Source organism: Nerophis lumbriciformis, linkage group LG36 (genome assembly GCF_033978685.3).
Source record: "Nerophis lumbriciformis linkage group LG36, RoL_Nlum_v2.1, whole genome shotgun sequence".
Lineage (NCBI taxonomy): Eukaryota > Metazoa > Chordata > Actinopteri > Syngnathiformes > Syngnathidae > Nerophis > Nerophis lumbriciformis.
The window spans coordinates 17630632-17774810 of NC_084583.2; the positions used below are offsets into that span (position 1 = coordinate 17630632).

Here is a 144179-nt window from a genome sequence, read left to right on the forward strand (position 1 = left end):
GCAACAAACGCTAGTGATGGTTTATGAGGCGTCATGAAGCGTTTCGACACATTGCAAAACTGTATTGATACTGTGTCGATACTGTGTCACTAAATACTGACATCTGCTGGACATTAAAAATCCCTACAGGCAACCTATGGACCGACTCAACTGACACTGATTTGATGCCCTAGTACAGGGGTCACCAACCTTTTTGAAACCAAAAACTACTTCTTGGGTACTGATTAATGCGAAGGGCTACCAGTTTGATACACACTTAAATAAATAAATATATTGTCATTTGTAAGTTACACGTAAGTGTGATTTAAACAAGAATAGCTAAATAAATAAATGTATATATATAAAAAAAAAAGGGTATTTCTGTCTGTCATTCCGTCGTACATTTTTTTTTCCTTTTACGGAAGGTTTTTTGTAGAGAATAAATGATGAAAAAAACACTTAATTGAACGGTTTAAAAGAGGAGAAAACACCAAAAAAATTAAAATAAAATTTTGAAACATAGTTTATCTTCAATTTCGACTCTTTAAAATTCAAAATTCAACCGACAAAAAGAAGAGAAAAACTAGCTAATTTGAATCTTTTTGAAAAAATTAAAAAAATAATTTATGGAACATCATTAGTAATTTTTCCTGATTAAGATACATTTTAGAATTTTGATGACATGTTTTAAATTGGTTAAAATCCAATCTGCACTTTGTTAGAATATTTAACAAATTGGACCAAGCTATATTTCTAACAAAGACAAATCAGTATTTCTTCTAGATTTTCCAGAACAAAAATTTTAAAAGAAATTCAAAATACTTTGAAATAAGATTTAAATTTGATTCTACAGATTTTCTAGATTTGCCAGAATAATTTTTTTGAATTTTAATCATAGTAAGTTTGAAGAAATATTTCACAAATATTCTTTGTCAAAAAACCTGAAGCTAAAATATTTATTATTATAAAAAAAAAATACTTGAACATTGATTTAAATTGTCAGGAAAAAAGAGGAAGACAAAACTGACTAAAAATGCTAACATGCTAATTGTTGGTGTTCGTAGAAGATAGCGCCAAGTAACAATATCAGTGATTTTATTTTATACCTACAACATTGGCTAAAATGCTAACATGCTAATTGTTGGTGTTCTGAGAAGATAGGACCAAGTAACAATATCAGTGATTTTAGTTTTATACCTACAAAATTTGCTAAAATGCTAACATGCTAATTGTTGGCGTTCTGAGAAGATAGCACCAAGTAACAATATCAGTGAATTTAGTTTTATACCTACAAAATTGGCTAAAAATGCTAACACGCTAATTGTTGGTGTTCGTAGAAGATAGCACCAAGTAACAATATCAGTGATTTTAGTTTTATACCGACAAAATTGGCTAAAAATGCTAACACGCTAATTTTTGGCGTTCTGAGAAGATAGCGCCAAGTAACAATAACAGCGATTTTAGTTTTATACCGACAAAATTGGCTAAAAATGCTAAGATGCTAATTGTTGGTGTTCGTAGAAGATAGCACCAAGCAACAATATCAGTGATTTTAGTTTTATACCGACAAAACTGGCTAAAAATGCTAACATGCTAATTGTTGGTGTTCGTAGAAGATAGCACCAAGTAACAATATCAGTGATTTTAGTTTTATACCGACAAAACTGGCTAAAAATGCTAACATGCTAATTGTTGGTGTTCGTAGAAGATAGCGCCAAGTAACAATATCAGTGATTTTAGTTTTATACCTACAAAATTGGCTAAAAATGCTAACACGCTAATTGTTGGCGTTCTGAGAAGATAGCGCCAAGTAACAATAACAGCGATTTTAGTTTTATACCTACAAAATTGGCTAAAAATGCTAACACGCTAATTGTTGGTGTTCGTAGAAGATAGCACCAAGTAACAATATCAATGATTTTTAGTTTTACACTAAAATTCTGCATTATTTAGTGCTATTCTTTAATGTTACCTGCGCTACAACTGTAGTTGGTGTGTGCGTGTGTGTGTGTGTGTGTGTGTGTGTGTGTGTGTGTGTGTGTGTGTGTGTGTGTGTGTGCCCCGACGGGATCACCACCTTATCGTGGTGGGGCACTTTGCGCGTCTCCATGACCCCTAGAGCTATGTCGGCTGGAGTCTTGTACTCCTGGCAGGGTTACCCAAGCCGAACAGGTCGAAGGGTAGAGTCCAGACTAAGAGTGATCCCGAAGACCTCAACGGTGGAGCAGGCAGAAGATGGTAGCAGTGAGAAGCACCACAATGGCTGTAAAAGCGGACGAAGGCTAAGGGAGCACACCCTGACAGAAAAGCAAGCTGGTGGCGGCAAGCTTTGAGGCGGTTTCCCAAAAACCTGGATTCCGGCAGCTTCCTGCAGTTGTAAGAAGATGCCGGTCGTCTAGGGTCTCCCTTGCCACTGGAACGATCTTCTTACAATCAAGGTAGTGGCGTTGGGAAAAGCGCACCCCTCATGCCACTCTAAAAACCATCATTGCGCAGGTATCTTCTTTACCTGAGTCTCCGACCTCAAAAGTCTGACGGCGATGGAGCGTCCAGTAACGGGGGCAGGTTTGAATGAGCTGGAAGCTCTTAGCTGGAACTCTACACGTCAGCGGCACAGGACAACGGTCGTTAGCAGCTGGGATTGAGTGGCAGCTGCTTCCGGCAGACTCCTGTGCGTCTGGGCAGCCCCTATTTAGGGACCGCACTGCTCACCCCAATTGGGGAAAGGCCTAGAAAAGGTGGCCTAAAGATTGCCCACTCAACACAGTACCCGGGCAGGAAACCGCACCTGTCGGGACATTCCATTACGCGGTCGAAATACAAAGATTATACCATTTAGAATTGCAGCATGGAACATAAGGACACTCCTGGATGCCAGTCCGGACAGACCACAGCGCAGAACAGCACTTGTTGCCAGCGAGCTAAAGCGCTACAATGTGGATGTGGCAGCACTCAGTGAGACCCGATTTCTCGAGGAAGGCTCACTCAATGAAGTAGGAGAGGGTTATACATTCTTTTGGAAAGGATACCCCATGGGCGGACCACACCTTCACGGAGTTGGTTTTGCAATCAAGAACAGCCTTCTGCTCAAGCTCACAGAATCACCAGTGGGTGTCAGTGAAAGGCTCATGACTCTTCGCATCCCCCTTGCAAAATGCAGACATGTCACTTTGATAAGTGCCTATGCACCAACTCTGCCATCCAATGATGAAGAGAAGGACTGCTTCTACCAGGCACTCGATGACATCCTCAGTCACATCCCGAGGAGTGACAAAATCATGCTGCTTGGTGATTTTAATGCAAGAGTCGGAAAGAACACGCAAAACTGGAATGGTGTGATCGGCGCCCACGGCATTGGAAAAATCAACCCCAATGGCATGAGACTCCTTAGTCTCTGTGCGGAACACGATCTTACCATCACAAACACCATCTTCCAACAAAAGAACAAATATAAGGCATCCTGGATGCATCCCAGATCCAAACACTGGCACCTGATCGACTATGCGATCGTGAGGAGGGCTGACATCAAGGACGTGCTCATTACAAGTGCTATGCGAGGGGCAGACTGCTGGACCGACCACCGCATGATTCTGACAAAGGTCAGAATGCATGTTCGGCCCCTAACACGTCACGGTGCACCAAAGAGGAAAGCACTCAACTGTGCCAGACTCTCCAGCAGCGACACCCGTGACAACTTCCGTCGCTCCCTAGCTGAGAAGCTGGCAGACATTGAGTCGCTGATCACCTCAGAGTCTGGGATGGATGAGAAGTGGGCCTCCCTATCCACCATCCTCTTTGACACTGCAGCCCAAGTCATTGGTTTCAAATCCAAGAAACACCAGGACTGGTTTGACCAGAATGCTGGAGAGATCTCCACCCTCCTGTACAGAATGCACAAGGCACACAGAGCCACCCTGAACAACCCACAATCCCAATTCCATAAAAAACAATGGCAAACCCTTCGTTCTGAGGCCCAAACAACTCTCAGAAAACTGCAAGATGAGTGGTGGATCTCAAAGGCCAATGAAATCCAGTCTCACGCTGATAGAAATGATATGCACAGTTTCTATGATGCAGTGAAAACCATCTACGGCCCCAGAAACTGCTCCCTGGCACCTGTTAGATCTGCTGATGGAACATCTTTGATCAAGGATCAGGCTATGATAGTGGAGCGGTGGGCTGAGCATTTTAAAACCGTGCTCAACCAGCCCACCCCAGTGGACCCAACTGTCCTTGCAGAGCTCCCTGAACATCCTAGCTTGCCAGATCTCGACCTCCCCCCAACCTTCAAAGAAATCCTGCATGCAGTCAAAACCCTGAAAAACAATAAATCCCCTGGACCTGACAGCATCCCGGCTGAACTTCTCAAGGAAGGAGGCTACCTCTGTACACGGACACTGCATCTCTACATTTCAGAGGTGTGGAGACGAGAGTGTGTCCCGCAACAGTGGAAAGATACCAACATTGTGACCATCTACAAGAACAAAGGAGACAAATCCATCTGCTCCAATAGTAGGGGTATCTCTCTGTTGGCCGTTGCTGGAAAGGTCCTTGCCAAGGTCATGCTCCGCAGACTCATCCCCGCAATATCAGAACGGGTCACCCCAGAGTCGCAGTGTGGTTTTCGGAAGGACAGGGGGACAGTTGACATGATCTTTGTGACACGTCAGCTCCAAGAGAAATGCCGGGAGCAGCACAAGGACTTGTACATTGCCTTTGTCGACCTTTCAAAGGCATTTGACACAGTGAGCAGGGACCTACTGTGGCAAGTCCTGAAGAGATTTGGGTGTCCACCCAAGTTTCTCACCATCCTTGCACAGTTCCATTCTGGGATGATGGCCCGAGTGGTAGTGGGAAGACACAACTCAGAGCCCTTTGGTGTGAAAACTGGAGTGAGGCAGGGCTGTGTGCTGGCTCCAGTTCTCTTCAACATCTTCCTCGTCTGTGTCACAACACTGCTACGTAGGGGGATGGAGGAGCAGGCTGGAGTTACCATAGACTTCAGGCTTGATGGTAGCCTGTTTAACATCAGGAGGCTACAGGCAACTACCAAACTGACCTCGGAGACCATCATTGAGCTGCAATATGCCGATGACTGTGCCCTGGTTTCCCATACACCAGAGGCTCTGCAAAACATCCTCTCGGCAGCTGTAACTGCATATACCAGAATGGGACTGACGATCAACACCCAGAAGACAGAGGTACTTTGTCAGTCCAGTGCTGACCTCCCACAAAACCCCACAATAACCCTCACAGCAGCAGGGCAACAGCTGCTCACAGTGCCCACCTTCAAATACCTGGGGAGCATAATGTCTGACACCTGCTCAATGGATGACGAGATCCAGAACCGCCTCAAGCAAGCATCAGCATCTTTTGGTCGTCTAAGGAGAAGGGTTTTTCAGAACAGCAACCTCAAACTCCACACCAAAGTGCTGGTCTACAGAGCAGTATGCATCACTGCATTACTGTACGGATGTGAGGCATGGACTATCTACAGCCGCCATCTGAGAAGCCTGGAGACCTTCCATGTAAGATGTCTGCAGAAGATCCTTGGCATAACATGGAAGGACAGAGTGCCGCACACAGAAGTGCTGGAGAGGGCAGGTAGCTGCAGCGTGAAATCCATCATGACCCAACATCAACTCAGGTGGTTGGGGCATGTCATCCGAATGCCCAGCCATAGACTCCCACGCAGAATCCTCTATGGTCAGTTACACCTAGGCCAACGCAGTGCTGGTGGGCAGAAGAAGCGGTTCAAAGACCAAATGAAGACCACACTGAAGAGATGCCAGATCAACCCCTCTTCACTGGAGGAACTTGCTTCCTGCCGAGACCTCTGGCGCTCCCACTCCTCACAAGGAGTGGATTATATTGAGGAACAGCGCACACAACACCGTGCAGCAAAACGCGTGAAGAGGCATGCTCGCCAAGCCACCCCTGCTCCCCCCAGCACCTCCTTCACATGCCCGGTCTGTAACCGCATCTGTAGATCCAGGATTGGACTTTTCAAACATCAGCAGACTCATAAATAAAAGAAGATGGTCATCATTGAATCGATGGACAACCATAAGCAAGCAAGTGTGTGTGTGTGTGTGTGTGTGTGTGTGTGTGTGTGTGTGTGTGTGTGTGTGTGTGTGTGTGTGTGTGTGTGTGTATACAAGGTTGAAGCAACATACTTGTGATTTAGGGCTTCATAAATAAACATTGATTGATTGATTGATTGATACTTTTTGACAAGGTTGAATCAATGTCAGGTTGTGACCTTGATGTGACATTGAGCTTCCACCCGGCCTTCCTTCTAGTTGACTGCAACTCCGTCTAAGCTGTTCTCGTCACCAAAGTGTGTTCTTCTGGTTCTGGCAGGTGACCTTGAGTGAGTTTGTGAGTCAAGTGAATATTTGCACTAATTGTTACTTTAAGTGGTTCGTCACACGTTTGTAGGGCCGGGCGTGCGCTCATAGTTCCTCAGTCAAGACCTGTGTGACTGGAATGTCATTACACTTTTTCACAGAGGCTAGGACACCTTTGACAAAACACTACTTTTTCAAAAGTCTTCACGCAGCAATAATAATGTGTGAGTTATCACACAACTTTTATGCTTAAAGGCCGTTGCTGTAGTTGTTATCAATTGTGCTGAAGTTGTACTTTTCTATCTGTGAAAAGCGACAACTTGCAATCTAGGATTGTGAGTCGTCTCTGTGGGGAGGCGTGGCCGGCAGTCCAACAGCGAGGCAGGTTTGACGCCTCGAACCTCAGGTGCGGGAATCGCCCGGCTGGGCACAATCATCTAATCCCCTCTTAGTGTGTAAAAAGGGCGACAGCCGAGAACGACGGGGCGGAAGGAGGTGGAGAGCCAGTGGATGCAGAGCGAAAGCGACCGGGAGAGCGAGCAGTGGAAGAGGAAGGAGCTGGAAAGAGACCCGACCTAAGACTGAGGTTTTATTTGGAAAAAAAATCAAGAAAGTCAACCATGCTCGAAGCAATGTCCTCCCTTGGTGGTCCTGAGAACCCGCACGACAGCAGGAGGCCGTCAACAGTCTCAAGTCAGTGTTTGTGTCCAGAACATCGAGTGCCGTGACGCAGACAAAGCAGAGACAGGGCGATATCACGAGTGTCAGCACATTTGCATTTCTGAATAATCATATATTGTGTCTAACTGGGGCTGCTGAAATGACCCCCCCCTCCCAGTTATGTAACCAGGGACCTCCCAAATAAATAGAGGAGCACGTGGGCTGTGCCTTAGAGCGTAGGTTGGAACTGTAACTAAGAGTACAGCTCAATACGTCTCTCCTCATTGAGCCAAATTGAACTCTGTCTCTGCCTGATTCCTTGCTTCTTGTCTGTTTAATAAATGTCATCAGTGTTTGAAGCTGACACTTGTAGCATTTGACAATGTTTTCTTGTGTGGAAAAAGGACATCTCTGTTTATAATTCACAGCAAAATAAAAGAGATGTTACTGGAATGAATCAGACATGATATTTGATGTCTCTTATTTTATTTTACTTTTATGTGTATACACACACTTACAAGCCGGAGTAGAACCCAGGCAGTCACAGAAAGATCCAGAGAAAGTTGTATGAGTTCAACTCTAACTGATGTTTGTCAATGCAGAATTTTCTTTTAGAGGAGGAGTACTTTTACTTTTAGTTTTATTGAACTGTGATTGACTTCCCTTCATGACACTTAAAATGTTTTGTGTGGATATCATGACTATATTCATGTTTGTTGTTGTTTTTAGGATGAGTACTTTTGACTTTTTGTTTTAATTAACCTTATATTTTGTCACTGAGGACATCTATTAAACAAGACAAAAGGCAAGGAATCAAACAGAGACAGAATTCAATTTGGACTCAATATTGAGGAGAGACATGGCCATTGCACTCTCTGTACAGTCCCGCACCACGCTCTGACGAAGAAGGTTTTCGTCTCCTCATTTATTCAGATGTTCAATGTTCACGCACCGACACATGTCTCAGTAGGAATGGGAAGTATGTAAAACAGTCATTGTTTTCGGTCGCTTTGAAGACCAAAAAGAGGATTTCTCGGGCTTGGGCTCTTCCTGGATCCAGCTGGGGCAGGTGTTGGAGGACAAATGGATAACCCCTCCCGTCTCCTGACCACAGGGACTTCAAGAGGGCAGCGGGTCGTAAATAGCGTTGACCTCGGTTGGAAGAGAGTTTGTGAAATACTTCAAAGAGAGTTCGTTTAACACTTCAAAGAGAGTTCCTCTGGAAGTTGAGCAGATCCTGCCATCTGTCCGTGTTGAAATCACAGTGGCGTTTCACGAGCGTTCTTCCTCTTGTTAGGCCTCGAAAGACAGCATTCATAATACAACGTTTCTTTTGTGATAACTTACAATTATTCCAACATATTTACTTCTCTTTATGATTGTTTCGGGTGTTAAAATGACACTTAAAAGGTTTTATGAGGATATCATGAGTTTCTTTGTTGTTGTTTTTAGGATGAGTACTTTGTCTTTAATTTTGTTTTATTGAACTGTTGTTTACTTCTCTCTATTACTGTTTTGGGGGTTAAAATGACACTTAAAAGGTTTTGCGTGGATATCATGAGTATATTTAATGGTTGTTGTTGTTGTTTTTAGGATGAGTACTTTGACTTTTTCTTTTATTGAACTGTTATTTACTGTCATGTCTGTGTGATCATGTTTTGTTTTAGTAATGTTCGGTTTAAATTTTGGACTTTTTGTGCACTTTTGTTTTGTTTTGTCACCATAGCAACCATTAGTTTCACCTGTCACGTCACGCACCTGTTCCACGTTTGGACTCATTGTGCACTCTTGTCACCATAGCAACCATTAGTTTTTACCTGTCACGTCACGCACCTGTTTCACGTTTTGAGTAACGCACCTGCTTTCACTAATCATGTCCATAGTATTTAAGTTCATTCATTTTCTGTTGTTCGTTCTGACGACATCCCCGCATTTATGCTCCTGCACACTCTCCACACCCTGATGACCCTTGCTACTCTTTTTTTCATGCCGGTTCCATGCCAAGTAAGTTTTTGTTTGTTAAGCCACAGTTAGTGTTTTGTTTAATTGTTCATAGTTTCTGCCAATGTGCAAGTTTTGTGTTTAAAGTCTAGTTTTGTACCTCCGCCCCTGTGTGCGCTTTTCGTTTATTCCTTTTTTTGATAGTTTAAATAGATCATGTACGCACCTTCAAGCCTTGACCAGTCCAGTTCATTTGCACCACGGGAGAACAAACCACGTCATAGTCCAAGTCCTGACAATTTACTTCTCTTTATTACTGTTTTGGGTGTTAAAATGATGCTTTAAAGGTTTTATGTGGATTATTACTGTCTGGGGGTTTTAATGTTATTTAAAATATTCAAAGAGCGACTGGTACCTTTGTAAAAGTAGAATTGTTGTTGTTTTTAAGATGAGTGGTTTTACTTTATACAAACCCCGTTTCCATATGAGTTGGGAAATTGTGTTAGATGTAAATATAAACGGAATACAATGATTTGCAAATCCTTTTCAAGCCATATTCAGTTGAATATGCTACAAAGACAACATATTTGATGTTAAAAATGTATGCAAATAATCATTAACTTTAGAATTTGATGCCAGCAACACGTGACAAAGAAGTTGGGAAAGGTGGCAATAAATACTGATAAAGTTGAGGAATGCTCATCAAACACTTATTTGGAACATCCCACAGGTGTGCAGGCTAATTGGGAACGGGTGGGTGCCATGATTGGGTATAAAAGTAGATTCCATGAAATGCTCAGTCATTCACAAACAAGGATGGGGCGAGGGTCACCACTTTGTCAACAAATGCCTGAGCAAATTGTTGAACAGTTTAAGAAAAACCTTTCTCAACCAGCTATTGCAAGGAATTTAGGGATTTCACCATCTACGCTCCGTAATATCATCAAAGGGTTCAGAGAATCTGGAGAAATCACTGCACGTAAGCAGCTAAGCCCGTGACCTTCCATCCCTCAGGCTGTACTGCATCAACAAGCGACATCAGTGTGTAAAGGATATCACCACATGGGCTCAGGAACACTTCAGAAACCCACTGTCAGTAACTACAGTTGGTCGCTACATCTGTAAGTGCAAGTTAAAACTCTCCTATGCAAGGCGAAAACCTTTTATCAACAACACCCAGAAACGCCGTCGGCTTCGCTGGGCCTGAGCTCATCTAAGATGGACTGATACAAAGTGGAAAATTGTTCTGTGGTCTGACGAGTCCACTTTTCAAATTGTTTTTGGAAACTGTGGACGTCGTGTCCTCCGGACCAAAGAGGAAAAGAACCATCCGGATTGTTATAGGCGCAAAGTGTAAAAGGCAGCATGTGTGATGGTATGGGGGTGTATTAGTGCCCAAGACATGGGTTACTTACACATCTGTGAAGGCACCATTAATGCTGAAAGGTACATACAGCTTTTGGAGCAACATATGTTGCCATCTAAGCAACATTACCATGGACGCCCCTGCTTATTTCAGCAAGACAATGCCAAGCCACGTGTTACATCAACGTGGCTTCATAGTAAAAGAGTGCGGGTACTAGACTGGCCTGCCTGTAGTCCAGACCTGTCTCCCATTGAAAATGTGAAGCCTAAAATAGCACAACGGAGACCCCCGGACTGTTGAACAACTTAAGCTGTACATTAAGCAAGAATGGGAAAGAATTCCACCTGAGAAGCTTCAAAAATGTGTCTCCTCAGTTCCCAAACCTTTACTGAGTGTTGTTAAAAGGAAAGGCCATGTAACACAGTGGTGAACATGCCCTTTCCCAACTACTTTGGCACGTGTTGCAGCCATGAAATTCTAAGTTAATCATTATTTAGTTTATGAGTTTGAACATCAAATATGTTGTCTTTGTAGCATATTCAACTGAATATGGCTTGAAAAGGATTTGCAAATCATTGTATTCCGTTTATATTTACATCTAACACAATTTCCCAACTCATATGGAAACGGGGTTTGCACAAGTAGAGGCAGGTTATGATGATGTCTTTTAACATTAGAAGGATTATTATTTCAAGGACATTCTATCCTCATAACATTCTTCTTGTTGCCATGGCAGCCATTTCAATAAAGACGAAGAAACCTGATGGAGTCACTTTAGACGTTTTTTGGACTTCAGTATGTTGTGCTCCAGTGCAGGGATGATGACGTCAGCCAGAATGGTGCACGAAGGAGGGGGCGGCTGATGGGAGGAGGGGGGCGGCTAGCTGACACATCCCCGGCGGGGGCTTGACGCCGTGCAGCCTCCGTGACAGCAGCAGCGAGACCCCTAAGTCGGATGCGAGAGTCTTCCATGTTTTGAGGACGAGGATGGGATGAGAGCTGGACCCCCCGCCGGGCATGGCCCCGCCCACTTAACCACATGAAAGACGCGACGAGCTGGAGGAGAAAATACATCGTCTTGCTGGAAACATCCTTTTTTTTTTTTCTTTCCTTCCAGCCGATGTTGTCGTCTTCGTGTCTGCGTGCATGGAGCTCCATCGTGGGCTGCGTGGGTGCGCGGCTGCAGACGTGAGCCGCGAGGACAACAATAAAGAGCTCCCTTTTTTTGCCTTCGGACTTCGTCATGAGCGAGCCTGCAATCTTTTTTGAAAACATGACATCTTTTCTTGTGTTGCTGCTGGAGCCGACCCCAGTGGAGAAGGGGCGGGGCATCACCTGTCAGTCACAGCAAGTCCGTTTAGTGGAGCACGTCCACCTTCTTACGCTTATCCGAGGTCGGGTCGCGGGGGCAGCAGCCTAAGCAGAGAAGCCCAGACTTCCCTCTCCGAAGCCGATGCAAAATGACGTCAAGGCACGTTTATGCCAATAAATGCACTTCTTCTTGCTCGTGGCAAGCAGCAATGTACACTCTGGGCCGCCATTGTTGCTACACGTTTTGTTGTGAAGGTCCCGTACTAAGCAAGATGTCAACTTTATCGACGTTCAGCTGATTAGTGGCTGAAAGAACTCCTTCTTTGTGGGCACAATCTTGCCTTTGAGTCGCCCTTAGCTGGCACTACGAGCTACCAGTAAAAGAACATGCAGGCTTCGCTACACGTCTTAAAGGTGGTCTGTTTACTAAAAGCATTTTTAAACGGTCTATGGGGGGGACCTGTGATAGGTACTTAGTCCAGTATGGCACTTTTAGACATGGTCAGGTTTCAAAATGCTGCCGACAGTTTTTGAGCACCAGTCCGGGTCCTCAGCTGACAGTTTTTGAGCGCCAGTCCGGGTCCTGAACTGACAGTTTTTGAGCGCCAGTCCGGGTCCTGAACTGACAGTTTTTGGGCGCCAGTCTGGTTCCTCAGCTGTCAGTTTTAGAGCACCAGTCCGGGTCCTCAGCTGACAGTTTTTGAGAGCCGATCCGGGTTCTGAACTGACAGTTTTTGAGCGTCGGTCCGGGTCCTGAACTGACAGTTTTTGGGCGCCAGTCCGGGTCCTCAGCTGTCAGTTTTAGAGCACCAGTCCGGGTCCTCAGCTGACAGTTTTTGAGAGCCGGTCCGGGTCCTGAACTGACAGTTTTTGAGAGCCGGTCCGGGTCCTGAGCTGACAGTTTTTGAGAGCCGGTCCGGGTCCTGAACTGACAGTTTTTGAGCGCCAGTCCGGGTCCTGAACTGACATTTTTTGGGCGCCAGTCCGGGTCCTCAGCTGTCAGTTTTAGAGCGCCAGTCCGGGTCCTGAACTGACAGTTTTTGAGCGCCAGTCCGGGTCCTGAACTGACAGTTTTTGGGCGCCAGTCCGGGTCCTCAGCTGTCAGTTTTAGAGCACCAGTCCGGGTCCTCAGCTGACAGTTTTTGAGAGCCGATCCGGGTCCTGAACTGACAGTTTTTGAGCGCCAGTCCGGGTCCTCAGCTGACAGTTTGAGAGCCGGTCCGGGTCCTGAACTGACAGTTTTTGAGCGCCAGTCCGGGTCCTGAACTGACAGTTTTTGAGCGCCAGTCCGGGTCCTGAACTGACAGTTTTTGGGCGCCAGTCCGGGTCCTCAGCTGACAGTTTTTGAGAGCCGGTCCGGGTCCTGAACTGACAGTTTTTGAGCGCCAGTCCGGGTCCTGAACTGACAGTTTTTGAGCACCAGTCCGGGTCCTCAGCTGACAGTTTTTGAGAGCCGGTCCGGGTCCTGAACTGACAGTTTTTGAGCGCCAGTCCGGGTCCTGAACTGACAGTTTTTGGGCGCCAGTCCGGGTCCTCAGCTGTCAGTTTTAGAGCACCAGTCCGGGTCCTCAGCTGACAGTTTTTGAGAGCCGGTCCGGGTCCTGAACTGACAGTTTTCGGGCGATGGAAAAAAAGACAATCGGAAGCGAAACATCTCCCTGGTTCTTCACGATGAACTGACGGTGCCAAGAATGCCGACCTCTCGGGCCCCCGGCCCGGCCGCCAATGTAACCGACCCTCCCTGGGACTCGCGGTACGACTTTGCCAGCCAGAGTCCGACGTGGACCAACAGCGTCCTGAAGATGGCGCTCATCTCCCTCATCGTGTGCGTCTCCTTGTTCGGGAACGTGGTGGTCCTGCTGGTGTTCCAGCGCAAGCCCCAGCTGCTGCACGTGGCCAACCGCTTCGTCCTCAACCTCCTGCTGGCCGACCTCCTCCAGACCGTGTTGGTCATGCCCTTCGCCATCGCGGCCACCGTGCCCGGGGTGTGGCCCCTGGACGCCCGGCTGTGCCAAGCCTTGGTGGTGCTCATGCATCTCTTTGCGTTCGCCGGCGTCAACACCATCATGGTGGTTTCTGTGGACCGCTACCTGGCCATCATCCACCCTCTGTCCTACCCCACCCGCATGACCCCTCACCTGGGCACCAACCTGATCGCGTGCACCTGGCTGCTCAGCTTGCTGCAGAGCACGCCGCCGCTGTACGGCTGGGGCGCCATCGACTTCAACCGGCACCACGAGATGTGCTCGGTGGTGTGGTCCTACAGCTTGTCCTACTCCGTGGTGGTGGCCACCTTCTCCTTCTGGCTGCCGGTTCTGGTCATGCTGGGCTGCTACTGGATGGTGTTCCGAGCTGCCCGGCGGCAGAACGCGCTGGTACACCCCGTGCGGACGCGGTCCTACTCCCAGCCGTGCCCGCAAGACTTCCAGGGACCCCAACCGCAGCAGGCCAGCTCTCCGGAGAAGCCCTACTCGGCCGCTCGGGTGAGGCACCGCCGCTTCCGCTACCACTGCAAGGCGGCACGCGTGGTCTTCGTGATCATGGCCTCCTACATCCTCAGCATGGGGCCCTACAGCGTCCTCAACACCATCTCCATGAGCGCCAGAGCAGACGTGCCCCCGTGGTTGTCCTCCCTGGCTCTGGTGCTCTTCTTCCTGCAGTGCTGCCTGCACCCCTACATCTACGGGTACATGCACCGCAGCGTGAGGAAGGAGTTCCTGGCCTTCCTCTGCGGGATGCTCTGCAAGCAGGGGCGCCCCGGCCAGAGCTCGGCCGCCGAGACTTGCCTCACCGCCGCGGCCGGGGAAGGACGGCGCTCCGGGGCGCCGGCGCACCTGCCCGGCCCGGCCGCCAGGGTCTTCCCGCTGCAGACGTGGGAGGAGTGCACCACCTCGTCGTCTCCCACGTTCGAGAGGCGGTCCAGGGACAGCCGCAAGGACACCACCTCCACCAGCGTCAGCTCCGACAGGGAGCTCACGGTCCACGGGAAGCAGAGTACGTAGAACTCCTTGGAACATTTATGGTACCTTTAGGGGTCCAAGGGATGGGCTTGGGAACCTTTACCTTGGAGTCCAGGAGTCTAGACCAGCGTTTCTTCACCATTGTTCAGTTGTAATACCCTTGTCCGCCACTTGTGGCGCTCATGACAATCTCAACAAGCAGAAGAAGTCTGAAAGAAGTTTCTTAAGCGCAGAAATGATGACCAAAGTGGTGCATCTGTTTATTCCAGAATCATAAATATTGGAAAATCAAGACTAAGATGTTTTGTTTAGGGTTCAAATTTGAGTGGGAAAGTTGAAAAAGGTTAAGAACCCCCGGTCTAGACTGTACTCCTACTTCTAAGAGTGTGGACACTGCAGTCGTCGGACTGAACCGAGTGAACTCTGGTGCGGTTCTACAAGGACCAGACACGGCGGTTCTGTCTTCAAAGTGTGTTTTTACAGGCCGTTGGTGCGATCCAAGGTCCGGAAGGTACAAAACCTGTTCCAAGATCCGCCCAGTCAAGTCTTTATCACACAACTTTTGGTCCCGGGGACCAAACAGCCAAGTGAAGCGCACCAAAGTATGTTTACTTTCTTTTACTATACAGCAGTTCCTCAACTATGAGCCTGTAACTCTAAACACTTGTATCTCAAATCAACACGAAATTAATTGAAATCAATTGGTGCTTCCCCCTTCATAAAAAATATTATTTTTATTTAATTGGGGATGCATAGCTCGGTTGGTAGAGCGGCCGTGCCAGCAACTTGAGGGCTCCAGGTTCGATCCCCGCTTCCGCCACCCTAGTCACTGCCGTTGTGTCCTTGGGCAAGACACTTTACCCACCTGCGCCCAGTGCCACCCACACTGCTTTAAATGTTAAAAGTTAAAGTACCAATGATTACCCATCCCACCAAGCAACAATATCAGTGATTTTATTTTATACCGACAAAATTGGCTAAAAATGCTAACACGCTAATTGTTGGTGTTCTACAAAGATAGCACCAAGCAACAATATCATTGATTTTATTTTATACCTACAAAATTGGCTAAAAATGCTAACATGCTAATTGTTGGCGTTCTGAGAAGATAGCGCCAAGTAACAATAACAGTGATTTTAGTTTTATACCGACAAAATTGGCTAAAAATGCTAACACGCTAATTGTTGGCGTTCGTAGAAGATAGCACCAAGTAACAATATCAGTGATTTTATTTTATACTGACAAAATTGGCTAAAAATGCTAACACGCTAATTGTTGGTGTTCTACGAAGATAGCACCAAGCAACAATATCAGGGATTTTATTTTATACCTACAAAATTGTCTAAAATGCTAACACGCTAATTGTTGGTGTTCGTAGAAGATAGCGCCAAGTAACAATATCAGTGATTTAAGTTTTCTACCGACAAAATTGGCTAAAATGCTAACACGCTAATTGTTGGCGTTTTGAGAAGATAGCGCCAAGTAACAATATCTGTGATTTTAGTTTTATACCTACAAAATTGGCTAAAATGCTAACACGCTAATTGTTGGTGTTCGTAGAAGATAGCACCAAGCAACAATATCAGTGATTTTATTTTATACCTACAAAATTGGCTAAAATGCTAACACGCTAATTGTTGGTGTTCGTAGAAGATAGCGCCAAGTAACAATATCAGTGATTTAAGTTTTCTACCGACAAAATTGGCTAAAATGCTAACACGCTAATTGTTGGCGTTTTGAGAAGATAGCGCCAAGTAACAATATCTGTGATTTTAGTTTTATACCTACAAAATTGGCTAAAATGCTAACACGCTAATTGTTGGTGTTCTACGAAGATAGCACCAAGCAACAATATCAGGGATTTTATTTTATACCTACAAAATTGTCTAAAATGCTAACACGCTAATTGTTGGCGTTCGTAGAAGATAGCGCCAAGTAACAATATCAGTGATTTAAGTTTTATACCGACAAAATTGGCTAAAATATTAACACGCTAATTGTTGGCGTTTTGAGAAGATAGCGCCAAGTAACAATATCTGTGATTTTAGTTTTATACCTACAAAATTGGCTAAAATGCTAACACGCTAATTGTTGGTGTTCGTAGAAGATAGCACCAAGCAACAATATCAGTGATTTTATTTTATACCTACAAAATTGGCTAAAATGCTAACATGCTAATTGTTGGTGTTCTGAGGAGATAGCGCCAAGTAACAATATAAGTGATTTTAGTTTTATACCTACAAAATTGGCTAAAATGCTAACATGCTAATTGTTGGCGTTCGTAGAAGATAGCGCCAAGTAACAATATCAGATATTACCCATTACCCATCCCCTTGTTCACCCCCCCCTGGGAGGTGAGGGGAGCAGTGGGCAGCAGCGGTGGCCGCGCCCGGGAATCATTTTTGGTGATTTAATTGGGTTTCACTATGTAAAAGCGCTTTGAGTCACTAGAGAAAAGCGCTATATAAATATAATTCACATCACATTTAAGAACTGGACGTGCAACATTGACCTTGGACAGTGGACTTCTAAGGCATCTCCTTCCTTTCCGTCAAACACAACATTCAGCAGCTTCTCCATATTTTCATGGATAAATGTCCGCCGTTAAGTTATCATTTCAACGTACGTGGTTGGACTTCAGTACGCTGCAGACTGGCAGTGAAACGTTGGCAAGGGTCATGTTTTGGATGATTGATTTCTTTAATTCGCTCAGACTAATCCACTTCTTCCGGTCTTTTCCATCTCGACCTTCCAATGGTGGCTAAAACAAAGGTTTTGTCCATTTTAAACTGTAAGATGATGTTAGCAAGTAAGACCAAACGGTGTCTGACAGGCAAATATTTCTGCTGATACACAACTTTTGTGTTTGCAACTTTAACTCTCCAGTCCCTTAACTCTCTCAAGTTGAGGCGCTGCTGTATTGTATTGTATTGCCTTTACACTACGTCTAGATAAGTGGTGTTGTACTCTATATGGAGGTCTAGGATCCTGTGTGTACACTTTGTGTGTCCATAGTGTGAGTGTGTGTACACTTTGTGTGTCCATAGTGTGAGTGTGTGTACACTTTACCCCCATACCATCACACATGCTGCCTTTTACACTTTCACCCTAGAACAGTCCGGATGGTTCTTTTCCTCTTTGGTCCAAAAACAATTTGAAATGTGGACTCGTCAGACCACAGAAACACTTTTCCACTTTGCATCAGTCCATCTTAGATGAGCTCAGGCCCAGCGAAGCGTTTCTGGGTGTTGTTGATAAATAGCTGTGGCTTTGCATAGTAGAGTCTTTAACTTGCACTTACAGATGTAGCGACCAACTGTATTTAGTGACAGTGGTTTTCTGAAGTGTTCCTGAGCCCATGTGGTGATATCCTTTACACACTGATGTGGCTTTTTGATGCCTGAGGGATCCAAGGTGTGTAATATCATGGCTTACGTGCAGTGATTTCTCCAGATTCTCTGAACCTTTTGATATTACGGAGCGTAGATGGTGAAATCCCTAAATTCCTTGTTGAGAAATGTTGTTCTTAAACAATTTGCTCAGGCATTTGTTGACAAAGTGGTGACCCTCGCCCCGTCCTTGTTTGTGAACGACTGAGCATTTCATGGAAGCTGCTTTCATACCCAATCATGGCACCCACCTGTTCCCAATTAGCCTGTTCACCTGTGGGATGTTCCAAATAAGTCTTTGATGAGCATTCCTCAACTTTCTCACTCTTTTTTGCCACTTGTGCCAGCTTTTTTGAAACACGTTGCAGGCATCAAATTCCAAATGAGCTAATATTTGCAAAAAATAACAAAGTTTTCCAGTTCAAACGTTAAATATCTTGTCTTTGCAGTCTATTCAATTGAATATAAGTTGAAAAGGATTTGTTGTATTCTCTTTTTATTTACCATTTACACAACCTGACTTCACTGCTTTTGGGCTTTGTGTGTGTATATATATATATATATATATATATATATATATATATATATATATATATATATATATATATATTTATATATGTGTATATATTTTTTATACATATATATAATATCACTTATATAGTACCTCAAGCAAGAAGCGTATTGATTAGATTTTTAAAGATGTTAACTTAAGTGTACTTAAGTCAAATTGGAAACATGTTAGAGATGATTAAAGTATTCACAGCGCTTCACTTTTACCCACATGATGTTACAGCCTCATTCCAAAATGGAATATTCATTTTTTGTCCTCAAAATTACACACAAAATACCCAATAATAACAATGTAAAAATATTTTTTTTCTTCATAATTTTGCATATGTATTCATTAAAAAAAAATAAAATAAAATAAAAAAATCACATGTAGATAAGTATTCACATCCTTTGCTCAATACTTAGTTGATGCACCTTTGGCAGAAATGACAGCCTCATGTCTTTTTAATGCAATACAGCAACTATCTTTGGGCACTTTCTCTCTTTCCTCTTTGCAGCACCTCTCAAGCTCCATCAGGTTGGATGGGAAGTGTTGGTTTTCATCCAGGATGTCTCCGTACATTGCTGCATTCATCTTTCCCTCCATCAGGTTGGATGCGAAGTGTTGGTTTTCATCCAGGATGTCTCCGTACATTGCTGCATTCATCTTTCCCTCCATCAGGTTGGATGCGAAGTGTTGGTTTTCATCCAGGATGTCTCCGTACATTGCTGCATTCATCTTTCCCTCCATCAGGTTGGATGGGAAGTGTTGGTTTTCATCCAGGATGTCTCTGTACATTGCTGCATTCATCTTTCCCTCCATCAGGTTGGATGCGAAGTGTTGGTTTTCATCCAGGATGTCTCTGTACATTGCTGCATTCATCTTTCCCTCCATCAGGTTGGATGCGGAGTGTTGGTTTTCATCCAGGATGTCTCCGTACATTGCTGCATTCATCTTTCCCTCCATCAGGTTGGATGGGAAGTGCTGGTTTTCATCCAGGATGTCTCTGTACATTGCTGCATTCATCTATCCCTCCATCAGGTTGGATGCGAAGTGTTGGTTTTCATCCAGGATGTCTCCGTACATTGCTGCATTCATCTTTCCCTCCATCAGGTTGGATGGGAAGTGTTGGTTTTCATCCAGGATGTCTCCGTACATTGCTGCATTCATCTTTCCCTCCATCAGGTTGGATGGGAAGTGTTGGTTTTCATCCAGGATGTCTCTGTACATTGCTGCATTCATCTTTCCCTCCATCAGGTTGGATGCGAAGTGTTGGTTTTCATCCAGGATGTCTCTGTACATTGCTGCATTCATCTTAGTCTAGGGGGGTGACCAAGACCATGGTCACTCTGTCAGAACTACAGCATTCCTGTGTGGAGAGAGGAGAACCTTCCAGAAGGATAATCCACCAATCATACCTGTATGGTAAAGCAGCTGGACGAAAGCCATTTATTTGTCAAAAGTTTGCCAAAATGCACCCGAAAGACTCTCAGACCATTTGAAAATAAACTCTCTGGTCCGACGAGACAAAGATTGAAGTCTTTGGCGTGAATGTTTGGAGGAAAGCAGGCAGCGCTCATCACCAGGACAGTACCATCCCTACAGTGAAGCATGGTGGTGGCAGCATCATGGTGTGGGGATGCTTTTCAGCTGCAGGAGCTAGTCGGGATAGAGGGAAAGATGAATGCAGCAATGCACAGAGACATCCTGGATGAAAACCAACACTTCTCAATTCAAACTGGTGGAGCTTGAGAGGAAAGAGAGAAAGTGCCCAAAGATAGGTGTGCCAAGTTTGTGGCACGGTATTCAAAAATACTTGAGGATGGAATTTCTGCCAAAGGTGCATCAACTAAGTACTTAGCAAAGGATGTCAATACTTATGTACATGTGGTTTAGTATTTACATTTTTGATACATTTGCAAAATTAAAAAAAACATTTTCACATTGTCATTTTGTCGAATTTTGAGGACAAAAATGAATTCATTCTATTTTGGAGTAAGGCTGTAAAATCAACTGTGCTCTTTTAGTCCAAGATCACTACTGATTTTGAGTAATTTCCTGTTGTCAAACCTTTGCTATTTTACGGACGAAAAAAACATGTTCAGGCGTGATAAGACGGTTGTTCTGATCTGTACTTTATTGTTCTAGAGAGTTCCATTGTACAGTGTTGCTAAACTTTTTTTGTTCAAAGTCGACTTTAATGTATTTTGTATTTGTTTATCATTTCTTGTGTGCCACCAACAATGAATTGAAGAAAAGTGAGTGTCGTTTATGGTTAATCGTTACATGTACTTTTATACATAAAAGATGCAGATTGTAAAAATATATAAACTAAATTGAACTGTTTGCTTTTTGTATACGCAGACATCTGACCTTAGATATAATACATCTTTTCTTTCATTCAACTTTGTTATAAACAATATCATTTGTAATGGTTTAAAACCTTTTGACTTTGGGCCCCACATTTTCACACTACACAGGGGTCCGGGACCCAGTCAAGTACCATACACACACACACACACATTACATACAATTCTGTTGTGTTAATATAAATAAAGTAAATTAATAATGAGTAGGTGTTTTAACTACACTTTAAGTGCAAATTAAAAGTAGTAGTCATCGTGATTGCGCTTGAGAAACTTCTATGACTTCTTGTTTGTTTGACATTGCACTGCGAAAAAGAAAATATAAGCTAAAAATACTAAAAACTAGTGAAATGTGAACAATCTACTTAATTTGACTTTAAGACATATTAAATTAAGATTTGTATATCTAGAAATTAGCAGGACTTTCAAGATAGAAATAAGTATTTTATTCTGAAAACAAGCATTCTTGCAATTTCAAAATAAAGCATCATTGGGGTGTTGCAGAAACTTTAAACGTGATTTTAAATATGTGGGGAAAACACTTTATCTTATTTGAATAGTTATTTCCTCAATGTTGACGTTTATGAACTAGAATAGACAGAATGTATTTATTAATTCATGCTAAAATGGAGACTATGACGTAAAGCCAATGACGAAAGATAAGTAAAAAGCTCTTAAAATCCTCCACACGACACCTCCGCTAACATCCGAGGACAAAGCTACGAACAATGGGAGACCGGGCTTTCTGCTCCGCCGCTCCCAGTCTGTGGAACGCTCTCCCTGACCACCTGAGGGCACCACAGACTGTGGATGCTTTTAAAAAAGACTTAAAAGCCCTTCTTTTTTTTTTAGATATATGCATACTACCGTATTTTCCGCACTATTAGCTGCACCTAAAAACCACAAATTTACTCAAAAGCTGACAGTGCGGCTTATAACCCGGTGCGCTTTATATATGGATTAATATTAAGATTCATTTTCATAAAGTTTCGGTTTCGCAACTACGGTAAACAGCCGCCATCTTTTTTCCCCGTAGAAGAGGAAGTGCTTCTTCTTCTACGCAAGCAACCGCCAAGGTAAGCACCCGCCCCCATAGAACAGGAAGCGCTTCTTCTTCTACTGTAAGCAACCACCCGCCCGCGTAGAAGAAGAAGAAGCGCGTGGATAATACGTTTCATTTCCTTTGTGTGTTTACATCTGTAAAGACCACAAAATGGCTCCTACTAAGCGACAGGTTTCCAAGACGCAATCTCTCCATCCGCACACGGACTACTATTTCACAGCAACTGCCTAAAGACTTTCAAGAAAAGCTGGCAACTTACCGTGCATATTGTAAAAACAAGATAGCTGAAAAAAAGATCCGGCCAGAGAACATTATCAACATGGGCGAGGTTCCACTGACTTTTGATATTCCTGTGAACCGCACTGTGGATACAACGGGAGCACGTACGGTGAATATTCGCACCACAGGGAATGAGAAGTCATCCTTCACTGTGGTTCTAGCTTGCCATGCTAATGGCCAGAAGCTTCCACCCATGGTGATATTCAAAAGGAAGACCTTGCCAAAAGAGACCTTTCCAGCCGGCGTCATCATAAAAGCTAACTCGAAGGGATGGATGGATGAAGAAAAGATGAGCGAGTGGTTAAGGGAAGTTTACGCGAAGAGGCCGGGTGGCTTTTTTCACGCAGCTCCGTCCATGTTGATATACGACTCCATGCGCGCCCACATCACGCTGGTTTTTAATATATTATTAAAGTTTGACTGACCTATCTGACTGTTTTTTTTACATTCCTTTAGCGCAGTTAGATGCGGCTTACAACACGGGGCGGCTTATAGGTGGACAAAGTTTTGAAATATGCCGTTCATTGAAGGCGCGGCTTATAACCCAGGGCGCCTTATGGTGCGGAAAATACGGTAGTTATAGCTATTTGGCTGTTTTTACTTTTCTTTATTGATAATCTTTTTATTTTTATTTGTTTATTTGTTTAATACACTGTAGCACTTTGAGATTGTTTACTCAATATAAAGTGCTTTTTACAAATAAAATCTATTATTATTAAAAGGAGGGAAGTGTATAGAAATAAAATGCTGGCCAGCAGTGTACTGCCACAAGTGGTGGGAGAGTGTATTACAGCTGACCATACAGTTTAAAATAGGCATCCACAAAAATAAATCAATAAAATAAAGCCGGACTTTGGACACACCTGCACTCAATAATGGATAAAGTACCGTATTTTCCGCACCATAAGCCGCCCTGGGTTATAAGCCGCGCCTTCAATGAACGGCATATTTCAAAACTTTGTCCACCTATAAGCCGCCCCGTGTTATAAGCCGCATCTAACTGCGCTAAAGGAATGTCAAAAAAACAGTCAGATAGGTCAGTCAAACTTTAATAATATATTAAAAACCAGCGTGATGTGGGCGCGCATGGAGTCGTATATCAACATGGACGGAGCTGCGTGAAAAAAGCCACCCGGCCTCTTCGCGTAAACTTACCTTAACCACTCGCTCATCTTTTCTTCATCCATCCATCCCTTCGAGTTAGCTTTTATGATGACGCCGGCTGGAAAGGTCTCTTTTGGCAAGGTCTTCCTTTTGAATATCACCATGGGTGGAAGTTTCTGGCCATTAGCATGGCAAGCTAGAACCACAGTGAAGGACGACTTCTCATTCCCTGTGGTGCGAATATTCACCGTACGTGCTCCCGTTGTATCCACAGTGCGGTTCACTGGAATATCAAAAGTCAGTGGAACCTCGTCCATGTTGATAATGTTCTCTGGCCGGATCTTTTTTTCAGCTATCTTGTTTTTACAATATGCACGGAAAGTAGCCGGCTTTTCTTGAAAGTCTTTAGGCAGTTGCTGTGAAATAGTAGTCCGTGTGCGGATGGAGAGATTGCGTCTTTTCATGAACCGGAAACCTGTCGCTTAGTAGGAGCCATTTTGTGGTCTTTACAGATGTAAACACACAAAGGAAATGAAACGTAATATCCGCGCGCTTCTTCTTCTTCTACGGGGGCGGGTGGTTGCTTACAGTAGAAGAAGAAGCGCTTCCTCTTCTATGGGGGCGGGTGCTTACCTTGGCGGTTGCTTGCGTAGAAGAAGAAGCACTTCCTCTTCTACGGGGAAAATAGATGGCGGCTGTTTACCGTAGTTGCGAGACCTAAACTTTATGAAAATGAATCTTAATAATCCATATATAAAGCGCACCGGGTTATAAGCCGCACTGTCAGCTTTTGAGTAAATTTTTTTTAGGTGCGGCTAATAGTGCGGAAAATACGGTAGATCTTTTTTTAGCTAGAAAACAAAGTTGTCAACAAAGAGTCACACATAGTTTCCATGTGTTGGATTAATTGCATATATTTGCAAAGCAGAGATTGAGTAGTAAGCTCCCACTCAAGCAAAACAGTGTTGCAAAAACAGTTCTAATAATGATCCGTGAATTTGAAATACAAGATTTGGAGCTGGATTAAAACAAAAATGATATGATGCAGATCTTTAAAGTCCCACATGGTATAAATAGGAGAGAAAAAGGACAGCAACAATGTCAGTGTTTTATATTGTGTCTACAATACAAGCTGATATAATCAAGATTTAAAGCCCACCTTTGACCTAAAACAAAAACAGTATCAAGCGCTCCTTCGATCTATACAATATATATGTACATGTTTCCCCATCATTACAGTAAATAGAAGCAAAACATCATGGAATAGAAAATCTAAATAGACATTATCTTGAGTCCAAATGCAAACAAAAGACTTTAGTTTAAACCCAGCAGAACAATGTGTTCACTGTGACAAGATCATCAGGTCAAGTGAAGGTAAAAAAAACGAGCGATAGAGGTTTAAAGCACAAAAAAAAAAGGAGGACGGGCTCTTGTGATTTAATGATGGTCTCAGTTCAGGTCCTTCAAAACACTTAACTGTCACGCAGACTTAGTCTCTGCTCCTTCTAGTCCACCTTCACCACGCTGTAGATCTTCTTCACAAACCAGAAGCAGGCGAAGAAGCCGATGGTACCTGAGGAGGACACACACACGTCATCCTTCAGAGGGCAGTGTTCATTTCAATTATCCATGTGGACACGCTTATTCTCTAATCTTTTACTTTGAAAGGGCCACTTCCACTTCCGCATCCTACCATCGCCGCTTGCTTGTCGGCGAAGAAATAATTGTTGATGTAAACGCTTTAAAAAAATGTATTTGAAGTAGGGTTGTCCCCATACCAATATTACCAAAATGTATTTCCATACTTTTCCGTACTTTTCTAAATAAAGGGCACCACAGAAAATGTCATTATTGTCTTTATTGTAACAACAAATGTTAGTGTACATGAAACATATGTTTATTATTGTCATTTAGGCCTTAAATAAAATAGACAACTTGTCTTTTAGTAGTGTTGCGTTTTGGACCAGTTGTTCCTCCCAGGTAATTCAAGTCACAATTCGCTCCCAAGCTCTTTACGACACTTAAAGCTGAGTTGAAAAACCACCAGAGACAGAATAGGTATTTTGTTGTATATTCTCAAAGCTTTGCCAATATACATTGATTGAGACCAGTCTAACCCTAGAACATTCTATTGCGCCTCCCAAAATGGTCTGTCTTCCCGATCCCACCACCCTCTCTCTCGTCCCATCTCTCTAGACAAAACAAATGCTAGTCAAAACACATTCCAAAGAACTCAAGGTTAACACACACAGTATACTTGCTGACAGAGCATCAAGAGAAGAAATGGAAAACACGAGCTGTTTTCAAATATGACAAAGAAATGGAAGAAGTACAACTTAAATTCGGATATATGTAAATATCTGCCTCCGACAATTGTAAGTAAACAAACAAAGACTCCTAATTAGTCTGCTGACGTATGCAGTAACATATTGTGTCATTTATACACCTATTATTTTGTACACATTATGAGGGACAAACTGTAAAAAATGGATTATTAATCTACTTGTTCATTTACTGTTAATATCTGCTTATTTTCTCTTTTAACATGTTCTATCTACACTTCTGTTCAAATGTAATAATCACTTATTCTTCTCTTCTTTGATACTTGACATTAGTTTTGGATGATACCACACATTTAGGTATGGATCATGTCGATACCAAGTAGTTACAGGATCATACATTGGTCATATTCAAAGTCCTCATGTGTCCAGGGACATTTTTACTGACTTTATAAACATAATATTAATGTTTCTTTAAAGGAAAAAAGATTTTGTGACGATAAAAAATATCAATGCAATCATAGAAGTACCGAATAGATACGCTCTTGTACTTGGTATCATTACAGTGGATGTCAGGTGTAGATCCACCCATGGCATTTGTTTACATTGTGACGGTGGTGAGCTATTGTATCCTCCTACGGTGTGTAGTGAAGCATGTTTAGCTATTCCTCGTCCTCCAGTGATAATGGTACTTGTAAGACACTTACTTTGTCGCCATGGAGACCAGGATTAGTGATTTAGAAGTAGCTAAAACACTGTGGATGGATGTTAGCTGCATGTGTTAAAGCAGCTCTTCCTGAGGGTGTTTCAGTGTTATAACTTCACCTTTATCTTGACTTTTTACACCAAAATGCATCTATTCTCCCTTTTCTGTCTACACACTGTGTCTGCTTGTAAGTACTCCGTGTGTGTGTGCGCTGCCCAACATGCTCCTCTGCTCGTAAAACCAGCAATGTCACCACGTGACGACGCGCCGTCATGCCCGTTGAAAAATAATGTTTTTAAATGGGGAAGCGGTACTTTTCAAACTGAGTATAGTACCGTTTTTGATTCATTAGTCCCGCTGTGTGACAGTTTGATGACGTGTTTATAGAACCTGACAGATACATTCATGAGCTATTAGGGCGAAACCTGCGCCTGCTGCTTTAAGGCTCCAGTCGTCCCTCGCCACAAGTATATTCTACACATGATGTGTCCTAAATTAAACATTTTCAATAATAAAATGTCTAAAAGAACAAAAAATATCAATACTTTAATAGTAGACCAATCAGAGCGCACGATATTCACAATGGAGGCCACTGATTGGCTGGGCCTCAGGAAGCATTATCATATTGGCTTAAAAGAGGTGACTAAAGGCTGTTACTTCATGTCTAAAGGGCTATCATCATGTTGAAAGACATATTTAGAAGATAAACCCTTTTTAATCTCTACCTATGGAAATATTTGATTTATAATGAATGATTTCTACTTGACAGAAATCAATCTATCCCAATCATGTCCAAAACCAATAAAGGAGAGAAGATTGTACAGTTTAATTTATTAGTCACATGTATCTTTGTGCTGTCAATGTATGTAGCTTGTATGCGTAATAAGTTAACTAATATAAACACTGAGAGTTGATGACAATAACATTTTGCACTTTTATATTTTTGTTACGTGTCCATAGTTAATTATGCCACAGATAGAGTGAGTAGTTGATAGTTTTGATGTTAAAATGCTGCTTAAAACAGTGCCTGTCCAGTTCACTGGAGGAGATGACGTCACTTTACAGTACCCTACTTCTGGATGGGTTTTGTAATTGCAGCTTCCAAAGGTTCCACTGTATCGCCATTACAGCACATATCCAAATTGCCTTTTTTTTTACTACTATTACTCCGATTCTAAATTGATTCCTAATTTACAAAATAAAAATAAACAATTGCCAACATTTTCTTATTACTATATTTTCTAAGAATACATTTTTTTGATGAAAACAGACAACAATTACAGGGTTTCTCCTGCAATCAAGCCGGAGTGATTGATATCGTTCAACAAATTAGTGTCAAACTCAAGGCCCGGGGGTCAGATCTGGCCCGCAAACACCTGGAAATGATGTGTCAATAAAGTATTTAATATATTCTCGCCTGTGATGAGATGGCGACTTGTCCAGGGTGTACCCTGCCTTCTGCCCGAATGCAGCTGAGATAGGCTCCAGCACCCACCGTGACCCCAAAAGGGACAAGCGGTAGAAAAGGGATGGATGGATGAATGGATATATTCTCGCTAAATGTCATGTTTTTTTCATTAAGACAGAAAAAATATATGTACTGCTTGAAATTGCATGCCTTTTCAACTTTATTAGTATCCATTATTGCAGCAAATATTACAGTATATTATCATACTTTCCAAACATTTTTTGTCCAAATAAAAATAAATACTTAAATATCTGTTTGACTTATGATTTTACAGCAAACTACCCATCAAATTAATAAATATGACAATACATTTGACGGTGTTCTTTACAGCACATTACACTGCACAGATAAGTTATCATTTATATAACAAATACAATATTACAGGAATCCATTCTGAATCACATCGTCATAGGGGTGTGACGGTACGTGTATTTGTATTGAACCGTTTCGGTACGGGGATTCCGGTTCAGTTCGAAGGTGTACCGAATGAGTTTCCACAAGGACATATTAAGTAGCGTAACGCACGTTGTGTAAACAATGCACACCGAGGCACAACACACGGCATGCTAGCAGCTAACGGGCTAGGATAGACTGACCATACGTCCTCTTTTCACCGGACATGTCCTCTTTTGCGGAGCTGTCAGGGAGGAGTTTCTTAAATGCCTCAAATGTCCGGCATTTTGAGTTCGGGTTGCGTGTATTTTCAATGTACGTTCAGGGTTAAGAAGGGGTTGAAAACAAAACAAGCAGCAGCATTGGTGAGGGAGGGGCAGAGACAGAGACAGAGTTATGATAAACGTGCATGTGTCGCCAGGCTCTGCTTTTTATCCATAGATTTATCACATTTAATTTTTTATTATCTATAGCAGGGGTGTCAAAAGTGCGCCATTTGCGGCCCACAGCTAATGTTTTAAAGGCCCACGGCACATTCTAAAAATACTATTCAAATAAACAAAAGTGAAATAAAAAAGCTTAAAGGTTAAATGTAATTTAGAAAAAGTTGCAATGTTGACTAATAAAACAAAGCTGTTTTTTTTTCTTTCAAACTGTCATTGCTCAAAACATAATATTGAATCAAAATCAATGTTAATATGAATTATTGACCTATCCAAGGTTCCCATTACTTCACATCAAATATTACACTAAGAAAAATATTTTTGGTGGAAGATTTTGCAAATTTGGTAAATAAATACCGTATTTTCCGTACTATTAGCCGCACCTAAAAACCACAAATTTACTCAAAAGCTGACAGTGCGGCTTTTAACCCGGTGCGCTTTATATATGGATTAATATTAAGATTCATTTTCATAAAGTTTCGGTCTCGCAACTACGGTAAACAGCCGCCATCTTTTTTCCCCGTAGAAGAGGAAGTGCTTCTTCTTCTACGCAAGCAACCGCCAAGGTAAGCACCCGCCCCCATAGAACAGGAAGCGCTTCTTCTTCTACTGTAAGCAACCACCCGCCCGCGTAGAAGAAGAAAAAGCGTGCGGATATTATCATTTCCTTTGTGTGTTTACATCTGTAAAGACCACAAAATGGCTCCTACTAAGCGACAGGGATCCGGTTCATGAAAAGACGCAATCTCTCCATCCGCACACGGACTACTATTTCACAGCAACTGCCTAAAGACTTTCAAGAAAAGCTGGCTACTTTCCGTGCATATTGTAAAAACAAGATAGCTGAAAAAAAGATCCGGCCAGTGAACATTATCAACATGGACGAGGTTCCACTGACTTTTGATATTCCTGTGAACCGCACTGTGGATACAACGGGAGCACGTACGGTGAATATTCGCACCACAGGGAATGAGAAGTCATCCTTCACTGTGGTTCTAGCTTGCCATGCTAATGGCCAGAAACTTCCACCCATGGTGATATTCAAAAGGAAGACCTTGCCAAAAGAGACCTTTCCAGCCGGCGTCATCATAAAAGCTAACTCGAAGGGATGGATGAAGAAAAGATGAGCGAGTGGTTAAGGTAAGTTTAAGTTTACGCGAAGAGGCCGGGTGGCTTTTTTCACGCAGCTCCGTCCATGTTGATATACGATTCCATGCGCGCCCACATCACGCTGGTTTTAATATATTATTAAAGTTTGACTGACCTATTTGACTGTTTTTTTGACATTCCTTTAGCGCAGTTAGATGCGGCTTACAACACGGGGCGGCTTATAGGTGGACAAAGTTTTGAAATATGCCGTTCATTGAAGGCGCGGCTTATAACCCAGGGCGCCTTATGGTGCGGAAAATACGGTAACCCCCAAATTTATATTTTGTTGTTTTCTTACTGTACCGAAAATGAACCGAACCGTGACCTCTAAACCGAGGTACGTATCGAAATTTTTGTGTACCGTTACACCCCTACATCGTCACCCCAAGAATCATAATGAAATCATCAGGTACCCAAAGGTTTCCACTTCTACAAAACGGAACACAAAGTAGTAAAAAGTTATATGCTGGCAGCACAGTTTGTCACCTTCTGCAAATATGAAAAAGTCTGACTGGTGCTAATCTCTGCATTCATCTGCAGTCACACGCTTGGTGAATGCAGTTGAGATCAAAGTTGGTGAAAGAGACAAAAATAAAGGCTTAATAGAAGATGGAAGGAGTGGAGATTTGGATTATTTAGCTCAAAAGTGGAAGTGATCGTGTTTTTCTCCAATCCTTGGATTACTTCCTCTGTGATAATCTTTTGACATCTCGTCCCCTCGCAGCTTCGTCTTACGATAACGTGGACGTGTTTTTCAGCGGCTGTACCAGCTCATTTATATCTCTCCGGGAAACACTTGCACAGCCATGATCCCCTCTCACTGGTGACACTTAATAATGTGACTGGTGAGCCACTCAAACCAGTGTTTGTCCAGCTTCTCCACAAAAGCAAACTCAAAGTCCATGTTGGTTTTTAGGATTACAATTTGACCCGTGCGCCCAAAGTCACACCAGAGGCAGACATAACGAACGGAATGAATAACAACCAAGGAAATGACATTATATTACTCACAGGGTTGTACGGTATACCAGGACTAGTATAGTACCGCGGTACTAATGAATCAAAAATGGTACTATACTCTGTTTGAAAAGTACTACTTCCCTATTTTTTAATTAACTAGCATGACAGCACGTCATCGTCGCGTGGTGACATTGCTGATTTTACGAGCAGAGGAGCATGTTGGGCAGCGCACACACACACACACACACACACACACACACACACACACACACACACACACACACACACACACACACACACACACACACAGAGTACTTACAAGCAGACACAGTGTGTAGACAGCAAAGGGAAAATGGACACATTTTGGCTCAAAAAGTAAAGATAAAGGTTAAGTTATAACACTGAAACACCCTCAGGAAGAGCTGCTTTAAAGACATGGCGAGCTAGCTAGCGGCTAACGTCCATCCGCAGTGTTTTAGCTACTTCTAAATCACTAATCCTGGCCTCCGTGGCGACAAATAAAGTAAGTTTCTTACAAGTATCATTATCACTGAATGACCAAGGAATAGCTAAACATGCTTCACTACACACCGTAGGAGGATACAATAGCTCACCAGCGTCACAATGTAAACAAACGCCATGGGTGGATCTACACCTGACATCCTCTGTAATGATACCAAGTACAAGAGTGTATCTAGTTGATACTACTTTGATTAGATCGATTTAATTCATATTATGTTTATAAAGTCAGAAAATATGTCCCTGGACACATGAGGACTTTGAATATGACCAATGTATGATCCTGTAACTACTTGGTATCGGATCGATACCTAAATGTGTGGTATCATCCAAAACTAATGTCAAGTATCAAAGAAGAGAAGAATAAGTGATTATTACATTTTAACAGAAGTGTAGATAGAACATGTTAAAACAGAAAATAAGCAGATATTAACAGTAAATGAACAAGTAAATTAATAATATATTTATACTGTTTGTCCCTCATAATGTGTACAAAATAATAGGTGTATAAATGACACAATATGTTACTGCATAGACTAATTAGGAGTCTTTGTTTGTTTACTTACTACTAAAAGACAAGTTGTCTAGTATGTTCACTATTTTATTTAAGGACTAAATTGCAATAATAAACATATGTTTCATGTACTAGGGCTGGGCAATATATGGAATATACCGGTACTGGATTTTTCACGGGTTTGTCTCTGTGCGATATAGAAAATGACTATATGGTGATATTGGAGTATACGTTCTCACGCAGTTGTTTTTAGCTGCAGGCATTACTCACTCTTTCTTGTCTCTCCTTCTCACAGAGACGTAAAACAAGCGCACCTTCTTACATACGTCACATACTGTCGCGCGTGCAATGTCATACGCCCTCGCCGAGCAGAGAGGTAACAGAGAGGAATGTACCATAGGTAAAGTTAGCTGTGGCAGTTAACATCTGTGGCAGGTGGTGCCGTTCGGTGTCACACCCACAAAATGCCGAGGCAACCATTTCCACATCAACACCGTATGCAAAAACTAGTCCACAACAGAAGGAGATAACGTCCGCAGGAACCTACCACATAGCGAAGGACATACACTATTTGATTTCCTATTATGCAGCTCATTTTTATTTGACACTTATTGAAATATCTTGTGTGACATCATGCACAAAAGTGCACTTTATTTGTTTTAAACTATTGTAGTGGCGTTCTGTACAAAAAGTGCACTTTAATTTAGTGTTGTTTTGATATGTCATCATACCTGCCAACTTTTGAAATCAGAAAAACCTAGTAGCCAGGGTCCAGGGGCCGCAGGCCCCGGTAGGTCCAGGACAAAGTCCTGGTGGGGGGTTCAGGCTTCGCCCCCCGACGCAAAATGATTATTAGCATTCAGACAGGTTAAAATGTTGCTAAAACCATCACTTTTCTATCAGTCACAGTGACTTTTCAAAACAAAAATATTACAGCAAAAATCATATGGGTTGATTGACATGTTTATTCTGTAAGCTAACTTCAATAGTTTGAAATTATTTTGACAGTTAATGCCAGTTATCCTGCCAACCTTTCACAAGACTTCAATTTGTTAATTGAAAGTATAAACAGTATAAACACTTTTTACAGTAAACAAATGGTAAAACAGTACTAAACAATTCCATTAAAAAAAAAATTGGTGTCATTATTAACTTTCTGTCCAAGCTTGTATAATCTAATGCCTTGTTCAATTGTAAAAAATATTCTGTGCCTAAAATTCACATTTCTATCACGATTATCATACTGTAAACATGGTAAGCTAAAATTAATAGTCCTGTCAATAGCATGGAATTACAATTCAAATGTAGTTTTTTTGTAAGCCTTTCAAAAGAATTCAAAATATGAAAAATTAATGAAAATTAATTTAAGCCATCAGACACTTGAAAAGTGGCACATCACATCTCTAATGTAATCATTTTAACTTTTCAACAGAAATAGCACTGCAAAAATATTAAGGACATACTTCTGTATTTTGGTAGTTACGCTGTCAACATTTAACAAGATTTCTTCAACTTGGACTTGAAAGCATAAATAGTATAAACACTTTTAACAGTATAACAGTACTAAACAATTCCAATAGATAACATTGGTGTCTACCTTTTTGTGGCTAAAATCCGAAAAACGTTGAAAGTTTTTTTGTCCCAACGTGGTCTTTTACATCGCTAATTCCTCCGTGTCCGATCGAAAAATCTTGTCTGCACAAGGTGCAATTCGCGTAGTTTTCACCCTTTTTGGAACGGATAATTATTCCCGGATAGGCTTTTGAATATTCTTCACGGAATGACTGCAGTTTTCTTTTCGGTTTAAGACTCGTTTGCGATTTTTCTCCGGCTGATTCCATGATCGTTCGCTCGTTTGGAAACAATGGCAACAGGTGCCTCGTGCTTGGCAGCGGTGCTATAAATAGCCTCGCGCATTTAAAAAAAAAAATTGTTTTAATTAATGAAAAACCTTATTTTTTATCACTGCAACCGTAACCCAGAATAGGTTGATGAAAACCGTACTAATTACGGGAAAACCGGAGTAGTTGGCAGGTATGTGACATCATGCACAAAAGTGCACTAATAGCTTGTTTTAAAATGTCTCTGACAATCTTGCACTTTCTGTTTGGAAATGACATGAATGTTTGTGCCACTGCTTAATAAATACAGTTTTGCTAAATAGACCTAGTTGTGATTGAAAGTTTAAAAGTAGCATATATGAATGCAGTATGAAGAAGAATGTTTTAATGTAGACACATAGAATCATCATACTGCTGTGATTATATGCATCAAGTGTTCATTCAAGGCTAAGGCCAAATATCTACATATATATGGTGTATGGTGACATGGACTAAACATATCCACATATATATGGTGTATCGTGACATGGACTAAACATATCCACATATATATGGTGTATCGTGACATGGACTAAACATATCCACATATATATGGTGTATGGTGACATGGACTAAACATATCCACATATATATGGTGTATGGTGACATGGACTAAACATATCCACATATATATGGTGTATGGTGACATGGACTAAACATATCCACATATATATGGTGTATCGTGACATGGACTATACATATCCACATATATATGGTGTATGGTGACATGGACTAAACATATCCACATATATATGGTGTATGGTGACATGGACTAAACATATCCACATATATATGGTGTATGGTGACATGGACTAAACATATCCACATATATATGGTGTATGGTGACATGGACTAAACATATCCACATATATATGGTGTATGGTGACATGGACTAAACATATCCACATATATATGGTGTATGGTGACATGGACTAAACATATCCACATATATATGGTGTATGGTGACATGGACTAAACATATCCACATATATATGGTGTATCATGACATGGACTAAACATATCCACATATATATGGTGTATCGTGACATGGACTAAACATATCCACATACCGTATTTTCCGCACTATTAGCCGCACCTAAAAACCACAAATTTACTCAAAAGCTGACAGTGCGGCTCATAACCCGGTGCGCTTTATATATGGATTAATATTAAGATTCATTTTCATAAAGTTTAGGTCTCGCAACTACGGTAAACAGCCGCCATCTTTTTTCCCCGTAGAAGAGGAAGTGCTTCTTCTTCTACGCAAGCAACCGCCAGGGTAAGCACCCGCCCCCATAGAACAGGAAGCGCTTCTTCTTCTACTGTAAGCAACCACCCGCCCGCGTAGAAGAAGAAAAAGCGCGCGGGTATTACGTTTCATTTCCTTTGTGTGTTTACATCTGTAAAGACCACAAAATGGCTCCTACTAAGCGACAGGTTTCTGGTTCATGAAAAGACGCAATCTCTCCATCCGCACACGGACTACTATTTCACAGCAACTGCCTAAAGACTTTCAAGAAAAGCTGGCTACTTTCCGTGCATATTGTAAAAACAAGATAGCTGAAAAAAAGATCCGGCCAGAGAACATTATCAACATGGACGAGGTTCCACTGACTTTTGATATTCCTGTGAACCGCACTGTGGATACAACGGGAGCACGTACGGTGAATATTCGCACCACAGGGAATGAGAAGTCATCCTTCACTGTGGTTCTAGCTTGCCATGCTAATGGCCAGAAACTTCCACCCATGGTGATATTCAAAAGGAAGACCTTGCCAAAAGAGACCTTTCCAGCCGGCGTCATCATAAAAGCTAACTCGAAGGGATGGATGGATGAAGAAAAGATGAGCGAGTGGTTAAGGTAAGTTTACGCGAAGAGGGCGGGTGGCTTTTTTCACGCAGCTCCGTCCATGTTGATATACGACTCCATGCGCGCCCACATCACGCTGGTTTTTAATATATTATTAAAGTTTGACTGACCTATCTGACTGTTTTTTTGACATTCCTTTAGCGCAGTTAGATGCGGCTTATAACACGGGGCGGCTTATAGGTGGACAAAGTTTTGAAATATGCCGTTCATTGAAGGCGCGGCTTATAACCCAGGGCGCCTTATGGTGCGGAAAATACGGTATATATGGTGTATGGTGACATGGACTAAACATATCCACATATATATGGTGTATCGTAACATGGCCTAAAAATATCCAGATATTAATAAAAGGCCATATTGCCCAGCCCTATAATGTACCCTAAGATTGTTAAAATAAAGACAATAATGACATTTTTTATGGTCCCCTTTATTTAGAAAAGTATCTAAATACATTTTGTACCACTGTATTGGTATCAAGACAACCCTAATTACTCGCTAGTTAGCAGGTTTGTGCAAAAACAAGCCACCGATGTCCACAAAGGCGTGTAGGAAGGTGAACAAGGGCCAAAGAAGAGTCTTGCGATACAGGATTTGCAAGAAAGGGTTTCATTCTTGACATTTCTAGTGAACAATGCATGACATACAGTATATGCCAGAGCTGCTTGTCAATTTACATGTACACTTTCACAAGAGGCTCCTTATGTTACAAGGTTTCATATTTACCACCCATAAATGATTAACATTGTACTAAATCAACAACTTGTAAAAGAATACGTAGTTGAATACACTGAGAAGTTAGAACGTTACTTTTTCCTATCGTTATGTCTCAACATTAAGGCAAGACTCTTCCGACGAGTCAAGGAAAACTGGAAAGTGAAGTGAAATAAGGCGTGGTGATATTCTCAGAAAGTGGAGAATGTTGGGCGCGTGCTTTGTTTAACCGGTGTTGTCTGCATGTTTTCATAGTGAATAGTGGAAGAATACAGAGTTGATACATGTTGTATATTAAAAAAGCTAAGACCAATTCAACGTACATCAGTATATGCTAGGCTATTTTTGGAAGAAAAAACATCTTATCTTTTGTGTTGCAGGTGACAATCAAATATAAGTTTCATATATGCACAGCACTTCACTTTTTCCACATTTTGTTATGTTACAGCGTTCTTTCAGGACGCCGTGAAGTGAATTACATTTATATAGCGCTTTTCTCTAGTGACTCAAAGCGCTTTACATAGTGAAACCCATCATCTAAATCAGTGTTGTTCAACTTTTTTTGAGCCAAGGCACATTGTTTTCATTGAAAAAATGCGGAGGCACACCACCAGCACAAATCATTAAAAAATGAAACTCAGTAGCCGATATTGACAGTAAAAAGTTGTTGTTGCAATTGTTGGATATGACCTTAAGGCATAACCAAGCATGCATCACTATAGCTCTTGTCTCAAAGTAGGTGTACTGTCACCACCTGTCACATCACACCCTGACTTATTTGGACTTTTTTGCTGTTTTCCTGTGTGTAGTGTTTTACTTCTTGTCTTGCGCTCCTATTTTGGTGTTTTTTTCTCTTTTTTTGGGGTATTTTCCTGTTGCAGTTTCATGTCTTCCTTTGAGCGATATTCTCCACACCTTCTTTGTTTTAGCAATCAAGAATATTTCAGTTGTTTTTATCCTTCAAATTCCGGAGGGCCCGCCTCAGGAAAAGCCTGATCCCTGCAGCTATAGCCGCCCTTAACAGCAGGCCCGGCCGACCTGTCTGACAAGCCTGTAAATGTGTGTTAGTCATGTATGATGTCTTTTTGTTATTTTTTTGTGTGTGATGTGTAATGTCTAGTGTTTAAATGTACGGCAGTGACAATGAATTTCCCCAAGGGGACCAATAAATCTAATCTAATCTAATCTTCTTTGTGGGGACATTGTTGATTGTCATGTCATGTTCGGATGTACTTTGTGGACGCCATCTTTGCTCCACAGTAAGTCTTTGCTGTCGTCCAGCATTCCGTTTTTGTTTACTTTGTAGCCAGTTCAGTTTTAGTTTCGTTCTGCATAGCCTTCCCTAAGCTTCAATGCCTTTTCTTAGGGACACTCACCTTTTGTTTAATTTTGGTTTAAGCATTAGATACTTTTTTTACCTGCACGCTGCCTCCTGCTGTTTCTGAGATCTACAAAGCAATTAGCTACCTGCTGCCACCAACTGATATGGAAGAGTATAACGTGGTAAGTCTGCCGATCTTCAGACAGCACCGACACTCAACAACAACACATTATTTGCGGATTATAATTACTGGTTTGCAAACAATATTTTTAACCCAAATAGGTGAAATTAGATAATCTCCCACGTGTGCCGCGGCGAAAAACACTGATCTAAATTACTTGTGCCGCGGCGAAAAACACTGATCTAAATTACTTGTGCCGCGGCGAAAAACACTGATCTAAATTACATTTTAAACCAGTGTGTGCGACACTGGGAGCAGGTGGGTAAAGTGTCTTGCTCAAGGACACAACGGCAGTGACTAGGATGGTGGAAGCAGGGATCGAATCTGGAACCCTCAAGTTGCTGGCACGGTCACTCTACCAACTGACCCAAATGAACTAAAATGGAATAAATTCATTTTTGTTCCCAAAATTTTACAGACAATGTGAAAAGTTTGCAAATGTATTAGAAATTAAAAAGTGCTCAAAGATAGGTGCGCCAAGCTTTGGCATCGTACTCAAAAAGACTTAATGCTGTAATTGCTGCCAAAGGTGCATCCAAAGTATTGAACAAAGGCTGTGAATATTTACCTGTATGTGATTTCTTAGTTTTTTTAATTTCAATACATTTGCAAAATTAATAAAAAACAACAATTTAAAATTGTCATTATGGGGTATTGCCTGTAGAATTTTGAGGACAAACATGAATTTATTCCATTTTGGAATAAGGCTGTAACATAAAATGTGGAAAAAGTGAAGCGCTGTGAATGTACTTATATGTAATAGAGCTAGGCCATTAATCAAATTGCGATTTGGCGTCGCCACATTATAAAAACAATAATCAAAAAAGAATAATGGGCTGTGCGACGTGCATGCAAACTCCTGAGCTAGTAACTGTGAAAGGGATGAGTACGGGTATGTGGGGGGAAAAGGACCATTTATTTGACACAGCACCAGTATCCCCAATCACTCATCTCCATTGACTTCATTTTTAAGTTGAGACTCAAAAAATTAAAAAATAAACAAAAAAGTGGGAGCTCTTGTTTACTTTTTTTTTTTTTTTTTTTAATGGGGACATATGAGAATTCTAAACCTCATTTAAAACACTTATGTATTGTTTAGGCTTTGTATTGATGATACATGCTTGTAATATTTGGCCCCTGCGCTTACTTACATCAATATGATGCAGTGCAGTTCTATACCACAATAATAAACTGACGGTTGGATTAATAGCTTATGATTAGAGATGTCCGATAATGGCTTTTTTGCCGATATCCCGATATTGTCCAACTCTTAATTACCGATTCCGATATCAACCGACACCGATATAGACAGTCATGGAATTAACACATTATTATGCCTAATTTTGTTGTGATGCCCATCTGGATGCATTAAACAATGCAACAAGGTTTTCCAAAATAAATCAACTCAAGTTATGGAAAAAAAATGCCAACATGGCACTGCCATATTTATTATTGAAGTCACAAAGTGCTTTTTTTTTTTTAACATGCTTCAAAACAGCATGAGGAGGTTGAGGTGGGCGGGGGGCGGGGTTTAGGGGTAGCGGGGGGTGTATATTGTAGCGTCCCGGAAGAGTTAGTGCTGCAAGGGGTTCTGGGTATTTGTTCTGTTGTGTTTATGTTGTGTTACGGTGCGGATGTTCCCCCGAAATGTGTTTGTCATTGTTTGGTGTGGGTTCACAGTGTGGCGCATATTTGTAACAGTGTTAAAATTGTTTACACGCCCACCCTCAGTGTGACCTGTATGGCTGGTGACCAGAGGTGGGTAGAGTAGCCAGAAATTGTACTCAAGTAAGAGTACTGTTACTTTAGAGATTTATTACTCAAGTAAAAGTAAGGAGTAGTCACCCAAATATTTACTTGAGTAAAAGTAAAAAGTATGTTGTAAAAAAACTACTCAAGTACTGAGTAACTGATGAGTAACATACACACACATATCATATATATATATATATATATATATATATATATATATACACACACACACACACATATATATATATATATATATATATATATATATACATACATTGATATATACAGTATATAATTTATATTTATTTTTTTGGCCGTTTTTGTTTACATGTTAATAGTGTTTTAATGAATATACATGCATGTTTAACACATATAGATTCCTTTCTTTCATGAAGACAAGAATATAAGTTGGTTTATTACCTGATTCTGATTACTTGCATTGATTGGAATCAGACAGTAGTGATGACAAACGTCCACGTTTTCAAATGGAGGAGAAAAAAAGTTCCTCCTTTCTGTCTAATACCACATGAAAGTGGTTGGTTTTTGGCATCTTATTTGTCCAGCTTCCATATTCGTTTTTATACACTTTACAAGAAATACCGTACATTGGCGGCAAACTCCGTAGCTTGCTAGCTTGTTTGGGCAGGCTTTCGGAGACTCTTATTTTGAAAGCGCAAGCGCGATGGAGCGGCACTTTTATTGTGAAGACAGGAACTGTGCAGTCAGTCTTTAGGCTTTTGACGGGGTGTACGGTTGAAATAAAAAATTGTCTTTTTTCCTTCACACTTTTGATTGATTGATTGGAACTTTTATTCGTAGATTGCACAGTACAGTACATATTCCGTACAATTGACCACTAAATGGTAACACCCCAATAAGTTTTTCAACTTGTTTAAGTCAGGTCATGTGACCCCTGGCTCTGTTTGATTGGTCCAACGTCACCAGTGACTGCATCTGATTGGTGGAACGGAGTGAACGTCACCAGTGACTGTATTTGTTGAAACGCAGGCACTATGAAGGTCTGTCTGACAGACCAAAACAAACAAAGCGTGCATTAACAGATCGATAAAAATTAGTAGCGAGTAGCGAGCTGAATGTAGATAAAAGTAGCGGAGTAAAAGTAGCGTTTCTTCTCTATAAATATACTCAAGTAAAAGTAAAAGTATGTTGCATTAAAACTACTCTTAGAAGTACAATTTATCCCAAAAGTTACTCAAGTAGATGTAACGGAGTAAATGTAGCGCGTTACTACCCACCTCTGCTGGTGACCAAGTATGATTTGCATTCACTTGTGTGTGTGAAAAGCCGTAGATATTATGTGACTGGGCTGGCACGCAAAGGCAGTGCCTTTAAGGTTTATTGGCGCTCTGTACTTCTCCCTACGTCCGTGTACACAGCGGCCTTTTAAAAAGTCATACATTTTACTTTTTGAAACCGATACCAATCATTTCCGATATCACATTTTAAAGCATTTAGCGGCCGATAATATCGGTAGTCCGATATTATAGGACATCTCTACTTATGTTTTTAAAGGCCACATTTTCATCCACTTTACAAGTGACCTGGTCTGTACATGCTGTTGGATTTCACATGAAAAAGCTCTTTATCAGTGCTGACTCATCTATGAAGAGACAACAGTTTGACAATAGCTTTAACAACTTCCTGGTGCTATATTGCGCTTGTACCAGGATGGGGATCCTGATAGTACCATTGAAAAAGGCCACGCCCCTTTAAAGCTTGGACATACATTGAACTGCTGCTGCTTATGGGCTTTGATTTGGTGCGGTGAGGCTCACCTGTGAAGAGGAAGAAGATGAGGACCATGATCAAGGTGTATCCGAAGTAGAGGAAGGTGCTGGCTGCGCCGATGATTTGCAGCTTGGATAAGAAATAATGCACGGCGTATATGAAGAGGTAGACCGCGGTGAAGCCGCTGGTCAGGAAGGACCGCCACCACCAGTGGTAGTCCTGGACACACAAATGAGGCCACTTTAACACCCAGTAAGTGTTGATTTATTGTGTTTGTGTACCTCAGCACATAAGTGGAAGTAGCAGAGCAGAATGGTGGCCTCCGAGCATGTGATGAGCAGAATGATGAAAACCAGGAACAGGAAGCCGAACATGTAGTACATCTGATGGGACCTTTCACGGTACAATAACAAAAATAAACAAACGTGAGCGAGACCAGTGAAGTGAGCATTCCCCACCAAGCCGCTTACCAAATGCTATTGAGGATGAAGAAGAGTTGGATGAAGATGCAGCCAAAGGGCAGGATGCCCCCCATCACTATTCCAGGAATAGGCTTGGTGAAGAACGACTGCTCGGGAATTTGGCGGGGTATTTGATTGGTTCTCACTGGTTGCCCGATTGCCTGCATGAGCGCAAAAAGTACAAACAAATATGCAATTGTTTTACAGCAGAAACTGAATATAAATGTCCGCATTCAGAATTTGGCCAAATATTGGGGAAACGGTCTCTCAGATCTCACAAAACATTCACGTAATCATCAAGATAGTAACTGTGTCTGGCTTTTCTTAGCTGTTGGACAAAACAGCAAGCAAACATCCACTTGAGCTAACACTAATCGTGTTACAATACTTGTGTCCACTATATTATATTGTTCTTGTTGAAAGTGTTTAACTCACTGCTTTTTATACTTATGACTCTTAAAACATATTTTATTAATGCAGTGGTTCTGAAACATATTTCACCAAGTATCACCTCAGAAAACACTTGTCTCTCCAACTACCACCATAATGACAACATTAAATACAGTAGTGTAGTAGACCTAAGTATTCATTAAGTACCACCATAATGACATTAAATACAGTAGTGTAGTAGATCTAAGTATTCATTAAGTACCACCATAATGACAACATTAAATACAGTAGTGTAGTAGACCTAAGTATTCATTAAGTACCACCATAATGACATTAAATACAGTAGTGTAGTAGATCTAAGTATTCATTAAGTACCACCATAATGACAACATTAAATACAGTAGTGTAGTAGACCTAAGTATTCATTAAGTACCACCATAATGACAACATTAAATACAGTAGTGTAGTAGACCTAAGTATTCATTAAGTACCACCATAATGACAACATTAAAATACAGTAGTGTAGTAGACCTAAGTATTCATTAAGTACCACCATAATGACATTAAATACAGTAGTGTAGTAGACCTAAGTATTCATTACGTACTACCATAATGACAACATTAAATACAGTAGTGTAGTAGACCTAAGTATTCATTAAGTACCACCATAATGACATTAAATACAGTAGTGTAGTAGACCTAAGTATTCCTTAAGTACCACCATAATGACAACATTAAATACAGTAGTGTAGTAGACATAAGTATTCATTAAGTACCACCATAATGACATTAAATACAGTAGTGTAGTAGACCTAAGTATTCATTAAGTACCACCATAATGACAACATTAAATACAGTAGTGTAGTAGACCTAAGTATTCATTAAGTACCACCATAATGACAACATTAAATACAGTAGTGTAGTACGCCTAAGTATTCATTAAGTACCACCATAATGACAACATTAAATACAGTAGTGTAGTAGACCTAAGTATTCATTAAGTACCACCATAATGACAACATTAAAACACAGTAGCGTAGTAGACCTAAGTATTCATCAAGTACCACCATAATGACCTACATTAAAATACCAGTAGCGTAGTAGGCCCAAATATTCAAACAAGGCAGATGTTTTATTTAACAGGTACATTTAATCGTTTTGGCCACAGTAACATTTCACAGTTCGAACGGTAACACTATTTTAATAATTCATTGATTTTTTTTGGCATACCGCTAGATGGAGTTTGAGAATGACTGCATTATTAGTAGGGATGTGGATCTTTGGGCACTACACCATTCCATACTTGGGGATAAAGATTTGATTTAAAAATATTCTCGATTCAAAATCTAAAATGTGTTTTATTTACATTGGGTCACACTTATATAATTAACTACATTCTTCGATAAAATAAATAACAGATCGTATGTCTTTTTTATATTACTTATAAGAAAAGTGGTTTTGTTAAGTAAAATTCTAGCCTAACGATTAATAAAGTCAAATATAAATAAGGCAACAGGAGAAGTATCCAACACTTCTCTTGTCTCATGTAAAAGTGTACAGCAGATATAGATCATCTACATCAACTGTATGATTTGCCTGAGTGGCTAAACTGGGAAAGATAAAATAAAATACTTTTTTAAAATTGATTTGATTTTTTTGAAATCGAAGAAGAGTCATTACAAATAAAAATCGAGATTTTTCGAAAAAAAAAATATTATTTTTACGCTGCTAATTATTCTATTTCCAACGTGAAGCATTTCTGTCCCAGGATGCATTGTGTTTAGCGGTAAGAGGCTCCACATGATACGTACGGCCTTCTTGAATCCAAAGTAGGCACCGATGAAAGTGAGCGGCACGGAAATCCCGAACCACAGGGCCAGGATTGCTACCAGGGTCCCGAAGGGGATGGCTGCTGAGGACCCTTCCACCCAAAGGATCAGGTTCATCAGGAAGAAGTCGGCAAACACGATACTGAAGAAGCGCCATGTTAAAAGGAGAATGGACAGAATAAAACAGCAAAGAGAGATATTTTGTGAGCGTGAACAAACCCAGGGCACAAGAGAGCTGTCAACAGGACGTTTGTCTTCCACTTTTCTCCTCCAAAGGCTGCAAAAAAAAGTTAAGATGAGCACACACAAACTTGTATTATAAACACAACTTTCCATCTTACTTTTGTACAGGCGTGCTGACACATAGCCAGCAGGGGTGCCCAGCAGGACCCAGAGGACCACGGAGCACGTCATCAGGGCGCCTCTGTTGGCCGGCGACAGGAAGCCAAGGCAGGCCAGGACTACAGCGGGGGAAGTCATCACATTAGAACACTAGTACTGTTAGGGTTGCAAAATGCCGGGAATTAGAGATGCGCGGTTTGCGGGCACAACCGCGGAGTCCGCGGATTATCCGCGGATCGGGCGGATGAAATTTAAAAAAATTAGATTTTATCCGCGGGTCGGGTCGGGTCGGGCGGTTGAAATAAAAAAAATTAGATTTTAAATAGATTCAGGCGGGTGGCAGTTAAACCAATTCGGAAATATATATACATAGTTAAATGTTGTTACCCACATACGAAAAACGAGCAGGCACCTGCTGCATATGCCACAACAGAAGAAAAAAAAAGAAAAGAGATGGACACTTTTACGGAGCGGAGAAGGGACGCCTCGCCGGGGTCCGGGACCGAGGCCCCTTCCCCCGAGAGGGCCCCACCGGGAGCCGTAGCTGAGGCGATCCGCGAGAAGGGTCCGACGCACGTCCAGGGTCACCACCGCGCCCACCGCACCGACACCCCGCCTCGTCCGCCTTCGCCGCGGCCGGCGTCACGCGCAGCAGGTAAGCAGCTTACCTGCCCGCCACCCCCGTGGCCGGGGGCTCGTAACAGGGGTCACTCCGCGCGCTCCGCCCGCGCAGCTTACCTGCCCGCCACCCCTGTTGCCGGGGGCGCGTAACAGGGGTCACTCCGCGCGCAGTGCGCTCACGAAAGGGGTGGGGCTCACCCTGGTTGATATAGACAGCAGGACGGTGGCCATGGAAGTCGGAACCCGCTAAGGAGTGTGTAACAACCCACCTGCCGAATCAACTAGCCCTGAAAATGGATGGCGCTGGAGCGTCGGGCCCATACCCGGCCGTCGCCGGCAGCGAGACGCGCTTGGAGGTGCGCTCAGCGCGGCTCCCATATGATTGCGCACTGGTGTGCGTCTGGGTCGTGACAGCGTGGCACGCGAATGTCTGTGCTGCATTGGATCAGTCTCCTTTCTTTAACAGGCAAAAGCTTTATAACCTCACTAATGCCTTGCATCGTCTATATTAGATATATAACAACGGGCGGGTGCGGTTCTGATCAAATGTTACATCGGGTGGATGGCGGATGGTTGACGACTTTCTGATGTGGTTGCGGATGAAATAATTGCCTATCCGCGCATCTCTACCGGGAATATTCAAAGTTAGAAACTTTCCATGGGAATTAACGGGAATTTATGGGAATAAACATTGAATGCAACATGCTAGATCTTGCAGCATGATTATTAGCTAAAACAACCTGATTTAATGCAAATTCAGTGGAATTTCAACCCTGCACTGTGCATTCCTCCATCACATGTGCAGTGCATTCTTCCATCACATGCCCAGATAATTCCCAGCATGCTCCACACTACAGCAGGGCTATTGAGGCCACACTGGTATTTGAGCCCAAGGACTTCATCCAGTCAGGTCATTTTTAATGGGGTAAATATATTTGATCTATGGTATTTAAGTTTAATAGGGGCGTAATTTCTTGTTACTGTATGACTGTAGGCTACTCAAATACTAAATGAAAAAGTGTCGTTTCCTCTGCCTTCTGTTCTGCTAGTCATTCTGTTGTCACACAAGAATGTAGCTTATAGTTTGATTTAGCATGCTGATTGACTGTTCATTTATTCATCTAGCCTATTTCTATTCATTTGTCCATCAATAAAATATTTTTAAAGACTACTCCAATTGCTTAGCTGACTATTTATATCTGTGTGTGGCATTGCATTAGTCTTTTACAACAATAAATAAATACAAACAGAATAATGCCACGTACACCATCTGATGTGTGGAGACATTTCACCCCAACAAATGTAGGCAGAAAGGTTGTGTATTAGAGATGCGCGGTTTGCGGGCACAAACGCGGAGTCCGCGGATTATCCGCGGATCGGGCGGATGAAATTTAAAAAAATTAGATTTTGTCCGCGGGTCGGGCGGTTGAAATAAAAAAAAAATTAGATTTTAAATAGATTCAGGCGGGTGGCAGTTAAACCAATTCGGAAATATATATACATAGTTAAATGTTGTTACCCACATACGAAAAACGAGCAGGCACCTGCAGCATATGCCACAACAGAAGAAAAAAAAAAAGAAGAGATGGACACTTTTACGGAGCGGAGAAGGGACGCCTCGCCGGGGTCCGGGACCGAGGCCCCTTCCCCCGAGAGGGCCCCATCGGGAGCCGTAGCTGAGGCGATCCGCGAGAAGGGCCCGACGCACGTCCAGGGTCACCACCGCGCCGACACCCCGCCTCGTCCGCCTTCGCCGCGGCCGGCGTCACGCGCAGCAGGTAAGCAGCTTACCTGCCCGCCACCCCTGTGGCCGGGGGCTCGTAACAGGGGTCACTCCGCGCGCTCCGCCCGCGCAGCTTACCTGCCCGCCACCCCTGTTGCCGGGGGCGCGTAACAGGGGTCACTCCGCGCGCAGTGCGCTCACGAAAGGGGTGGGGCTCACCCTGGTTGATATAGACAGCAGGACGGTGGCCATGGAAGTCGGAACCCGCTAAGGAGTGTGTAACAACCCACCTGCCGAATCAACTAGCCCTGAAAATGGATGGCGCTGGAGCGTCGGGCCCATACCCGGCCGTCGCCGGCAGCGAGACGCGCTTGGAGGTGCGCTCAGCGCGGCTCCCATATGATTGCGCACTGGTGTGCGTCTGGGTCGTGACAGCGTGGCACGCGAATGTCTGTGCTGCATTGGATCAGTCTCCTTTCTTTAACAGGCAAAAGCTTTATAACCTCACTAATGCCTTGCATCGTCTATATTAGATATATAACAACGGGCGGGTGCGGTTCTGATCAAATGTTACATCGGGTGGATGGCGGATGGTTGACGACTTTCTGATGCGGTTGCGGATGAAATAATTGCCTATCCGCGCATCTCTATTGTGTATACATTTGCAAATAAAAAGAGCTATGTCAAAAATGCCACAAAGATGCAACAGCATATAGACATGTGCCCAATAATATATCATTATTGGAATTCCCCATTCATTCCCATGGACTGTGTCCAACTTTGAATAATGGTCAATATTTCCAAACTTCCCGAGCTTAACTTCCTGTGGTAAATTTCCGGAAAGTTTCCGGAAATTTACCACATCATTGCAACCCTAAGTACTGTCGCTGCTATTGATTGCCAGCCCTTCTTACAGAGGGTGATGAAGGTCATGATGAAGATCTGCGTTCCCTGGCCGAGGAATATGGAGAGCAGCATGCCCTTCCTGGGTGGCCGGAACACATCCCCATGCACCTGCTTCCAGCCGGACTCCTCCTGGGCGTCTTCCTGTGGGGGGGAAAGGAGAAGAATGAGAAGGCTAGTCAACAGAGTGCATGACATGAGCGGTAAAACCAAGGACTACACAGTGGGTTACAGTTAACTAAATCTGACACGTTTGCTGTGCTACGACTCCAATGTATCCTTCAAACATATAGTGTGTGGTTCAGGTCTTGACACATTTTTACATTCCTCTCCCATGTGTGTTGTTGCAGTCATCTCACACCCTCACACACACGCACACACCTGATTGAAGTACCACAACAGATGTGGGTGTTTTTGGTACGCTTACATAAATGGGAGAGGATTTCAGCGTGGTCGGTGGAACCTTTATCAAGTCTGCCTGTGAAATGTGACAACACGTTCAGTACTTTCTGACGCAAAACAAACTAGCAGATACTTTTTTCCCCCCCAATCAAATACACCACCGCCAATACACTCATGTGCTACAGTGTCAACTAGGGATGGGTACATGTTCACCTGGCAAAACGGTAATGGTACCACTTTTCTGTACTTCCATGTGTGTATTGTGGAGAATGCATATATGTTTAACAGTTCTTTCTTTATTCATAGTCATGTTTAAAGCAGCTAACATTTTCCCACGTGTACTCTTTTTGCTTGTATCTTATGTCCGCAAGTAGGGATGTCCCGATCCGATATTTGGATCGGATCGGCCGCCGATATTTGCAAAAAAATGCGCATCGGCAAGGCATGGGAAAATGCCGATCCAGATCCAGTTTAAAAAAAACTCCGGTCCGTGTTTTCCAACGCACTGATTTAAATAATACATTCCACTTTTCTGCTGCTCCCTAATTTCCGTTCCGCATTTTCCAGCACACCTTCAACACATCCACAATTCTCACGCAGTTGCTTTTAGCTGCTGGCATTACACGACAGGCTCTTCTCACTCTTTCCTGTGTCTCCCTCTTACAGACAGCGAGCGCACCTTCTTACACACGTCACATACTGTCACGTCATACGTCACATACTGTCACGTCATACGTCACATACGTATACGCCCTCTCCCAGCAGAGAGCGAGGTAGCGGCATGGCTAACGTTAGCTGTGATGCTAGCGCAGCCGCTAAGGTGCGCGCCTGCTCAAGCGTCCTCTGCGCACGGCAAATATATGCCACGCACAAAATCAAATAAAAAAAATAAGCGCATAACAATTTTCGACACACGACAGAGAAAAACAGTTTTCGTCATCATTGTTCAAATATTGTAACGTCTGTCGAGACGCTTATCTCCATTTGGTGCCACACGTCCACACCATCAAAATGCCGAGGCAAACATTTCCACATCAACACCGTATGAAAAAAATAGTGATTTTTTTTTAGTTGTGATTTCCCTCTCTGCATGAAAGTTTAAAAGTAGCATATATTAATGCAGTATGAAGAAGAATGTTTTAATGTAGACGCATAGAATCATCGTACTGCTGTGATTATATGCATCAAGTGTTCATTCAAGGCTAAGGCAAAATATCGAGATATATTTCGTGTATCGCAATATGGCCTTAAAATATCGCAATATTAAAAAAAGGCCATATCGCCCAGCCCTAGTTCAATGATGCCATTTCTGTTTGTCATGTATAATTTTGTCTATTTTGTGTTTATCCTTAAATAAACAGGTCAGTTTCTTGTTACCAACCATTGTGTATTATTCAAACTCCCCTAATTCAGCTGGCTAGTTGTTATCAAGAGTACTAAAACCCTTTTCAACATGATTCTGACAACTAAGTAGGCTAAATAACTTTAAACTTTAATACATGCTCGGATAGGCCAGTATCGGTCAGTATCGGTATCGGATCGGAAGTGCAAAAACAATATCGGTATCGGATCGGAAGTGCAAAAACCTGGATCGGGACATCCCCATCCGCAAGTAAACTCTGTGCTTTACTTTGAAGGGGTTGGAATGTGGGAGTATAGCATACTCTCTTTTTATCTTATCAGTATTACAACAATGAGGCTGTCTTCCATTTTATTTCTGCCCCAACACTTTCCTTTCTTTCCAGGAAGTGAACACAATTAAATTGACAGAATCTTAGCAAACAAAATATATTCAGTTCAGTTTGTCCTCTGTGTTGCCATAGTCAGGAAGCAATAGTATTATACTTTTAGACACCAGCTATTTGACTGTAGCGTTTTTGGCAGTCGGAATTGCCATGTAAAATTGCCAATAGGGATGTCCCGATCCAGGTTTTTGCACTTCCGATCCGATACCGATATTGTTTTTATATTTCCGATCCGATACCGATACTGACCGATACTGGCCTATCCGAGCATGTATTAAAGTTTAAAGTTATTTAGCCTACTTAGTTGTCAGAATCATGTTGAAAAGGGTTTTAGTACTCTTGATAACAACTAGCCAGCTGAATTAGGGGAGTTTGAATAATACACAATGGTTGGTAACAAGAAACTGACCTGTTTATTCAAGGATAAACACAAAATAGACAAAATTATACATGACAAACAGAAATGGCATCATTGAACTTGGGCTGGGCGATATGGCCTTTTTTTAATATTGCGATATTTTAAGGCCATATTGCGATACACGATATATATCTCGATATTTTGCCTTAGCCTTGAATGAACACTTGATGCATATAATCACAGCAGTATGATGATTCTATGTGTTTTGATTGATTGATTGAGACTTTTATTAGTAGGTTGCACAGTGAAGTACATATTCCGTACAATTGACCACTAAATGGTAACACCCCAATAAGTTTTTCAACTTGTTTAAGTCGGGGTCCACTTAAATTGATTCAAGATACAGATATATACTATCAGATATATACTATCATCATAATACAGTCATCACACAAGATAATCACATTGAATTATTTACATTATTTATAATCCAGGGTGTGGAGGGGGGCGCCGGATGTAAGTGTCAAAAAGACAGCCAAAAGAGTTCGATATGAGAATAAATCTAAAGTTAAAATATAGGGTAGAAATGCACCCATTTGCAGGAAATGTAGTCTTGATTTTCAAAATTGTCTTTCAAGGCTTGCATGTCTACATTAAAACATTCTTCTTCATACTGCATTAATATATGCTACTTTTAAACTTTCATGCAGAGAAGGAAATCCCAACTAAAAAAAATCACTAATTTTTTCATACGGTGTTGATGTGGAAATTTTTGCCATTTTGATGGTGTGGAGTCTGGACGTGTGGCACCGAATGGAGATAAGCGTCTCGACAGACGTCACAATATTTGAACAATGATGACGAAAACTGTTGTCTCTGTCGTGTCCGTGTGTCGAAAATTGTTATGCGCTTATTTTTTTATTTGATTTTGTGCGTGACATAGATTTGCCGTGCGCAGAGGACGCTTGAGCAGGCGCGCACCTTAGCGGCTGCGCTAGCATCACAGCTAACGTTAGCCATGCTGCTACCTCGCTCTCTGCTGGGAGAGGACGTATACGTATGTGACGTGTGTCGTGACAGTATGCGACGTGTGTAAGAAGGTGCGCTCGCTGTCTGTGAGAGGGAGACACAGGAAAGAGTGAGAAGAGCCTGTCGTGTAATGCCAGCAGCTAAAAGCAACTGCGTGAGAATTGTGGATGTGTTGAAGGTGTGCTGGAAAATGCAGAACGGAAATTACGGAGCAGCAGAAAAGTGGAATGTATTATTTAAATAGGTGCGTTGGAAAACACGGACCGGAGTTTTTTCAAACTGGATCTGGATCGGCATTTTCCCATGCCTTGCCGATACGCAATTTTTGGCAAATATCGGATCAGAACATGTATGACCACATTGTGGAATTGCCAATGCTAGTAATAGCCTGTATGGCACATCTGATGTAAATGATCAGGTATGTTTGCTTTGTCGGCATGGAAAATTATAGCATTACCAACAGGCAGTCCGCAATAAATACGCCTTTTTTCCCCGCCAACTACTTGAGCCGGTGCGGAGTCTGCAACCTGATGTGACGTCGGGTGCTAAAAGGTTTGTAAATATGGTAGCGAAAGTCAGTATGCGCTAGTACCGACAAAATATATAAAAATACTAAATTCAGTACCCATTCCTAGTAACAAAGCAAGAAATGTTTAACTAGGGGAATGTTTTTACCACCTGGTCCACCTGGTTGTATCTGGCAATGTCCTTGTGCAGCGTTCTCAGCATGATCATGGCAACCATGCCGGACAAGAAGAGCACGATGACCAAAGAGTTCATGATGCTAAGAGACAAAGATAAATGTTACAAACTATAAACACTCTTGTGGGAATGTGTTGATTAGTTGGCACGCCCACCTAAACCACTGGATGTTTGTGTGGGGCATGGAGACCAGGATGTAGTCCCAGCGGGAAGCCCACTTGATTTTATTGTTTTCCTGTAAAAAAAAGAAGATGAACATTTATCATTATTGTAAAATAAGTCACCTACTACCAGGGTTGGGTATTAGCAAGGACTTCATTATACAATACAATGATGTGATATTTTTGATGTATTGCAATTTTTTACAGAGTTAATTGATAAATGTAACATGCAGCCAAAAATACAAGCTGTATGTATGTAAACTAGAGGACAGTAATAATTCATTGGACAAACTGAGTCAAAAAGAATATGATTCAAATGATCCATTGCCATTTATTGCAATTCTACAGAAAGTTAATCAAGTTTATTGCCACTTACCGTATTTTCCGCACTATAAGGCGCACCTAAAAACCACAAATTTTCTCAAAAGCTGACAGTGCGCCTTATAACCCGGTGCGCTTTATATATGGATTAATATTAAGATTCATTTTCATAAAGTTTCGGTCTCGCAACTTCGGTAAACAGCCGCCATCTTTTTTCCCGGTAGAACAGGAAGCGCTTCTTCTTCTACGCAAGCAACCGCCAAGGTAAGCACCCGCCCCCATAGAACAGGAAGCGCTTCTTCTTCTACTGTAAGCAACCACCCGCCCGCGTAGAAGAAGAAAAAGCGCGCGGATATTACCGTACGTTTCATTTCCTTTGTGTGTTTACATCTGTAAAGACCACAAAATGGCTCCTACTAAGCGACAGGGATCCGGTTCATGAAAAGACGCAATCTCTCCATCCGCACACGGATTACTATTTCACAGCAACTGATATTCCTGTGAACCGCACTGTGGATACAACGGGAGCACGTACGGTGAATATTCGCACCACAGGGAATGAGAAGTCATCCTTCACTGTGGTTCTAGCTTGCCATGCTAATGGCCAGAAACTTCCACCCATGGTGATATTCAAAAGGAAGACCTTGCCAAAAGAGACCTTTCCAGCCGGCGTCATCATAAAAGCTAACTCGAAGGGATGGATGAAGAAAAGATGAGCGAGTGGTTAAGGTAAGTTTAAGTTTACGCAAAGAGGCCGGGTGGCTTTTTTCACGCAGCTCCGTCTATGTTGATATACGATTCCATGCGCGCCCACATTACGCTGGTTTTAATATATTATTAAAGTTTGACTGACCTATCTGACTGTTTTTTTGACATTCCTTTAGCGCAGTTAGATGCGGCTTACAACACGGGGCGGCTTATAGGTGGACAAAGTTTTGAAATATGCCGTTCATTGAAGGCGCGGCTTATAACCCAGGGCGCCTTATGGTGCGGAAAATACGGTAAATGTAAAAAAAAAAAAAAGCCCTCTACTTCTTAAAGGTGAATTGCATTTTTTTAATATATATATATATATATATATATATATATATATATATATATATATATATATATATATATATATATATATATCTTTTAGCGCAAGACTTGTGTTCCCCATTTAGATGAACATCATAACCCTCACTCAGGTAAAAAAAATAGATATACAAATCTAGGAGCAAACGAGCAGAATAGCATGTCAGTGTGTCCGCAGCAGCAGTACTTCCTCCGTCAGCGATGCGCTGTGGTACTAAAAGTAGTTCCTTAGCGTTAGCTCTCAGAATAACAATTAGGGATGGGTACCGTTTACATATGAACCGATACGGTACCGATTTGCTTAGGAGGGTAACGGTACACAAAAATTTCGGTTCGGTACGTACCTCGGTTTAGAGGTCACGGTTCGGTTCATTTTCGGTACAGTAAGAAAACAACAAAATATACATTTTTGGGTTATTTATTTACCAAATTTGCAAAATCTTCCACCAAAAATATTTTTCTTAGTGGAATATTTGATGTGAAGTAATGGGAACCTTGGATAGGTCAATAATTCATAATAACATTGATTTTGATTCAATATTATGTTTTGAGCAATGACAGTTTGAAAGAAAAAATAGTATTTTTAGAATGTGCCGTGGGCCTTTAAAACATTAGCTGTGGGCCGCAAATGGCCTCCGGGGCACACTTTTGACACCCCTGCTATAGATAATAAAAAATTAAATGTGATAAATCTATGGATAAAAAGCAGAGGCTGGCGACGCATGCGCGTTTATCATATCTCTCTCTCTGTCTCTGTCTCTGCCCCTCCCTCACCAATGCTGCTGTTTGTTTTGTTTTTAACCCCTTCTCAACCCTGTACGTACATTGAAAATACACGCAACCCTGACTCAAAATGCCGGACATTTGAGGCATTTAAGAAACTCCGCCCTGACAGCTCCGCAAAAGAGGACATGTCTGGTGAAAAGAGGACGTATAGTCAGTCTATCCTAGCCCGTTAGCTGCTAGCATGCCGTGTGTTGTGCCTCGGTGTGCATTGTTTACACAACTTGCGTTACGCTACTTAATATGTCCGTGTGGAAACTCGTTCGGTACACCTCCGAACCGAACCGAACCGAACCCCCGTACCGAAACGGTTCAATACAAATACACGTACCGTTACACCCCTAGATTTGCGGTACCTGCGAATTGACATGAGTATTCCACAGTACAAATTTTCCCGACTTTTGTGTGTTGTTTTTGATAATAAAATCTATTTTTTTTTACTGAAACACTAAGAATATTGTGATTATAACAACTGTTGTCCAGTTATTATATCTTGTTTCATTATCACATTTCTGAGTCTCATTTGCAAGTATGCCATCCATCCATCCATCCATTTTCTACCGCTTGTCCCTTTTGGGGTCGCTGGGGGTGCTGGAGCCCATCTCAGCTACATGCCAATAAATTGTAATTCCAGTTGAAAGTCCAAGACGTTAGAAAGCAGTAGTGTATAGTTTGTGGTGTGTTGGCTAGTCAGTTCAGTCTCTGCTGAATCTAGTCTTTTGTTGCACCCTAAAAAGTGTGTATACTGTGTGTATTGTCCTTTTTACTCACTAGCTGTTTGATTGTAACTTGCATCTTAGTTGTAGTTTTCACTAACAAATTTGGAGGTGTTGAAATCCCCATGTAAAATCGCTAATACTATTTAGTAGCATGCAATAGCAAAGCCAATGCATATTAGCAAAAAGCTAGCGCATTTTTGGAAAAGTGGAGCCTTACTTAACTTATGTTGGGGCAATTTTTGCACCAAGTTTTATGTTGGCATTGGAAATTGCAACACTACCTAGAGGAAGTTTGGCTGAGAAAGCTGTCAGTGCTGCTTGAGTGATCGCCAAGTGCCAAAGTGCTGACTCAGCAACCGGGTGTGACGTTACACACAACACAGGTACTGTAACATGGCACAGTTGGATTTTACATTAATCGGTGCCGCGGTAGGACCGACAGGATTTGACCAGTGTCAACCTTTTTTTTCCGGATTCGGTACCTAAAACTAATAACAATGTTGCTAATCCTTATTATACAAAAAGTTTGTAAATGAATTCCCCAAAAAGTACAGTTCCTCAAACGGCCCAAAACATGACTTAAAAAAGTAATAATACATTTATTTTTTATTTTTGAGAATTACATTTAGAAAATATTTTGAAGACATTAAGAATCTATATTTCATAGTTACAAAAAGTATTGAAAAATATTGTCATTTTGATTTTTTCCCACTCCTTTTTGAAAAGACCCCCAGAGTACAAAGGCCTTACCTCAAAAGAGACAGAGTAGGTGTAAACGATGGACACGTCACTGTCAAAGTGGCCAGGTACCTCCATAGGGCTGACGCTTTCACAATCTGGCTTTTTCTCATCCGCGTGTTTGACACTGTTGAAAGTAAAAAGGTACAAACGCTTTGTAAAGAACATCAAATTAACCCCACAACTACTTTTTCATGCAGTGACTATGAAGAAAGATGAATGTGATGACAGCCATAGGCCTGCAAAAGTAACATACTAGCAGGTAAAAACCAAAGAAGTACACTGCAAAGTCAGGCGCTAACCTTCCAAAGTACATACAGTAATCCATCCTCTAGACCAGTGGTTCTCAAATGGGGGTACTTGAAGGTATGCCAAGGGGTACGTGAGATTTTTTTTAAATATTCTAAAAATAGCAACAATTCAAAAATCCTTTATAAATATATTTATTGAATAATACTTCAACAAAATATGAATGTAAGTTCATAAACTGAACATCAAATCAAGTAGGCTATTCCATTCATTACAATGCAACAATGCAATATTCAGTAATGTTTAGAATCAAGTTCATGAATCCAGATGGATCTCTATTACAATCCCCATAGAGGGCACTTTAAGTTGATGATTACTTCTATGTGTAGAAATCTTTATTTATAATTGAATCACTTGTTTATTTTTCAACAAGTTTTTAGTTATTTTTATATCTTTTTTTCCAAATAGTTCAATAAAGACCACTACAAATGAGCAATATTTTGCACTGTTATACAATTTCCTAAATCAGAAACTGATGACACAGTGCTGTATTTTACTTCTGTATCTCTTTTTTTTCAACCAAAAATGCTTTGCCCTGATTAGGGGGTACTTGAATTAAAAACAAATTCACAGGGGGTACATCACTGAAAAAAGGTTGAGAACCACTGCTCTAGACCAGCGGTCCGCCCAACCTTTTTTTCACCACGGACCGGTTTAATATACAGGTAAAAGCCAGTAAATTAGAATATTTTGGAAAAACTTGATTTATTTCAGTAATTGCATTCAAAAGGTGTAACTTGTACATTATATTTATTCATTGCACACAGACTGATGCATTCAAATGTTTATTTCATTTAATTTTGATGATTTGAAGTGGCAACAAAATGATTCCCGGGCGCAGCCACCGCTGCTGCCCACTGCTCCCCTCACCTCCCAGGGGGTGATCAAGGGTGATGGGTCAAATGCAGATAATAATTTCGCCACACCTAGTGTGTGTGTGACAATCATTGGTACTTTAACTTTAACTTTTCATACTTTTCAGTTGGCCAACATTTCTAAAAATCCCTTTTTTGTATTAGCCTTAAGTAATATTCTAATTTTGTGACACACGGAATTTTGGATTTTCATTTGTTGCCACTTCAAATCATCAAAATTAAATGAAATAAACATTTGAATGCATCAGTCTGTGTGCAATGAATAAATATAATGTACAAGTTACACCTTTTGAATGCAATTACTGAAATAAATCAAGTTTTTCAAAATATTCTAATTTACTGGCTTTTACCTGTAGGCATTATTTTCAGGGACCGGCTTTCCACTCGTGCCATATAAATACAGCAAGAATAAGTGCATGAAAAATGCAACTCACCATAATGCTGAAATAGTGTTTCTTTGCAATGAGATGCATATGGAAATCAGCCTTTGGCTACAATCTGTCACTTTTCTGTCTGTTATGTTCATTAATGTGCATTGTATCATGTCACAAAGTTAGAACAAATGGCAACTTCCCATGAGGAGTTTTATTGTGCATCTATAAACAAGCTCATTGGTGTGCCCAGGTGTCAAAGTCAAGGCCCGCGGGCCAGATCTGGCCCTCCACCTCATTTTACATGGCCCGCAAAAGCCTGGAAATAATATGTTTCAATAAAATACCTTTTATTTTATTTCTCTACTTTCTTACTAAAGGTATTAGGTTTTTTTTTCTAGTTTGACAGGGAAAAAAATAATGTCCAATATTTCAACAAATATTATATTATCTCACTTTGTTGGTCAAAATCCAAATAAATACCGTATTTTTCGGACTATAAGTCGCAGTTTTTTTCATAGTTTGGCCAGAGGTGCGACTTATACACAGCAGCGAGTTATGTGTGAAATGATGAACACATTAGCGTAAAATATCAAATAATATTATTGATCTCATTCACGTAAGAGACTAGACGTACAAGATTTCATGGGATTTAGCGATTAGGAGTGACAGATTGTTTGGTAAACGTATAGCATGTTCTATATGTTATAGTTATTTGAATGACTCTTACCATAATATGTTACGTTAACATACCAGTTGGTTATTTATGCCTCATATAACGTACACTTATTCAGCCTGTTGTTCACTATTCTTGATTTATTCTAAATTGTCTTTCAAATGTCTATTCTTGCTGTTTGGTTTTATCAAATACATTTTCCCAAAAAATGCGACTTATACTCCAGTGCGACTTATATGTTTTTTCCCTTCTTTATTATGCATTTTCGGCTGGTGCGACTTATACTCCGAAAAATACGGTACCGTATTTTCCGCACTATAAGGCGCACCTAAAAACCACAAATTTTCTCAAAAGCTGACAGTGCGCCTTATAACCCGGTGCACTTTATATATGGATAAATATTAAGATTCATTTTCATAAAGTTTCGGTCTCGCAACTTCGGTAAACAGCCGCCATCTTTTTTCCCGGTAGAACAGGAAGCGCTTCTTCTTCTACGCAAGCAACCGCCAAGGTAAGCACCCGCCCCCATAGAACAGGAATCGCTTCTTCTTCTACTGTAAGCAACCACCCGCCCGCGTAGAAGAAGAAGAAGCGCGCGGATATCACCGTACGTTTCATTTCCTTTGTGTGTTTACATCTGTAAAGACCACAAAATGGCTCCTACTAAGCGTCAGGGATCCGGTTCATGAAAAGACGCAATCTCTCCATCCGCACACGGATTACTATTTCACAGCAACTGATATTCCTGTGAACCGCACTGTGGATACAACGGGAGCACGTACGGTGAATATTCGCACCACAGGGAATGAGAAGTCATCCTTCACTGTGGTTCTAGCTTGCCATGCTAATGGCCAGAAACTTCCACCCATGGTGATATTCAAAAGGAAGACCTTGCCAAAAGAGACCTTTCCAGCCGGCGTCATCATAAAAGCTAACTCGAAGGGATGGATGAAGAAAAGATGAGCGAGTGGTTAAGGTAAGTTTAAGTTTACGCGAAGAGGCCGGGTGGCTTTTTTCACGCAGCTCTGTCCATGTTGATATACGTATGTTTGTGATTGCACATTTGCGTACATTTTGGGAGTGAACAGAGTTGTTAGAACGCTGGTTTTTAATATATTATTAAAGTTTGACTGACCTATCTGACTGTTTTTTTGACATTCCTTTAGCGCAGTTAGATGCGGCTTACAACACGCCCCCGGCTTATAGGTGGACAAAGTTTTGAAATATGCCGTTCATTGAAGGCGCGGCTTATAACCCAGGGCGCCTTATGGTGCGGAAAATACGGTATATATGATATGAGTGTGTATGTTACTCATCAGTTACTCAGTACTTGAGTAGTTTTTTCACAACATACTTTTTACTTTTACTCAAGTAAATATTTGGGTGACTACTCCTTACTTTTACTTGAGTAATAAATCTCTAAAGTAACAGTACTCTTACTTGAGTACAATTTCTGGCTACTCTACCCACCTCTGCTTAATTGTGATTTCCCCCTCTGCATGAAAGTTTAAAAGTAGCATATATTAATGCAGTATGAAGAAGAATGTTTTAATGTAGACACATAGAATCATCATACTGCTGTGATTATATGCATCAAGTGTTCATTCAAGGCTAAGGCAAAATATCCACATATATATGGTGTATCGTGACATGGACTAAAAATATCCAGATATTAGTAAAAGGCCATATCGCCCAGCCCTACTATGAAGCCAACATACTTAAGTCTGCCGGTAGGTTCTACTGTGTTTACCTCTTGGGTTCCAGAGTGGCAGCAACCAGCCGAGCACCGCTCCATCCGTCGGCCTCCCCGCTGTGGTAGGTGATCTTGATGTCTACGTGGTTGAACACGTAAAATGTGTTCTTCTTGTTGAACTCGGCCTGAAATGCACACATTCAGCGAGTCAATACGCTTTTTTAGTGCAAACGGTGTGAGCGCTCATAAATCACAACTCACATTGATGACACATGCGTCCTTAGGTTTGCCGTCAGCGGTAACCAGGCAGCCAATAGGGAAGCCAGGGTTGCAGTATTTCTGATTATCTTCCACGTCGTAACACCACGTGACCGGCATGTTGTCAACAATCCTGAAAAAGCAGCGAGTGGCTCTCAAGCGCAAGTCCCCAGGTTCCTTATTGTGCTCATCGTAAGAGTGAATACCCTCCCTGATCACCTGAGGGCACCACAGACTGTGGATGCTTTTAAAAAAGGCTTAAAAACCCGTCTTTTCAAAAAAGCCTTTTTTTAGATGTATGCATACTAGTTTCAGCTATTTGGCTGTTCTAGTCTTTATTAGGGCCCGCATGGCCCATTGTAAAAGGAATCCCAACGGGAGTCCTTTTACAATGGGACATAAGGACCTATTGTTTTTCTAAGGTTTTATTATTATTCCGCCGCCTCTTTGAGCATTAATTTGACCCACTTAACATGCTTCAAAACTCACCATATTTGACCCACACATCAGGACCTGCAAAAATTGTCTTTTAATAAAAAAAACGAACCCCAAAACTCAAAATTGCGCCCCCTAGAAAGAAAACTCCTTATAACTCCCAGTACGAATGTTGTAGAGACATGAAACAAAAACCTCTATGTAGGGCTCACTTAGCCCTACTTTTCATTAATTAATTTCCTCGGGCAAAAATCAACAGGAAGTTGGCAATTCCCCCTTCAAGACAAAAATGTACTAAAAACAGTCACTTTTGCCTCTTTGAGCTGTAATTTGACCCCCTTAATAACATGCTTCAAAACTCACCGAACTGAACACACACATCTGGACTAGCAGAAATTGCGATCTAATAAAAAAACCTAACCCCAAATTTAAAAATTGCGCTCTAGAGCAATTTTTTAATAAAACGGAGAAAAAACTGCTCCTCGGAAGAAAAAAATGACAAAACTGCCTGTAACTCCCACTGGGAAGGTCGGAGAGACATGAAACAAAAACCTCAATGTAGGTCTCACTTAGACCTACATTTCATAAATTGACAACCCCCAGCAAAAATCAACAGGAAGTTTGCTATTCCCCCTTCAAAACAACACTTTTGTAAAAACCGGTCACCTTCCTTCAAAATCTATCTCCTCTGAGCGCGTTTGTCGTTTAGGCTTCAAACTAACACAGGAGAGAGATTGAACCCTTGTGTATAAAAGTATAGAACAGCTTTTTAATACCTGCTCCGGTTTTGATTTTATGACCCTTCAAAGACCCGCTGCACTGATGCTGCTGCGCTGCTGTTTTTTTAAGATGGCTGCTCAAAAGCAAGAAGCACCAACATGCCCACACAATGCAGACAAGGTAGGTACACTAGACAAAAGTCTTGGGACACTTCAGACTAAAAGTAGACAAAAGTATTGGGACACTTAGAACTAGCACCTGCCAAATACGCGGGCCCGACCAATGCTGCTTGCAGCTTTAATTTGTATTTATTTTTTATTATCTTTTTATTTTTTTAATACACTGTAGCACTTTGAGGTTGTTTACTCAATGTAAAGTGCATTTTACAAATAAAATCTATTATTATTACCCTTTGAAAGAACTCACCAGTGGTGCTGATAGTTGAGCTCCATTCCCATTTTAAAGAAATCCAGCTTGTTCGTGTTCTCCTGGTTGTCTTTCTTGTACGTCTTTGTGCACACCGGCTTGCACTTGACATCTTGATTGAAGTTGAACTACAAACAACAACGGGATGCATAAAAGAGTAATGAGTAAATTGTTTAAATAAATAGAACATTAGGCGGGGTCAGGCTCCACCTTGTACGGCGAGGACTCGATGCGTTCTCCAAACAAAACCTGCCCAAGGTTCTCTGAAGGCCTCATTTCCTTTGCATCCTTGCAAAAGTCAAACCTTAAAGCAATCAAAAATGAATTAGGATAATATTCAGCTGTAGGATTTTCCAAAAAATACATTAGACTAGGGGTGTCAAAGTCATCATTATTGCGGGCCACATTGCAATTACAACAGTGAATGTACATGAATATAAATGCATAGTAGGCAACTGTTTTGGATTATTATATTTTTTACAGATGAATGGATAACTTGTTTTGAAATCATAAGTCAAGATGACAAGCAGACATTTAAGTGTTCATTTTGGGTAACCACAAAAATGGAACATCAGATAAGTGTAAAACAAAAGCAGTTGCATGTGCAACATTTTCCTGTCAAAATTAAAAGAACAAATACATTCAGCCAGAGTGCGCTTTTGCAGGCCACATAAATGAATTAGCGAATCAATAAAATGACGCGGCGTGCCACATTAGAACGCCGTGGCGGGGCACAGTAAAATCATATAGCAAACAACCCAAAATGATGTGGCGGTTCACTTTAAACAACATAAAATGAATGTTGCCAAGCACATTAAAATGATGTGGCGAAACACAAAATTGTGTTGAAGGCCACATTAAAATGTGGCAGGGCACATAAAATGATGTGGCGGTTCACTTTAAACAACGTGGCAGGCAACATAAAATGATGTGGAGAAACAAAATTGTGTGGCGGGCACATTAAAATGATGTGGCAAAACACAAAATTGTATAAAAGGCCACATTAAAATGTGGCAGGGCACAAAATGATATGGCAAACAACACAACATGATGTGGCGGGGCACATTAGAATGAAGTGGGAGGGCACAGTAAAAGGTTTTTGCAGAACACACTAAAAGATGGCAAACCACATAAATTAATGACGTGGCCAACACCTTAAATGATGTGGCGGGCCACATTAGAACGTGGCAGGGCACATAAAATGATGTGGTAGGGCACCTTATAATGCATACCTGCCAACTTTTGAAATCAGAAAAACCTAGTAGCCAGGGTCCAGGGGCCACAGGCCCCGGTAGGTCCAGGACAAAGTCCTGGTGGGGGGTTCAGGCTTCGCCCCCCGACGCAAAATGATTATTAGCATTCAGACAGGTTAAAATGTTGCTAAAACCATCACTTTTCTATCAGTCACAGTGACTTTTCAAAACAAAAATATTACAGCAAAAATCATATGGGTTGATTGACATGTTTATTCTGTAAGCTAACTTCAATAGTTTGAAATTATTTTGACAGTTAATGCCAGTTATCCTGTCAACCTTTCACAAGACTTCAATTTGTTAATTGAAAGTATAAACAGTATAAACACTTTTTACAGTAAACAAATGGTAAAACAGTACTAAACAATTCCATTAAAAAAGAAATTGGTGTCATTATCAACTTTCTGTCCAAGCTTGTATAATCTACTGCCTTGTTCAATTGTATAAAATATTCTGTGCCTAAAATTCACATTTCTATCACAATTATCATACTGTAAACATGGTAAGCTAACTTCATTAAAATTAATAGTCCTGTCAATGGCATGGAATTACAATTCAAATGTAGTTTTTTTGTAAGCCTTTCAAAAGAATTCAAAATATGAAAAATTAATGAAAATTAATTTAAGCCATCAGACACTTGAAAAGTGGCACATCACATCTCTAATGTAATCATTTGAACTTTTCAACAGAAATAGCACTGCAAAAATATTAAGGACATACTTCTGTATTTTGGTAGTTATGCTGTCAACATTTAACAAGATTTCTTCAACTTGGACTTGAAAGCATAAATAGTATAAACACTTTTAACAGTATAACAGTACTAAACAATTCCAATAGATAACATTGGTGTCATTACCTTTTTGTGGCTAAAATCCGAAAAACGTTGAAAGTTTTCCACTTGTATCGCTAGCAACGGCATTAGACTTGTGTTTTTTTGTCCCAACGTGGTCTTTTACATCGCTAATTCCTCCGTGTCCGATCGAAAAATCTTGTCTGCACAAGGTGCAATTCGCGTAGTTTTCACCCTTTTTGGAACGGATAATTATTCCCGCATAGGCTTTTGAATATTCTTCACGGAATGACTGCAGTTTTCTTTTCGGTTTAAGACTCGTTTGCGATTTTTCTCCGGCTGATTCCATGATCGTTCGCTCGTTTGGAAACAATGCCTCGTGCTTGGCAGCGGTGCTATAAATAGCCTCGCGCATTTTAAAAAAAAATTTTTTTTTAATGAATGAAAAACCGTATTTTTTATCACTGCAACCGTAACCCGGAATAGGTTGATGAAAACCGTACTAATTACGGGAAAACCGGAGTAGTTGGCAGGTATGATAATGGTATGGCAAACCACGTAAAATGATGTGGCGGGCAATGTTCCCTCTAATTTTTCATGTGTGAGCAAACGCACAAACACCCTGAGCATTGAGTGGAGTACAGACGTGCACACTGTGGTCATACCAGCAGCACATTTGTCTCAAACCCGACATAACAATTTAAATGTCTTATTATTATAATCAAGTGACTAGTCAATTTCAAGAGATTTTCTTCTAATATATGTGATTTGGCCCACTTAGATATTGTTTTTTTTTAATCAGTTATGCACTATAGTATTTTATGCCTAGGTGAGGGTCCTGCTTTGGAAAGATTGTGTACCCCTTTCAGACATCACATTTAGTTCCCCTTAAAACATTCACATGTTGCATGAGATGAAGTGTTTATTAACTTTCTGTCCGTAAAATAAATATTTTTATTAGCAATTATGTAGTCCTGTAACATCATTTCATGATTAATATCCAAAAAAATAACATTAGAATAAGCACACTGATTGAGGAGTCATAGTAAAACGACCTGAAATTTACACTTTACGTGTAGTGTTGGAGTTGTCCAACTTTTTGTGTAGCCATAAACGCACCAGTGGCTAATTGCCATAGTGTATGTGTTGGTGCAGGTGAGATGGAGAGCAAGCGGCTGCTGTTGATATAACAGATGACAAAGAGTTGCTTTTGGCTTGGTTTGTACGGTAGACAACGACCAGTTTTGCTAGATAAAAGTATTCTACACATTGTTTTGGTGTGGTTATGGCCGACAAACAATTTCGCTAAATAAAGGGACCGATGGAATTCATGTCCTCCTTTAAGTGTCTCCACAGCTGTTACAATAATTTAAGTGTTGACAAACATTGTTTTTATCTGTTGTGGCCGCCTTTCGTCACCTGTTACTCATCATCAAAATCATACAAAACAAACGATTTGTTTATTTTGTTTAGAGTGGGATTTGATTTTTTGCGCGGCATAGATTTGCTGTGCGCAGAGGACGCGTGAGCAGTGCGCAATTGCGCAGGTGCGCACCTTAGAGGGAACGTTGGTGGCAGGGCACATAAATGATGTGGCAGGGCACATAAATGATGTGGCAGGGCACATAAATAATGTGGCAGGGCACATAAATGATGTGGCAGGGCACATAAATGATGTGGCAGGCCACGTTAGAAGATGGCAAGGCACTAGAGATGCGCGGTTTGCGGGCACAACCGTGGAGTCCGCGGATTATCCGCGGATCGGGCGGATGAAATTAAAAAAAATTTGATTTTATCCGCGGGTCGGGTCGGGCGGTTGAAAAAAAAAAAAAAAAGATTTTAAATAGATTCAGGCGGGTGGCAGTTAAACCAATTCGGAAATATATATACATAGTTAAATGTTGTTACCCACATACAAAAAACGAGCAGGCACCTGCTGCATATGCCACAACAGAAAAAAAAAAAAGAAGAGATGGACACTTTTACGGAGCGGAGAAGGGACGCCTCGCCGGGGTCCGGGACCGAGGCCCCTTCCCCCGAGAGGGCCCCACCGGGAGCCGTAGCTGAGGCGATCCGCGAGAAGGGCCCGACGCACGTCCAGGGTCACCACCGCGCCGACACCGCGCCTCGTCCGCCTTCGCCGCGGCCGGCATCACGCGCAGCAGGTAAGCAGCTTACCTGCCCGCCACCCCCGTGGCCGGGGGCTCGTAACAGGGGTCACTCCGCGCGCTCCGCCCGCGCAGCTTACCTGCCCGCCACCCCTGTTGCCGGGGGCGCGTAACAGGGGTCACTCCGCGCGCAGTGCGCTCACGTAAGGGGTGGGGCTCACCCTGGTTGATATAGACAGCAGGACGGTGGCCATGGAAGTCGGAACCCGCTAAGGAGTGTGTAACAACCCACCTGCCGAATCAACTAGCCCTGAAAATGGATGGCGCTGGAGCGTCGGGCCCATACCCGGCGGTCGCCGGCAGCGAGACGCGCTTGGAGGTGCGCTCAGCGCGGCTCCCATATGATTGCGCACTGGTGTGCGTCTGGGCCGTGACAGCGTGGCACGCGAATGTCTGTGCTGCATTGGATCAGTCTCCTTTCTTTAACAGGCAAAAGCTTTATAACCTCACTAATGCCTTGCATCGTCTATATTAGATATATAACAACGGGCGGATGCGGTTCTGATTAAATGTTAGATCGGGTGGATGGCGGATGGTTGACGACTTTCTGATGCGGTTGCGGATGAAATAATTGCCTATCCGCGAATCTCTACAAGGCACATAAATGATGTGGCAAACCACATAAAACTATGTGGCGGGCCACATTAGAACATGGAAAATCACATAAAATGATGTGGCAGGGCACATAAAATGATGTGGCGGGCCACTTTCGAACGTGGCAAACCACATAAAATGATGTGGTAGGCCAAATTAAATTATATGGCAAACCACATAAAATGACGTGGCGGTGCACTTTAAAATGGCGTGGTGGGCCTTTTGATTGATTGATTGATTGATTGAAGCTTTTATTAGTAGATTGCACAGTACAGTACATATTCCGTACAATTGACCACTAAATGGTAACACCCCAATAAGTTTTTCCACTTGTTTAAGTCGGGGTCCACGTTAAATCAATTCATGGTACAAATATATACCATCATCATAATGCAGTCATCACACAAGTTCATCATCAGAGTATATACATTGAATTATTTACAATCTGGGGGGTGGGATGAGGAGGGTTTGGTTGATATCAGCACTTCAGTCATCAACAATTGCATCATCAGAGAAATGGACATTGAAACAGTGTAGGTCTGACTTGGTAGGATATGTACAGCAAGTAGTGGACATAGAGGGATCAGAAAGCATAAGAACAAGTATATACTAGGGATGTCCCGATCCGATATTTGGATCGGATCGGCCGCCGATATTTGCCAAAAATTGCGTATCGGCAAGGCATGGGAAAATGCCGATCCAGATCCAGTTTTTTTTTTAAACGCACCTATTTAAATAATACATTCCACTTTTCTGCTGCTCCCTAATTTCCGTTCCGCATTTTCCAGCACACCTTCAACATATCCACAGGTCTGTGCCTGTGGATTCTCACGCAGTTGCTTTTAGCTGCTGGCATTACACGACAGGCTCTTCTCACTCTTTCCTGTGTCTCCCTCTCACAGACAGCAAGCGCACCTTCTTACACACTTCACATACTGTCACGTCATACGTCACATACTGTCACGTCATACGTCACATACTGTCACGTCATATGTCACATACTGTCACGTCATACGTCACATACGTATACGCCCTCGCCCAGCAGAGAGGTAGCAGCATGGCTAACGTTAGCTGTGATGCTAGCGCAGCCGTGCGAGCAACGCTCCCTCTAAAGTGCGCGCCTGTGCAATTGCGCACTGCTAAAGCGTCCTCTGCGCACGGCAAATCTATGCCACGCACAAAATCAAATAAAAAAATAAGCGCATAACAATTTTCGACCCACGGACACGACAGAGACAACAGTTTTCGTCATCATTGTTCAAATATTGTAACGTCTGTCGAGACGCTTATCTCCATTCGGTGCCACACGTCCACACCATCAAAATGCCGAGGCAAACATTTCCAGATCAACACCGTATGAAATGTTTTTTTTTAGTTTTGTTTTTTTTAGTTGTGATTTCCTTCTCTGCATGAAAATTTAAAAGTAGCATATATTAATGCAGTATGAAGAACAATGTTTTAATGTAGACACATAGAATCATCATACTGCTGTGATTATATGCATCAAGTGTTCATTCAAGGCTAAGTCAAAATATCCACATATATATGGTGTATCGTGACATGGCCTTAAAATATCGCAATATTAAAAAAAGGCCATATCGCCCAGCCCTAGTTCAATGATGCCATTTCTGTCTGTCATGTATAATTTTGTCTATTTTGTGTTTATTCTTGAATAAACAGGTCAGTTTCTTGTTACCAACCATTGTGTATTATTCAAACTCACCTAATTCAGCTGGCTAGTTGTTATCAAGAGTACTAAAACCCTTTTCAACATGATTCTGACAACTAAGTAGGCTAAATAACTTTAAACTTTAATACATGCTCGGATAGGCCAGTATCGGTCAGTATCGGTATCGGATCGGAAGTGCAAAAACAATATCGGTATCGGATCGGAAGTGCAAAAACCTGGATCGGGACATCCCTAGTATATACATTTGATTACCGTATTTTCCGCACTATTAGCCGCACCTAAAAACCACAAATTTACTCAAAAGCTGACAGTGCGGCTTATAACCCGGTGCGCTTTATATATGGATTAATATTAAGATTCATTTTCATAAAGTTTAGGTCTCGCAACTACGGTAAACAGCCGCCATCTTTTTTCCCCGTAGAAGAGGAAGTGCTTCTTCTTCTACGGTAAGCAACCGCCAAGGTAAGCACCCGCCCCCATAGAAGAAGAAGCGCGCGGGTATTACGTTTCATTTCCTTTGTGTGTTTACATCTGTAAAGACCACAAAATGGCTCCTACTAAGCGACACACTGTGGTTCTAGCTTGCCATGCTAATGGCCAGAAACTTCCACCCATGGTGATATTCAAAAGGAAGACCTTGCCAAAAGAGAACTTTCCAGCCGGCGTCATCATAAAAGCTAACTCGAAGGGATGGATGGATGAAGAAAAGATGAGCGAGTGGTTAAGGGAAGTTTACGCGAAGAGGCCGGGTGGCTTTTTTCACGCAGCTCCGTCCATGTTGATATACGACTCCATGCGCGCCCACATCACAGATGGTGTCAAAAAACAAGTGAAGCACACAAATACAACACTCGCCGTCATTCCGGGTGGATTAACCAAAGAACTCCAACCGCTCGATATTGGTGTCAACAAGGCATTTAAAGCATGACTGCGAACGGCGTGGGAACAATGGATGACCGAAGGCGAACACACATTCACTAAGACAGGGAGACAGCGCCGGACGACATACGCCAACATCTGCCAGTGGATCGTAAATGCCTGGGCGGATATTTCGGTCTCAACTGTGGTCCGAGCTTTCCGGAAGGCAGGATTCACGGAACTGCTGGAAAAACAACAGCGACACTGACTCTGATGACTTCGACGAGACGGAGCCGGCCATTTTGGATCCCCTATTCGCCCAACTTTTTAATTCGGACACCGTAGGAGAAGAATTCGAGGGATTTATGAATGAAGAATAACTTCAGAAAGTGAGTGTTATGTTTATTTTGTGTGTTGTGACATTAACGTTCGAGCAACATTAAGTTATTGCTATTGCTCTGCACTATTTTGAATTTTACTATGTTTGTGATTGCACATTTGCACATTACCGTACATTTTGGGAGTGAACAAAGTTGTTAGAACGCTGGTTTTTAATATATTATTAAAGTTTAACTGACCTATCTGACTGTTTTTTTGACATTCCCTGTAGCGCAGTTAGATGCGGCTTATAACACGGGGCGGCTTATAGGTGGACAAAGTTTTGAAATATGCCGTTCATTGAAGGCGCGGCTTATAACACGGGGCGGCTTATGGTGCGGAAAATACGGTATTTACAATCCAGGGAGGTGGGATGTGGAAGGGGGAGGGTGTTAGTTTAGGGTTGAAGTTGCCTGGAGGTGTTCTTTTAGTGCGGTTTTGAGATAGAGATGCCCCTTCTTTTACACCTGTTGGGAGTGCATTCCATATTGATGTGGCATAGAAAGAGAATGAGTTAAGGCCGTTGTTAGATCGGAATCTGGGTTTAACGTGGTTAGTGAAATGTTAAAATGACGTGGCAGGTAACATAAAATGATTGATGAGTTTTGCCACCTGGGCATGAGACAGTGAAGATGTGACTTACATGTCATACTCATAAGGCAAGACTGACTCCACAGAATCCAAGCGGTTGACAAACAGCTGTATCTCCGTCTGTCAAAACAAAAACACATGTTTACATCTCGGTCTGTCAAACAAAAACACATGTTTACTTTATCAAATGTGCAAGCTGAAGTGGTTGAATAACAATATTGTCCAGTTGTCTTAATGAAACTGTGAGTAGTATCTATTAAACCAACACTGGGGTTTATATCGCATGTGTTATGTTTGGGCTTCATGTACAGGTAAAAGCCAGTAAATTAGAATATTTTGAAAAACTTGATTTATTTCAGTAATTGCATTCAAAAGGTGTAACTTGTACATTATATTTATTCATTGCACACAGACTGATGCATTCAAATGTTTATTTCATTTAATTTTGATGATTTGAAGTGGCAACAAATGAAAATCCAAAATTCCGTGTGTCACAAAATTAGAATATTACTTAAGGCTAATACAAAAAAGGGATTTTTAGAAATGTTGGCCAACTGAAAAGTATGAAAATGAAAAATATGAGCATGTACAATACTCAATACTTGGTTGGAGCTCCTTTTGCCTCAATTACTGCGTTAATGCGGCGTGGCATGGAGTCGATGAGTTTCTGGCACTGCTCAGGTGTTATGAGAGCCCAGGTTGCTCTGATAGTGGCCTTCAACTCTTCTGCATTTTTGGGTCTGGCATTCTGCATCTTCCTTTTCACAATACCCCACAGATTTTCTATGGGGCTAAGGTCAGGGGAGTTGGCGGGCCAATTTAGAACAGAAATACCATTGTCCGTAAACCAGGCACGGGTAGATTTTGCGCTGTGTGCAGGCGCCAAGTCCTGTTGGAACTTGAAATCTCCATCTCCATAGAGCAGGTCAGCAGCAGGAAGCATGAAGTGCTCTAAAACTTGCTGGTAGACGGCTGCGTTGACCCTGGATCTCAGGAAACAGAGTGGACCGACACCAGCAGATGACATGGCACCCCAAACCATCACCCAACCATGCAAATTTTGCATTTCCTTTGGAAATCGAGGTCCCAGAGTCTGGAGGAAGACAGGAGAGGCACAGGATCCACGTTGCCTGAAGTCTAGTGTAAAGTTTCCACCATCAGTGATGGTTTGGGGTGCCATGTCATCTGCTGGTGTCGGTCCACTCCGTTTCCTGAGATCCAGGGTCAACGCAGCCGTCTACCAGCAAGTTTTAGAGCACTTCATGCTTCCTGCTGCTGACCTGCTCTATGGAGATGGAGATTTCAAGTTCCAACAGGACTTGGCGCCTGCACACAGCGCAAAATCTACCCGTGCCTGGTTTACGGACCATGGTATTTCTGTTCTAAATTGGCCCGCCAACTCCCCTGACCTTAGCACCATAGAAAATCTGTGGGGTATTGTGAAAAGGAAGATGCAGAATGCCAGACCCAAAAACGCAGAAGAGTTGAAGGCCACTATCAGAGCAACCTGGGCTCTCATAACACCTGAGCAGTGCCAGAAACTCATCGACTCCATGCCACGCCGCATTAACGCAGTAATTGAGGCAAAAGGAGCTCCAACCAAGTATTGAGTATTGTACATGCTCATATTTTTCATTTTCATACTTTTCAGTTGGCCAACATTTCTAAAAAATCCCTTTTTTGTATTAGCCTTACACAATATTCTAATTTTGTGACACACGGACTTTTGGATTTTCATTTGTTGCCACTTCAAATCCTCAAAATTAAATGAAATAAACATTTGAATGCATCAGTCTGTGTGCAATGAATAAATATAATGTACAAGTTACACCTTTTGAATGCAATTACTGAAATAAATCAAGTTTTTCAAAATATTCTAATTTACTGGCTTTTACCTGTAAATGTTTCATTTCATTGTGACATGAGGTGAAAGTGCAAAAAAGCATCTCCACGTCACGTCATTCCAGCAAGCAACATAAGGAGCACAATGCTCATGCTGTTTCCGGGCCATAGACGGGGCCTTTTAAGCAATGGCTAACGTTAGCCCACAAACAGACGTGTCATTTGGCAAGTAGAAGGCAACATAGTGTAAGATAAAGGTGAGAGTGAACATAGGTGACATGCAGGTGAGTGTGAACATACCTGACAGTCTTCTGCACCTTTGCCTGCTTCACAGAAACTAACTGGGGCTAAACCCGGAAGATAGAACGCCGAGCACGGACTAAAGTGAGCAAGGAGCCAGCAAAGCAGCCCCAAAGCCAACTCTATTCGCCTCCTCATGTTCAATCCTCACTTGTCAAACGTCTGTTGGCGATGGAAAAAGTCAAAAGTGTTGTCCTATGCTGGCTGGAGGTGACGAGCGGCTTCTTGTGACGCTCATTAAAGTGCGGCGACGTCGGCTAATGCTAGCTCGTAGCTGCGCACTGTCCAACCGCTTCTTTGCCAGGTGGGCGGAGCAACGCAAATATCGACATTGTCGACTTCCGGGTGGTATCGGTATGACGGCGAGATCCATCGTTTTCGGCGTTCTTTGTTTTCATGTGGTTAAAAGATCATAAATCATTGGACACATGAGGATTTGGGGGAAAAAGCCAAACATTTGAATGAGTAACATATGTTTTCGTGTATTTAAAATGTAATAAAAGGGAACACTTGAATGATTTAAAAATTCATTCAAGTTTTTAAATCAAAATTTAAAAAATTATTGAAAACATACTTGCCAACCCTCCCGAATTTTCCGGGAGACTCCCGAAATTCAGTGCCTCTCCCGAAAATCTCCCAGGACAAATATTCTCCCGGAAATCTCCCGATTTTCAGCCGGAGCTGGAAGCCACGCCCCCTCCAGCTCCATGCGGACCTGAGTGAGGACAGCCTTTTTTTCATGACGGGAGGACAACAGGGTGACAAGAACTAAATCATCCAGACTAGAGATAAATTGTATTATTGTGTTTATTTTACCTAAAAATAAATATATTTATTAATTTAAAAAAAACAACTAAATACATTTTTACTATATTTTGCTAAAAACATCAAAATTAATTGTATTTTTATTTGTATTTTTTCGTGACTCCTTATTACATCCAGCCATAGAATTATACATTAAAATAAACACATTTGAAATAATTGATTTTAAATTATCATAATAATTCATTTAAAATGAGCATATTTAATTATTAAAATAATTGCTTGTTTATCAACAACTTTAGCATTTTATTCATTACTTTTTGAAACGCTCAGAAGCCAAGTTATGTTATATTCCTTAATATTTATTCATACAAGTTTGAAGTATCAATTATCTAAACACAGTTTTGTTTGCATATTTTCATATATATATATATATATATATATATATATATATATATATATATATATATATATATATATATATATATATATGTATGAAATACTTGACTTGGTGAATCCTAGCTGTCAATATACTCCTCCCCTCTTAACCACGCCCCCAACCACGCCCCGCCCCACCCCCGACCACGCCCCCCACCCCCACCTCCCGAAATCGGAGGTCTCAAGGTTGGCAAGTATGATTGAAAAGAACATGCTGTTGAGTGAAAGCCAGTATGGATTCCGGATCAATAGATCCACTACTTTAGCTGTAATGAATATAATGTAGGATATAGCAACAGCAACTGATAATAAGAAATACACTATAGGGCAGGGGTGCTCACACTTTTTCTGCAGGCGAGCTACTTTTCAATTGATCAAGTCGTGGGGATCTACCTCATTCATATATATCATTTATATTTACTTATTTATGAAATATCAATCCAATCCAATCCACTTTATTTATATAGCACATTTAAACAACAAAATGTTTCCAAAGTGCTGCACAACAATATTAAACACAATTAAAAACAATATAAAATAAATGTGATTAAAAACAATTTCAAAGGGTAAAACCAATTAAAACAGTAAATAGAAAGCAAAAGCAAAATTTTAAAAACACAGAGGACAACAGAGGACCACACAACTCACGTAGTGTTAAAAGCCAGAGAATAAAAGTGGGTCTTAAGACGAGACTTAAAACACTCCACTGTGGGAGCAGTTCGAACATGGAGGGGCAGAGTGTTCCAGAGCTTAGGGCCGACCACAGAGAAGGCCCTGTCTCCCCTGGTTTTAAGTCTCGTCTTGGACACCACGAGCTGGAGCTGGCTCTCGGACCTCAGAGCGCGCGCAGGATTGTAAGTTTGGATGAGGTCCGAGATATACTGAGGTGCCAGTCCATGTAAAGCTTTAAAAACAAACAGCAAGGTTTTAAAATCAATTCTAAAATGAACAGGGAGCCAGTGCAAACTCTCAAGGATTGGGGTTATATGCTGGCGTCTCCTGGCCCCTGTTAAAAGTCGTGCTGCCGCATTCTGGACTAACTGCAACCGGGAGAGAGCTTTTTGGCTAATGCCAGCATAAAGTGCATTGCAGTAGTCCAGGCGACTTGAAATAAAAGCATGCACGACTTGTTCAAAAAGGTTAAAAGATAAAAACGGTTTTACCTTTGCTAAAAGACGAAGATGATAAAAACACGATTTTAAAACGCCATTGACTTGTTTGTCAAGTTTAAAATCGCTGTCTATAGTGACGCCAAGGCTGGTGACTTTGGGACGCACATAATTTTGCAATGGTCCCAAGTCAGTGAGGGCCGGACCAAACACTAAAATTTCCGTTTTTCCCTCATTCATTATTAAAAAATTCTGGGCTAACCAAGCCTTGACGTCGCATAGACAGTTGAGAAGGAGTGTCAGGGGGCCGTGGCCTTTTGAAATAGGCATATAAATTTGGCAGTCGTCTGCATAAAAGTGATAAAACACTCCATGCCTCTTAAAAATCTCTCCAAGAGGAAGAAGGTACAGTGCAAACAGGATGGGGCCTAGAATAGATCCCTGGGGGACACCACAGTAAAGCGGAGCAGAAGAAGAAGTGGCGTCCCCCAGCCTGACAGAGAAAGACCTTTCTGACAGGTAGGATCTAAACCACTCTAATGCAGTCCCCCTGACACCCACACAGTCTCTCAGGCGATCTAAAAGAATTGTGTGGTCGACTGTGTCAAAGGCAGCTGTAAGATCTAAAAGCACTAAAATGGCAGAGCTGCCAGAATCAGATATTAAAAGCAAATCATTAAAAACCTTTAAAAGTGCAGATTCAGTACTGTGCAAAGCTTTGTATCCAGACTGAAATGGATCTAAAGTGCTATTTTCATCTAAAAAAGGTTGTAGTTGCGCCAAAACACATTTCTCCAAAATTTTTGACACAAAAGGTAATTTAGAAATGGGCCGATAATTTGACAAACTTGTAGGATCAAGACCTGTTTTTTTGATCAAAGGCTCAACAACAGCTCCTTTACAAAAAGAGGGCACACTGCCAGAAATCAAGCTGCTGTTGATGATGTCCCTAACAGATAAGTCAATAGAGTCCCAAACTTCTTTAAAAAAGCGAGGGGGGACTGGGTCTGTGGGACAGGACGAGGGTTTTAATTTGTCGACTATTCCTGTAAGCTCAGGCATGGACACAGGCTCAAACTGACAAAACACAGCCGAGCACCGAGTGGCCACATTGAAACTAAATGGAGAAGGAGAAAGATTTGCCCGAATAGTAGCAACCTTGTCGTTAAAAAAGGAGAGAAATTTTTCACAAGTTTCCCTTGTCATCTCTAGTGAAGTGGCTGGATTCGGATTAAGAACAGAACTAATAGATTTAAAAAGAACACGTGGCTTGTTAATACTATTTGAAATTAAGTCTGACAAATATTTAGTTTTTTCAGCTTTAACCACACTTTGATAGTTCTGACAGCTTTCTTTTAAAATTTGATAAGAGACCTCCAAGTGATCCCTTTTCCACTTACGCTCCGCCCTTCGCCACTCACGCCGAGCTGTGCGTGTGGTTTCATTGAGCCAAGGCTCCTGTTTTGACTTTGGACGTATAGCTCTGAGGGGCGCTATACTGTCCAGAATCTCAGAACATGTGGAAATAAAAGAGCACATTAATTGTTCAGTGTCTGCAGAGTGTGATATATTCTGCATAGACACAGTGAACAAAGGAGAAAAGGCGGCTGCAGTGTCAGTTCTAATAACACGCTCATGACGCACGGCAGGCGGTTTTACATCAGGGTCCAAACTTAAATTGAACATAACAGGACTATGATCGGAAAACACAGCATCACCAACAACGACATTGTCAACATTAAAACCATAAGACAGTACAAGGTCTAAAGTGTGTCCGTGTACATGCGTTGGGCCAGTAACATGCTGAGTCAAATTAAAACCTTCGATCAAGTCCAAAAACTCTCCGGCCATGGGTTTAGAAGGACAACAAACGTGTACATTAAAATCCCCGACGATTAAAATCTTGTCGTAGCGCACCAGACTAAAAGCAATGAAGTCCGAAAAGTCCTTAATAAAATCTTTGTTGTGCTTTGGTGGTCTGTAGATCACAGCACAAAATACTGGATCAGTCTGTCGCAGCTCGAAACAGCTCAGTTCAAAGGAGGGAAAAGACCACTCCACGATCACCTTGTGATGAACGCTTTCCTTTAAAACAATAGCTAAACCCCCGCCACGACCGCTTGTTCTCGGCGTGTTAATGAAAGTACAGTCTGGAGGTAATAGCTCTGAAAAAGCAGCAGACTCACCAGTGCCGATCCAGGTTTCTGTCAAGAACAGTATATCCAAAGAGCATGATGAGAAAAAGTCCTGAAGAACGAAAGTCTTGTTCATCACGGATCTTGCATTCACAAGTGCACACCTCGTAGACGTTGTTATATATGTTTTTGTTAACAGGTTAAAGGTGTTTAATGATAATGCAAGCATGTTTAACACATATAGTTAATATTGTTAATACATTAAAGGTGTTTAATGATAATACAAGTATGTTTAATACATATAGTTAATATTGTTAACAAGTTAAAGGTGTTTAAAGATAATGCAAGCATGTTTAACACATATAGTTAATATTGTTAACAAGTTAAAGGTGTTTAAAGATAATGCAAGCATGTTTAACACATATAGTTAATATTGTTAACAACTTAAAGGTGGTTAAAGATAATACAAGCATGTTTAACACATATAGTTAATATTGTTAACTTAAAGGTGGTTAAAGATAATACAAGCATGTTTAATACATATAGTTAATATTGTTAACAAGTTAAAGGTGTTTAAAGATAATGCAAGCATGTTTAACACATATAGTTAATATTGTTAACAACTTAAAGGTGGCTAAAGATAAAACAAGCATGTTCAACACATATAGTTAATATTGTTAACAACTTAAAGGTGGTTAAAGATAAAACAAGCATGTTCAACACATATAGTTAATATTGTTAACAACTTAAAGGTGGTTAAAGATAATACAAGCATGTTTAACACATATAGTTAATATTGTTAACAAGTTAAAGGTGTTTAAAGATAATACAAGCATGTTTAACACAAATAGTTAATATTGTTAACAAGTTAAAGGTGTTTAAAGATAATACAAGCATGTTCAACACATATAGTTAATATTGTTAACAAGTTAAAGGTGGTTAAAAATAATACAAGCATGTTTAACACAAATAGTTAATATTGTTAACAACTTAAAGGTGGTTAAAGATAAACAAGCATGTTTAACACATATAGTTAATATTGTTAACAACTTAAAGGTGGTTAAAGATAATACAAGCATGTTTAACACATATAGTTAATATTGTTAACAACTTAAAGATGGTTAAAGATAAAACAAGCATGTTTAACACATATAGTTAATATTGTTAACAACTTAAAGGTGTTTAAAGATAATACAAGCATGTTTAACACATATAGTTAATATTGTTAACAACTTAAAGGTGGTTAAAGATAATACAAGCATGTTTAACACATATAGATTCCTTTCTTTCATGAAGACAAGAATATAAGTTTGTGTATTACCTGATTGTGATGACTTGCATTGATTGGAATCAGACAGTGGTGATGATAACGTCCGCATTTTCGAATGGAGGAGAAAAAAAGTCCTCCTTTCTGTCCAATACCACATGAAAGTGGTTGGTTTTTGGCATCTTATTTGTCCAGCTTCCGTACTCCTTTGTATACACTTTACAAGAAATACATTGTCGGCAAACTCCGTAGCTTGCTAGCTTGTGCACGCCAGCTTTCTGAGACTCTTATTTTGGTAGCGCAGGCAGGATGAAGCAGAGCTTTTATTGTGCAACTGTGCAGTCGGTCTTTGGAGTTTTGACGACAGGTACGGCGCCAGAGTCTGTTGAAATAAAGTGTTTCTCGCCTTCCAGTCGGTAATTTTAATGAGCTGTCAGCAGCCAGCGTCATCTCAGAAGACCCTCGGGTGCCGTGAATGTCAATCAAGTGACGAAAGTGACGTCATAGTGAAGATTTATGATCGCTCATTTTTAGGACTATTTTTTTAATGCCTGGCTGGTGATCGACTGACACACCCTCCGAGATTGACCGGTAGATCGCGATCGACGTAATGAGCACCCCTGCTATAGGGGTATTTATTTATCTTAAAAAAGCATTTGACACTATAGATCATTCTATATTACTGTCCAAGTTGCATTCATTTGGTGTGACAGGAGTAGTTTTAGACTGGCTAAGAAGTTATTTACAAACCCCTTTTCCATATGAGTTGGGAAATTGTGTTAGATGTAAATATAAACGGAATACAATGATTTGCAAATCCTTTTCAAGCCATATTCAGTTGAATATGCTACAAAGACAACATATTTGATGTTCAAACTGATAAACTTTTTTTTTGTTGCAAATAATCATTAACTTTAGAATTTGATGCCAGCAACACGTGACAAAGAAGTTGGGAAAGGTGGCAATAAATACTGATAAAGTTGAGGAATGCTCATCAAACACTTATTTGGAACATCCCACAGGTGTGCAGGCTAATTGGGAACAAGTGGGTGCCATGATTGGGTATAAAAGTAGTTCTCATGAAATGCTCAGTCATTCACAAACAAGGATTGGGCGAGGGTCACCACTTTGTCAACAAATGCGTGAGGAAATTGTTGAACAGTTTAAGAAAAACCTTTCTCAACCAGCTATTGCAAGGAATTTAGGGATTTCACCATCTACGCTCCGTAATATCATCAAAGGGTTCAGAGAATCTGGAGAAATCACTGCACGTAAGCAGCTAAGCCCGTGACCTTCCATCCCTCAGGCTGTTCTGCATCAACAAGCGACATCAGTGTGGAAAGGATATCACCACATGGGCTCAGGAACACTTCAGAAACCCACTGTCAGTAACTACAGTTGGTCGCTACATCTGTAAGTGCAAGTTAAAACTCTCCTATGCAAGTCGAAAACCGTTTATCAACAACACCCAGAAACACCGTCGGCTTCGCTGGGCCTGAGCTCATCTAAGATGGACTGATACAAAGTGGAAAAGTGTTCTGTGGTCTGACGAGTCCACATTTCAAATTGTTTTTTGGAAACTGTGGATGTCGTGTCCTTCGGACCAAAGAGGAAAAGAACCATCCGGATTGTTATAGACGCAAAGTGTAAAAGGCAGCATGTGTGATGGTATGGGGGTGTATTAGTGGCCAAGACATGGGTAACTTACACATCTGTGAAGGCGCCATTAATGCTGAAAGGTACATACAGCTTTTGGAGCAACATACGTTGCCATCCAAGCAACGTTACCATGGACGCCCCTGCTTATTTCAGCAAGACAATGCCAAGCCACGTGTTACATCAACGTGGCTTCATAGTAAAAGAGTGCGGGTACTAGACTGGCCTGCCTGTAGTCTAGACATTGAATATGTGTGGCGCATTATGAAGCCTAAAATAGCACAACGGAGACCCCCGGACTGTTGAACAACTTAAGCTGTACATCAAGCAAGAATGGGAAAGAATTCCACCTGAGAAGCTTCAAAAATGTGTCTCCTCAGTTCCCAAATGTTTACTGAGTGTTGTTAAAAGGAAAGGCCATGTAGCACAGTGGTGAACATGCCCTTTCCCAACTACTTTGGCACGTGTTGCAGCCATGGATATCTAAGTTAATTATTTGCAAAAGTTTATGAGTTTGAACATCAAATATCTTGTCTTTGTAGTGCATTCAATTGAATATGGGTTGAAAGGGATTTGCAAATCATTGTATTCCGTTTCAGGCACGTGCACACATAGGGCCCTATGGGTGCTTGAGCCCCTGCCCTTTTTGCCTCGTCTTAAAAAGTGCCCTCTGCCTGTGTATGTGTGTGTGGTTTTTTTTTTCTTGTTTTTTTTTCTTTAAACAACATTAATAAATTCCTGTCAGGGATGTAAAAAAAAACAAAAAAACAGCGGTACAAAAACTCCACATTTTCTTGCAATACCGGGTTGTTTGAGCGAATGTAAATATATTTTGTGCCAAATAAATGTGTTTGCTATTATCCATATCAACGTGCAGTAATTACTACTACTGATTGTGCACTGATTTCACAGCATTTCATGGAAGCCCTGAATTTACATTGAGGAGCATATTTGGGTATGGGTGGCCTCCATCCTACAGCCCTCTACTGGCCCCTGGTCCATATTTTTGGCCCTGTATTGCGTTTCAGTTGTTTAGTCTGAGCATTAAGTGAGAAAGACCATAAGTTACAACTTGATGGTGTTTTCATCAAGTTAAGGGAAGAAAGATAGATTTTCACATTGAAGTTTTTTCCATTTGGGTATTTATTTTTGTATTTTTTTTTTTCAAAGTTCATGTTGCACTGTTCAATGTTCAATATGAAAGTGCTTATCTTTAACAATAAATTGTCAAGACTTGGACTATGGTGTGGTTTGTTCTCCCGAGGTGCAAGTGAATTGGACTGGTCATGGCGTGAAGGTAAATAAATTTTTAATAATAACACTCAAAAGAACAAAAGGCGCGCTCGAGGCGGATGTACAAACTTGACTAACGAAAACAAAAGACTTGCACGGGGGCAAAAAACTATGAACAACATAAAACACTAACTATGGCAATAATAAACAAAACTTACTTGGCATGGACATGAAGTGCGCAGAGGTGGACAGAGTGTGACAGGTGTATAATACGGGGATGTCGTCCGGACGAACAACAGAAAATGAATGAACTTAAATACTATGGACATGATTAGTGAAAGCAGGTGCGTGACTCAAAACGTGAAACAGGTGCGTGACAGGTGAAAACTAATGGTTGCTATGGTGACAAACAAGAGTGCACAATGAGTCCAAACGTGGAACAGGTGAAACTAATGGGTAATCATGCAAACAAGACAAGGGAGTGAAAAGCCAGAAACTAAACAAAACATGACTTAAAACAAAACATGATTACACAGACATGACATAAATAGCCTAATAATAAACCAGTGTTTTGTTGCTTTTCATGTCTTCCAAGCCTATGATAATGTGAATTAACTCATTATGACAATAATTTGTTGACACAAAAGAAATGGCAATCACTTTTACCTACAAAGGACATACAGCTAAGTAGTTAGCTTCCTATTAGCAAATTTAATTTTACATTAATTTCCATGCTCATTGAAGTCCTTCATCTTGACTTGGTGGTTTTTTTAAATGACAAAAGGAAAAAATCAGCACAAATTGTTTTATAGGTTAAAGTTGTCTATATTGTGCTACTGAGTCAATGTTGCTGATAAAAGTTTTTTTTTTTAATTAAGTTTTTTTTATTTTTCAGTACCAAATGGTTCAAGTCGGTCAAAAAATTGTTATGGTTTAAATAAGGAATATTATTTTATTTTTATTTTAGGTAAATGTATGCACTTTAAATTGTTTCTGTTACAGTCTAAACAACTGTTATTCTCTGTCGCAACTTGATCCGTATAACTTCTATCTATATTACTTATTCCTTTAATGTTAAAGGTTAAAGGTTAATCAGCACCTCCAAGTCCGAGTCCATGGTTCTCGCCCGGAAAAGGGTGGAGTGCCATCTCCGGGTTGGGGAGGAGATCTTGCCCCAAGTGGAGGAGTTCAAGTACCTCGGAGTCTTGTTCACGAGTGAGGGAAGAGTGGATCGTGAGATCGACAGGTGGATCGGTGCGGCGTCTTCAGTAATGCGGACGCTGTATCGATCCGTTGTGGTGAAGAAGGAGCTGAGCTGGAAGGCAAAGCTCTCAATTTACCGGTCGATCTACGTTCCCATCCTCACCTATGGTCATGAGCTTTGGGTTATGACCGAAAGGACAAGATCACGGGTACAAGCGGCCGAAATGAGTTTCCTCCGCCGGGTGGCGGGGCTCTCCCTTAGAGATAGGGTGAGAAGCTCTGCCATCCGGGAGGAGCTCAAAGTAAAGCCGCTGCTCCTCCACATCGAGAGGAGCCAGATGAGGTGGTTCGGGCATCTGGTCAGGATGCCACCCGAACGCCTCCCTAGGGAGGTGTTTAGGGCACGTCCGACTGGTAGGAGGCCGCGGGGAAGACCCAGGACACGTTGGGAAGACTATGTCTCCCGGCTGGCCTGGGAACGCCTCGGGGTCCCACAGGAAGAGCTGGACGAAGTGGCTGGGGAGAGGGAAGTCTGGGCTTCCCTGCTTAGGCTGCTGCCCCCGCGACCCGACCTCGGATAAGCGGAAGAAGATGGATGGATGGATGGATGGAATTATATCAAACTGATTTTTGATTTTGATTGGATGTGTCATTGGGAAAATGCTTAAACGAAAATTAAAAAGTATGTTGGAGTTCGGGTGGTGGTGGAGGGAACAGTTATAAAGTCATCTAAAATCATTGGTGTTAAAAAGGGGCAGATAAATATAAGAATAGTATTCTTCCATGTGCTCCTTTCTGATCATGGAAATGTATAAGAAACAAAAAACAATGAAAGTGTACGTGGCTTGTATGCAGAGGTGGGTAGAGTAGCCAGAAATTGTACTCAAGTAAGAGTACTGTTACTTTAGAGATTTATTACTCAAGTAAAAGTAAGGAGTCGTCACCGAAATATTTACTTGAGTAAAAGTAAAAAGTATGTTGTGAAAAAACTACTCAAGTACTGAGTAACTGATGAGTAACATACACACATATATATATATATATACGCACACACACACACATATATATATATATATATATATATATATATATATACACACACACATATATATATACATACATTGATATATACAGTATATAATTTATATTTATTTATTTTGCCGTTTTTGTTTACATGTTTAAGGTGTTTTAATGAATATACATGCATGTTTAACACATATAGATTCCTTTCTTTCACGAAGACAAGAATATAAGTTGGTGTATTACCTGATTCTGATGACTTGCATTGATTGTAATCAGACAGTAGTGCTGATAACGTCCACGTTTTCAAATGGAGGAGAAAAAAAGTTACTCCTTTCTGTCTAATACCACATGAAAGTGGTTGGTTTTTGGCATCTTATTTGTCCAGCTTCCATATTCGTTTTTATACACTTTACAAGGAATACATTGGCGGCAAACTCCGTAGCTTGCTAGCTTGTTTGCGCTGGCTTTCGGAGACTCTTATTTTGAAAGCGCAGGCGCAATGGAGCGGCACTTTTATTGTGAAGACAGGAACTGTGCAGTCAGTCTTTAGGCTTTTGACGGGATGTACGGTTGAAATAAAAAATTGTCTTTTTTCCTTCACAGTTTTGATTGATTGATTGGAACTTTTATTAGTAGATTGCACAGTACAGTACATATTCCGTACAATTGACCACTAAATGGTAACACCGCATTGCCGGTAGTAAGTCGGACACGTTTCCAGTGAGGGTTGGACTCCGCCAAGGCTGCCCTTTGTCACCGATTCTGTTCATAACTTTTATGGACAGAATTTCTAGGCGCAGTCAAGGCGTTGAGGGGATCTGGTTTGGTGGCTGCAGGATTAGGTCTCTGCTTTTTGCAGATGATGTGGTCCTGTTGACTTCATCTGGCCAGGATCTTCAGCTCTCACTGGATCGGTTCGCAGCTGAGTGTGAAGCGACTGGGATGAGAATCAGCACCTCCAAGTCCGAGTCCATGGTTCTCGCCCGGAAAAGGGTGGAGTGCCATCTCCGGGTTGGGGAAGAGATCTTGCCCCAAGTGGAGGAGTTCAAGTACCTCGGAGTCTTGTTCACGAGTGAGGGAAGAGTGGATCATGAGATTGACAGGCGGATCGGTGCGGCGTCTTCAGTAATGCGGACGCTGTATCGATCCGTTGTGGTGAAGAAGGAGCTGAGCCGGAAGGCAAAGCTCTCAATTTACCGGTCGATCTACGTTCCCATCCTCACCTATGGTCATGAGCTTTGGGTTATGACCGAAAGGACAAGATCACGGGTACAAGCGGCCGAAATGACTTTCCTCCGCCGGGTGGCGGGGCTCTCCCTTAGAGATAGGGTGAGAAGCTCTGCCATCCGGGAGGAGCTCAAAGTAAAGCCGCTGCTCCTCCACATCGAGAGGAGCCAGATGAGGTGGTTCGGGCATCTGGTCAGGATGCCACCCGAACGCCTCCCTAGGGAGGTGTTTAGGGCACGTCCGACTGGTAGGAGGCCGCGGGGAAGACCCAGGACACGTTGGGAAGACTATGTCTCCCGGCTGGCCTGGGAACGCCTCGGGGTCCCACAGGAAGAGCTGGACGAAGTGGCTGGGGAGAGGGAAGTCTGGGCTTCCCTGCTTAGGCTGCTGCCTGTTAGAATAATTATGTATATATTATCATCATAACTTTATGCTTAAGGGCCATACTATAAAGTATTGTCAATTTGTGCAGAGCTAGCAATCTTAAAGATTGCTAGCCTCGTTATCAGTGTTGTGTGCAGACTCGGCCTGCTGGCAGCCAAGGCCGAATATTTGGTTCCAAGACCAGACAAAGCAGAGAAGAGACTGGGCGATATCACCAAGTGTCAACATATTTGCATTTTTGTATTATCATATATTGTGTCTTACTGGAGTTGTCGAGATTACCCCCTTCCCTCAGTCACCGTGATGTAATAGGGCCATTTCCTAATAAATGGAGGAGGCGCACGGGCTTTTCTTTAGAACGTAGTTTGGATCTGTAACTAGAGTACAGCCCAAAACACGTGTCTCCTCATGAGCTAAATTGAACTCCGTCTCTGATTCATTCCTTGCTTCTTGTCTGATTAGTAGATGTCAACAGTGTTTGCACCTGACATCTCTTTGGTCCTTCGAGCCGGATCCCAACACGTCTGACGATTCCAGCCTGGTGAGTAAAACCAGAAGACCATGGCACCCACATCTCCCATTGAGGAGCTGCTTTTTCTGCACCCTGGCTGGATCTGACGACTGACGGGGAACCGAGGACAAGAGGAAGGAACGCAGATTTCAGTGAGTACGTTTTGAATTTCAAAGGAAAAATAGCGTGTGACTGAGGGTTACGACGCATAGAAGAAGAAAAAAAAAAAGCGTGTAACTAAGGGTTACGACGCATACAAAAAGCGTGTGACTAAGGGTTACGACGCAAAAACAAACCCTGTAAATCCTAGGCTCTAACAGGTAAAAAGGCCTACAAATCAGAAGGACGTCGGAGTCCGCAAAGAATGAAACTTCCGTAAGATTCAACATTGAAAATAAACCAAATTAAGGACATCGGAGTCCACGTAAAAACCGACAATTCTAAAACAGAAGAGGCCATATAAGGACGTCGGAGTCCACAAGTACTGAAACTTCCGTAAAACAAGTGTGAAAGGTATGAACGTGAGAGTGTGTGGGAGTTATCGCCACTAGGCGATCACTCCATACTAAAGTTGTGAGAAGTAATAGTGGGTTATTGTGGAGGCATCAGGCAAGACATCTCTTTGGTCCTTCCATCTCCACTGGGGGAAAAACCTCCAGTAGAAGTGACATGTACCACAATAATAAATTGAACCACTATCTTACAACAAAGACAAAAGTAATCCTTATAAGTTCGGCTCTGTAAAGTACGACGGATTACTCCAAATTCTCAAAATGGAAAGAGGGACCCAAAGAAACGCAGATCTGATATGGTCTATTACAATCTATTATAACCAAAATAGAAGAAAACAACAACGGCAGCGGTTACACCCTACTGCATGTTGGCGTTGTGGCAGAGAAGGACATTTAGCACGAGACTGTCCTGAGAAAAAACAAAACGTAGATCAGCGTTAAACAAATTCTAATCAGAGGACATACTAAGTTATGAGAACTTAAGTAAACAGACAGCAAGTAAACCAGAAATAATAATTGAAATAAATAACAAAGAAAGCAAATTTCTATGTGACACTGAAGCATGTAGAATTACATGTAGAGAATAAAACTAAATGGAAATAAATGTCTGCAAGATAAGAAGTCTGTCCAGTGTTTACAAGGACGAGACGTCATGAACTGTGCTCGGATTAGTAATAGATAGATAGCACTCTATTGATTCCTTCAGGAGAGTTCCCTCAGGAAAATTAAAATCCCAGCAGCAGTGTACAAAATTGAGATTGAGTTTAAAAAGTAAAAAGTAAATAATGGGGGTATAAATGGAAACAAAATAGAAAAATATTATAATAGAATAAAAATAAAAAGCAACAATGAGAATGAAAATATAACAGTAAAATAAGAATATCACAAGAGAAACTAGGCATTAATGACCATGTTATGAAAAAGTATTGCACTGTTATTGTTTTGCATCCCCTGTCATCCTAGCTCCCCCAGAGAGGAGTTGTACAGTCTAATGGCGTGTGAGACAAAGGATTTTTTTTTTAGTCTAAATCATATCTAAAGTTTAAAATTCTAAAATTCAGGTTATGAAGGAGGAATGATTGTTAAGAGATAAATAAAGATGCATGACATTAAAAGGTTTTGGATTGCTGCTGACCATGTTGTATTTTATAAGACTGATTTATTCTGGATTGTTGTGTTTGTATTGTGAAAAGAGAGAGAGGGAGAAAGAGAGAGAGAGAGAGCAGGTGAAGGAAGATTGAGGGTGAAGAGAATGGATTGAGAAAATATGGAAAAAGAATGTTTATAACCTTACGTTACGTGAATGGTTTCTAGGAGAGGAGAACAGAAAATAGAAACATTGTATGAAGTGTAAGGAAGAGATGGATACAGGATGTTGTTTGTAAAGGAAAACGAAAGTGAAGAAAAGATGAGAAAGTGACAAATGAAGGTATTCACAAGTGGTAGGCTGTTGGTTGTGGTTCGCTGCAAGTTTGTGTATTTGTTTGTTTGGTAGTTTAAGTGAAATGGGAAGAAATCAATAGGAAGAATTAATGCAAAATGGAATAAACTAATGCGAACGAGAGATAATGGGGGATATTGAAATAAGATATGAAGAAAATGTAGATTGAAGATATACATGTATGTTTGGATATATAAATAGCGCTTTTATATATACAAATATATGTATATATATCTATAATTAAAATAATGGAACAAATAAAAACCTAGATTAATAACTATAATAAGAGTCGATATGTATAGCATGATAAAATTATATAAAATAAGTTACATGTTTAGAGGCTGAGGAAGAAAAAAAAAAAGAGAGAAAAACGCTCTTCGAGTGTGTTCGCCTTATCTCTTAGAATGTGCACTCACGCACACACATAACCTTGTGTGTGTGTATGTGTGTGTGTGTGTGTGTGTGTGTGTGTGTGTGTGTGTGTGTGTGTGTGTGTGTGTGTGTGTGTGTGTGTGTGTGCGTGTGGCGCACCAGGAGTGCAAGTTAGAAAATAAATGTATTAAGTGTAAGTTTTAAGTTGTTTAACTTTAAAGTGTAGTCTAACATTCTTAGGTTAGAATATTTTTTAGACATTTGCAGTACACCATACATCTGGGTGGTGAGCTATGATAAGATAATGGCATAACATTAAATAAATAAAGAGGCATGGCAATCTCAACAGCTTTCAGTTAGCTATAGACTTTTGATGATATAATGTGAGTAACTATAACCATTACAACTGTTTGCTTTGAATATTGTTGAATAATAATTACAAATAAAACATTAAGAATTGGAAGAATGTCTCTTCTGAGTTGTAAAATTATAGTTAATACACTTATAGACAGTTTTTAGTGGTTTTAAAATGTTACTTAAAATTACATGAAGTAATACGTATAACATTTGAATTAGGAATATTGATTTAGTGTTTATTAGGACAATAAATGCTGTAATTTTAAACATCATATGCAGGATTGGACACATTTCACAGTGATTGATATCAGTAATGCATTCTTCTCGATACCAATACATAAAGAAAGTAAATTTTGGTTTGCATTTACTTATAAAGGGAAAAGATACACCTATACAAGACTACCTCAAGGGTATGCGGAAAGTCAGACAATCTTTTCACAAGCAATGCATGCAAGCATGTCCAAATTCGAACCTTCAGGAGGAAAACAAAAGTCCTGATATACGTAGATGACATATTAGCATCACTGGATAGAGAAACCAGTAGAAAAGATACATTAGCGTTATTAAATCATCTACACAGTGAAGGACACAAAGTAAGCAAAACAAAAGTCCAATTATGCAAAACAGAAGTAAAATATCTAGGACATTCTCTAAACAAAGATGGACGCACTATTGTGGGAAGCAGAAAAACAGCAGTGCTGCAAGCACCAAAACTACAAACAAAGAAGCAAATTGTCATTTCTAGGATTAACTAATTACTGTAGAAGTTGGATACCAAATGACACAGAAATAGTAGCTCCTTTAAGTAAATTAATGTATGAAAAAGATCTAAAAATGTCAACACCAATAGAGTGGAATTTAGAAGCTGAAGCAGCATTCTGTGAAATAAAAATAGAATAGGATATGTGCGGTTGTTACAGCAACTGAAGTTTTGAAAGCTATCAAATGAGCATCAAATGACTCAATGCAAGCGGCACAACTAGTAACACTAAAGCAAGTAAATTAATAAGATCAAAATGTTACAATACACACAGATAGTCAATATGCATTCTCAACAGTGCACACATTTGCACAACACTGGCAAAATAGAGGAATGATAACGTCAACGGGAAACCTTGTAACACATGGAGAACTATTAAAAGTAATATTAAAAGCGGTACAGTTAGCAGCTAAAATAGCAATGTGAAAATGTGTGGCACACACCAACGGAACGGACGCAATATCTGTCACACGTGGGTTATGCAGCTTGCTGCGGTTCGTTCTTTCAATGCAAAAAGACGGCTCTGGACGAAGGTGTAAAGGTAGGATGGGATTTATTAACATAAATCATCCAACTACCAAAAACACAAACAACATAAGAAGAAAGGCGTGCCTAAAACACGTCAAGCTAAGACTAAAACAGAAGCTATGGCATGGAACAAGAAACTTAATTGGTACAGGCGTGACACAAACAGTGTGACATAAATAATGAAGCCAGGCCCACTGACTGGCAGAGGTAACTTAAATAATGCCTCTGATTGGTGCTCGGGAAGCAGGTGAGCGGGCGAGCACTAATCAGAGACAGGTGAACAAAATAAGTCGCCATGGTGACAAAAACAAACAAGGAAGCCTAAACGGGAACTAAAGAAGTCCAAAACTAACAGAACATAACTAAACAAAACATGATCCGGACCACGGATCATGACAATATCACGTTTGCGGACAAAACAGCAAAACAAACAGCAGAAGAAGAAATACAAGGTTTTAAACTACAAACTAGTGAAATGAATAATGATATACTAAAAGACATGCAACAACAAAGTACTCCAAAAGAAAAAGATAAATGGAAAAATAAACCAAAAAAAAAAAAGAAAGAACAAAAACAAAAAACGGAGCAGCAGTATTGAGCCATGGTTGTACTCATGTCTCAACAGGAGGGATGGTGACCCTAATACAGAAGTACTATACTACCTACAGCTTTTATTCTTATTCAAAAAATAAATAAAAATAAAAATGTGTACGTCATGCATGACCTGTGCGAGGCCAATTCCCCAAAACCAAAACACCCGTTCCAGCATCTATGCATGGATTTTATTGAACAAAATAGGAGTGAAGAAAAACAGTGTTGTCTGGTCATAGTAGATGCATTTTCAAAGTGGGTAGAAATATTTTTTAAAGGAAAAGCAGATGTGCTAACAGTAGTAAAAGCATTATGCAAAGATATAATACCAAGATAGGGTATAACTAAATCTATACATGACAATGGACCTCAATTTGTAAATCAATTAATCAAGAATAAGAAGCTATTTAACCAACAGGAAGCAATATGTGAAGATGGGTGAAAATATGTCAACACGGCTAGATATATCTTGTGGTGTACCCCAGGGATCAATACTGGGACCAAGATTGTTTAATATTTATACAAACGACATTTGTAAAGCTACAAAGGACTTAAAGTTAGTTTTATTTGCGGACGACACAACTGCTTTCTGTTCAGGAGAGAACACACAGAAGATAATACAAATAACAGAATAAATGAACAAATTTAAAAAAATGGTTTGACTCTTTGAATCTCAGTAAAACTAAAATAATGCTATTTGGTAACAGTAGAAAAGAGCATCAAACACGAATACAAATAGACGGAGTAGATATTGAAAGGGTAAAAGAAACAAGATTTTGTGGAGTATTAATAGATGATCAAATGAACTGGAAATCTTATATACAAAACATACAACATAAAGTGGCAAAAAAAACAAAAACATTTCAATAATGAATAAAGCAAAATACATCCTGGGCCAAAACTCACTTCATATTCTCTACTGCTCGCTCGTGTTAAACTTAAAAGGATTCCCACCACGGGAACAGACTGGCCAAATTACTGGTGGTACCTCACAGGACATCCAATACGGGGGAACTGGACACTCTGGTCACTACATATATTATACTGTAGTATAGATTATATGTATTATTCTACTTATTTTGTGTCTGGTTTTGTATTTGTTTTGTATCATCCCGTGAGGTGTATATTATTTTTTGTTATATTTGGATGCATTTGTTTGGTTTGTAAGCTTGTGAATCTGGGCTATCCATTAAGTAAGACTACTTATTATGTTGAAGGGGGCAGGAAATATAAGATTCTCTTTATCCTGTTCCTTCTCAAGCATAGGTGTGTAAATATGTGTTCAGTTGCCAAAGTTTTGAATTGTCTATTGATAATGAATGAATGAATTACTGGCCCCGGGAGATAGTGAAGAAGCTAAATTCTTTAAAAGTCGAATAACTCTGAAACATTAAGGCCCAAATCTAGTGTTAACCATATCACTCCCTGATGGACAAAATAGACCACCCAATGCCACACTGTTCAACACGTCCAGATGGGGTTTCCAATTATGGGCATGGTCAAGTGGACTAGACCCATATTTCCTGGTGATTGTTTGCATAAATCAAACCATGCGCAACACCGAATAACCCAGAGTGTTCTAAACGCGCTGGAAGTCACAGTTGTAAGCGTACCATTTGATGATGTGGATAAATGTTCAAAGTAACAACTGGTGTGTAATAATTGGTTCCTCCTTTGGCTGTTAATTGGTTACTCATGGCAAAAAGGTTTAATTGAAGTGATCTGCGAAACAACTCCTGAATGGAATTGCACTACATGGGACAAAATCTAGCCTGTAACAAAAGAAACAAAGCAGAAACCAATATTTGATAAACATGTGACAAAAGCTAATTACACCTGCATTAACATACTAGGCTCTGGACAACAGTTAGGAAACTTATCGTCAGACAACTGCTTACACATAGTAAATGTATCAATATTTGTACAAAAATTGTTAACACGTCTGAACAGTTTGATATCCGAACATTGGAAAAGAACTACACGTGATGTAAACTGGCAAAGTGTTGGAGATCCAACTTATATCGATACAATAGGTGTCCCCAGAGGTGTACCTGACGAGTACAAATTGGTAAATCAAGTTGCAGCTGGATTCGAATCATCCGTCTGCTGGTGGTGTACGATTAACAAGAATGTTGACAGAATAAACTACGTCCACTACAACGTACAGAGATTAGGAAATTGGACAAAGGCCGGACTTGAAGTCGTCACTGATCAACTCGCCGCAACCTCCCTTAAGGCCTTTCAAAACCGTATGACGCCAGACATGTTGTTAGCGGAAAAAGGAGATGTGTGCGCAATATTGGGTGAACAGTGTTGTACTTCATTCCAAAATACACTGATGCAGAAGATAGCCTGACCAGAGCACTGGAAGGCCTTCGCACCCTCAACGGTAAAATGGAAGAGCACTCACCTATGTGGGATGGATGGTTGAATGTGTTCGGCAAATACAAGTCCTTGGTATCATCAATTCTAGTATCTATGGCTGTGTTTGCAGCAATACTGACGTTGTGTGGATGTAGTTGTATTCCCTGTCTGGGTTCTCTGCTTAACCGTCTGATTACCACAGCGATTAGCCCAGCAGATGATAGAACTGTTCAGATGCACCTTCTGGCGGACGACAAGAAAGATGAATCTGATGACGAGGATACCTACCTGGACGGTGTTCCTGATCTGTTTCCAGACCCTGGTGACTATATATATATAAAAATATGATGATGTTGAACTCTGAGTGTAAACATAACTTGGCCCTAAAGAAATTAACTATTAACTGAAAATCGTAAGAAGAAGTTATTGGGGATAAGAAGATTCTGGGGAAGTTATGTGATAAACAGGAGGGAAATGTTAGAATAATTATGTATATATTATCATCATAACTTTATGCTTAAGGGCCATACTATAAAGTATTGTCAATTTGTGCAGAGCTAGCAATCTTAAAGATTGCTAGCCTCGTTATCAGTGTTGTGTGCAGACTCGGCCTGCTGGCAGCCAAGGCCGAATATTTGGTTCCAAGACCAGACAAAGCAGAGAAGAGACTGGGCGATATCACCAAGTGTCAACATATTTGCATTTTTGTATTATCATATATTGTGTCTTACTGGAGTTGTCGAGATTACCCCCTTCCCTCAGTCACCGTGATGTAATAGGGCCATTTCCTAATAAATGGAGGAGGCGCACGGGCTTTTCTTTAGAACGTAGTTTGGATCTGTAACTAGAGTACAGCCCAAAACACGTGTCTCCTCATGAGCTAAATTGAACTCCGTCTCTGATTCATTCCTTGCTTCTTGTCTGATTAGTAGATGTCAACAGTGTTTGCACCTGACACTGCCCCCGCGACCCGACCTCGGATAAGCGGAAGAAGATGGATGGATGGATGGTAACACCCGAAAAAGTTTTTCAACTTGTTTAAGTCAGGTCATGTGACCGCCTGGCTCTGTTTGATTGGTCGAACGTCACCAGTGACTGCATCTGATTGGTGGAACGGAGTGAACGTCACCAGTGACTGTATTTGTTGAAACGCAGGCACTATGAAGGTCTGTCTGACAGACCAAAACAAACAAAGCGTGCATTAACAGATCGATAAAAATTAGTAGCGAGTAGCGAGCTGAATGTAGATAAAAGTAGCGGAGTAAAAGTAGCGGAGTAAAAGTAGCGGAGTAAAAGTAGCGGAGTAAAAGTAGCGTTTCTTCTCTATAAATATACTCAAGTAAAAGTAAGAGTATGTTGCATTAAAACTACTCTTAGAAGTACAATTGATCCCAAAAGTTACTCAAGTAGATCTAACGGAGTAAATGTAGCGCGTTACTACCCACCTCTGCTTGTATGTATGCATTTTCATGAAAGGAATAAAAATAAATGATGATGATATTGTGTAAAGGAGCAAAAAAAAAATGTCCTGCCCTTTTCTGACTTTGAGCCCCTGCCCCTCTATAATCATGTGCACGTCCCTGTTCCGTTTATATTTACATCTAACACAATTTCCCAACTCATTGTATTCATAATCAGAGGTGGGTAGTAACGGGCTACATTTACTCCGTTACATCTACTTGAGTAACTTTTGGGATAAATTGTACTTCTAAGAGTAGTTTTAATGCAACATACTTTTACTTTTACTTGAGTATATTTATAGAGAAGAAACGCTACTTTTACTCCGCTACTTTTATCTACATTCAGCTCGCTACTCGCTACTAATTTTTATCGATCCGTTAATGCACGCTTTGTTTGTTTTGGTCTGTCAGACAGACCTTCATAGTGCCTGCGTTTCAACAAATACAGTCACTGGTGACGTTCACTCCGTTCCACCAATCAGATGCAGTCACTGGTGACGTTGGACCAATCAAACAGAGCCAGGCGGTCACATGACCTGACTTAAACAAGTTGAAAAACGTATTCGGGTGTTACCATTTAGTGGTCAATTGTACGGAATATGTACTGTACTGTGCAATCTACTAATACAAGTTCCAATCAATCAATCAAAAGTGTGAAGGAAAAAAGATCCTTTTTTTATTTTAACCGTACATCCCGTCAAAAGCCTAAAGACTGACTGCACAGTTCCTGTCTTCACAATAAAAGTGCCGCTCCATCGCGCCTGCGCTTTCAAAATAAGAGTCTCCGAAAGCCAGCGCAAACAAGCTAGCAAGCTACGGAGTTTGCCGCCAATGTATTTCTTGTAAAGTGTATAAAAACGAATATGGAAGCTGGACAAATAAGATGCCAAAAACCAACCACTTTCATGTGGTATTAGACAGAAAGGAGGAACTTTTTTTCTCCTCCATTTGAAAACGAGGACGTTATCAGCATTACTGTCTGATTACAATCAATGCAAGTCATCACAATCAGGTAATACACCAACTTATATTCTTGTCAACATGAAAGAAATGTGTTAAACATGCATGTATATTCATTAAAACACCTTTAACATGTAAACAAAAACGGCAAAATAAATACATATAAATGATATACTGTATATATCAATGTATGTGTGTATATATATATATATATATATATATATATGATATGTGTGTGTATGTTACTCATCAGTTACTCAGTACTTGAGTAGTTTTTTCACAACATACTTTTTACTTTTACTCAAGTAAATATTTGGGTGACTACTCATTACTTTTACTTGAGTAATAAATCTCTAAAGTAACAGTACTCTTACTTGAGTACAATTTCTGGCTACTCTACCCACCTCTGCTCCTAACCAATAGGTGGCGACATCCAGCGTCTGCGTGTGTTTGCTTGCCATCGATGTTTGAAGCAAAAGAAGAAAGGATTTTCAAGCAGTGAAGAGCTGTCCTCCGCGAGGGTGAGTGAAGGCTACGTTCGCTTTCTACTACTTAGGCGCAGTTAAACATCCATTCTGGCTTCATTTTAATCTACACTAAGTGGTCGAGGAGGTATCATATTGTTAACGTATCGCCTGCTTCGATTCGTAAGTCGAGGGGGGAAAAAAAGGAGCTGCGAAGTAGGAGAGCGCGGTAATCGCCATTTTGTGCATTGAACAACTGAAGGTAGGTGATAGAACATCACGATACTGCACACTGCTTCTTTCTACACCACGACACTTGACTTATTCATTCAATCTTCTTTTTCAGGGGGGGTTTATTTGTCTCGAACATGGCGGAAGCGGACCGGCCGGGAAAGCTGTTTATCGGCGGGCTGAACATCGAGACCACGGAGAAGGCCCTCGAGCAGTACTTCGGCAAATATGGCAGGATTTCTGAACGTGAGTTTAAAAAACCCTACTATTTTTCCCACTATATGAACCCATAATATTTACAAAGAAATCAATTACACTTGCGTAATATTAATTTGTCCTGGAAAGAAACGACGACTGAAGTGCACGTGGAATAATAGTTCATGGATGGAAGAGACAGCCATTTTGTTACTTGCTTCTCATTTGCCATGTTTTTGTTTTACAGTATGACGACAAAAACTAGATGTATCAATAGAAATTTATTTTCCACATTAACCAGAGTATTGTGTTTATTATACATTGTTGGCATTAACGCAGTTTTTGTGTCTTTTTACGCATTGTAATCAATCAATGTTTACTTATATAGCCCTAAATCACGAGTGTCTCAAAGGGCTGCAGAAGCCACAACGACATCCTCGGTACAGATCCCACATCAGGGCAAGGGGATAACAATGAGAAACCTTGGAGGGGACCGTAAATGTGGGACCCCCTCCCGGGCGACCGGTGCAGTGGACGTCGAGTGGATCTAACATAATAGTGTGAGAGTCCAGTCCATAGTGGATCTAACATAATAGTGAGAGTCCAGTCCATAGTGGATCTAACATAATAGTGAGAGTCCAGTCCATAGTGGATCTAACATAATAGTGAGAGTCCAGTCCATAGTGGATCTAACATAATAGTGAGAGTCCAGTCCAGTGTGGATCTAACATAACAGTGTGAGAGTGCAGTCCATAGTGGATCTAACATAATAGTGTGAGAGTCCAGTCCATAGTGGATCTAACATAATAGTGTGAGAGTCCAGTCCAGAGTGGATCTAACATAATAGTGAGAGTCCAGTCCAGAGTGGATCTAACATAATAGTGAGAGTCCAGTCCATGGTGGATCTAACATAATAGTGAGAGTCCAGTCCATGGTGGATCTAACATAATAGTGAGAGTCCAGTCCATGGTGGATCTAACATAATAGTGTGAGAGTCCAGTCCATAGTGGATCTAACATAATAGTGAGAGTCCAGTCCATAGTGGATCTAACATAATAGTGAGAGTCCAGTCCATAGTGGATCTAACATAATAGTGAGAGTCCAGTCCATAGTGGATCTAACTTAATAGTGTGAGAGTCCAGTCCAGGGTGGATCTAACATAATAGTGAGAGTCCAGTCCATGGTGGATCTAACATAATAGTGTGAGAGTCCAGTCTATAGTGGATCTAACATAACAGCGTGAGAGTCCAGTCCATAGTGGATCTAACATAATAGTGTGAGTCCAGTCCAGAGTGGATCTAACATAATAGTGAGAGTCCAGTCCAGAGTGGATCTAACATAATAGTGAGAGTCCAGTCCATGGTGGATCTAACATAATAGTGAGAGTCCAGTCCATAGTGGATCTAACATAATAGTGAGAGTCCTACTATTTTTCCACTATATGAACCCATAATATTTACAAAGAAATCAATTACACTTGCATAATATTCATTTGTCCTGGAAAGAAACGATGACTGAAGTGCACGTGGAATAGTTCGTGGATGGAAGAGACAGCCATTTTGTTACTTGCTTCTCATTTGCCATGTTTCTGTTTTACAGTATGATGACAAAAACTAGATGTATCAATAGAAATTTATTTTCCACGTTAACCAGAGTATTGTGTTTATTATACATTGTTGGCATTAACGCAGTTTTTGTGTCTTTTTACGCATTGAAATCTATCAATGTTTACTTATATAGCCCTAAATCACTAGTGTCTCAAAGGGCTGCAGAAGCCACAACGACATCCTCGGTACAGATCCCACATCAGGGCAAGGGGATAACAATGAGAAACCTTGGAGGGGACCGTAAATGTGGGACCCCCCCTCCCGGGCGACCGGTGCAGTGGACGTCGAGTGGATCTAACATAATAGTGTGAGAGTCCAGTCCATAGTGGATCTAACTTAATAGTGAGAGTCCAGTCCATAGTGGATCTAACATAATAGGGAGAGTCCAGTCCATAGTGGATCTAACTTAATAGTGAGAGTCCAGTCCATAGTGGATCTAACTTAATAGTGAGAGTCCAGTCCATAGTGGATCTAGTTAATAGTGTGAGAGTCCAGTCCTAACATAATAGTGAGAGTCCAGTCCATAGTGGATCTAACATAATAGTGAGAGTCCAGTCCAGTGTGGATCTAACATAACAGTGTGAGAGTCCAGTCCATAGTGGATCTAACATAATAGTGTGAGAGTCCAGTCCAGAGTGGATCTAACATAATAGTGAGAGTCCAGTCCAGAGTGGATCCAACATAATAGTGAGAGTCCAGTCCATGGTGGATCTAACATAATAGTGAGAGTCCAGTCCATAGTGGATCTAACATAATAGTGTGAGAGTCCAGTCCAGAGTGGATCTAACATAATAGTGAGAGTCCAGTCCAGAGTGGATCTAACATAATAGTGAGAGTCCAGTCCATAGGGGATCTAGTTAATAGTGTGAGAGTCCAGTCCTAACATAATAGTGAGAGTCCAGTCCATAGTGGATCTAACATAATAGTGTGAGAGTCCAGTCCATAGTGGATCTAACATAACAGTGTGAGAGTCCAGTCCATAGTGGATCTAACATAATAGTGTGAGAGTCCAGTCCATAGTGGATCTAACATAATAGTGTGAGAGTCCAGTCCAGAGTGGATCTAACATAATAGTGAGAGTCCAGTCCAGAGTGGATCTAACATAATAGTGAGAGTCCAGTCCATGGTGGATCTAACATAATAGTGAGAGTCCAGTCCATAGTGGATCTAACATAATAGTGAGAGTCCAGTCCATGGTGGATCTAACATAATAGTGAGAGTCCAGTCCATGGTGGATCTAACATAATAGTGTGAGAGTCCAGTCCATAGTGGATCTAACATAATAGTGTGAGAGTCCAGTCCATAGTGGATCTAACATAATAGTGTGAGAGTCCAGTCCATAGTGGATCTAACATAATAGTGTGAGAGTCCAGTCCAGAGTGGATCTAACATAATAGTGTGAGAGTCCAGTCCAGAGTGGATCTAACATAATAGTGAGAGTCCAGTCCATGGTGGATCTAACATAATAGTGAGTGTCCAGTCCATAGTGGATCTAACATAATAGTGAGAGTCCAGTCCATGGTGGATCTAACATAATAGTGAGAGTCCAGTCCAGAGTGGATCTAACATAATAGTGAGAGTCCAGTCCATGGTGGATCTAACATAATTGTGAGAGTCCAGTCCATAGTGGATCTAACATAATAGTGAGAGTCCAGTCCATAGTGGATCTAACATAATAGTGAGAGTCCAGTCCATGGTGGATCTAACATAATAGTGTGAGAGTCCAGTCCATAGTGGATCTAACATAATAGTGTGAGAGTCCAGTCCAGAGTGGATCTAACATAATAGTGAGAGTCCAGTCCAGAGTGGATCTAACATAATAGTGAGAGTCCAGTCCATGGTGGATCTAACATAATAGTGAGAGTCCAGTCCATAGTGGATCTAACATAATAGTGAGAGTCCTACTATTTTTCCACTATATGAACCCATAATATTTACAAAGAAATCAATTACACTTGCATAATATTCATTTGTCCTGGAAAGAAACGATGACTGAAGTGCACGTGGAATAGTTCGTGGATGGAAGAGACAGCCATTTTGTTACTTGCTTCTCATTTGCCATGTTTTTGTTTTACAGTATGATGACAAAAACTAGATGTATCAATAGAAATTTATTTTCCACATTAACCAGAGTATTGTGTTTATTATACATTGTTGGCATTAACGCAGTTTTTGTGTCTTTTTACGCATTGTAATCAATCAATGTTTACTTATATGGGGCAAGGCCGACATCCGGGCAACTGAGCTACATACGGGTTCTTCGAGCCATAGCAACCTGACTGGCGTTGAAAACAAACCGTCGCCATCACTCTTTAACCTGTCGACCTGCGCTGATTAAACCCGTCATTCTGCCTCCAAAATGCCAAAAAACTGTTGTTTTTGGTTGTGCAAACCACAACTGGAAACAGGGAAAACAAAGGTCGTATTTTGTTCTGCCAAAGCGTGCTAAAAGCCCACAGAGACGAGACAAATGGCTCGCAGCTTTACACCGGGAAAACGAGGACGGTTCTCACTGGAGTCCCCCAAAATCCCGGGTCGTGTGTTAGGATCACTTCGTTTCTGGTAAATATAAGGAACAAAAATCCACCTTCTTAACCACAACTTGGCTATACCGTCCATGCTAATGTTGAACCTGTTGAATTTTTACTGAATAACGTTCGACAGCTGAAGTTGTTGTTGTTGCACAACAATAACATACGGTATAAAGGCTATTTCCAGTAATTCAGCAAATAATAAATCGTAATACTGAACTGAATTTGAATGAGCTCTCTACAGATATAATAAATATACAGATACTGGTAGCCACCGTGTCATCCTTATTATCATTTATCAACATACCTTGGGTGATTTAACAATTTTTATGTGATTTATTCGTTATATAACAACCGAAGCTAACAACCGACCTGGTGCGCTTGTGAGGTAGACATAAAGATTTCCAAATTCCATGTCCGGCCATTGTGTAGGATTATCAGTCCACGTATCTGCTGGAAAGCGGTAAGGGCAGTCGTTTAATCCAACTACAGAACATTTTAACTTGTATCTTAACCTAGCCTCACTGGAAAGACTATTTACATAATCATACGCCATTTAGAACAGTTTAAAATGCTGTGAAACCTCGTTAAATGCCTTTTCTGTCAATGCTGTGTTCGCTGTGAGCTGGTTTGTTTTCAACGAATTCAATATGGCGACCGCGTTGCTAGGGGATTGGCAGGCGGAAGTGACGTAGGTCCGCCCTCGCCTATAGCCCTAAATCACGAGTGCATACCTGCCAACTACGGTTTTCCCGTAATTAGTACGGTTTTCATCAACCTATTCCGGGTTACGGTTGCAGTGATAAAAAATACGTTTTTTCATTAATTTAAAAAAAAAGGGTGAAAACTACGCGAATTGCACCTTGTGCAGACAAGATTTTTCGATCGGACACGGAGGAATTAGCGATGTAAAAGACCACGTTGGGACAAAAAAACACAAGTCTAATGCCGTTGCTACCGATACAAGTGGAAAACTTTCAACGTTTTTCGTCGCCCAAACAGATTCTTTGGATGTGATAAATGCCGAAGTATTATTTACGGAGGCATTAATTGAGCATGGACTTCCAATCGCACTGGCTGATCACATGGGACAGTTAAATGTTTGTAATGCAACCTTTAAAAATCATTACGCGGTGATCGCGGTCCCAAAAATAAACTTTTCTTGCATGATAATGTCCAGAAAAACTCACTTTATATTACTATAGAGTCCTTTTAACGAATGAGTTTGATGGTTTATCACAAACCTTAAATGAAAGAAGTCCTTTGTTCTCCTGCACCATGCATGCGCTTTGGCCTTGCTTCGTGTTTGGTGCGCAATCCTGTCGGCTGTATTTCACAGCACGTCTTTGACAACTTGATGTGGCATAAAACATTTAAAACAAAGGGGTTATAGGAACAATCACTTTCAGTGTTTTATGCCACTTCAAGTAAACTTATCATAAAGTTACCATATCATTTTTGCAGTATGATCAATCTGATAGAATAAATTTGGATTTTAGCCACAAAAAGGTAATGACACCAATGTTATCTATTGGAATTGTTTAGTACTGTTATACTGTTAAAAGTGTTTATACTATTTATGCTTTCAAGTCCAAGTTGAAGAAATCTTGTTAAATGTTGACAGCATAACTACCAAAATACAGAAGTATGTCCTTAATATTTTTGCAGTGCTATTTCTGTTGAAAAGTTAAAATGATTACATTAGAGATGTGATTTGCCACTTTTCAAGTGTCTGATGGCTTAAATTAATTTTCATTCATTTTTCATATTTTGAATTCTTTTGAAAGACTTACAAAAAAACTACATTTGAATTGTAATTCCATGCTATTGACAGGACTATTAATGTTAATGAAGTTAGCTTACCATGTTTACAGTATGATAATTGTGATAGAAATGTGAATTTTAGGCACAGAATATTTTTTACAATTGAACAAGGCAGTAGATTATACAAGCTTGGACAGAAAGTTAATAATGACACCAATTTTTTTTTAATGGAATTGTTTAGTACTGTTTTACCATTTGTTTACTGTAAAAATTGTTTATACTGTTTATACTTTCAATTAACTAATTGAAGTCTTGTGAAAGGTTGACAGGATAACTGGCATTAACTGTCAAAATAATTTCAAACTATTGAAGTTAGCTTACAGAATAAACATGTCAATCAACCCATATGATTTTTGCTGTAATATTTTTGTTTTGAAAAGTCACTGTGACTGATAGAAAAGTGATGGTTTTAGCAACATTTTAACCTGTCTGAATGCTAATAATTATTTTGCGTCGGGGGGCGAAGCCCTGAACCCTCCACCAGGACTTTGTCCTGGACCTACCGGGGCCTGCGGCCCTTGGACCCTGGCTACTAGGTTTTTCTGATTTCAAAAGTTGGCAGGTATACGAGTGTCTCAAAGGGCTGCACAAGCCACAACGACATCCTCGGCTCAGATCCCACATCAGGGCAAGGGAAAAAAACTCAACCCAATGGGATAACAATGAGAAACCTTGGAGGGGACCGTAAATGTGGGACCCCCCCTCCCGGGCGACCAGTGCAGTGGACGTCGAGTGGATCTAACATAATAGTGTGAGAGTCCAGTCCATAGTGGATCTAACATAATAGTGAGAGTCCAGTCCATAGTGAATCTAACATAATAGTGAGAGTCCAGTCCATAATGGATCTAACTTAATAGTGAGAGTCCAGTCCATAGTGGATCTAACATAATAGTGAGAGTCCAGTCAAGCGTGGATCTAACATAACAGTGTGAGAGTCCAGTCCATAGTGGATCTAACATAATAGTGAGAGTCCAGTCCATGGTGGATCTAACATAATAGTGAGAGTCCAGTCCATAGTGGATCTAACATAGTAGTGTGAGAGTCCAGTCCATAGTGGATCTAACATAATAGTGTGAGAGTCCAGTCCAGAGTGGATCTAACATAATAGTGAGAGTCCAGTCCAGAGTGGATCTAACATAATAGTGAGAGTCCAGTCCATGGTGGATCTAACATAATAGTGAGAGTCCAGTCCATAGTGGATCTAACATAATAGTGAGAGTCCAGTCCATAGTGGGTCTAACATAATAGTGAGAGTCCAGTCCATGGTGGATCTAACATAATAGTGAGAGTCCAGTCCATAGTGGATCTAACATAATAGTGAGAGTCCAGTCCATGGTGGATCTAAAATAATAGTGAGAGTCTAGTCCATAAGGAGACCATCCCGAGCGGAGACGTCCCCGACAGATGCACAGATGAGTGGTCCACCCTGGGTCCCGACCCTGGACAGCCAGCGCTTCATCCGTGGCCACCAAGCCTTTAAATAGACCCCCCTTTTAGACCAGTTGATCTGCCGTTTCGTTTCTGATCCTCCCCCTCCCCCCCACGAAGGAGAGGGGGGGCAGAGCAGAAAAGAAACGGCAGATCAACTGGTCTAAAAGGGGGGTCTATTTAAAGGCTAGAGTATACAAATAAGTTTTAAGACAGGACTTAAATGCTTCTACTGAGGTAGCATCTCTAACTGTTACCGGGAGGGCATTCCAGAGTACTGTAGCCCGAAATCAGAAAGGACGCGAAATTCCGGAAGTCCACGCGTGCCCCGGACGTGGGTTTTCTTTTTCTCCTTTTTTTTTTTTACCAATTATCGCTTTGATCACACTGATGTTCAAAGATCCAGCCTCACCAGGCACCAAGACACACCCTCCAATTTGGCTCCCTACAGTTCCGCTCTTTGGTCGGAATGACAAGGTGGTCGATTTGTTACAACTCTTTATTGATGTTTTCCACAAAGCCAAGTGGACATCCACCATGCTAGTAACACTCCTGAACATGCTAGCGCTCCCTCTCCTAACTTGTCCACTCACTCACCCCACATACCGCCATTCTTAAAGGGGAACACACAGCTTAAGGCCATCACAAAGCCAGAGATGAAATGCTAGAGTGCCACTCTATTAAATGACATTGAAACTAACTTGCAAAAATCTAAGTTTGTTGGCATTATTTGCCATGAAAGTGCAGATTTGGCACTTTTTAAAGGACTGATGATCTACATACAGGTGAGAATAATCAATTCCATTTGTCATATGCGTATATGCCCCGGCAGACCATTATCATCATTTCATGACCCAAGCAAAACACTTTTATACCGAAATAAATTAACCTACCGGTACATCTTATTAAATAAAAACATTAAAAAAATAAAATACAGGCAACGGTAAAGTTTAGATCCATGAAGGACAGGAGAAAGTGAATGAATGTTTAAAACTGAATACATTTACATATGCATAAACATTTTTTTTTTTTTATTTTTTTTTTAACGAATTAACGTTTATGACAACCTTTTTCCAAAACAATATAGAATGTGAGCTATAACAGGATAATGCATACATTTAAAATTTGTTTTCTAAACGCCTACAAAAAAGCGGGACCCCAAACATTTCTTGTGGGACGTGATTTTTATGACTTGATGGGGTCTCTGGGACATGAAGATTATTAGCGCCAACACTGATTATAGTTCTCTTCTGTACTATGTTTTCTACCCCGAAACGCCAATTTTGAATACACAAACAATGTTGTTGTTGGTGGTTAGAAGGGAGAAAAAAGTTTTCTATAAAAGCAGTGCTTTGAGGTTTATGTAACAAATATCGACAATGATGATTGGCAACAACACGTGTTATTGCTTTGTGAAACTTGAATGTGAAACATGTGATTTGTGTAACCTGTTCTTTCATTTCCTTTTTACAGTTATTTTGATGAAAGACCATCAAACTAACAAGTCGAGGTGCTTTGCCTTTGTGACGTACGAGAACCCATCCGATGCAAAGGACGCGGCACGGGAGATGAATGGAAAGGTACATCATTTTTACCGTACACAAGCCATCTATAAGAAAAAGTCATCTAGATTTTTAGTATGTTGTCATTTTGTTTCTGCCATCTCCCTCCATAGTCTCTTGATGGAAAGTCTATTAAAGTGGAGCAAGCAACCAAACCTCAGTTTCAGTCCGCGGGTAGACGAGGGCCACCCATGCGCAGTCGTGGTCCACCTAGAGGAATGCGTGGGTCCAGGGGGGGAATGAGAGGCCCACCATCTAGAGGTAAAAGAGATTCCCATTAAAGAATGATACATTTCCCTTGGTCTTACCCTTGATGTGTAAGTGCATTTGCTGGGCTTGCAGACTACTATGACGACGGTGGAGAACCCTACTTTAAAGGGATGAAGCGAGGACCTCCTATGCGCAATGGAGGTCCCCCAGCCAAAATGAGCAGACGTACGTTCCATACCCACACACAATTTCCTTTTTGAAATGATTTTTTTAGACAACATTTTCATTTCTGGTGATTTTTCAGCCTCCATGTCAAGGGACAGGGACCCCTATGGCCCACCTCCTCGCAGAGACTCCATGATGTCCAGGAGGGATGACTATCCTTCACCCAGAGATGACCACTACAGCTCAAAAGACAGGTAGGGCCATCAAATATTTTACTACAGTAATATTTGCTCCTGCTGTTACTGGTATGATACAAATTACTATCCTGAATTATAAATATTTTGTACAGCTACTCGATCCGAGAGTATAGCTCAAGAGATTCACGGGACTATGGACCTCCTCCCAGAGATTATTCATACCGTGACTACCCCAGTTCCAGAGATGACTATGGCTCAATGTCAAGAGGCTACAGGTAGGAGTTTTAGTGCATATACAGGTAAAAGCCAGTAAATTAGAATATTTTGAAAAACTTGATTTATTTCAGTAATTGCATTCAAAAGGTGTAACTTGTACATTATATTTATTCATTGCACACAGACTGATGCATTCAAATGTTTATTTCATTTAATTTTGATGATTTGAAGTGGCAACAAATGAAAATCCAAAATTCCGTGTGTCACAAAATTAGAATATTGTGTAAGGCTAATACAAAAAAGGGATTTTTTTAGAAATGTTGGCCAACTGAAAAGTATGAAAATGAAAAATATGAGCATGTACAATACTCAATACTTGGTTGGAGCTCCTTTTGCCTCAATTACTGCGTTAATGCGGCGTGGCATGGAGTCGATGAGTTTCTGGCACTGCTCAGGTGTTATGAGAGCCCAGGTTGCTCTGATAGTGGCCTTCAACTCTTCTGCGTTTTTGGGTCTGGCATTCTGCATCTTCCTTTTCACAATACCCCACAGATTTTCTATGGGGCTAAGGTCAGGGGAGTTGGCGGGCCAATTTAGAACAGAAATACCATGGTCCATAAACCAGGCACGGGTAGTTATTTTGCGCTGTGTGCAGGCGCCAAGTCCTGTTGGAACTTGAAATCTCCATCTCCATAGAGCAGGTCAGCAGCAGGAAGCATGAAGTGCTCTAAAACTTGCTGGTAGACGGCTGCGTTGACCCTGGATCTCAGGAAACAGAGTGGACCGACACCAGCAGATGACATGGCACCCCAAACCATCACCCAACCATGCAAATGTTGCATTTCCTTTGGAAATCGAGGTCCCAGAGTCTGGAGGAAGACAGGAGAGGCACAGGATCCACGTTGCCTGAAGTCTAGTGTAAAGTTTCCACCATCAGTGATGGTTTGGGGTGCCATGTCATCTGCTGGTGTCGGTCCACTCTGTTTCCTGAGATCCAGGGTCAACGCAGCCGTCTACCAGCAAGTTTTAGAGCACTTCATGCTTCCTGCTGCTGACCTGCTCTATGGAGATGGAGATTTCAAGTTCCAACAGGACTTGGCGCCTGCACACAGCGCAAAATCTACCCGTGCCTGGTTTACGGACCATGGTATTTCTGTTCTAAATTGGCCCGCCAACTCCCCTGACCTTAGCCCCATAGAAAATCTGTGGGGTATTGTGAAAAGGAAGATGCAGAATGCCAGACCCAAAAGCGCAGAAGAGTTGAAGGCCACTATCAGAGCAACCTGGGCTCTCATAACACCTGAGCAGTGCCAGAAACTCATCGACTCCATGCCACGCCGCATTAACGCAGTAATTGAGGCAAAAGGAGCTCCAACCAAGTATTGAGTATTGTACATGCTCATATTTTTCATTTTCATACTTTTCAGTTGGCCAACATTTCTAAAAACCCCTTTTTTGTATTAGCCTTAAGTAATATTCTAATTTTGTGACACATGGAATTTTGGATTTTCATTTGTTGCCACTTCAAATCATCAAAATTAAATGAAATAAACATTTGAATGCATCAGTCTGTGTGCAATGAATAAATATAATGTACAAGTTACACCTTTTGAATGCAATTACTGAAATAAATCAAGTTTTTCAAAATATTCTAATTTACTGGCTTTTACCTGTAAAAGCTTGGTACAAACGCCAAATTTTTACCAGCAAGTAACAAATGTGCCTCTTGCAGTGACCGAGATGGCTATAGTGGAGGCAGAGATTCCAGAAGCTACACGGACCGCCCAAGTGGTGGTGGAGGCGGCTCATACCGAGAATCTTTTGATGGTTACGGTAAGATATTTCCACACAGGTAAAATGCCCCAAAAAAGGATTGAAGAGGAGCTGCAAAATAACAAACCTTCACTCCCAACAAAGAAGAAGCAAAGGGAAAACTACCTTTCAGTCAACTTGTCAAAGTGTTATGCTCAGTTTTCAGAATTAGTTCAAGAATTGGTATCCCAAATCCTATTACCACTATTTGCCTCAAAATAAATAAATGTGCCTCAACAATTTTGCAGATTAGCTAATATGGCCAGTGTTGACTACCATAAGGAACCATCAAAAGTCCTTGGAAGCGTCCACAGAACAGAATAAGCTCTCCCTCAAGGAGTTTCCTTCACAAATAACCACCAAACTTGGATCACTAAAAGGAAAAGTGGCCTCAGAAATCAATGACAGGATGAAGCAGATAACATTGCTCAAGTCCATGTACCTGGATGTTTAGCAGCCCTAGGTATTTGCCACAAATTGTTGAATTTCAGAGCATCATCGCCAGCAAAAGATGGGACATGTACACATGGCCATCTGTTGAATTGCTTGGCACACAATTCAATGTATTGACAAAGAATGAGCACCAAACGCTGCAAGAACAAAAGCAATTTGTCAAATTGAACCTTTCCAATTACCTGACCCGTTGACCCTGCAGGTAACTCTCGCAGCGGCCCACCTTCACGGGGCCCGCCACCGTCCTTTGGTGGGGGCGGCGGAAGCGGTCGTTACGATGACTATGGCAGCAGTTCCCGAGACGGCTATGGCGGCCGTGACAGTTACAACAGCAGTCGGAGTGACCCGTATCCACCTCCCAGAGGCGAGCGAATGGGTAGGCAAGAGAGGGGCCCCGGACCCCCGGTTGAGAGAGGATACCCTCCTCGCGATTCGTACGGCTCAAGCCGCGGAGGACCGCGTGGCAGCCGTGGAGGCCACCGAGCTGACAGAGGCATGGCTCGCAGCAGATACTAAAATGGACATGGAAGTCTACATGTTAAATCTTCGTGCACCCTTCAACGTGTTGTGGGAGCAGTTTATCAAACAAGCCACCATGTCTAAATCTGTGAAGCTTAGGTTTAAATTGTGTCTTTTTTTATTTTTTATCTGTATTTAGCTTATTCATACAACAGTACAGTTACCCAGTGCTTTTGTACATTGAGTTATTTTTAAAACCTGCAAGTCTGGCTTTTCCTACTCCAATAAAGCTATTAGTTGTACCCTGACCACTGAGCATCAATAGTCCAAGAAGACAAGACCTCATGATTGTTGCCAAGTGAAATATCTCGTTGAACACGTTTTCTGTCACGTTAAGTTGCTGCGTCTCTGGTCTGGAGCCTGAGTTAAAAGTCAAATGTGCTTCCCACTCGTCACTTCTGTGTTAGGCGAATGTCACTGTCAAAATGTTCCAATGTAGTTCACCCGGAAATGGACCCGTCTTCCTAGAGCCATTCGATGGCATGCAACGACAATACCAAAGGCAACAGCAGCCAAATGCAAGCTTCTATCCTACAAGAACCCATAGTCAACAGCTGGTAAGCAAAGCAAACCTCTTTGTTTCTCATCTGTAAACTGACTTTGTCCTGTATTGCAATCGTCACTCAGTTCAAGACAACTTTTTTCTCAAAGGACTTAAAGAAGGATGTCCCCTCTAACATTCCTTTTCAGTCTAGCTAAGTGTGAAAACTGCAAAAAAACAACAACTCCAAGGCAAGACCTTTTACTCCTTGCACATAATCAAAATGTAACAATTTTGCCGGCTGAGCCCAGAAGAAGAGATCATTTTGCCCTACCTCCTTGTCTAATCTAAGTATGCAGCTTTGCTATCCGTGCTTCTTGTTATACACCATAGTCAAAACTACCTTTTTGTCGATGTAAAATTAAAAAGAAAAACAAACATCCATTCTCAGTCTGAAAACATTTTCCTCAAGCATGCCAGCGCAAACAAAGGAGACCTCTGGAAGCTGCCGCCATAGCAAGCACCCAACTGGAAACAATCATTCGAGCAAAATGGACCAAGGACTAAGAAAATCGTCTTTAAATGTTTCATGGATACAAAGCAAACGGTGTGGTGGTAAACGTGTGTTCTCATTACAGGATGAACACTCTTCAAGGGAATCTTTCTTTCAGCCAATCCAAAGATTGTACTTGGGCTTTTCAGACATGTGGACCAATCAGGATCACATCCCAGCTTGTGCAGGTATTTGGAATGACGATATCATACCTGCCAACTTTTGAAATCAGAAAAACCTAGTAGCCAGGGTCCAGGGGCCGTAGGTCCAGGACAAAGTCCTGGTGGGGGGTTCAGGCTTCGCCCCCCGACGCAAAATGATTATTAGCATTCAGACAGGTTAAAATGTTGCTAAAACCATCACTTTTCTATCAGTCACAGTGACTTTTCAAAACAAAAATATTACAGCAAAAATCATATGGGTTGATTGACATGTTTATTCTGTAAGCTAACTTCAATAGTTTGAAATTATTTTGACAGTTAATGCCAGTTATCCTGTCAACCTTTCACAAGACTTCAATTTGTTCATTGAAAGTATAAACACTTTTTACAGTAAACAAATGGTAAAACAGTACTAAACAATTCCATTAAAAAAAAAATTGGTGTCATTATTAACTTTCTGTCCAAGCTTGTATAATCTACTGCCTTGTTCAATTGTAAAAAATATTCTGTGCCTAAAATTCACATTTCTATCACAATTATCATACTGTAAACATGGTAAGCTACCGTATTTTCCGCACCATTAGGCGCCCTGGGTTATAAGCCGCGCCTTCAATGAACGGCATATTTCAAAACTTTGTCCACCTATAAGCCGCCCCGTGTTGTAAGCCGCATCTAACTGCGCTAAAGGAATGTCAAAAAAACAGTCAGATAGGTCAGTCAAACTTTAATAATATATTAAAACCAGCGTGATGTGGGCGCGCATGGAATCGTATATCAACATGGACAGAGCTGTGTGAAAAAAGCCACCCGGCCTCTTCGCGTAAACTTAAACTTACCTTAACCACTCGCTCATCTTTTCTTCATCCATCCCTTCGAGTTAGCTTTTATGATGACGCCGGCTGGAAAGGTCTCTTTTGTCAAGGTCTTCCTTTTGAATATCACCATGGGTGGAAGTTTCTGGCCATTAGCATGGCAAGCTAGAACCACAGTGAAGGATGACTTCTCATTCCCTGTGGTGCGAATATTCACCGTACGTGCTCCCGTTGTATCCACAGTGCGGTTCACAGGAATATCAGTTGCTGTGAAATAGTAATCCGTGTGCGGATGGAGAGATTGCGTCTTTTCATGAACCGGATACCTGTCGCTTAGTAGGAGCCATTTTGTGGTCTTTACAGATGTAAACACACAAAGGAAATGAAACGTACGGTGATATCCGCGCGCTTTTTCTTCTTCTACGCGGGCGGGTGGTTGCTTACAGTAGAAGAAGAAGCGCTTCCTGTTCTATGGGGGCGGGTGCTTACCTTGGCGGTTGCTTGCGTAGAAGAAGAAGCGCTTCCTGTTCTACCGGGAAAAAAGATGGCGGCTGTTTACCGAAGTTGCGAGACCGAAACTTTATGAAAATGAATCTTAATATTTATCCATATATAAAGCGCACCGGGTTATAAGGCGCACTGTCAGCTTTTGAGAAAATTTGTGGTTTTTAGGTGCGCCTTATAGTGCGGAAAATACGGTAACTTCATTAAAATTAATAGTCCTGTCAATAGCATGGAATTACAATTCAAATGTAGTTTTTTTGTAAGCCTTTCAAAAGAATTCAAAATATGAAAAATTAATGAAAATTAATTTAAGCCATCAGACACTTGAAAAGTGGCACATCACATCTCTAATGTAATCATTTTAACTTTTCAACAGAAATAGCACTGCAAAAATATTAAGGACATACTTCTGTATTTTGGTAGTTATGCTGTCAACATTTAACAAGATTTCTTCAATTTGGACTTGAAAGCATAAATAGTATAAACACTTTTAACAGTATAACAGTACTAAACAATTCCAATAGATAACATTGGTGTCATTACCTTTTTGTGGCTAAAATCCGAAAAACGTTGAAAGTTTTCCACTTGTATCGCTAGCAACGGCATTAGACTTGTGTTTTTTTTGTCCCAACGTGGTCTTTTACATCGCTAATGTCCGATCGAAAAATCTTGTCTGCACAAGGTGCAATTCGCGTAGTTTTCACCCTTTTTGGAAGGGATAATTATTCCCGGATAGGCTTTTGAATATTCTTTACGGAATGACTGCAGTTTTCCTTTCGGTTTAAGACTCGTTTGCGATGTTTCTCCGGCTGATTCCATGATCGTTCGCTCGTTTGGAAACAGTGGCAACAGGTGCCTCGTGCTTGGCAGCGGTGCTATAAATAGCCTCGCGCATTTTTAAAAAAATACTTTTTTTTAATTAATGAAAAACCGTATTTTTTATCACTGCAACCGTAACCCGGAATAGGTTGATGAAAACCGTACTAATTACGGGAAAACCGGAGTAGTTGGCAGGTATGCGATATTTCAATCATGTAGGAAAGTATTGCTATGAATGATTGGAGCAATGACATTTCAATATTAATGTAAAATAGTATTGATATGGAATCTGTCTGCACTGACTTGTAAGCAGTTGTTTTGAATGCCTGTTGTCTTTAAGGGTCTGCCACAGGCGAGAGACAGCTGGTTGAAAGACTTCTGGCAAAGGGGAGGAGAACAGGCGGAGGATTTTCTCAGTGGTTTTCAATAAATACCAAAAAAACGGGTTTGCAAAGTTTTTTGTCCTCAAAGACTTGGAAGAACTTCTTGCATGTTTTCCTAAACTTTCTTTTAATGTGCACTCGAACATGAGCGCCGTGTAGATTTTCCCAACTTTGGTAAAAGATGTGTAATAGAAAGGAGTAATTAAGGATTCCAAAGACAAAACAAGCTCATTGTTGGGATAAAGTTGTAAGTTGCTTACTTTTCAGTACAAACTTAGTAACATTATGTCTTTGTGTTACATGTTTGGGTACAGTTTAGAAAACCAGTAAAATGTTGAGCATTCTCAGATTAAGGAGAGAAATATGATTTTACCTCAAAGCAAAAATTCTGCATGCAAAGGTTGCGGGGAATTTGGTATGTTTCTTATTGTTTTTTACAACTGCTGTCAAAACAGCTCAATTTCAATGTAAATAATATATAAAAGACACGGCTGGTTTCCTACTATTAGGTTTACTTTTTTTTGGTAAGATACATATTTTACCTATCGTACCAACTTGTAGTGAACACAGGAGTAATTCCCCCAATTTGGAAAAAATGTATTGTGCAAGTGTAACATTTGTTATTCTGAAAAGAAGCCCTAACTATTAGGGTTTTGGGAAAAAATCGATTCGAATTTGAATCGCGATTCAGAATCGATTCTCATTTTTAAAAAATCGATTTTTTTATTTATTTAAAAAAAAAAAAAACTTTAATTAATCAATCCAACAAAACAATACACTCCAATCCAATTCCAAAACCAAACCCAGCAACACTCAGAAGTGCAATAAACAGAGCAATTGAGAGGAGACACAAACACGACACAGAACAAACCAAAAGTAGTGAAACAAAAATGAATATTATCAACAGTATCAATATTAGTTACTATTTCAACATAGTGATTAAAAATTCCTCATTGACATTATCATTAGACATTTATACAAATAAAGAATAGTGTCACAGTGGCTTACACTTGCATCGCATCTCATAAGCTTTACAACACACTGTGTCCAATATTTTCACAAAGATAAAATAAGTCATATTTTTGGTTCATTTAATAGTCAAAACAAATGTACATTATTGCAATCAGTTGATAAAACATTGTCCTTTACAATTATACAAGCTTTTTACTCTGCATGTCAGCAGACTGGGGTAGATCTTGCTGAAATCCTATGTATTGAATGAATAGAGAATCCTTTTGAATCGGGAAAATACCGTTTTTGAATCAAGAATCGTGTTGAATCGAAAAAAATCGATTTTGAATCGAATTGTGACCCCAAGAATCGATATTGCATCGAATTGTGGGACACCCAAAGATTCACAGCCCTAATATATATTTATTTATAAATATATATATGTATATATACACCCCCCCCCCCCCCCCCCCCCCCCCCCCCCCCCCCCCCCCCAGCGGGCCTTTTGAATATCTCTAATTCTGAGGTCTCAAGGTTGACAAGTATGTATATAAATAAACATTCACCATATGCAAAACATAGTATGAGTTCATCCATCCATCCATCTTCCGCTTATCCAAGGTTGGGTCGCGGGGGAAGCAGCCTAAGCAGGGAAGCCCAGACTTCCCTCTCCCCAGCCACTTCGTCCAGCTCTTCCTGTGGGACCCCGAGGCGTTCCCAGGCCAGCCGGGAGACATAGTCTTCCCAACGTGTCCTGGGTCTTCCTCGCGGCCTCCTACCGGTCGGACGTGCCCTAAACACCTCCCTAGGGAGGCGTTCGGGTGGCATCCTGACCAGATGCCCGAACCACCTCATCTGGCTCCTCTCGATGTGGAGGAGCAGCGGCTTTACTTTGAGCTCCTCCCGGATGGCAGAGCTTCTCACCCTATCTCTAAGGGAGAGCCCCGCCACCCGGCGGAGGAAACTCATTTCGGCCGCTTGTACCCGTGATCTTGTCCTTTCGGTCATAACCCAAAGCTCATGACCATAGGTGAGGATGGGAACGTAGATCGACCGGTAAATTGAGAGCTTTGCCTTCCGGCTCAGCTCCTTCTTCACCACAACGGACCGATACAGCGTCCGCATTACTGAAGACGCCGCACCGATCCGCCTGTCGATCTCACGATCCACTCTTCCCTCACTCGTGAACAAGACTCCGAGGTACTTGAACTCCTCCACTTGGGGCAAGATCTCCTCCCCAACCCGGAGATGGCACTCCACCCTTTTCCGGGCGAGAACCATGGACTCGGACTTGGAGGTGCTGATTCTCATCCCAGTCGCTTCACACTCGGCTGCGAACCGATCCAGCGAGAGCTGGAGATCCTGGCCAGATGAAGCCATCAGGACCACATCATCTGCAAAAAGCAGAGACCTAATCCTGCAGCCACCAAACCAGATCCCCTCAACGCCTTGACTGCGCCTAGAAATTCTGTCCATAAAGGTTATGAACAGAATCGGTGACAAAGGGCAGCCTTGGCGGAGTCCAACCCTCACTGGAAACGTGTCTGACTTACTACCGGCAATGCGGACCAAGCTCTGGCACTGATCATACAGGGAGCGGACTGCCACAATCAGACAGTCCGATACCCCATACTCTCTGAGCACTCCCCACAGGACTTCCCGAGGGACACGGTCGAATGCCTTCTCCAAGTCCACAAAACACATGTAGACTGGTTGGGCAAACTCCCATGCACCCTCAAGGACCCTGCCGAGAGTATAGAGCTGGTCCACAGTTCCACGACCAGGACGAAAACCACACTGTTCCTCCTGAATCCGAGGTTCGACTATCCGGCGTAGCCTCCTCTCCAGTACACCTGAATAGACCTTACCGGGAAGGCTGAGGAGTGTGATCCCACGATAGTTAGAACACACCCTCCGGTTCCCCTTCTTAAAGAGAGGAACCACCACCCCGGTCTGCCAATCCAGTGGTACCGCCCCCGATGTCCACAGAAGCTAGTATGAGTTCATTAATTTGCAAATTGCACACGGAAAAACGACTTAACAGGACAGAAAAATGCACTGTAAAAACACTTATTTTCCGCAAAATCTATCTTATTTTATTGTGCGTATACAATATAATCAAATGCATGTTTTGATCGAGACTTTTATTAGTAGATTGCACAGTACAGTACATATTCCGTACAATTGACCACTAAATGGTAACACCCCCAGGGGCGTCACTAGCTTTTAAGGACAGGGGGGGGCTTAGCCCCCAGGAGATGCACAGGACGCGAGCGAACGTAGCGCACGAGCACAAAACTTCACAAACGGCTAACAAAGACTTAGAAATGATTCATTGTTATTAGTATTATTTTAAAAATGCACGGGACGAAATGAAATGCTCCCCGGATAGATGTCTTTTAACCATTTTTTTTTCTTTTTCTTTTAATGTATTTATTAATTTGACATTTTATATTAAATGTCTTGGTTTTTCCTCCCTCTGAAAATCCTATGAAATGTTTAACAAGCCATTCTATAACAATACAACAGCTATTAATGTAACAATACAATAAAACAAATATATTTAATGTTTTTTTTCATCGTTTTAACATTTGACTAATGTATATTACTTTATATAGATTCTACAAGCATTTTTTTAAATGTTTTTTTTCATTGTTTTAACATTTGACTAATGTATATTACTTTATATAGATTCTACAAGCATTTTCTATATGAACAAGTCCAAGGACCGCAGGCAAGGTCGCAGAGAAAATGCGGACTGGATTTTGAGGGATGTGGGCATTTTCTATATGAACAAGTGGAATGGATTGGATACCGACACACTAAAGGGGCTCTCTCCCTTAAAGTACCAATGATTGTCACACACACACACTAGATGTGGTGAAATGTGTCCTCTGCATTTGACCCATCCCCTTGTTTCACCCCCTGGGAGGTGAGGGGAGCAGTGGGCAGCAGTGGTGCCGCGCCCAGGAATAATTTTTGGTGATTTAATCTATGAAGTGAGGGGAAACTGAGTGAATAATGACAGTTTATATGATTAATTTATTTAAACTCCTATTCGGGCCACTTTATAATGAATATGTCGGCATGTATTTGTTAAAAAAAAAATATATATATATATATATATTAGAGATGCGCGGTTTGCGGGCACAACCGCGGAGTCCACGGATTATCCGCGGATCGGGCGGATGAAATTAAAAAAAATTAGATTTTATCCGCGGGTCGGGTCGGGCGGTTGAAATTAAAAAAAATTAGATTTTAAATAGATTCAGGCGGGTGGCAGTTAAACCAATTGGGAAATATATATACATAGTTAAATGTTGTTACCCACATACGAAAAACGAGCAGGCACCTGCTGCATATGCCACAACAGAAAAAAAAAAAAAAAAGAGAAGGACACTTTTACGGAGCGGAGAAGGGACGCCTCGCCGGGGTCCGGGACCGAGGCCCCTTCCCCCGAGAGGGCCCCACCGGGAGCCGTAGCTGAGGCGATCCGCGAGGAGGGCCCGACGCACGTCCAGGGTCACCACCGCGTCCACCCCACCGACACCCCGCCTCATCCGCCTTTGCCGCGGCAGGCGTCACGCGCTGCAGGTAAGCTGCCCCGTGGCCGGGGGCTCGTAACAGGGGTCACTCCGCGCGCTCCGCCCGCGCAGCTTACCTGCCCGCCACCCCTGTTGCCGGGGGCGCGTAACAGGGGTCACTCCGCGCGCAGTGCGCTCACGAAAGGGGTGGGGCTCACCCTGGTTGATATAGACAGCAGGACGGTGGCCATGGACGTCGGAACCCACTAAGGAGTGTGTAACAACCCACCTGCCGAATCAACTAGCCCTGAAAATGGATGGCGCTGGAGCGTCGGGGCCCATACCCGGCCGTCGTCGGCAGCGAGACGCGCTTGGAGGTGAGCTCAGCGCGGCTCCCATATGATTGCGCACTGGTGTGCGTCTGGGTCGTGACAGCGTGGCACGCGAATGTCTGTCCTGCATTGGATCAGTCTCCTTTCTTTAACAGGCAAAAGCTTTATAACCTCACTAATGCCTTGCATCGTCTATATTAGATATATAACAACGGGCGGGTGCGGTTCTGATCAAATGTTACATCGGGTGGATGGCGGATGGTTGACGACTTTCTGATGCGGTTGCGGATGAAATAATTGCCTATCCGCGCATCTCTAATATATATATATATATATATATAACACCAAATTATTTAGGGGGGCTTGAGCCAACGCCAATGAACACCCCAATAAGTTTTTCAACTTGTTTAAGTCGGGGTCCACTTAAATTGATTCATGATACAGATATATATATATATATGTATTATTTTCGGGTCTCCCTATGTCTAGCATTAAAAGATTACAGTTGGTACAAAATGCGGCTGCTAGACTTTTGACAAGAACAAGAAAGTTTGATCATATTACGCCTATACTGGCTCACCTGCACTGGCTTCCTGTGCACTTAAGATGTGACTTTAAGGTTTTACTACTTACGTATAAAATACTACACGGTCTAGCTCCGTCCTATCTTGTCGATTGCATTGTACCATATGTCCCGGCAAGAAATCTGCGTTCAAAGAACTCCGGCTTATTAGTGTTTCCCAGAACCCAAAAAAAGTCTGCGGGCTATAGAGCGTTTTCTATTCGGGCTCCAGTACTATGGAATGCCCTCCCGGTAACAATTAGAGATGCTACCTCAGTAGAAACATTTAAGTCCCATCTTAAAACTCATTTGTATACTCTAGCCTTTAAATAGCCCCCCTGTTAGACCAGTTGATCTGCCGTTTCTTTTCTTTTCTCCTCTGCTCCCCTATTCCTTGTGGGGGGGGGGGGGGGGGGGGGGCACAGGTCCGGTGGCCATGGATGAAGTGCTGGCTGTCCAGAGTCGGGACCCGGGGTGGACCGCTCGCCTGTGCATCGACTGGGAACATCTCTGCGCTGCTGACCCGTCTCCGCTCGGGATGGTGTCCTGCTGGCCCCACTATGGACTGGACTCTTACTATTATGTTGGATCCACTATGGACTGGACTCTCACAATATTATGTCAGACCCACTCGACATCCATTGCTTTCGGTCTCCCCTAGAGGGGGGGGGGGGGGGGGGGTTACCCACATATGCGGTCCTCTCCAAGGTTTCTCATAGTCATTTACCGTATTTTCCGCACCATAAGCCACCCTGGGTTATAAGCCGCGCCTTCAATGAACGGCATATTTCAAAACTTTGTCCACCTATAAGCCGCCCCGTGTTATAAGCCGCATCTAACTGCGCTAAAGGAATGTCAAAAAAACAGTCAGATAGGTCAGTCAAACTTTAATAATATATTAAAAACCAGCGTGATGTGGGCGCGCATGGAGTCGTATATCAACATGGACGGAGCTGCGTGAAAAAAGCCACCCGGCCTCTTCGCGTAAACTTCCCTTAACCACTCGCTCATCTTTTCTTCATCCATCCATCCCTTCGAGTTAGCTTTAATGATGACGCCGGCTGGAAAGGTCTCTTTTGGCAAGGTCTTCCTTTTGAATATCACCATGGGTGGAAGTTTCTGGCCATTAGCATGGCAAGCTAGAACCACAGTGAAGGATGACTTCTCATTCCCTGTGGTGCGAATATTCACCGTACGTGCTCCCGTTGTATCCACAGTGCGGTTCACAGGAATATCAAAAGTCAGTGGAACCTCGTCCATGTTGATAATGTTCTCTGGCCGGATCTTTTTTTCAGCTATCTTGTTTTTACAATATGCACGGAAAGTAGCCAGCTTTTCTTGAAAGTCTTTAGGCAGTTGCTGTGAAATAGTAGTCCGTGTGCGGATGGAGAGATTGCGTCTTTTCATTAACCGGAAACCTGTCGCTTAGTAGGAGCCATTTTGTGGTCTTTACAGATGTAAACACACAAAGGAAATGAAACGTAATATCCGCGCGCTTCTTCTTCTTCTACCGGGGCGGGTGGTTGCTTACAGTAGAAGAAGAAGCGCTTCCTGTTCTATGGGGGCGGGTGCTTACCTTGGCGGTTGCTTGCGTAGAAGAAGAAGCACTTCCTCTTCTACGGGGAAAAAAGATGGCGGCTGTTTACCGTAGTTGCGAGACCGAAACTTTATGAAAATGAATCTTAATATTAATCCATATATAAAGCGCACCGGGTTATAAGCCGCACTGTCAGCTTTTGAGTAAATTTGTGGTTTTTAGGTGCGGCTAATAGTGCGGAAAATACGGTACATCGACGTCCCACTGGGGTGAGTTTTTCCTTGCCCTTATGTGGGCTTTGTACCGAGGATGTCGTTGTGGCTTGTGCAGCCCTTTGAGACACTTGTGATTTAGGGCTATATAAATAAACATTGATTGATTGATATATACTATCAGATATATACCATCATCATAATACAGTCATAACATAAGATAATCATCATCAGAATATATACATTGAATTATTTACATTACTTACAATCCGGGATGTGTGGGGGGGATTTTACACTTATATTGGTATATTTATGAAATGGAAAGGAGTCTGCTACTCCTGCCTTATACCAGTTCCTGACAACAGGCTTGTTGCAACAATATTTTGTGTCAAATTTGCTGAGCTCTCAGATTGTCTTTGCAGGCATGCTGCTAGTCAGTCACTAGCATGTGTTGTGCAGCCGAGTTGAGCCAGCAGGGGGGATGATGAGTTGTGGCATGTAGCAACACAGCCCTTCTTCCTTCCTTCCTACCACCACCACCACCACCAACACCCCTCCTCTCCTCTCGCCCAGCTTCAAGCAGAAGTGCGGGCTCGCCACTTGCAAACCCTCACCGGGCGGCCATGAGTGCCTTTTAGCGGGCGGTGACGGCGCCATGAACTCGGAGGAGCAGACCGTGACGTGGTTGATCTCGCTGGGGGTGCTCAGCTCCCCCAAGAAGAACGTCGCCGACCCGGAGGAGTTCCTGAAAGCCTCCCTGAAGGATGGCACCGTCCTGTGCAGGCTGGCGGAGCGGCTGGTGCCAAACTTCTCCGCCAAGGTGAGACTAGTTACTTCAGACGTCACCCACACTAGTTACAAGTTGGCGCAAAAAAAGGAAAGATGTGGACTAGTCAACCTCAAGGGAGGCTCTGATGTCAACACACACAACAACTCCCGTGTAGGCCGCGCCTTCCTTTTCACTTCCAAACTACACTTTTTCTTCTTTTGAACGAGCCGTCACATAGAATGTTTAACTTTTAACATTTGATTCCATTGCTTAAAAGAACATGTTCCGGCATTGACGACACGACTAGCAAAAAAAAAAAAAACAACACCAGGAAGTCGTATCCTTCAAAGGAGTGTCGATTGTTACGTTTATTGACATTTGTTCGATGTAAAACATGCACGTAGATTGAAAAGTGGATAAGAGTTTCTGCAGGGGAAGATTCGTCACTTCCTCCTTCGAGTCTCTTCCCGCTGCGGTTTCTTTTGCATAGACATGTTGTAAGTGTACGCAGCATGGAGCGCTACTGCCTACTGGCGTTTGACGAGACGCGGGGCCGCCATCTTGGAGTGGTGATCCGCTAATTCATTTGGCAGGAGCAGGCCCGGCCCTAACCAATCTGGCGCCCTAGGCAAGATTTTAGATGGCGCCCCCCACATCGGCAGTGAAGTGTATATACTCACAAGAACCCGAATAGCTTTGTCTTTGACCCTTTTTTTTTTACTTAAAACTATACCTAACAGTGTTTCCCACAGGACAGGCATCTATTTGCGGTGGTGTGGTCGGCGGGCGGACGGGGGGGGGAGTATAATTACAACATTTTATGTACATATTTATATACAGATTTGAACAATTAGTGATTCACTGAAATATATTTATTAATTGTGGTTTTTACAAAAAATATATCTTATAAAATATAAAAGCTAAAATGTCTCTTAAAGCTCTGCCCCTTTAATTAGTGAATACTAAATAATTTAACTTTAGCCTACTACTACAACCATATTATTTACCAGCAACATGAAGTGAAACAGAGGCAGAGGTGTCCTGCCACAGTCAGTCAACCTCCTCCTCCTCCTCCTCCTCCTGCTGCTGCTGCTGCTGAACAGGTCGCACCTGTGGTCCGAACTGTAGGCCTACCTCCTCTCCAAGTCGAGCCCCTTTCGGCCGTTGAAAATATTTTTCTATACTCATCTGTGTGAAGGAGTGTATTACTAACGAGCAGAAGCGCTCTATGTACAGTGCCGTCTAACCTTAAGCGGCAGCAGCTCAACACATGCAGGGTTCAACGTTAAGGTTTTTTTCTACTTGCCTGACTTCTCAAATCTACTTGCCCCAATATTTGTACTTGTCCTGCCTAGGTTTTTTTCTGGCTGTGTAGTGCTCATGGCTTATATCTTAATAGAATCCTTCCCGTTGACTATTTACAACACTACACAGTATTTATTATTATTATTATTATTATTATTATCTATAATTGCATTTAAATGGCATTGCATACATGTACAATTAAATGCTATTTCACATTATTTGACCAGTAGCAGTTACACTCATCTGAACAGGTCAGCCACCTGTTTAAAGCCCAATCACAGTTGAAATCTTGAAATGAAGGGCCTTTAATGGCCAAAACATTAACCTGGACAACATTTTAACAGCTGGTTGGCTCAGATTTTATTATTTTCATTGCATTCACATGCTGCAGTGGACAGTGGACAATTTAGCTTCAGTCCATGTGTGTTTATTGACAACATGGTTATAACCTGGACACGTTAGCTCGTCGGTATTGTAACACGTGACTGTTACTACGAGCGTCTGCCCCGGACCACGAGTCAAACAGCGGCTGTGTTAATGAAGCAGCGTCAGGCTGCTCACCGTCAGTGAAACGCTCGGTGAAATCACGGATTAACGTTAAATGTATGACGAGCCGCGAGCGATGCAGCTATAACCTATCTACTAGTGATGGGTTGATGAGGCGTCATGAAGCGTTTTGACACATTGCAAAACTGTATTGATACTGTGTCGATACTGTGTCACTAAATAATGACATCTGCTGGACATTAAAAATCCCTACAGGCAACCTATGGACCGACTCAACTGACACTGATTTTATGACCTAGTACAGTGGTTCTCAAATGGGGGTACGCGTACCCCTGGGGGTACTTGAAGGTATGCCAAGGGGTACGTGAGATTTTTTTTAAATATTCTAAAAATAGCAACAATTCAAAAATCCTTTATAAATATATTTATTGAATAATACTTCAACAAAATATGACTGTAAGTTCATAAACTCCGTGAAGCACAAGCTCAGGTTTGTCACTAAAATGTCTGTCAAAAAGAAGTGTGAAAAGAAATGCAACAAGGCAATATTCAGTGTTGACAGCTAGATTTTTTGTGGACATGTTCCATAAATATTGATGTTAAAGATTTTTTTTTTTTTTGTGAATAAATGTTTAGAATTAAGTTCATGAATCCAGATGGAGCTCTAATACAATCCCCAAAGAGGGCACTTTAAGTTGATTATTACTTCTAGGTGTAGAAATCTTTATTTATAATTGAATCACTTGTTTATTTTTCAACAAGTTTTTAGCTATTTTTATATCTTTTTTTCCAAATAGTTCAAGAAAGACCATTACAAATGAGCAATATTTTGCACTGTTATACAATTTAATAAATCAGAAACTGATGACATAGTGCTGTATTTTACTTCATCTTTTTTTTTTTCAACCAAAAATGCTTTGCTCTGATTAGGGGGTACTTGAATTAAAAACAAATTCACAGGGGGTACATCACTGAAAAAAGGTTGAGAACCACTGACCTAGTATATACAATAATATAAACCAAGTCATTGTATTTCATTTAGGATTATTTCATATCTTCATTTAAATAAAAATATGTTTTTTGTCTTTATTAGATACAGTCAATAAATAATGTGAACATGTATCATAACATGGAAATCTAAGAGAACGTGTTGTGAATGAGGATGCTTGTGGACCTGGAAATTATTATTATTATTTTTTTACACATTTTTATTAAAAAAAACAAACAGTTTTTCCAAAGTATTCAATTTTAGACGCTTTCTCTTCTTAGTTATTATTTCTCCGGCTGTAGAAAAGAGCCGCTCACAGGGCACAGAGGAGGCGTCAGTGCGACACAGTTGGCGTATCGGTCACGTGACCAAAACAGCTCATGATCGGTCACGTGACTTTCTAAAAGCGGTACGCGCACCGACACAGGGTTTCGCTCTATGAGCTCGACGCATGCGCCGATGCATCGGTGTTGCCGGACCCATCACTAGTATATACTCACAAGAACCCAAATAGCTTTGTCTTTGACCTTTTTTTTTTACTTAAAACTATACCTAATATATAAAGGTCGGAAAAGTGACTATAGGGCAGGGCCGACATCCGGGCAACTGAGCTACATACGGGTTCTTCGAGCCATAGCAACCTGACTGGCGTTGAAAACAAACCGTCGCCATTACTCTTTAACCTGTCGACCTGCGCTGATTAATCCCGTCATTCTGCCTCCAAAATGCCAAAAAACTGTGTTGTTTTTGGTTGTGCAAACCACAACTGGAATACAGGGAAAACAAAGGTCGTATTTTGTTCTGCCAAAGCGTGCTAAAAGCCCACAGAGACGAGACAAATGGCTCGCAGCTTTACACCGGGAAAACGAGGACGGTTCTCACTGGAGTCCCCCAAAATCCCGGGTCGTGTGTTCGGATCACTTCGTTTCTGGTAAATATAAGGAACAAAAATCCACCTTCTTAACCACAACTTGGCTATACCGTCCATGCTAATGTTGAACCCGTTGAATTTTTACTGAATAACGTTCGACAGCTGAAGTTGTTGTTGTTGCACAACAATAACATACGGTATAAAGGCTATTTCCAGTAATTCAGCAAATAATAAATCATAATACTGAACTGAATTTGAATGAGCTCTCTACAGATATAATAAATATACAGATACTGGTAGTCACCGTGTCATCCTTATTATCATTTATCAACATACCTTGGGTGATTTAACAATTTTTATGTGATTTATTCGTTATATAACAACCGAAGCTAACAACCGACCTGGTGCGCTTGTGAGGTAGACATAAAGATTTCCAAATTCCATTGTCCGGCCATTGTGTAGGATTATCAGTCCACGCATCTGCTGGAAGGCGGTAAGGGCAGTCGTTTAATCCAACTACAGAACATTTTAACTCGTATCTTAACCTAGCCTCACTGGAAAGACTATTTACATAATCATACGCCATTTAGAACAGTTTAAAATGCCGTGAAACCTCGTTAAATGCATCTACAAAGCAATTAGCTACCTGCTGCCACCTACTGATATGGAAGAGTATTACACGGTTACTCTGCCCAGCTCTAGACAGCACCGACACTCAACAACAACAACACATCGTTTGCAGACTATAATTACTGCTTTGAAAAAAATATCTTTAACCTAAATAGGTGAAACTAGATAATCTCCCACGGCACACCAGACTGTATCTCACGCTGCGGCACAGTGGTTGGAAAAACACTGCTATAAGTGACCAGACGTCCGAGATCAAAACTGGGAATATAATCCCAGAGAAGGGGAGAAAACGGTCAGCTATTTTTAAGTTGAAGAAACAATATGATGAGGTTATATATGCATACTACATAAACAATGTATGAATACATTAGATATCCATACATCTTATAGACTGTATCTCTGTTGCTGAGTTTATTCTGTCTTGACACTTTGTATTGATATTTTCTATTACATTCTTCCCCTAAATGATCATGTTTACACTGATTGTTTTATATGTATTTTTGATGTGTCGCTTTGGATAAAAGCTACTTCAACATAAACATATATAAACACCTGAAAGTCTTTATATCAGCTAAAACCACCAATCTGTTTCACTGGATTCAGAATAAAAGCAAATGATTCTGTCTTACCCAACAATGTTAGTATTTGAATATTGTTACTTCCTGGATACAATTATTCTGTTAAGAAAGTATTGTCTTATACTTTGCCTAAAATGAGAACGCATCATAATCAGGGGCGGCTGGTGAATTTTGTTTTAGGTGGGGCTGAAAGTTTGTAAACCAAACCCCTGTAGGGGGGTCATCCTCCCCCAGAAGATTTCTTTGTGATTTTCACATACAAATGAAGCATTCTGGTGCATTCTGACAAAATAATTTAATGAATTTCTTTGACAAGCAATTCTATTATGGTCATACTCTTGTTTGCTAGCGGCTACCATTTCAGTACAAACCCCGTTTCCATATGAGTTGGGAAATTGTGTTAGATGTAAATATAAACGGAATACAATGATTTGTAAATTCTTTTCAACCCATATTCAATTGAATGCACTACAAAGACAACATATTTGATGTTCAAACTCATAAACTTTATTTTATTTTTTTGCAAATAATCAATAACTTAGAATTTCATGGCTGCAACACGTGCCAAAGTAGTTGGGGAAAGGGCATGTTCACCACTGTGTTACATGGCCTTTTCTTTTAACAACACTCAATAAACGATTGGGAACTGAGGAAACTAATTGTTGAAGCTTTGAAAGTGGAATTCTTAACCATTCTTGTTTTATGTAGAGCTTCAGTCGTTTCAACAGTCCGGGGTCTCCGCTGTTGTATTTTACGCTTCATAATGCGCCACACATTTTCGATGGGAGACAGGTCTGGACTGCAGGCGGGCCAGGAAAGTACCCGCACTCTTTTTTGACGAAGCCACGCTGTTGTAACACGTGCTGAATGTGGCTTGGCATTGTCTTGCTGAAATAAGCAGGGACGTCCATGAAAAAGACAGCGCTTAGATGGCAGCATATGTTGTTCCAAAAGCTGTATGTACTAGAGATGCGCGGTTTGCGGGCACAACCGCGGAGTCCGCGGATTATCCGCGGATCGGGCGGATGAAATTAAAAAAAATAAGATTTTATCCGCGCGCGGGTCGGGTCGGGCGGATTAATTCGATATTTTTTTTATTTTATTTTATTTTTTATTTTTTTTTTGCGGGTGGCAGTTAAACCAATTGGGAAATATATATACATAGTTAAATGTTGTTACCCACATACGAAAAACGAGCAGGCACCTGCTGCATATGCCACAACAGAAGAAAAAAAAAGAAAAGAGATGGACACTTTTACGGAGCGGAGAAGGGACGCCTCGCCGGGGTCCGGGACCGAGGCCCCTTCCCCCGAGAGGGCCCCACCGGGAGCCGTAGCTGAGGCGATCCGCGAGAAGGGCCCGACGCACGTCCAGGGTCACCACCGCGCCCACCGCACTGACACCCCGCCTCGTCCGCCTTCGCCGCGGCCAGCGTCACGCGCAGGTAAGCAGCTTACCTGCCCGCCACCCCCGTGGCCGGGGGCTCGTAACATGGGTCACTCCGCGCGCTCCGCCCGCGCAGCTTACCTGCCCGCCACCCCTGTTGCCGGGGGCGCGTAACAGGGGTCACTCCGCGCGCAGTGCGCTCACGAAAGGGGTAGGGCTCACCCTGGTTGATATAGAGAGCAGGACGGTGGCCATGGAAGTCGGAACCCGCTAAGGAGTGTGTAACAACCCACCTGCCGAATCAACTAGCCCTGAAAATGGATGGCGCTGGAGCGTGGGCCCATACCCGGCCGTCGCCGGCAGCGAGACGCGCTTGGAGGTGCGCTCAGCGCGGCTCCCATATGATTGCGCACTGGTGTGCGTCTGGGTCGTGACAGCGTGGCACGCGAAAGTCTGTGCTGCATTGGATCAGTCTCCTTTCTTTAACAGGCAAAAGCTTTATAACCTCACCATACCTGCCAACTTTTGAAATCAGAAAAACCTAGTAGCCAGGGTCCAAGTGCCGCAGGCCCCGGTAGGTCCAGGACAAAGTCCTGGTGGAGGGTTCGGGGCTTTGCCCCCCGACGCAAAATGATTATTAGCATTCAGACAGGTTAAAATGTTGCTAAAACCATCACTTTTCTATCAGTCACAGTGACTTTTCAAAACAAAAATATTACAGCAAAAATCATATGGGTTGATTGACATGTTTATTCTGTAAGCTAACTTCAATAGTTTGAAATTATTTTGACAGTTAATGCCAGTTATCCTGTCAACCTTTCACAAGACTTCAATTTGTTAATTGAAAGTATAAACAGTATAAACACTTTTTACAGTAAACAAATGGTAAAACAGTACTAAACAATTCCATAAAAAAAAAATTGGTGTCATTATTAACTTTCTGTCCAAGCTTGTATAATCTACTGCCTTGTTCAATTGTAAAAAATATTCTGTGCCTAAAATTCACATTTCTATCACAATTATCATACTGTAAACATGGTAAGCTAACTTCATTAAAATTAATAGTCCTGTCAATAGCATGGAATTACAATTCAAATGTAGTTTTTTTGTAAGCCTTTCAAAAGAATTCAAAATATGAAAAATTAATGAAAATTAATTTAAGCCAACAGACACTTGAAAAGTGGCACATCACATCTCTAATGTAATCATTTTAACTTTTCGACAGAAATAGCACTGCAAAAATATTAAGGACATACTTCTGTATTTTGGTAGTTATGCTGTCAACATTTAACAAGATTTCTTCAACTTGGACTTGAAAGCATAAATAGTATAAACACTTTTAACAGTATGTCGTGCTGTGAAATACAGCCGACAGGATTGCGCACCAAACACGAAGCAAGGCCAAAGTGCATGCATGGTGCAGGAGAAGAAAGGACTTCTTTCATTTAAGGTTTGTGATAAACCATCAAACTCATTCGTTAAAAGGACTCTATAGTAATATAAAGCGAATTTTTCTGGACATTATCATGCAAGAAAAGTTTATTTTTGGGACCGCGATCACCGCGTAATGATTTTTAAAGGTTGCATTACAAACATTTAACTGTCCCATGTGATCAGCCAGTGCGATTGGAAATCCATGCTCAATTATTGCCTCCGTAAATAAAACTTCGGGCGGATGGCGGGCGGATGGCGGGCGGGTGCAGTTCTGATCAAACGTTACATCGGGTGGATGGCGGATGGTTGACGACTTTCTGACGCGGTTGCGGATGAAATAAATTGCCTATCCGCGCATCTCTAGTATGTACCTTTCAGCATTAATGGTGCCTTCACAGATGTGTAAGTTACCCATGTCTTGGGCACTAATGCACCCCCATACCATCACACATGCTGGCTTTTGAACTTTGCGTCAATAACAGTCTGGATGGTTCGCTTCCCCTTTGGTCCGGATGACACGATGTCGAATATTTCCAAAAACAATTTGAAATGTGGACTCGTCAGACCACAGAACACTTTTCCACTTTGCATGAGTCCATCTTAGATGATCTCGGGCCCAGAGAAGCCGGCGGCGTTTCTGGATGTTGTTGATAAATGACTTTCGCTTTGCATAGTAGAGCTTTAACTTGTACTTACAGATGTAGCGACCAACTGTATTTAGTGACAGTGGTTTTTCAAAGTGTTCCTGAGCCCATGTGGTGATATCCTTTAGAGATTGATGTCGGTTTTTGATACAGTGCCGTCTGAGGGATCGAATGTCACGGTCATTCAATGTTGGTTTCCGGTCATGCCGCTTACGTGGAGTGATTTCTCCAGATTCTCTGAACCTTTTGATGATATTATGGACCGTAGATGTTGAAATCCCTAAATTTCTTGCAATTGCACTTTGAGAAACGTTGTTCTTAAACTGTTTGACTATTTGCTCACGCAGTTGTGGACAAAGGGGTGTACCTCGCCCCATCCTTTCTTGTGAAAGACTGAGCATTTTTTGGGAAGCTGTTTTTATACCCAATCATGGCACCCACCTGTTCCCAATTAGCCTGCACACCTGTGGGATGTTCCAAATAAGTGTTTGATGAGCATTCCTCAACTTTATCAGTATTTATTGCCAACTTCTTTGTCACGTGTTGCTGGCATCAAATTATAAAGTTAATTATTATTTGCAAAAAAAAAAAAATGTTTATCAGTTTGAACATCAAATATGTTGTCTTTGTAGCATATTCAACTGAATATGGGTTGAAAATGATTTGCAAATCATTGTATTCCGTTTACATTTACATCTAACACAATTTCCCAACTCATATGGAAACGGGGTTTGTACTATTGAAGATCTTTACTCCTTCTCAACTCTGTGGTAATATTCTTTTCACAAAATACAACCAATAATAGTATGTTAATGTTGACTCTTACTTGTGAAAAGTAATCCCCTGATTCCTATTTTCAACAGTCCGCTCATTTGAGCAGGAAAACGCTGAACACCATCTTTGTTTTCTACCTGTCAACTGTCAGTTTAGCATCTTTGTTTTCTACCTGTCGACTGTCAGTTTAGCATCTTTGTTTTCTACCTGTCGACTGTCAGTTTAGCATCTTTGTTTTCTACCTGTCAACTGGCAGTTTAGCATCTTTGTTTTCCACCTGTCAACTGGCAGTTTAGCATCTTTGTTTTCTACCTGTCAACTGTCAGTTTAGCATCTTTGTTTTCCACCAGTCAACTGGCAGTTTAGCATCTTTGTTTTCTACCTGTCAACTGGCAGTTTAGCATCTTTGTTTTCTACCTGTCAACTGTCAGTTTAGCATCTTTGTTTTCCGCCTGTCAACTGTCAGTTTAGCATCTTTGTTTTCTACCTGTCAACTGGCAGTTTAGCATCTTTTTTTTCTACCTGTGAACTGGCAGTTTAGCATCTTTGTTTTCTACCTGTCAACTGTCAGCTTAGCATCTTTGTTTTCTACCTGTCAACTGGCAGTTTAGCATCTTTGTTTTCTACCTGTCAACTGGCAGTTTAGCATCTTTGTTTTCTACCTGTCGACTGGCAGTTTAGCATCTTTGTTTTCTACCTGTCGACTGGCAGTTTAGCATCTTTGTTTTCTACCTGTCAACTGGCAGTTTAGCATCTTTGTTTTCCACCTGTCAACTGGCAGTTTAGCATCTTTGTTTTCCACCTGTCGACTGTCAGTTTAGCATCTTTGTTTTCTACCTGTCAACTGGCAGTTTAGCATCTTTGATTTCTACCTGTCGACTGTCAGTTTAGCATCTTTGTTTTCTACCTGTCAACTGTCAGTTTAGCATCTTTGTTTTCCACCTGTCAACTGGCAGTTTAGCATCTTTGTTTTCCACCTGTCAACTGGCAGTTTAGCATATTTGTTTTCCACCTGTCGACTGTCAGTTTAGCATCTTTGTTTTCCACCTGTCAACTGGCAGTTTAGCATCTTTGTTTTCTACCTGTCAACTGGCAGTTTAGCATCTTTGTTTTCTACCTGTCGACTGTCAGTTTAGCATCTTTGTTTTCTACCTGTTAACTGGCAGTTTAGCATCTTTGTTTTCCACCTGTCAACTGGCAGTTTAGCATCTTTGTTTTCCACCTGTCAACTGTCAGTTTAGCATCTTTGTTTTCTACCTGTCAACTGGCAGTTTAGCATCTTTGTTTTCTACCTGTCGACTGTCAGTTTAGCATCTTTGTTTTCCACCTGTCAACTGGCAGTTTAGCATCTTTGTTTTCTACCTGTCAACTGGCAGTTTAGCATCTTTGTTTTCCACCTGTCAACTGGCGGTTTAGCATCTTTGTTTTCTACCTGTCAACTGGCAGTTTAGCATCTTTGTTTTCTACCTGTCAACTGGCAGTTTAGCATCTTTGTTTTCCACCTGTCAACTGGCAGTTTAGCATCTTTGTTTTCCACCTGTCGACTGGCAGTTTAGCATCTTTGTTTTCTACCTGTCAACTGTCAGTTTAGGCTGCTCGCCGGCTCCTCGTCACCACTTCAAGATGGCGGCCCAATTTCTCGCGTCACAGCAGCCAATGCTGCGTCTACTTATAACATGTCTATGGTTTCTTGCCTCGTAAAGATGGCGTCAAAACAGGAAGTGCATGACAACCATACAGGAAATATGTGTTTTTTTTAAGAGTGTACATTTGTCTTCTGAATTGTGGTCTACATTTCTCTTTTTTTTCAAGCACGGTTTCGTAATTAGTTACAAAGACGCACATCTTGCGGGACATTTCACGCGGGATTCCGACGCTTTTGAACGCTAACGTCAGTGTTTTAGTTTGAAAGTCTTGCACAGAGGCGGATGTTTGGGTCCGACAATGCTAACTTGGCGCTTCAGTAATCGTTTATGTTTCCACGAAGGGAACGCAGACAAGCTCCATATTTCATCAACTGGCGCTACAATAACCGGACTTTAAAGACCAATGAGTTCACCCAAATGCTGCCGGGGGCCATTAGGGAGCGTGTAAAAAGTGTCCACACACACATTTGTATTCTTCTGTGTGTTTGTGCTCTCAGTACTGCTCGGATCCCCGAAGCGAAGCTGACTGCATCGGAAACATTCGGGAGTTTTTACGAGGATGTTCGTCCTTGAAAGTGGAGGTAAGTTTATATGCACTTTTTTTTAAAATGATTGTTATCTCCGGGACTGAGTTGCCCTATTAGCAAGTTGTTGTTGTTTCACTACACGTCCATGTCAAGCAGACACAAATACACAAGGCGACATTTCTTTTAATTATTTTTATTTATTTATCGCCTTCATTGATGTGCATTTTTGATCAATAGACAATTAAACTTTAGAAACAAAACACATATTTACAAACCTATGCTTGAGATGGAACGGGATGAAGAATATCTTATATTTCCTGCCCCCTTCAACATAATAAGTAGTCTTACTTCATGGATAGCCCAGATTCACAAGCATACAAACCAAACAAATATAATGAAAACAAACAAAAAACAAGTGCAAAACTTCATGAAGTACAAACCAAACAAAAAAAAGTAGTATAGACCTCACGGCATGATAGTCAGACAAAAAATAAGTAAAATAATAAATATAAAGCAAAATGTAAACACTTCATTATAATCTTATTGTTCTGTCTTCATACATATATTTTTCAATTGGAATATATTTCTACAATCTTTGATTTTCATTGTAGGGGTGTAACGGTACACAAAAATTTCGGTTCGGTACGTACCTCGGTTTAGAGGTCACGGTTCGGTTCATTTTCAATACATCCATCCATCCATCCATCCATCTTCTTCCGCTTATCCGGGTCGGGTCGCGGGGGCAGCAGCCTAAGCAGGGAAGCCCAGACTTCCCTCTCCCCAGCCACTTCGTCCAGCTCCTCCCGGGGGACCCCGAGGCGTTCCCAGGCCAGCCGGGAGACATAGTCTTCCCAACGTGTCCTGGGTCTTCCCCGCGGCCTCCTACCGGTCGGACGTGCCCTAAACACCTCCCTAGGGAAACGTTCGGGTGGCATCCTGACCAGATGCCCGAACCACCTCATCTGGCTCCTCTCGATGTGGAGGAGCAGCGGCTTTACTTTGAGCTCCTCCCGGATGGCAGAGCTTCTCACCCTATCTCTAAGGGAGAGCCCCGCCACCCGGCGGAGGAAACTCATTTCGGCCGCTTGTACCCGTGATCTTGTCCTTTCGGTCATAACCCAAAGCTCATGACCATAGGTGAGGATGGGAACGTAGATCGACCGGTAAATTGAGAGCTTTGCCTTCCGGCTCAGCTCCTTCTTCACCACAACGGATCGATACAGCGTCCGCATTACTGAAGACGCCGCACCGATCCGCCTGTCGATCTCGCGATCCACTCTTCCCTCACTCGTGAACAAGACTCCGAGGTACTTGAACTCCTCCACTTGGGGCAAGGTCTCCTCCCCAACCCGGAGATGGCACTCCACCCTTTTCCGGGCGATAACCATGGACTCGGACTTGGAGGTGCTGATTCTCATCCCAGTCGCTTCACACTCGGCTGCGAACCGATCCAGTGAGAGCTGAAGATCCTGGCCAGATGAAGCCATCAGGACCACATCATCTGCAAATAGCAGAGACCTAATCCTGCAGCCACCAAACCAGATCCCCTCAACGCCTTGACTGTGCCTAGAAATTCTGTCCATAAAAGTTATGAACAGAATCGGTGACAAAGGGCAGCCTTGGCGGAGTCCAACCCTCACTGGAAACATGTCCGACTTACTGCCGGCAATGCGGACCAAGCTTTGGCACTGAGCATACAGGGAGCGGACTGCCACAATCAGACAGTCCGATACCCCATACTCTCCGAGCACTCCCCACAGGACTTCCCGAGGGACACGGTCGAATGCCTTCTCCAAGTCCACAAAACACATGTAGACTGGTTGGGCAAACTCCCATGCACCCTCAAGGACCCTGCCGAGAGTATAGAGCTGGTCCACAGTTCCACGACCAGGACGAAAACCACACTGTTCCTCCTGAATCCGAGGTTCGACTATCCGGCGTAGCCTCCTCTCCAGTACACCTGAATAGACCTTACCGGGAAGGCTGAGGAGTGTGATCCCACGATAGTTAGAACACACCCTCCGGTTCCCCTTCTTAAAGAGAGGAACCACCACCCTGGTCTGCCAATCCAGAGGTACCGCCCCCGATGTCCACGCGATGCTGCAGAGTCTTGTCAACCAAGACAGCCCCACAGCATCCAGAGCCTTAAGGAACTCCGGGCGGATCTCATCCACCGAGGAGCTTTTTAACTACCTCAGCAACCTCAGCCCCAGAAATAGGAGAGCCCACCACAGACTCCCCAGGCACTGTTTCCTCATAGGAAGACGTGTTGGTGGGATTGAGGAGGTCTTCGAAGTATTCCCTCCATCGATCCACAACATCCGCAGTCGAGGTCAGCAGAACACCATCCTCGCCATACACGGTGTTGATACTGCACTGCTTCCCCTTCCTGAGGCGGCGGATGGTGGTCCAGAATTGCTTCGAAGCCGTCCGGAAGTTGTTTTCCATGGCTTCCCCGAACTCCTCCCATGTCCGAGTTTTTGCCTCTGCGACCGCTGAAGCCGCACACCCCTTGGCCTGTCGGTACCTGTCCGCTGCCTCAGGAGTCCTATGAGCCAAAAGAACCCGATAGGACTCCTCCTTCAGCTTGACGGCATCCCTCACCGCCGGTGTCCACCAACGGGTTCTAGGATTGTCACGAGGGAGGTGCTGGACATTGAGTCTGAATGGACCATGTTCCGCACCTCTATTGTCGAGGCGGCTGATTGGAGCTGTGGCCGCAAGGTAGTTGGTGCTTGTCGTGGCGGTAATCCTAGAATAAACACAATAACTAATGCTAATTGATTGTATTGACTTATATGTTATGTTTGATATGAGTTATGTTAAAGATGTGTGCTCTGCACATGAAATACATACATAAATACTATTATCATTTTTTTAATTACTTTATTGCTATGATTTTAAATGTTGCTAAAAGGACAAGCGGTAGAAAATGGGTAGATAGATATACTGCGTGTAATTGTAATGAGTAGGGTTGTCCCGATACCAATATTTTGGTACCGGTACCAAAATGTATTTTGAGATTTATTTAAATAAAAGGGACCACAACATTTTTTATTATTGTCTTTATTGTAACAACAAATGTTAGTGTACATGAAACATATGTTTATTATTGTCATTTAGTCCTTAAATAAAATAGACAACTTGTCTTTTAGTAGTAAGTAAACAAACAAAGACTCCTAATTAGTCTGTAACATATTGTGTCATTTATACACCTATTATTTTGTACACATTATGAGGGACAAACTGTAAAAATGGATTATTAATCTACTTGTTCATTTACTGTTAATATCTGCTTATTTTCTCTTTTAACATGTTCTATCTACACTTCTGTTAAAATGTAATAATCACTTATTCTTCTCTTCTTTGATACTTGACATTAGTTTTGGATGATACCACACATTTAGGTATGGATCATGTCGATACCAAGTAGTTACAGGATCATACATTGGTCATATTCAAAGTCCTCATGTGTCCAGGGACATATTTCCTGAGTTTATATACGGAGAATATTGCACGTCTCGTTCCTGGCACCTCTTCTCACCATCGAAACCTATTCAAAACTCAATGTGTGTGTATTTGCAAAGATAAAAATCCATGTTGGATTCTTTGTGTTATGTTCTATTTCGATACTTTTCGATACTTTTCTAAATAAAGGGACCACACAAAATTTCATTTTTGTCTTTATTGGAACAAAAAATGTTAGTGTACATGAAACATATGTTTATTATTGTCATTTAGTCCTTAAATAAAATAGACAACTTGTCTTTTAGTAGTAAGTAAACAAACAAAGACTCCTAATTAGTCTGTAACATATTGTGTCATTTATACACCTATTATTTTGTACACATTATGAGGGACAAACTGTAAAAATGGATTATTAATCTACTTGTTCATTTACTGTTGATATCTGCTTATTTTTTCTTTTAACATGTTCTATCTACACTTCTGTTAAAATGTAATAATCACTTATTCTTCTCTTCTTTGATACTTGACATTAGTTTTGGATGATACCACGCATTTAGGTATGGATGTGATACCAAGTAGTTACAGGATCATACATTGGTCATATTCAAAGTCCTCATGTGTCCAGGGACATATTTACTGACTTTATAAACATAATATGAATTTTTTTTTAAACGAAAAAAGATTTTGTTTTGCTAAAAATATCAATGTAATTTTAGTAGTATCGACTAGATACGCTCTTGTACTTGGTATCATTACAGTGGAAGTCAGGTGTAGATCCACCCATGGCATTTGTTTACATTTTGACGGCGGTGAGCTATTGTATCCTCCTACGGTGTGTGGTGAAGCATGTTTAGCTATTCCTCGTCCTCCAGTGATAATGATACTTGTAAGAAACGTACTTTATTTGTCACCATGGAGGCAAGGGTTAGTGATTTAGAAGTAGCTAAAACACTGTGGAGGGACATTAGCTGCATGTGTTAAAGCAGCTCTTCCTGAGGGTGTTTCAGTGTTATAACTTCACCTTTATCTTGACTTTTTACACCAAAATGCGTCCATTCTCCCCTTTCTGTCTACACACTGTGTCTGCTTGTAAGTACTCTGTGTGTGTGCGCTGCCCAACATGCTCCTCTGCTCCTAAAACCAGCAATGTCACCACGTGACGACGCGCCGTCATGCTCGTAAAAAAAAAAAAAAAAGATAAATTGTGAACCAGTACTTTTCAAACATAGTATAGTACCGTTTTGGATTGATTAGTACCGCGCTATTATACTAGTACTGGTTTACCGTACAACCCGAGTAATGAGTAGAAACACAGTGATGGTCTTTACAAGAAGATGACATAACTGCACTGCACACATAGTTGACTTGTTTAAGACTTAAAAAACAGCCGTTGATAAAAAAAAAAAAAAAACTTCCCTGCTGTGAGACGTTACATGATGTTGCTGGTGTACAACCTCTTGTGCTAAAGGAAATGCTAATAAAAATGTATTTCTTCCACATCTTTATTTACACAAATTACATAGTACCGATAAGACTACCGATTAATACCAGTATCGATAAGAATATCGATATTGGTATGGATAAAATCCTAACCAAATACATCCCTAGTCAAGAGTAGCTAGGCAGTAGGAAATATTGGACATTAAACTCACTAAGTCCTTCCTCAAAACGCTTTGCATTCACACGCCTGTGGGTCAGAAAGTGTTTATCAGCAAAAATGCATTTGTTGAAATATGATTTTGATATAACTCATCCTTACCTCTTGTACAGTGGCAATAATGTACAACATGTAGTTGAATGCTTCTCAACTATTTTATGTTACGCCCCCCCTAGGAAGAAGAACCCCCCCCCACATAGTATAATTTGTCTATAAAACGATACACCTCTGCATAACTTTGTATCATTATTAACAGACTGCACAGTTCCTGTCTTCACAGTAAAAGCGCTGCTTCATCCTGCCTGCTCTAACAAAATAAGAGTCTCAGAAAGCGAGCGCACACAAGCTAGCAAGCTAGGGAGTTTGCCGCCAATGTATTTCTTGTAAAGTGCATAAAAAGGAGCATGGAAGATGGACACACTTTCATGTGGTATTGGACAGAAAGGAGGACTTTTTTTCTCCTCCATTTGAAAATGTGGACATTATCATCACTACTGTCTGATTCCAATCAATGCAAGTTATTTGTGTTTTGTTTTATTTTGTGTTTTATTTTATTTGTTTATTACATTTTTTTTTTAATTATTTTATTTTATGTTTTTCTCCTCCATTTGAAAATGTGGACATTATCATCACTACTGTCTGATTCCAATCAATGAAAGTTATTTGTGTTTTATTTTATTTTATTTTGTGTTTTATTTCATTTATTTATTTTTTATTTATTTATTTATTTATTTTTAAATTGTATTTTATTTTATTTTATTTTGTGTTTCTATCCATTTGAAAATGTGGACGTTATCATCACTACTGTCTGATTCCAATCAATGCAAGTTATTTGTGTTTTGTTTTATTTTGTGTTTTATTTATTTATTACATTTTTTTTTTTAATTATTTTATTTTATGTTTTCCTCCTCCATTTGAAAATGTGGACGTTATCACTACTGTCTGATTCCAATCAATGCAAGCTATTTGTGTTTTGTTTTATTTTGTATTTTATTTTGTTTTATTTTATTTATTTAAATTTTTTTTGTATTATTTTATTTTATGTTTTTCTCCATTTGAAAATGTGGACGTTATCATCACTACTGTCTGATTCCAATCAATGCAAATGTTTTGTGTTTTATTTTATTTATTTTTATTTTTATTTTTTTAAATTTATTTTATTTTATTGTTTTATTTTATTTTGTGTTTTTCTCCTCCATTTAAAAATGTGGAGGTTATCATCACTACTGTCTGATTCCAATCAATGCAAGTTATTTGTGTTTTGTTTTATTTTGTGTTTTATTTAATTTATTTATTTTATTTGTATTTTTTATTTGTATTTAAAAAAAAAAATTATTTAGTTTTTCTCCTCCATTTTGAAAATGTGGACATTATCATCACTACTGTCTGATTCCAATCAATGCAAGTTATTTGTGTTTTATTTTATTTATTTTTTTTAAATTAATTTTTTTAATTATTTATTTTATTTTATTTTGTGTTTTTCCTCCTCCATTTGAAAATGTGGACGTTATCATCACTACTGTCTGATTCCAATCAATGCAAGTTATTTGTGTTTTGTTTTATTAATTTTTTTTTTTTTAATGTATTTTTTATTTTTATTTTGCATCCATCCATTTTCTACCGCTTATTCCGTTGGAGGTATTTTATTTTATTTTATTTTATTTTATTTTTTTCCTCCTCCATTGTAAAATGTGGAGGTTATCATCACTACTGTCTGATTCCAATCAATGCAAGTCATCACAATCAGAGGTGGGTAGAGTAGCCAGAAATTGTACTCAAGTAAGAGTACTGTTACTTTAGAGATTTATTGCTCAAGTAAAAGTAAGGAGTAGTCTCCCAAATATTTACTTGAGTAAAAGTAAAAAGTATATTGTGAAAAAACTACTCAAGTACTGAGTAACTGATGAGTAACATACACACACATATCATATATATATATACACACACACATATATATATACACACTAGAGATGCGCGGTTTGCGGACACAACCGCGGAGTCCGCGGATTATCCGCGGATCGGGCGGATGAAATTAAAAAAACTAAGATTTTATCCGCTCGCGGGTCGGGTCGGGCGGATTAATTTTTTTTTATTTTTTTTTTATTTTTTTTTGCGGGTGGCAGTTAAACCAATTCGGAAATATATATACATAGTTAAATGTTGTTACCCACATACGAAAAACGAGCAGGCACCTGCTGCATATGCCACAACAGAAGAAAAAAAAAGAAAAGAGATGGACACTTTTACGGAGCGGAGAAGGGACGCCTCGCCGGGGTCCTGGACCGAGGCCCCTTCCCCCGAGAGGGCCCCACCGGGAGCCGTAGCTGAAGCGATCCGCGAGAAGGGCCCGACGCACGTCCAGGGTCACTACCGCGCCCACCGCACCGACACCCCGCCTCGTCCGCTTTCGCCGCGGCCGGCGTCACGCGCAGCAGGTAAGCAGCTTACCTGCCCGCCACCCCCGTGGCCGGGGGCTCGTAACATGGGTCACTCCGCGCGCTCCGCCCGCGCAGCTTACCTGCTTGCCACCCCTGTTGCCGGGGGCGCGTAACAGGGGTCACTCCGCGCGTAGTGCGCTCATGAAAGGGGTGGGGCTCACCCTGGTTGATATAGAGAGCAGGACGGTGGCCATGGAAGTTGGAACCCGCTAAGGAGTGTGTAACAACCCACCTGCCGAATCAACTAGCCCTGAAAATGGATGGCGCTGGAGCGTGGGCCCATATCTGGCCGTCGCCGGCAGCGAGACGCGCTTGGAGGTGCGCTCAGCGCGGCTCCCATATGATTGCGCACTGGTGTGCGTCTGGGTCGTGACAGCGTGGCACGCGAATGTCTGTGCATTGGATCAGTCTCCTTTCTTTAACAGGCAAAAGCTTTATAACCTCACCATACCTGCCAACTTTTAAATCAGAAAAACCTAGTAGCCAGGGTCCAAGGGCCGCAGGCCCCGGTAGGTCCAGGACAAAGTCCTGGTGGAGGGTTCAGGGCTTCGCCCCCCGACGCAAAATGACTATTAGCATTCAGACAGGTTAAAATGTTGCTAAAACCATCACTTTTCTATCAGTCACAGTGACTTTTCAAAACAAAAATATTACAGCAAAAATCATATGGGTTGATTGACATGTTTATTCTGTAAGCTAACTTCAATAGTTTGAAATTATTTTGACAGTTAATGCCAGTTATCCTGTCAACCTTTCACAAGACTTCAATTTGTTAATTGAAAGTATAAATAGTATAAACACTTTTTACAGTATGTCGTGCTGTGAAATACAGCCGACAGGATTGCGCATGCGGTGCAGGAGAACAAAGGACTTCTTTCATTTAAGGTTTGTGATAAACCATCAAACTCATTCGTTAAAAGGACTCTATAGTAATATAAAGCGAATTTTTCTGGACATTATCATGCAAGAAAAGTTTATTTTTGGGATCGCGATCACCGCGTAATGATTTTTAAAGGTTGCATTACATTATTAACTGTCCCATGTGATCAGCCAGTGCGATTGGAAGTCCATGCTCAATTATTGCCTCCGTAAATAAAACTTCGGCATTTATCACATCCAAAGAATCTGTTTGGGCGACGAAAAACGTTGAAAGTTTTCCACTTGTATCGCTAGCAACGGCATTAGACTTGTGTTTTTTTGTCCCAACGTGGTCTTTTACATCGCTAATTCCTCCGTGTCCGATCGAAAAATCTTGTCTGCACAAGGTGCAATTCGCGTAGTTTTCACCCTTTTTTTTAAATTTTTTTATTAATATTAGATATATAACAACGGGCGGATGGTGGGCGGGTGAAGTTCTGATCAAACGTTACATCGGGTGGATGGCGGATGGGTGACGACTTTCTGACGCGGTTGCGGATGAAATAATTGCCTATCCGCGCATCTCTAATACACACACATATATATATATATATATATATATGCACACACACACACATATATATATATATATATATATACACACATATACATAATGTATATATATATATATACACACACACACACACATATATATATATATATATATATATATATATATATATATATATATATATATATATATATATATATATATATATATACATTGATATATACAGTATATCATTTATATTTATTTATTTTGCCGTTTTTGTTTACATGTTAAAGGTGTTTTAATGAATATACATGCATGTTTAACACATATAGATTCCTTTCTTTCATGAAAACAAGAATATAAGTTGGTGTATTACCTGATTCTGATGACTTGCATTGATTGTAATCAGACAGTAGTGCTGATAAAGTCCTCGTTTTCAAATGGAGGAGAAAAAAAGTTCCTCCTTTCTGTCTAATACCACATGAAAGTGGTTGGTTTTTGGCATCTTATTTGTCCAGCTTCCATATTCGTTTTTATACACTTTACAAGAAATACATTGGCGGCAAACTCCGTAGCTTGCTAGCTTGTTTGCGCTGGCTTTCGGAGACTCTTAATTTGAAAGCGCAGGCGCGATGGAGCGGCACTTTTATTGTGAAGACAGGAACTGTGCAGTCAGTCTTTAGGCTTTTGACGGGATGTACGGTTGAAATAAAAAAAAGGATCTTTTTTCCTTCACACTTTTGATTGATTGATTGGAACTTTTATTAGTAGATTGCACAGTACAGTACATATTCCGTACAATTGACCACTAAATGGTAACACCCCAATACGTTTTTCAACTTGTTTAAGTCAGGTCATGTGACCGCCTGGCTCTGTTTGATTGGTCCAACGTCACCAGTGACTGCACCTGATTGGTGGAACGGAGTGAACGTCACCAGTGACTGTATTTGTTGAAACGCAGGCACTATGAAGGTCTGTCTGACAGACCAAAACAAACAAAGCGTGCATTAACAGATCGATAAAAATTAGTAGCGAGTAGCGAGCTGAATGTAGATAAAAGTAGCGGAGTAAAAGTAGCGTTTCTTCTCTATAAATATACTCAAGTAAAAGTAAAAGTATGTTGCATTAAAACTACTCTTAGAAGTACAATTCATCCCAAAAGTTACTCAAGTAGATGTAACAGAGTAAATGTAGCGCGTTACTACCCACCTCTGATCACAATCATAGCAACTTATATTCTTGTCTTCATGAAAGAAACATGCTCGTGTTATCATTAAACACCTTTCACTCTTTCATAAATAAATGAATATAAATGATAAATATGAATGATCCCCTCCACTTGCTACATGGACAAGTAGCTGGCCTGCAGACAAAGTGACCAATTGAAAGGGGTCTGAGTACTTTCCGGGCCTGCTGTATGAACATTTCTGACCAGAACTTTAGCTCCACTCTCCTGGAGGGAATGTGGAGCAGATGTTGGGAGTGTCCTCGGTCTGGCTGTGGTCCACACTGGACACTAAATCCCTCCTTTTTGCCTTGCATCTTTATAAATAATCTGTTCCTGGTCAGGTCTGGAGTCCCATCATGTGGTCGGTGCCAGTGGCAAAGTGCTGGCTCCTCCAAGCCCATAATTAGACCTTCTGCAGCCAGTCTGAGGCTCTGCAGCCAGCCCACTGATGTCATCAGGTCTTTTTTGCCCTCCTCCTCCTCCTCCCCCGCACAAAGAACACAGTCATCGTGTTTTCACTTCTGCACTACAAAGAGGAAGTAGTGCCTACAAGCTGAAGGCTGAATGAGATGATCTGTTAGTGAGTGCTCACACTCGGTCTTCATCTCAAAGTAGAGCTGCTGCCTGTTGGTCAATGTGTCATGTGACCTCTGGCAGTGATGTTTTACTCCTTTTAGATTGCCTGAGGTGAGCGATGTACAACTATTGTCAGCACAACAACATGGATGATGCACCCAGGACTTTGATCTAGGCTGCTAGTCTGTTCTATTGATTTACTCTTAATTAACATCCGCCGTCAGTGTGTGTGTGTGTGTGTGTGTGCGTGTGTGTGTGTGTCTCTCAATATGCCACTTTGGGTATGGTGCGGGTATACCAAAAAAGCAGTGAAGTTGTCATGTTGTCCATCCATCCATCCATTTTCTACCGCTTATTCCCTTCAATAAAAAGAGAATACAACAAATCCTTTTCAACTTATATTCAATTGAATAGACTGCAAAGACAACTTTTATTATTTTTGGCAAATAATCATGAAGTTAGAATTTAATGGCAGCAACACATTGCAAAAAAAGGCATTTTTTTACCAGTGTGTTACATGGCCTTTCCTTTTAACAACACTCAGTAAAGGTTTGGGAACTGAGGAGACACATTTTTGAAGTGGAATTCTGTCCCATTCTTGCTTGATGTACAGCTTAAGTTGTTCAACAGACTCCCTTCTCATATTTTAGCCTTCACACATTTTCAATGTCTGGACTACAGACATTGTCTTGCTGAAATAAGCAGGGGCGTCCATGATAACGTTGCTTGGATGGCAACAAATGTTCCTCCAAAAGCTGTATGTACCTTTCAGCATGAATGGTGCCTTCACAGATGTGTAAGTTACCCATGTCTTGGGCACTAATACACCCCCATACCATCACACATGCTGCCTTTTACACTTTCACCAGTCTGGATGGTTCTTTTACTCTTTGGTCCGGAGGACACGACGTCCACAGTTTCTAAAAACAATTTAAAATGTGGACTCGTCAGACCACAGAACACTTTTCCACTTTGCATCAGTCCATCTTAGATGAGCTCGGGCCCAGCGAAGCGTTTCTGGGTGTTGTTGATAAATGGCCGTGGCTTTGCATAGTAGGGTTTTAACTTGCACTTACAGATGTAGCGACCAACTGTAGTTACTGACACTGGTTTTCTGAAGTGTTCCTGAGCCCATGGGGTGATATCCTTTACACACTGATGTGGCTTTTTGATGCCTGAGGGATCCAAGGTGTGTAATATCATGGCTTACGTGCAGCGATTTCTCCACATTCTCTGAACCTTTTGATGATATTACGGAGCGTAGATGGTGAAATCCCTAAATTCCTTGTTGAGAAATGTTGTTCTTAAACAATTTGCTCAGGCATTTGTTGACAAAGTGGTGACCCTCGCCCCGTCCTTGTTTGTGAATGACTGAGCATTTCATGGAAGCTGCTTTTATACCCAATCATGGCACCCACCTGTTCCCAATTAGCCTGTTCACCTGTGGGATGTTCCAAATAAGTCTTTGATGAGCATTCCTCAACTTTCTCTCTCTTTTTTGCCACTTGTGCCTGCTTTTTTGAAACATGTTGCAGGCATCAAATTCCAAATGTGCTAATATTTGCAAAAAATAAGAAAGTTTCTCAAGTGTGAACATGAAATATCTTGTCTTTGCAGTCTATTCAATTGAATATAAGTTGAAAAGGATTTGTTGTATTCTCTTTTTATTTACCATTTACACAACCTGACAACTTCACTGCTTTTAGGGTTTGTACTTAAACACACACACAGAGTTTTGACTCAATAATGTCTTGAAAATGTAATTATATTGTATCAAAAATGTAATACAATATTAATGTTAATGTATTATTTTATTATAATTGTATAATAATAACAATTAAAGCTGCAAGCAGCGTTGGTCGGGCCCGCGTATTTGGCAGGTGCTAGTCCTAAGTGTCCCAATACTTTTGTCCAGTTTTAGTCCCAAGTGTCCCAATACTTTTGGCAAGTTGTAGTCCTAAGTGTCCCAATACTTTTGGCAAGTTGTAGTCCCAAGTGTCCCAATACTTTTGTCCAGTTTTCGGCCTAAGTGTCCCAATACTTTTGGCAAGTTGTAGTCCTAAGTGTCCCAATACTTTTGTCAAGTTGTAGTCCCAAGTGTCCCAATACTTTTGTCCAGTTTTCGGCCTAAGTGTCCCAATACTTTTGTCCAGTTTTCGGCCTAAGTGTCCCAATACTTTTGTCCGGTGGTAGTCATAAGTGTCCCAAGACTTTTGTGTAGTGTACCTACCTTGTCTGCATTGTGTGGGCACGTTGGTGCTTCCTGCTTTTAAGCAGCCATCTTAAAAAAACAGCAGCGCAGCAGCATCAGTGCAGCGGGTCTTTGAAGGGTCATAAAATCAAAACCGGCGCAGGTATTAAAACACTGTTCTATACTTTTATACACAAGGGTTTAATCTCTCTCCTGTGTTAGTTTGAAGCCGAAACGACAAACGCTCTCAGAGGAGATAGATTTTGAAGGAAGGTGACCGGTTTTTACAAAAATGTTGTTTTGAAGGGGGAATAGCAAACTTCCTGTTGATTTTTGCTGGGGGTTGTCAATTTATGAAATGTAGGTCTAAGTGAGACCTACATTGAGGTTTTTGTTTCATGTCTCTCCGACTTTCCCAGTGGGAGTTACAGGCAGTTTTGTCAGTTTTTTCATCCGAGGAGCAGTTTTTTGTGCGTTTTATTAAAAAATTGCGCTAGAGCACAATTTTGAGATTTGGGGTTAGGTTTTTTTTATTAGATCACAATTTTTGCCAGTCCTGATGTGTGCGTTCAGTTTGGTGAGTTTTGAAGCATGTTAATGGGGTCAAATTACAGCTCAAAGAGGCAAAAGTGACTGTTTTTAGTACTTTTTTGTCTTGAAGGGGGAATTGCCAACTTCCTGTTGATTTTAGCCCGAGAATGTACCATTATGAAATGTAGGTCTAAGTCAGACCTACATAGAGGTTTTTGTTTCATGTCTCTCCGACCTTCCTAGTGGGAGTTACAGGCAGTCTACTTTTTTTTTTCCTAGGGGGCGCTAGAGCGCAATTTTTATTTTTGGGGTTTGGTTTTTTTATCAAAAGGCAATTTTCG

At 41.3% G+C, this 144179-nt stretch overlaps 4 protein-coding genes across 5 annotated transcripts in view; 3 read left to right on the top strand and 1 right to left on the bottom strand.

Moving 5' to 3' along the window:
• Positions 1-13056: 13056 nt before the first annotated feature.
• Positions 13057-16093, top strand: gpr101 (G protein-coupled receptor 101). The gene is made up of 2 exons (XM_072912424.1): positions 13057-15979; positions 16072-16093. The coding sequence occupies exon 1, from the start codon at positions 13299-13301 to the stop codon at positions 14607-14609; it is 1311 nt and encodes a 436-aa protein (XP_072768525.1). The 5' UTR covers positions 13057-13298; the 3' UTR covers positions 14610-15979; positions 16072-16093.
• Positions 16094-24216: 8123 nt separating this feature from the next.
• tm9sf5 (transmembrane 9 superfamily protein member 5) lies at positions 24217-72057 on the bottom strand. 2 transcript variants are annotated; one of them, XM_061930084.2, is made up of 18 exons: positions 71742-72057; positions 69652-69719; positions 61488-61581; positions 61278-61405; positions 59700-59829; positions 59496-59623; positions 55527-55641; positions 51874-51953; positions 51695-51800; positions 47910-47960; positions 47494-47626; positions 44235-44354; positions 44113-44170; positions 43876-44035; positions 41684-41835; positions 41495-41606; positions 41261-41432; positions 24217-24891 (listed from the first exon to the last, which is right to left on the bottom strand). In XM_061930084.2, exons 1-18 carry the CDS (start codon positions 71877-71879, stop codon positions 24824-24826), a joined length of 2013 nt encoding a protein of 670 aa, XP_061786068.2. In that variant the 5' UTR covers positions 71880-72057; the 3' UTR covers positions 24217-24823. The 2 variants fall into 2 exon arrangements, with proteins under 2 accessions (XP_061786068.2, XP_061786069.2); XM_061930085.2 differs by lacking the exon at positions 47910-47960 and having other exon boundaries at positions 71742-72056.
• Positions 72058-94499: 22442 nt separating this feature from the next.
• Positions 94500-107696, top strand: rbmx (RNA binding motif protein X-linked). Its single transcript, XM_072912379.1, has 9 exons — positions 94500-94759; positions 94845-94975; positions 103788-103894; positions 103990-104137; positions 104219-104311; positions 104391-104505; positions 104601-104723; positions 106397-106497; positions 107132-107696. Exons 2-9 carry the CDS (start codon positions 94867-94869, stop codon positions 107443-107445), a joined length of 1110 nt encoding a protein of 369 aa, XP_072768480.1. The 5' UTR covers positions 94500-94759; positions 94845-94866; the 3' UTR covers positions 107446-107696.
• An 11009-nt stretch (positions 107697-118705) lies between these two features.
• Positions 118706-144179, top strand: part of arhgef6 (Rac/Cdc42 guanine nucleotide exchange factor (GEF) 6) — a 124075-nt gene continuing 98601 nt past the window's right edge. The window contains exons 1-2 of the mRNA XM_061930193.2: positions 118706-119099; positions 130309-130392. Coding sequence (XP_061786177.2) covers positions 118935-119099; positions 130309-130392 — 249 coding nt within the window. The 5' untranslated portion in view covers positions 118706-118934. The remainder of the gene's footprint in view (positions 119100-130308; positions 130393-144179) is intronic.

Coding starts and splice junctions, on each gene's coding strand:
- gpr101 (XM_072912424.1), top strand. CDS start 13,299: ATGCCGACCTCTCGGGCCCCCGGCCCGGCCGCCAATGTAACCGACCCT.
- tm9sf5 (XM_061930084.2), bottom strand. CDS start 71,879: ATGAGGAGGCGAATAGAGTTGGCTTTGGGGCTGCTTTGCTGGCTCCTT. Junction 47,627..47,909: donor TGAAATCCTCTCCCATTTAT/GTAAGCGTACCA, acceptor TCCCCCCCACAG/GAAGACGCCCAGGAGGAGTC. Junction 44,036..44,112: donor ACAGCTCTCTTGTGCCCTGG/GTTTGTTCACGC, acceptor GCGCTTCTTCAG/TATCGTGTTTGCCGACTTCT.
- rbmx (XM_072912379.1), top strand. CDS start 94,867: ATGGCGGAAGCGGACCGGCCGGGAAAGCTGTTTATCGGCGGGCTGAAC. Junction 104,506..104,600: donor CACTACAGCTCAAAAGACAG/GTAGGGCCATCA, acceptor TATTTTGTACAG/CTACTCGATCCGAGAGTATA. Junction 104,724..106,396: donor TCAATGTCAAGAGGCTACAG/GTAGGAGTTTTA, acceptor TGCCTCTTGCAG/TGACCGAGATGGCTATAGTG.